Below are 144179 nucleotides of genomic sequence, written 5' to 3'. Positions count from 1 at the left end.
GCGCCTCTTTTTTTCTTTGCGTCATGTGCTGTTTGGGGAGGGTTTTTTGGAAGGGACATCCTGCGTGACACTGCAGTGCCACTCCTAGATGTGCCCGGTGTTTGTGTCGGCCACTAGGGTCGCTAATCTTACTCACACAGTCAGCTACCTCATTGCGCCTCTTTTTTTCTTTGCGTCATGTGCTGTTTGGGGAGGGTTTTTTGGAAGGGCCATCCTGCGTGACACTGCAGTGCCACTCCTAGATGGGCCCGGTGTTTGTGTCGGCCACTAGGGTCGCTAATCTTACTCACACAGCTACCTCATTGCGCCTCTTTTTTTCTTTGCGTCATGTGCTGTTTGGGGAGGGTTTTTTGGAAGGGACATCCTGCGTGACACTGCAGTGCCACTCCTAGATGGGCCCGGTGTTTGTGTCGGCCACTAGGGTCGCTTATCTTACTCACACAGCGACCTCGGTGCAAATTTTAGGACTAAAAATAATATTGTGAGGTGTGAGGTATTCAGAATAGACTGAAAATGAGTGTAAATTATGGTTTTTGAGGTTAATAATACTTTGGGATCAAAATGACCCCCAAATTCTATGATTTAAGCTGTTTTTTAGTGTTTTTGGAAAAAAACACCCGAATCCAAAACACACCCGAATCCGACAAAAATAATTCGGTGAGGTTTTGCCAAAACGCGTTCGAACCCAAAACACGGCCGCGGAACCGAACCCAAAACCAAAACACAAAACCCGAAAAATTTCAGGCGCTCATCTCTATTTACAGTCTGGGAATGTTTAGGGCAAGCGGCTGCCTGATGTGTCCAGGTGGGAAATCTGTAAATTGATTACTTATTAGTTCCATTGGATGCAAGTGATCTATGATTTTATAGCATATCAGTAATTACATTTGATAGGTAAAGTCTTAGGCCCATACTCACAGAGAGATTTCTGCAAGAGAGTGTTCTGAGCAATTTAGCACGGGAGATGTCCCTTGAACATCCCGGTGTCTAGATCTCCCATACACACGTGAGATCTGTGCTGAGCAATCTGTGTGAGCAATCTGTGCTAAACAAAAAAAAAAGACCTATTTAAATAGTGGGTTGGTATTATAGGGAGGGGGGTGGGGAGAGTGTGTCTATTTCTAAACAAAAAAAAGACCTTTTTATATAGTGGGTTGGTATTATAGGGGAGGGGAGGGTGTGTCTTTTTCTGTTGTGGAGTATGCTTGATTGGTTTTATATTTTATTGTATTTTTTTTATTTATTTCCAAAATAAAAATGTATCTTGTTTTAAACTTCTGTTGTCAGAGTATGTACCTGTGTGTGTTTTGCATGTATATTAAAAAACAACGTAGCCATGAGGAGCTCTGGGGTCAGGTATACCCAGGACACTTCATGACTGCGTCGTTTTTTGTGGTGGATAAGTGAGGACTAATGGGATCCAACAGTGTGAACCAAGTCAGGCATACCTGTGTGTGCCATCACCCCTGTGTTCCGTCCCAGTCACTGTATCACCTCTGTGTCTGAGGGAGGGGCGCAAATTTACAGTTTGCAGGAGGGCGCCGGACACCATAGCACTGGCCCTGGGAATCAGTATGATATCCCGGCAGCAGGCATCCCGACAGTCATAATCCCAACGTCGGGATGGTGGCCACCGGAATGCCGGCAGCGGCTCGAGCGCAAAGAAGCCCCTTGTGGCTCGCTTTGCTTGCCAAATTTTTAGTCTCCCTCTATGGGTGTCATGGACACCCACAGGGGGAGAATATGTCAGGATTGTGGCTATTGGGAACCCGACGCAGAGATCTTAACCGCATCCCTCTGTAATAAATGTCCCCTTTAACAGTACCTTGAAGGTAGGATTGTCCTCAATTTTCTCCCCTTAAAATTTTTTTTTTTTAAGGGGGGATAAGTGAGGACAAATTTGGTCCAACAGCATCCCTATCATAACTCCCCCAAAAATTAAAAATATAATGATAAACCATAAAAAATACACAACACTTCTTTTTTGTTTTTAAAATAATTTACTTATAAAAATATATTAATTTTTAACACTTATGCAACTGGATTCATCGATAAGAATGACCAATATCCCAATGTTCAAAAGTCCAGGACAAAAAACCGACACTATGGTAACTATGAACAACATAAAAGAGTCGAGGAAACATGGAACAATTTGTCCAACGGAAACTAAAAAACTAATTTAAAAAATTATAATTTAATAATTGAAAAAAGTAGCCTCGTCCTCTGGGGGGAGCTGTGTACTCAGCATTGCTGAGTACAATCCAGTGGACAAAGTGCTGGTGGGAGGAGTGGGCAGAGTGGGTGTTGGTGGGGGTCCCGGCGAAAAAAAAGGGCGCTGTGGCGGAGGATTACCCGGCGGATAATAGTATGGTTGGGGATAAGGATACTGGGACTGTGGGGCATTTCGTGCGCACCGCATAGGATTTGACATTAGATCCAGGTCATCGGATAGGTCATTATCCTCGGCCCTTCTCAATACATCAAATACTATGCGCCTGAAAGTTCTAAAAACAGTTTCGGGCATTACACGTATCTGAGATTCTATCGGGTTTGAAAATTGACGATAGAAGTCTGGTGGCCTATTAAGCATTTCCTCTGCCCGCTGGATAAATTGAACTGTGCTGGTGGATGCAGAATCGGAACTCAATGATGAATTCTTTTGTCTCCGCCTTGGTGGTGCTGTTGACCGAGATGGTGCTGACTCCTCACCACTGAGCTCCAGTTCTGTTGCCTCTGTTGCGGAAGTGTTCATTACCTCCGGGTAGATTCCTGTAAAAAAAAAAAAAGCAAATAAAACATTAGGGCGTTGATTAAACAATGATAAAGTTGAACATTTTAAAGTGTTTTAACTTACCGGATTAAGGGTCCCCTCTTCCTCTGGCGTCTTAGGAGACTCTTTATCCAGGCTACCCTGTCCATGTAATTTCGCCTCTCTCTCCAAAAGGAACTTCATCTGTTCATAATACCATAGCGTCGGCTGGTAAACATCATCAGTTCCGGCTCCTGAACGTTGAGACTCGATCACGCGTGTGTGTTCCTTCTTGAACACCGTCTGCAAGTTTACTATCTTCTTCTTCGCCCAAAGTAGATCAGCATCACTGTTATGGGCTTTGCTGTACTCCACCAATTGTCTGTAGGCCTGATCCTTCTTCTGTCTGTTTGAAAAATCCTTGCTACGGACCTTCCACAGACATTCGCTGGCCCGATACACATCAATGAATCCAGTTGTGAACTCCCGGTCCATGTAAGAAGCCATTGCTGTGAGAAAAATAAAACAACACTATTTAAATAACAAGCAAGCAAAAACTTTAATAAAATATATTGACCCTCACATTAAAAAAACCATGCCGCTTATACACATGTTGCGCCAGGAAATGGTGCTTATACACACGCTGCGCCAGGTAAAGCCGCTTATACACACATTGCAACCAGGTAAAGCCACTTAAGCACCACAAACATATAGTAACACCCCCTATCCCCCCCCCGCCTGCTAATACAGCTTCAAAGCACATTAAGCACCATAAAAACATAAGACCCCCCATCCCTCCCCGCTGTTAATACAGCCTCATAGCAAACATAATAACACCACCCCCCATCCCCCCTGCTGTTAATACAGCCTATCTAATCATACGGATACATCCATCTTCTCCTAGACCGCTATCAGCAGCCGCATCACACTCCCCCATATATGTATCGCTCGATACACAGGACAGCCTCATAAAAACATAATTAATAACAACCCCCCCCCACCCGGCTGTTAATACAGCCCACACTCCAGTGGCGTGTGGCGAGGTCAGTGGCTGGTGAGGCACTACAGCCATAATGTTCGCCGAATCCTGCCGATGACCCCCTAATGCCGCCGAGCCAATGCCCGCTACTGCCCCTGTGCCGATGCCCGCTGCCACCGCCAATGGCTTACAAACTCGCCCACCATCAACTGACCCAGCCCTCCACCCAGGGCCGGTGCTAGGGTGTTCGGCGCCCCCCCTGCAAACTATAAATTTGCGCCCTCCCATATTCCTTTGGCGCGCACCGGGAAAAGGGGTGTGGTCTCACAAGTAAGGGGCATAGCCACACAATAGTACCCCCATTCAAAATTACGCCACAATGTAGCACAATCTTATTCATCATATACGTAATGCCCCACAAGTAGTAGTAGCGTCCTTATATGTAATGCACCCCAGTAGTAGTAGCATCCCTATGCATAATGCCCCCCCATTAGTAGTAGCATCCTTATACATAGTGCACCCCCAGTAGTAGTAGCGTCCTTATACGTAAGGCCCCCCAAGTAGTAGTATTATTGTTATATGTAATGCCCCCCAAGTAATAGTAGCATCCTATACATAATGCTCCCCCCAAGTAGTAGTATCTTCCTTATACGTAATGACCCCCCTAGTAGTAGCATTGTTACACGTAATGGCCCCCCCATTAGTAGCGTTGTTACACGTAATGGCCCCCCCATTAGTGGACATTAATTAGTGGACACTCCCCATTAATGGAGAAGGGTCTGAATGGTTTAAAAAATAAAAAAAAATGCGTGAGGTCCCCCCTCCTAAGTATAACCTGCCTCGGGCTCTTTGAGCCGGTCCTGGTTGTTTAAATACTGGGGAAAAAATTGGACAGGGGTTCCCCGTATTTAGACAACCAGCACCGGGCTCTTAGTCCGGTCCTGGTTCCAAAAATACGGGGGACAAAAGATGTAGGGGTCCCCCGTATTTTTAAAACCAGCACCGGGCTCCACTAGCCAGGGACATAATGCCACAGCCGGGGGACACATTTATGTAGGTCCCTGCGGCCGTGGCATTACCCCCCCAACTAGTCACACCTGGCCGGGGTTCCCTGGAGGAGTGGGGACCCCTTAAATCAAGGGGTCCCCCCCCTCCAGGCACCCAAGGGCCAGGGGTGAAGCCCGAGGCTGTCCCCAGCACCCCTGGGCGGTGGGTGCCAGGCTGATAGCCATGAGTATGTAAAAAAAAAGAATATTGTTTTTTGTTGTGGAACTACAAGGCCCAGCAAGCCTCCCCCGCTTGCTGGTACTTGGAGAACCTCAAGTACCAGCATGCGGGGAAATAACGGGCCCGCTGGTACCTGTAGTTCTACAACAACAAAAATACCCAAATAAAAACACAACACACACACCGTGAAAGTAAAAATTTATTAAAAACACACTTACACACTCACACATACTTACCTACATCCCACGCCGGTCACGTCCACTTGTCCAGTAGAATCCAATAGGGGTACCTGTAAAAATGAGAGACAGATTACTTACCTACATCCCACGCCGGTCACGTCCACTTGTCCAGTAGAATCCAATAGGGGCACCTGTAAAAATTAAAATTACACTGACAAATGAAGTAATCCACAGGAGGAGAGAGATAGAGAGAGAGAAATAGAGAGAAATTAATGAATATTATGCAATCACTGATGTGGGAGGACGTTAGCACAGACAGGGGGGAGTGCTGCTACTGGCTGGGAGGACGGAGCCGGGGGAGGAACGAGGGGGAAGGGGAGATTCCTACCCAGCCACCGCACACATGCGCCGCCCCGGAAGAGGAATGAGGGGGTAGCAGTGCCCCGAGTAGTTGTGACCCCAGTCGCTGTGCCCCCTGTAGCTTTGCCCCTTGTAGCTGTGACCCCTGTATTTGTGCCCTTTGTAGCTGTGCCCCCTGTCGCTGTGACCCCCTGTAGTTGTGCCTCCTAGCTGTGCCAGTGCCCCAAACACACAAAAAAAAAAAATACACACACGCTGCCCTCCGTCTCCGGGCGCCGGCTCCTCTCTACTATGGGAGAGACGTCATGACGGCTCTCCCATAGTAGCGCCGCTCAGATACTAGGAACATGATTAAAATAAAAAATGAAGATATTTATCACATTCTCTGTGTTATAAATATCTTCTTTTTATTATTCCAATCATCATGACAGGGGAGGCACTGCCAGTACTGCCTCCCCTGCCTGCACGTCCCTGCCACACTCCCCCATATGATTGTGGAACATAATTCTTGCAGCACCCCCCCCGTTCATACATAAATAATAAGGCCCCCCCCCCCGACTGTTAATACATAAATAATAATGGTGTCACCTCCCCACCCCGGCTGTTAATATATTAATAATAATGGTGTCACCCCCCCTCCCCCCCGGCTGTTAATACATAAATGATAATGGTGTCACCCCCCATCCTCTTCCTTCCCCTACCCCCCCCCCGGCTGTAAATATATATATGAAAATGGTGTCACCCCCCCACCGCCCCACACGGGTGGTCTTCAGTATGCCGGCGGTCGGGCTCCCGGCGACCAGCATACCGGCGCCGGGAGCCCGACAGCCGGCATACCGACACTTATTCGACCCCCCTGGAGGGAGAATAAAATAGTGTGGCGCGCCACCGTGCCCGTAGCGTGGTGAGCGCAGCGAGCCCGCAAGGGGCTCATTTGCACTCGCCACACTGTCGGTAAGCCGGCGGCCGGCCTCCTGGCGCCGGTATGCTGGTCGCCGGCAGATCGTAGTGAACCCCCCCACACGGCTGTTAATACAACCCACACAAGTGCCCAGTTAACATCAATAAAAATGGTCTCCCCCCCCCCCCCCGGCTGTTAGTACATTAATAACAATGGTGTCACCCCCCCACACACCCCCGGCTGTAAATACATACAGCCCAGTTAACAACAATAACAACGGTCCCCCCCCCACCCCCGCTGGTAGTACATTAATAATAACACCCCCCCCCCCCCCCCCCAACCACCCCTCCCCCCCCCCCCCCGGCTGTAAATACATACAGCCCAGTTAACAACAATAACAACGCCCCTACCCCCCCCCCCCCGGCTGTAAATACATGCATGAAAATGGTGCGTGTGTCCCCCCCCTCACGGCTGTTAATACAGCCCGGTCGATAACAAGGGGCTCAGCTCAGCGCACCGCACCGCACGCAAACACCCCCCCCCCCCCCGGCACCCATCACGGCCGTTTATGCTGCCCACAGCCCACCCGTCCCCCGATGGCACTTACCGTTTTGCTGCTGCTGCTGGCGTGCGTTGCGCTGGCTGGCTGTAGCTGGTGTGACTCTGTGTGGAGAAGCAGGAGACGGAGACGGAGGCGGGACCAGCAGAGGAAGAAGACGAAGGCGGGACCAGGAGTGGCAGGAGGCGGAGGCGGGACCAGGAGAGGCAGGAGGCGGAGGTTGGACCCGGAAGAGGACGGAGTGGCAGAGGAGAGTGACGTACATCGCTGTAGCACGTCGCTCATTCTGTACACACGAGCGATGTGCTAAGCGACTGTACTAGATTTTGCCTGCATGCAGGCCAATCTACAATCAGCGATAGCGATGCGCGGGGCTGCGCATCGCTATCGCTTTATGGCATACACACTGAGATATGTATGCTTAATTTCTAAGCAATCTAGTCAGATTGCTTAGATTTTAAGCACAGATCTCTCCGTGTGTACCCCCCTTTAATAACTGAAAGAAGTTGTTTTAAATCTGTACAATGTTGAGAAATTATACTGAATATGTATGGTATACTGACCTGTCAATGTTTAGATTTGATTTGATTAGCACCTTTTGCTGTGGGAGGAGGGTTGCGTGTGTGGGTTGGGATTGAATCAGAATGCACACGTCTGTAGCCTTATTTATTTAGTTTAGTTTAAGCTGCCAGGCTGTGGTTAAGCTGACGGAGTGTATTGTATTTTAAGTGTTTAGTTCTAAAATATTATGAGTATTTAAAATCAATATTGGTATTATAGCGGCATTAAACTGAAGGAAAACAGAAGGGAAACATACCACAAACCAACATTACTACACTGTGTTAAAGCTATACAAGTGAGTTCACTAAATACCCACAACAAACACCTGATGTCTGCATAACCTGCCAACTCTATACTGAACACCATTTTGAAAACTGCAAGAACTTTCCACTTTACCTGCAACTACTTGTATTTGTACTCTCAGTTTTTCACAAACATCTGAAGGCACATCTGAACCAATATCTTTTTGCCTTCTATACGCTTGATAGTCCTGTCTGAATTTACCTCTTACAGTAGTACCATTTTACTATTTACTACTCTTCATTTTTTTTAAAACATCCTACATTTACCTACTCGTTTCCATTAACTCACCACCTTATCGCACTGCCTCAGTGTTTGCCTTCTACCTGCCTCCCCTATTAATACCTGTATTCTCTGCCATGCTTTCCTGCCCACCATCTATTTGTACACTTGCCGTCCTTCTCCCTACCCCTTCCTACCCCCACTCCCTATTCCCTAAGTTGACTCCATGACCCTGTCCTATACTGATCCTCTCAGTTGGATCTCACCACTCCCTTCACCCACAGCCAGCCAATCTCATCCACATCTCCCCATCTCCTCCCTCCCATTGTCCTGTGCCCCGAGGAATGCCAGATCCATCTGCAATAAACTGCCTGCTATTCATGACCTCTTCATGTCCCATTCTCTTAACCTTCTCGCCATCACCGAAACCTGGCTCTATTCCTCTGACACCAACTCCCTTGCTGCCCTCTCCTATAGGGGCCTCGTCTTCACCCATCAGACCTGACTACTGACTACTGCCAAGGTGGAGGAGTGGGCATCCTCTTATCCTCCAACTGAACCTTTCACGTCATCCCATCTGAGCCCTTCCTTTCTTTCTTCACCTTTGAGGTCCACTCTATCCATATCTTCTGCCCCTTTCATCTCCTTGCAGTCATCTATCCTTCCCATCCCCTTCGCTGCCTGGGTTCCCCACTTTCTCTTCACTACCCTTCTATCAATCATTCTTGGGGACTTTAACATCCTTATTGACATCACTAAGCCAGCATACACCATACATCTTCTTGCCCTTTCCTCCTCCTATGATGTTTGCCAATGGACCTCCACCTCCACCCACTGTCTCAACCAGTCCTTGACCTTTACCCATCTGTGTGCTTTCTCTGACTTCTCCAACTCTCCCTTCACTCTCTTTGACCACCATCTACTCTCCTTAACGCTTTCATTTCCTCCACTACTCCCCATGCCAAATCCACCATCACTAGATGCAATTTTGAGACTCTCGACCTAGCTATCCTGTCCTCCTTTCTTGATACTCTCCTCTATCCACAATGGACTTCCCCAAAAAGGTGGCCTCCTTGTACATCATTACCCTCACCTCCACGCTTGATTCTATTGCCCCCATCTCCTCTATGCCCCTCCACCATTCCAAACCTCAACCATGTCACTCTAGACTGGCCCAATTCCTGCAAAAATGCTTGCACACTGCCAAATGCCACTGGCGGAAATCTCGCTCTCTGGTGGACTTCCTCCACTTCAAGTTAATCCTCTCTTCCTACAGCTCCACCATCTCCCTCACCAAACACTCCTTCTTGCAGCCACTCATCTCCTCTCAGTCCTCCAATCCCAGCCACCTCTTTAATACTTATAAACACTTTCCTTCACCTACCCCTCCCTCCCCTCCCATCCTCTCAAACTCTGACTGACTTTGCCTCATTTTCTTCCAAAACTGAGGCAATCCATCACAAAACCTCCCATATCCCACCATCTCATCCTCCTGGCTACTCCACCTTTTGATTCTTCTCCCCACCATGGTTGACAAAGTTCTATCCCTCATCTTGTTCTCTCCCCCTTCCTCTTGCCTCCTGGACCCATTCCCTTCTCCCCTTCTCTGCTCCTTTTCCACCACTGCCTGCCCCCACCTTGCTCAGCTCTTCAACTTATCTCTCTCCACTGGCACCTTTCCCTTGCCATTCAAACACGCTTTTATCTCACATATAAAAAAAAACAAACCTCAATATGTAATCACCGCTAGCTACCACTCTATTTCTTTTCTCTCCTTGCCTACAAAACTACTTTAGCAGCTTGTCTTTATCCATCTCACCAGCTACCTCTCAAACAACTCCATCCTTGATCCTATCAAATCTGGTTTTTGCCCAATTCACTCCATCAAAACTGCCCTGGTGAATGACCAACTTTTGGTCAATTCAGGGGCCACTTCTCTCTTCTTATCCTCCTGGACCTCTCTGCAGCTTTTAATACCATGGATCATCCTCTCCTTCTCTGAAACCTTTAGACCATTGGCCTCTCTATCACCATCCATGTCTTGTTCACCTCTTTCCTCACCAACTGCTCCTTCTCTGTGTCTACCTCTGGCTCTACCTCAACCCCTTCCATCCTTACCATTGGTGTACCACAGTGTTCTGTCTTTGGCCCTTTTCTCTGTACATCTCATCACTGGGAGAACTCATAATTTTCCATGGCCTTCAGTACCACTTCTATGCCAATAACTTGCAACTATACCTCTGTTCTCCATCCTCTGGATGTCGGAGTGCTCTTTGAAGCTCAACATGGACAAAAAACAAACTAATAATCTTCCCCCTAAAGGAGTCTCCACCCCCCAATCTCTCTTTTATTGTTAACAACATTTCCCCTGTTCCCCAACTCTACTGCTTGGGTTTCATCCTTGACTCCACCCTCTCCTTCACCCCCACATTCAATCTCTGACTAAATCCTTGCTGTTCCAGATATGCAACATCACTTGCATCAGGCCGTTCCTCTCCCAGAATGCTACAAAACTGATATCCACTCACTAATCATTTCTCGGCTTGACCACTGCAACATTCTCCTTACTGGCCTCCCATATTCCCATCTTGCTCCCCTTCAATCTGTTCTCAACACTGCAGATAGACTTTTCTTCATCTCCCGTTGTTCCACATCAGCCATTCCCCTCCGTCACAACCTGCACTGGCTCCCGTTCCCCTACAGAATATTTTTCAAACTGCTCACTCTCACATACAAGGCAATCTCTAACTCCACTGCTCCCTACATCTCCAACCTTACCTCCTTACATACTACCTCCTGCACTTCCTGGTCGGCTAATGACCGTCGCCTTTCTTGGTTACTGCATCTCACACTCAAATCCAAGATTTTGCCTGTGTGGCTCTCAATTACTGGAACAAGCTCCGCGCTCTATCAGGCTCTCCCCGACCTTGCATAGCTTCAAACATGACATGAATACCCACCTGTTCATCAAAGCGTATACCTCCACCACATAACCTTGTCACCAGGTCTCTCATCCCACCCTTCTACCTCGGCCATCTCTACCTTGCCTACTTCCTGTCCTCAGGTCCCCATGCACATAAGCATAAGCAAGGTAGGAGGGTGGGATGAGAGACCTGGTGACAAGGTTATGTTGTGGAGGGATATGCTCATGTCATCTGTCTGTCTACCCTCTCCCCTAGATTGTAAGCTCCTAGGAACAGGGTCCTCCTCCCACCTGTTCTCAGCCCTCTTCTCTAGCACTTCATTGACCGCCTTCACCTACTCAGTCGCCATTTAGCCTGGAACTCCTCTTGCTCATAGCCATTCGTCTCTTACAGCAGCTCTACTCCTGCTATTCGTGCCGTCACTATTGAAGACAGCTTCCCAGCTGTATTGTGTACTGAGAATTGAGGTGCTAATTTTTACTCTATTTATGTTCTGCTTTCTGTAATGTAATGTTTTGTGTACCCTGTACTGTCCTACTGTTGCCAGATGTATGGCATGGCAGACCAGTTGTGGCGCCTTATAAATAAAATGAAATAATAATAATAATAATAATACATCTGCAGTACAATGGTACTAGGTGGCCAAAGACAGAGGTCTGTAATTATTTTTGTGGGATCTTAATGGAATAAGTGTCAGATATTATTCCGGGTGTGGTATGTGTGACCAGCAGTCAGGAGATGGCAGGTCAGCATACCTCCACCGGGATCCTGGCAGCGGAATTCCGGCGGGGGGGATGAGGGACAATCACAACAAGCCCCTTGCGGGCTCGCTGTGCTCGCCACGGGTTCTTTTCCCACTTTATGGGTGTCATGGACACCCAAGAGTGGGAATAGTCCCTGTTGGTCGGCATGCCGACCGTCGGGATTGTGAGGGGGCGGTATTGTGACTGGCGGTTTCCTGAGCGCTGGCCACATAACTACATCCCATTATTCCTAGGAGTGTCTATTGATAACCTGAAGAGAGTCCCATTCTTTCAGTACCATCAGCATCCTTAAAAATTGACCTTAATGTAGCTTAGGATCCTTGTATTTCCTCAGTCATCCCGTATTGCATGTTAAATAACCATTTAATACATTCAAGAAAACAATGCACCTGTCTAGTTATATAGTGATATTCACAATAAGTTCTATAACTTCTTGCTTTCCCCATCCCCATTTCCTCGCTGCGCTCGCCACACCTCAGGCCCGGAGGCGACCTTAGGTATCTATTCCCCTATTCCCCCCCCTTGGGTGGTGGCAGTGAACTAGAAATTTTTCTCCCCCAAGCCAAAAAATTCTCCGGCGCGGCCACCCCCCATCCCCCATAATTGTCACTAGTAAAGGGATAAACCTGCGCGCGCCAAAGTCGCGCGCCACAAAATGGGCGTGGCTTTGTTGAAATGGGCATGGCTTCTCATAAAGGGGCATGGCATTGCAGGAAAAGACTACCTTATACCCCAGTTTTGCAACCTGCACGCCCAGACGTTGGCCACCACAGGAAAGAAAAATAATCCTGATTCATGCCCCTTACATTATTTGTAATTTTTCCTCCTTATAGTAATGCCCAGTATACATTATGCCACATACTGCAATGGCCCTAAGACATTATGCCACACACAATAATGCACATGAAACAATATGCACACACCATAAGCCCCCGACACATTATGCCACACACCGTAATGCCTGTGACACATTATGACCGGAATCGCAGTGCCCGTTATACATTATGCTACACACTGCAATGCCCCTGATACATTATAGCACATACAATGCCTGTGACACATTATGACACACACCGCAATGACCCTGAGACATTATACCACATACCACAATGCCCGTGATATAGTATACCACACACCGTAATGCCTGTGACACATACCGCAATGCCCGTTATACATTATGCCACACTGCAATGCCCCTGAGACATTATACCACATACCACAATGCCCGTGATATAGTATGCCACACACCGTAATGACTGTGACACATTATGACACACACCACAATGTCCATGATACATTATGCCACACACCGCAATGCCCATTACACATTAAGTCCTACAGTAAGGCTTCTAATTACTTTTAAAATACCTGCTCGTTGCCAGGGGTTTCATGCTCTTGGTTCCATGCATGGTGCCAGGGGTTTTCATGCTCAGGGTGTCATGCTCGTTGCCAGGGGTTTCATGCACTGGTTGTCATGCTCGTTGCCAGGGGTTTCATGCTGTTGGTTCCATGCACGGTGCCAGAGGTTTTCATGCTCAGGGTGTCATGCTTGTTGCCAGGGGTTTCATGCACTGGGTGTCATACTCGTTGCCAGGGGTTTCATGCACTGGGTGTCATGCTCGTTGCCAGGGCTTTCATGCACTGGGTGTCATGCTCGTTGCTAGGGGGTAATGCTTGTTGCTAGGGCTGTGCTCCCAGTGCCACATATGCCCCCAGTGCCAGATATTCCCCCACAGTGCTAGGTACACACATGCCCCAATGCCAAATATGCCCCCCCCCCAAGTGCCAGGTACACATATACCCCCAGTGTCACATATGCCCCTCAGTGCCACATATGCTCCCCCTCCCCCAGTGCCAAATATGCTCCCCCAGGTACAGCTCACCCCTGCTCCCCGCTGTTCTGTGAAGGAGGGACACGGAGGGCACAGCGCGCGGCTCTCCTGCGTCCGTCCTGCGTCTCCGGCGTGTCTGTTAAATGAAGTGCCAGTTTGTGAGCCAATCAGAGCTCACGAACGGGCACTTAATTCAATAGACACGCCGGAGACGCAGGAGGGACACAGGAGAGGCGTGCTCTGTGCCCTCCGTGTCCCTCCTTACAGCAGCGGCTAGGGAAGGAGGGAGACAGCAGATTGACATGCGGACGGCTCGTCCGCATGTCAATCTGCGCTAAATCAGTGGCGGCGCCCCCCGCCTGTGCCTCCAAGCCACTGCGAGGGCTGCGGGGGCAGTAGTTACGCCACTGGGTGGTGGCATGGACCACCACCCAAGTGGGGGATCTGGGCAGCAGTCGGGATTCCGACTACCGGCATTTCACAGGGTGTAGGGATTCCAGCATCGGCATCCTGACCGCCGGGATCCCAACAGCTGGCAACGTGATTGCCTCCCATTTAATTCAGCAGTAACAGGCATTGATATACCGGGATGCAGTCATCATGTAGATATTTACAATGTTGGCAATCAAACTGTCAACACCACAATGTCAACAAGTATAATGCCAACATCGAACATGTTGACATCTGCAGAACGTTGACATATTTACAATGTCAGCATCTGACATGTTGACATGTAAAATTACAACTTTCTAGAAATGTCAACAGTTAAGGATTAGTCCACAGGAGGGGAACTAAGATTTATCTGCAAGAGGGGAGATTAGGGTTAGGATGCATGAGGGCGAGTTAGGGTTATCTGCAGGAGGGGAGAATAGGTTAGGTTGCAGGGGTAGTAAGGGTTTTCTGCAGGAGGGGAGATTGTGGTTCAGCTGCAGGAGGGGGAGTTAAGGTTATCTGCAGAAGGGGAGATTAGGGTTAGGCTGCAGGAGGGGTAGTTAGGGTTATCTGTAGGAGGGGAGGTTAGTGTTAGGCTGCAGGAGGAGGCATTAGGGTTAGACTGTAGGAGGGTAGATTAGGTTTAGGCTGCAGGAGGGGAGTTTAGGGTTAGGCTGCAGAGGGGGAAGTTAGGTTTAGCTGCAGGAGGGGAGATTAGGGTTAGGCTGCATAAGGGTGAGTTAGGGTTATCTGCAGTAGTAGAGGTTAGGGTTAGGTTGCAGGAGGGGTCATTAGGGTTAGATTGTGGGAGAGGAGATTAGGTTTAGGCCGCAGGAGGGTTAGCCTGCAAGGGGGGGGGGGGGAGTTAGGGTTAGGCTTGGGGAGGGGAGTTTAGGATTAGTGTCACAACTGAGGGTTTTGGCTGACAGGAGAAAGCCTCAGTTGTAGGGGCTGAGAGGAACTTAAACCGGGGAGGTTTAATCAGACCCCTGGACATGTAAGTGTTAAAAGGAAACCCGAAGGTGTGACCATGACAACCAGGTAAAAGTCAAAATAAAAGTTTATTAACAGACTCCGTGTAAACAAACAGCATTCAAGGTAAATAATGGCAATGAGAAATAATATGATTCCTGGAGCACTCTGACCATGAAATGGTTACACAGGACACTGGTAGGTAAGAACAGCTGTTACAGTCCTTAGATGGAATAACCTTACCAGGCCTGGCTGTAGTAGTGAAGATATCCAAGGAACATGCCAGTAGATGGAACAGATGAAGTTGGTAACTTGAATCAGCTGTTGTAATTGCTGGATGGAACCAGCCAGGTGGTAAGACACGGAGTGGATGCGGAATGGAATCAGCCAGATGATAAAGTCACTGAATGAATGCTCGGTGGAACCAGCCAGGTGATGAAACACGGAGTGAATATAATAAGATGGTAGGGAGCGTGGAAACAGAGGAGTTGAAGGATGATTACCGGCGGTAGTGGATACTGCTGGAAGCAGATGAAATAGCTGGAAGCTGGAAACTGGATCAGCCACGGAGGACTGCAGAGTCAGGCTGCACCGCAGGATGGTAGGCAGGTGCGGGTCTCTTTAGTGGATGCTGGAGACAGGAGCTGGAACCTGGAAACACAACCACAGGAGAGAGACTGGAACAAGGTATGACAAACAAAGCACTGACGATTTCCTGACCCAGGCACAGGATACTTATACCTGCAGCAATGCAGGCATTGGCTGGGCAATTATGCAGATTTCCAGAGGCAGTGGATTGGAGGAACTGAGACATGTGATTAGATCCAACATGGCTGCGCCCATGTTAGAACTTGGAGGAAAAACTTGCTTGGGAAACCATGTGGAAACATAACTGTAATGGCGGCGCCGGCCACAGAGGACAGGAGACGCCAAACTGACAAATGTATGCTGAGACTCGTGGATGACAACAGAGGCCGCGGCAGGCATGGAACACCACACTGACAACCTGCACCTATAACACAGGAGCGGCGGCGGAGGCCGCGGAGAACGGGAGACGCCATGCAAGATTCAAACATGGCGCCGCTGTGACAGCATCTCAGCGTGACAGGAGGAATGTGCAGTATGTGGACACAGATGAGATCCGGCCTTGGAACGCTGAGCGAGCCTCAGGAGACATCTGAAAGGCAGGTAATGGCATCCAGATACCCAGATCGTGACAATTAGGCTGTAAGGGGGGGGGAGTTAGGTTTATCTGCAGGAGGGTAGATTAGGGTTAGGCTGCATGAGGGTGAGTTAGGGTTATCTGCAGTAGGGGAGGTTAGGGTTAGGTTGCAGGAGGGGACGTTAGGGTTAGACTGTGGGAGGGGAGATTAGGTTTAGGCTGCAGGAGGGTTAGCCTGCAGCGGGGGAAGTTAGGGTTAGGCTGGGGGAGGGGAGTTTAGGATTAGGCTGCAGGGGGGGAAGTTAGGCTTATCTGCAGGAGGGGAGATTAGGGTTAGGCTGCATGAGGGTGAGTTAGGGTTATCTGCAGGAGGGGAAACTAGGTAAACTGCATGAGGGGAAGTTAGGGTTATCTGCAGAAGGGGAGATTAGGGTTAGGCTGCAGGAGGGTTAGCCTGCAGGAGGGGTAGTTAGGGTTATCTGCAGTAGGGGTGGTTAGGGTTAGGCTGCAGGAGGGAGCATTAGGGTTAGACTGTGGGAGGGGAGATTAGGTTTAGGCTGCAGTGGGGAAAGTTAGGTTTATCTGCAGGAGGGGAGATTGTGGTTTGGCTGCAGGAGGGTTAGCCTGCAGGAGGGGAAGTTAGGGATATCTGCAGTAGGGAAGGTTAGGGTTAGGCTGCAGGAGGGGCATTAGGGTTAGACTGTAGGAGGGGAGATAAGGTTTAGGTTGCAGGAGGGTTAGCTTGCAGGAGGGGAAGTTAGGGTTAGGCTGGGGGAGGGGAGTTTAGGGTTAGGCTGAAGGGGGAGGAAGTTAGACTTATCTGCAGGAGGGGAGATTAGGGTTAGGTTGCATAAGGGTAAATTAGGGTTATCTGTAGGAAGGAAGAATAGGTTAGGCTGCATGAGGGGAAGTTAGGGTTATCTGCAGGAGGGGAGATTGGGGTTAGGCTGCAGGAGGGGACGTTAATCTGCAGAAGGGGAGATTAGGGTTAGGCTGCAGGAGGGTTAGTCTGCAGGAGGGAAGTTTAGGGTTAGACTGCAGGAGGGGAGATCAGGTTTAGGCTGCAGGAGTGTTAGCCTGCAGGAGGGAAGTTTAGGGTTAGACTGCAGGAGGGGAGATTAGGTTTAGGCTGCAGGAGGGTTAGCCTGCAGGAGGGGAAGTTAGGGGTAGGCTGCAGGAGGGGACGTTAGGGTTAGACTGTAGGTGGGGAGATTAGGCTTAGGCTGCTGAAGGGTTAGCCTGCAGGAGGGGAAGTTGGGGTTAGGCTGAGGGAGGGGAGTTTAGAGTTAGGCTGCAGGGGGAGAAGTTAGGGTTATCTGCAGGAGGGGAGTTTAGGTGTTAGGCACCAGGAGGGTTAGGATGCAGGAGAGGAAGTTGGGGTTATTTGAGAAGGGGATAGTATGGTTAGGCTGCAGGAGGGGAATTTAGAGTTATCTGCAGGTGGGGGAGTTAGTGTTATCTACAGGAGGGGAGATTAGAGTTACAGCATCTGCAGGAGGGGAGGTAAGGTTTAGGTTGCAGGAGGTGAGGCTAGAGATAAGACTGCAGGAGTGGAGGTTAGGATTATCTGCAGGAGGCAAGATTAGAGTTAGGTTGCAGGAGAGGAAGTTAAGGTTATCTGTAGGAGTAAGGTTAGGGTGCAGGGAATTTAGCCTGCAGGGGGAAAGGATAGGGTCAGGCTGCAGGAGGTGAGTTTAGGGTTAGGCTGCAGGAGAATTAGCCTGCAGAAGGGGAAGTTAGGGTTATGCTGCAGGAAGGGAGGTTAGGGTTAGGATGCAGAGGGGGAAGTAAGGGTTAGACTGGAGGAGATGTTAGGGTTAGTGTTACGAGCCGCTGTCGTGGCTCAACCTGGCAACAGGTCCTGGTGGTTGCCCGACAAACAGGACGCTGCATCATGACGGCCGAAGGGCTGGGCTAGTTCGGACTCACTGATTGACTTTTGTTCATGTTATTATTGGTCTGCCAGTCTGTTGCTGTGGTATATGCTCTATGGCCCTGCTCTATGTCCTGAAATCACGGTCCACTGCTTGGGTGGAAGCTTCAGAACTACTTGGATTATTCTGCCTGTGCCTTGTCTCAGTGTTCCAGCACAGATATAGGAATCTTGACTATTCCTGTGAAATCTCCATGCTCTGTCAACTGGACTTAGTATCTGTAGTCTTCTTGCTTCCCTGCTTGCTACCTGTGGCTGTAGTATTACTGTTTAATAAGGTGACACCTGTCTCGTCCCAGCATCCTAGTCCCTATTCCATCTGCTCCTGCTATTATCTAGTGATCACCCGATGACTGCATAAGCCCCTACTGTTCCAAGTAATATCAGGTGGCATCCCAAGTACCGGTGAGTGTCGTACTCTAAGGGAACAATGGGCAGCTGTTATTCACAGAATACTTCACTAATGATACTCTAGGGGTCTTATATGCTTAATGATTATTCAGGTGTTTCATAACAGGCTGCAGAAGTGGATGGTTAGAGTTAGGCTGCAGGAGGGGAGGTTAGGGTTAAGCTGCAGGAGGGGAGGTTAGGGTTAAGCTGCAGGAGGGAAGGTTTGGGTTAGGCTGCATGTGAAGGGTTAGTATTAGGTTTTAGCATTACATATCACCACTGTGGAATGCACCATAAGCTGACTGCTGGACCCAGATGACACTGCTGGACACGCCAAACAAAATAAGTTACTGCTGGACACCAGGAATGTTTTGTTGGCATTCTAATCATGTTGACGTTTCATTTGTGCTGGCATGATGAATGTCGACATGGCCAATGGTGACATTGGTTCCTCTGAATCCGAACCCGCCCGAACTTCAGGTTTTTTACACGGGTCCGAGCAGGCTCGGATCTTCCCGCCTTGCTCGGCTAACCCGAGCGCGCCCGAACGTCATCATCACGCTGTCGGATTCTCGCGAGGCTCGGATTCTATCGCGAGACTCGGATTCTATATAAGGAGCCGCGCGTCGCCGCCATTTTCACACGTGCATTGAGAGTCATAGGGAGAGGACGTGGCTGGCGTCCTCTCCGTTTAGAGAAGAGAGAGACACAGTATTTTGGGGAGCATTATTAGGAGGAGTACTACTATACTGTATACTACTATACTACTTGCTGAAGTGATATTTATAGATTAGATAATAGATAGTGTGACTGTAAGTGTATTATCTGACTTGTGGGGGAGACACTGACAGTGGGGAGCAGTTAGAGTCTGAGAGCAGGACTCAGGAGTACAAATAACGTACAGTGCACACTTTTGCTGCCAGAGTCAGTGCCACACTGCCATTGTTGTGACCACACTGACCACCAGTATAATAATATATTTTGTGATTGTCTGCTTAGGCCTCGGAGTACTAGTTGCAAGTTGCAACGTGACCTGAAGTGACCACCAGTTTAATAATCAATCACCACCAGTTTAATATATATATATATATATATATATATATAATTGTATATAATATATATATATATATATATATAATATTGTATACCACCTACCCGTGGTTTTTTTTTTCATTCTTCTTTATACATACTACTATAGTAGCTTACTGTAGCAGTCTGCGGTGCTGTGCTGACCTGACAGTGTCCAGCAGGTCCGTCATCAGTCATTACATAATAAATATATATAGTACCTGTCCGGCTGCAGTACTAGTGATATTATATTGATTTCATCTCATTATCAATAATTTATCATCCAGTCTAGACTCTATATTAGCAGCAGACACAGTACGTTAGTCCACGGCTGTAGCTACCTCTGTGTCGGCACTCGGCAGTCCATCCATAATTGTATACCACCTACCCGTGGTTTTTTTTTTCTTTCTTCTTTGTACATACTACTATAGAGTATAGTAGCTTACTGTAGCAGTCTGCGGTGCTGCTGAGCTGACAGTGTCCAGCAGGTCCGTCATCAGTCATCATTACCTAATAAATATATTATCTACCTGTCCGGCTGCAGTACTAGTGATATTATATATACATACATATATATATTGATTTCATCTCATTATCAATCATCCAGTCTATATTAGCAGCAGACACAGTACGTTAGTCCACGGCTGTAGCTACCTCTGTGTCGGCACTCGGCAGTCCATCCCTAATTGTATACCACCTACCCGTGGTTTTTTCTTTTTCTTTCTTCTTTGTACATACTACTATAGTATAGTAGCTTACTGTAGCAGTCTGCGGTGCTGCTGAGCTGACAGTGTCCAGCAGGTCCGTCATCAGTCATCATTACCTAATAAATATATTATCTACCTGTCCGGCTGCAGTACTAGTGATATTATATATACATACATATATATATTGATTTCATCTCATTATCAATCATCCAGTCTATATTAGCAGCAGACACAGTACGTTAGTCCACGGCTGTAGCTACCTCTGTGTCGGCACTCGGCAGTCCATCCATAATTGTATACCACCTACCCGTGGTTTTTTCTTTTTCTTTCTTCTTTGTACATACTACTATAGTATAGTAGCTTACTGTAGCAGTCTGCGGTGCTGCTGAGCTGACAGTGTCCAGCAGGTCCGTCATCAGTCATCATTACCTAATAAATATATTATCTACCTGTCCGGCTGCAGTACTAGTGCTATTATATATACATACATATATATATTGATTTCATCTCATTATCAATCATCCAGTCTATATTAGCAGCAGACACAGTACATTAGTCCATGGCTGTAGCTACCTCTGTGTGTTATGCACACCAGTGCCTGCAGGAAAGTACTGGTGTCAGAACTGTTATGCACTCCAGTGTCTGCAGGAATGTACTGGTGTTTGAACTGTTATGCAAAACAAATGGACTCACAGACAAACTGGGGAATATGACATAACGTACACAGAAGGTAATAGGGTAACAAAATACACACAAAGTGAACAGAGAAGCCCAGAGGCTAAGGAACTGGGTATCTCCCTTGTATTAGAACTGCACAGATGGAAAAAGCAAGATGTTGTGTTTTAATACGTAGAGAACCCGAAATGCTGTTGCTAAGGGCAACAGCAAAACCCTAAAGGGTTACCAACGGGTGTGGCAGTAAACTCCTTGGTCAGAGATGGAATGATAGACACAAGGAGAGTCTCCACAATCCTATTTCTCACTTGCAGTGCACAGGTTTTAGCTTACTGCCACTAAACTGACCCCTGACACCTAGCACAGTGAGACAGGATTAGACAGGCAAGTCTTAGAATACAGCCGCAAACTTGCTAAGTTCACAGAGTAACAGAACCCCAGCAAGCTAAACGACTGACTCCAGTCTTACTGCTAGGTCTGGATTGGCAGAGTGTAATACCAAATCCCCAGGCCTATTTGCAGTAAGCAACAAACAAATACAAAGCTACACAGTACTGGCTAACTTTCATGAACTGACTAACCAACAAAGATTCAGCAGCATCTGCTTACCCTGAAAAGAGGCCTTATAAAGCAGGTGCTGTCCACGCCCCACTCAGACCTCTCAGACTGTGAGCACAAAAACCAGCACCGGATCCCCTGCCGTGCACAGAGCCTATAACCACTGCACAGCAAAAGACCCGAACCGGAGTATCAGCTGCGCTCAGGTTACTCCACTAGCACTTGTCTCCCGGTTGCCATGACGACGTGGCAGCACAGGGCAGGAGACCCTAACAGTACCCCCCCTCTGACGAGGGGTCAAAGAACCCCTACCACCGGGTTTATCGGGGAACTGCGAGAAGAAAGAGCGTATCAGTCTGGGGGCATGAAGATCACAACTGCGCACCCACGACCGCTCCTCCAGGCCATACCCCTTCCAGTGCACCAAAAATGACAGCCGACCCCGAACCACCTTGGAGTCAAGAATCCTTACAACAACAAACTCCCTCTGGCCACGTATCAGAAGAGGGGAAGGTCTTCCACTGGAAGAAGGATTACTAATCGCCCGTTTTAAAAGGGAACAATGAAATGTTTTATTGATACCCAAAGAACGGGGCAGATCTAACTGAAATGCCACCGGATTGATAACCCTGGTGATCTTATAAGGGCCGATGAACCGGGGCCCTAACTTATGAGATGGCTGTCTCAACTTCAAATTCTTGGTAGACAACCAGACGAAGTCTCCTAATTTGAAGCTGCAGGGTCTTTTCCGCTTATCAAAAACCCTTTTGGTCACTAATGACACAGACACAAGGGCTTTCTTCACTTTCCGCCAAATACCTCTAAGGACCAAAACCACAGAGGAACCACCAGGCGTGGAGTCCAGGGGGTCAAAAGAATTGGCCTTAGGATGATGCCCATACACACAAAGGAAGGGAGAGATCCCTGTAGCAGAGTGAGCCGCGTTGTTATAGGCAAACTCCGCCATGGACAGATGAGCAACCCAGTCAGTCTGACACTTGGAGACATAACACCTGAGGAACTGCTCCAAGGACTGGTTCACCCTTTCAGTCTGCCCATTAGACTGCGGATGGTAGCCTGACGACAAGCTGACAGAAATCTGGAGATCGGAACAAAATGCCCTCCAGAATTTGGCCACAAACTGGGATCCGCGGTCAGAGACCACATCAAGTGGCAACCCGTGGAGACGCACAACATGCAGCATAAATAATTCAGACAGGCATCTGGCTGATGGCAGCCCAACCAGTGGAACGAAGTGCGCCATCTTCGAAAACCTGTCAACGACAACCCAGATGGCTGTCATCCCCGAGGATTTGGGCAAGTCCACCACAAAATCCATTGAAATGTGGGTCCATGGCTTAGATGGGATAGAGAGTGGATGTAATGGGCCAACAGGAACCCCTCTAGGAGTCTTATTTCGGGCACAGATGTCACATGCCCGAACCCACTGATCCACATCCTTAGCCACCGAGGGCCACCACACCGCCCTAGATAGCAACTCCCGAGTTCTGGCAATACCCGGGTGACCTGCCGACTTCTTGGCATGGAATTCCAGGAACACTCGCTGTCTTAACCTAGGAGGCACAAACAAAAGACCTACCGGAAGGTCTGGAGGAGCCTGCTCCTGTGCTCTAAGGACTAATGATAAGAGGTCCTGGGTAATGCCCACTTTAATACATGATGGGGAAACAATGGGCAACGGCTCCTCGGTGGTCTCCTGGATTGGAGCAAAACTCCGCGAGAGCGCATCAGCCTTGATGTTTTTTGACCCAGGGCGATATGTTATCAAAAAATTAAAGCGAGCAAAAAACAAAGCCCATCGTGCCTGCCTGGCATTGAGACGCTTCGCTGACTCTAAATATGCCAGATTCTTATGGTCAGTGAGAATTGAGACCACAAACTTAGCCCCCTCAAGCCAGTGTCTCCACTCCTCGAGTGCATCCTTAATAGCCAACAATTCCCGGTTACCCACGTCATAATTCATCTCGGCAGGCGAAAATTTACGGGAAAAGTAAGCACAGGGATGAAGGCGATTATCAGACACTCCCATCTGAGAAAGCACTGCCCCAATACCCATCTACCCATCTCAGAGGCATCCACCTCCACCACAAAAGGACGCTCTGGATCTGGGTGTCGCAGCACCTTGGCCGAAACAAATGCCCTTTTGAGACGGGCAAAAGCCGCTTTAGCCTCACAAGACCAGTGAGCAACATCCGCCCCTTTCTTAGTGAGTGCCACCAAGGGCGCCACTATAGACGAAAATCCAGCGATAAATCATCTATAAAAATTCGCAAAGCCCAGGAAACGCTGAAGCGCCTTCAAACTAGTGGGCTGCACCCAATCCAGGACTGCCTGTACCTTGGAACCCTCCATTTGGAAACCTTCTGGGGAGATAATATATCCTAGAAATGCGATTTGCTGAACTTCAAATTCGCACTTCTCCAGCTTCGCCCCAAGCCGGTGGTCTCTGAGTTTCTGGAGGACTAAGCGTACATGCTTCCGATGTTCCTCCAGGGAATGGGAGAAGATTAGGATGTCATCTAAGTATACAACTAAGAATCTATCCAAATATTCCCTGAGCACATCATTCATGAAATCCTGGAAGACTGCCGGGGCATTACAGAGCCCAAAAGGCATCACCAAATATTCATAATGCCCTGAGTGGGTATTAAAGGCAGTCTTCCATTCATCCCCCTCTCTTATTCGGATTAGATTGTACGCACCGCGTAGGTCAATCTTAGAAAAAATGGTGGCAGTACGAAGCTGGTCAAACAAGACCGAAATGAGAGGCAGTGGGTATGAGTTTTTAATCGTGATACGGTTCAATTCCCTGAAGTCGATGCAGGGTCGCAACGAACCGTCCTTTTTACCCACGAAGAAGAACCCCGACCCAACTGGAGACTGTGAAGGTCTGATAAATCCCTTAGCCAAGTTCTCCTGAATGTACTCTGCCATAGCCTGAGTCTCAGGACGTGACAGGGAGTACAACCTGCTCTTGGGAAGCTTAGCATTTGGCAACAAATCAATGGCACAGTCATAGGGGCGATGGGGAGGTAGTACCTCTGCAACTTTTTTGGAGAACACGTCCGCAAAATCTGCATAACACCCTGGCAATCCTGGCAAACTTAGCTGCGAGAGCCTGACTGGAAGGCTCAAGCAACTCCTGAAACAATCAGTACCCCAACTAAGAATCTCCCCAGAGACCCAGTCAAATTGAGGATTGTGGGCCCTTAACCAGGGTAACCCCAACACCAATGGGGCAAAAGTACAGACAGTAACATAAAAGGACAATTTTTCAGAGTGTGTGGCTCCAATAAACAAAGAAATCTGGCTAGTGCAAGAGGTAATTTTACCTTGGGATAATGGTTCCCCGTTTAACCCACAAATCTCAATTTCCGATGCCAAGGGTACTAAGGGAACAGAGTGTTTCAGGGCGAATTGGCGGTCCATAAAAACCCCGTCGGCCCCACTGTCCACAAAGGCCTCAGTCTTGACAGTTTGACCGAGGATCTTCAAGGTCACCGGAATGATAAAAGTCTTCTTGGGAAATTCTGACTTCTGGCCTGACAGGATATTTCCCATCACCCTCAGGCCCTGAAGTTTTCCGGCTTTTCTGGGCATGATACTACCACATGACCTTTATTCCCACAGTACAAACACAACCCCTGCTGTCTCCTCCACGTCTTCTCACGCGAGGAGAGGCGGGTAGCCCCAATCTGCATAGGCTCCTCAGAAAATTCCTCAGAGTCTGAGGTTCCCTTGGGAAGGAAGGAAATCTCAGTCTCCCTTTCAAGCCTACGCTCTCTCAGCCGTCTATCCACCCGGATGGATAACTGCATGAGCTGATCCAAGCTATCAGGCAAGGGATATTGTACCAGTTGGTCCTTTATCTGGTTAGAAAGACCTCTTCGGTACTGGTGTCTCAGGGCTGGGTCATTCCACTGGGTATCATGGGCCAACCTCCGAAACTCCGTACAGTAAACCTCAACTGGCCTTCGCCCTTGCTTAAGGATCGAAATCTGAGCCTCGGCTGAGGCCGTCTTGTCAGGGTCATCATACAACATGCCCAGTGCCGTAAAAAAAGCATCAACACTTTTAAGCGACGGACAGTCAGGCTGCAACCCATATGCCCAGACCTGTGGGTCTCCTTGTAGCAAGGAAATCACTATGCCCACCCGCTGAATCTCCGACCCAGAAGACTGAGGCCTAAGCCGGAAGTATAGCTTGCAGCTCTCCTTGAAACAAAAGAACTGCGAGCGATCTCCAGAAAAACGATCCGGGAGATTTACTTTCGGCTCCTTAACCCCTGCAGGTGCTGCTGCTGCGGGAGCTCCGCCAGCAGCCTGGGAGGTGTGCATTTTAATGGACAAATCATTAAATTGTCGAGTCAGGACCTGCACCTGATCGACCACCTGTTGCAACGTATTTTGAGGGGTATGCTCCATATTCCCACAAAATTTCAACAGGAGTATTAGGCTGCTGAATATGTTATGCACACCAGTGCCTGCAGGAAAGTACTGGTGTCAGAACTGTTATGCACTCCAGTGTCTGCAGGAATGTACTGGTGTTTGAACTGTTATGCAAAACAAATGGACTCACAGACAAACTGGGGAATATGACATAACGTACACAGAAGGTAATAGGGTAACAAAATACACACAAAGTGAACAGAGAAGCCCAGAGGCTAAGGAACTGGGTATCTCCCTTGTATTAGAACTGCACAGATGGAAAAAGCAAGATGTTGTGTTTTAATACGTAGAGAACCCGAAATGCTGTTGCTAAGGGCAACAGCAAAACCCTAAAGGGTTACCAACGGGTGTGGCAGTAAACTCCTTGGTCAGAGATGGAATGATAGACACAAGGAGAGTCTCCACAATCCTATTTCTCACTTGCAGTGCACAGGTTTTAGCTTACTGCCACTAAACTGACCCCTGACACCTAGCACAGTGAGACAGGATTAGACAGGCAAGTCTTAGAATACAGCCGCAAACTTGCTAAGTTCACAGAGTAGTAACAGAACCCCAGCAAGCTAAACGACTGACTCCAGTCTTACTGCTAGGTCTGGATTGGCAGAGTGTAATACCAAATCCCCAGGCCTATTTGCAGTAAGCAACAAACAAATACAAAGCTACACAGTACTGGCTAACTTTCATGAACTGACTAACCAACAAAGATTCAGCAGCATCTGCTTACCCTGAAAAGAGGCCTTATAAAGCAGGTGCTGTCCACGCCCCACTCAGACCTCTCAGACTGTGAGCACAAAAACCAGCACCGGATCCCCTGCCGTGCACAGAGCCTATAACCACTGCACAGCAAAAGACCCGAACCGGAGTATCAGCTGCGCTCAGGTTACTCCACTAGCACTTGTCTCCCGGTTGCCATGACGACGTGGCAGCACAGGGCAGGAGACCCTAACACTGTGTCGGCACTCGGCAGTCCATCCATAATTGTATACCACCTACCCGTGGTTTTTTTTTTTTCTTTCTTCTTTGTACATACTACTATAGTGTAGTAGCTAACTGTAGCAGTCTGTGGTGCTGCTGAGCTGACAGTGTCCAGCAGGTCCGTCATCAGTCATCATTACCTAATAAATATATTATCTACCTGTCCGGCTGTAGTACTAGTGATATTATATATACATACATATATATATTGATTTCATCTCATTATCAATCATCCAGTCTATATTAGCAGCAGACACAGTACGTTAGTCCACGGCTGTAGCTACCTCTGTGTCGGCACTCGGCAGTCCATCCATAATTGTATACCACCTACCCGTGGTTTTTTTTTTCTTTCTTCTTTGTACATGCTACTATAGTATAGTAGCTTACTGTAGCAGTCTGCGGTGCTGCTGAGCTGACAGTGTCCAGCAGGTCCGTCATCAGTCATCATTACCTAATAAATATATTATCTACCTGTCCGGCTGCAGTACTAGTGATATTATATATACATACATATATATATTGATTTCATCTCATTATCAATCATCCAGTCTATATTAGCAGCAGACACAGTACGGTAGTCCACGGCTGTAGCTACCTCTGTGTCGGCACTCGGCAGTCCATCCATAAGTATACTAGTATCCATCCATCTCCATTGTTTACCTGAGGTGCCTTTTAGTTGTGCCTATTAAAATATGGAGAACAAAAATGTTGAGGTTCCAAAATTAGGGAAAGATCAAGATCCACTTCCACCTCGTGCTGAAGCTGCTGCCACTAGTCATGGCCGAGACGATGAAATGCCATCAACGTCGTCTGCCAAGGCCGATGCCCAATGTCATAGTACAGAGCATGTCAAATCCAAAACACCAAATATCAGTAAAAAAAGGACTCCAAAACCTAAAATAAAATTGTCGGAGGAGAAGCGTAAACTTGCCAATATGCCATTTACCACACGGAGTGGCAAGGAACGGCTGAGGCCCTGGCCTATGTTCATGGCTAGTGGTTCAGCTTCACATGAGGATGGAAGCACTCAGCCTCTCGCTAGAAAACTGAAAAGACTCAAGCTGGCAAAAGCACCGCAAAGAACTGTGCGTTCTTCGAAATCCCAAATCCACAAGGAGAGTCCAATTGTGTCGGTTGCGATGCCTGACCTTCCCAACACTGGACATGAAGAGCATGCGCCTTCCACCATTTGCACGCCCCCTGCAAGTGCTGGAAGGAGCACCCGCAGTCCAGTTTCTGATAGTCAGATTGAAGATGTCAGTGTTGAAGTACACCAGGATGAGGAGGATATGAGTGTTGCTGGCGCTGGGGAGGAAATTGACCAGGAGGATTCTGATGGTGAGGTGGTTTGTTTAAGTCAGGCACCCGGGGAGACACCTGTTGTCCGTGGGAGGAATATGGCCGTTGACATGCCTGGTGAAAATACCAAAAAAATCAGCTCTTCAGTGTGGAGGTATTTCAACAGAAAAGCGGACAACAGGTGTCAAGCCGTGTGTTGCCTTTGTCAAGCTGTAATAAGTAGGGGTAAGTACGTTAACCACCTCGAAACATCCTCCCTTATACGTCACCTGCAGCGCATTCATAATAAGTCAGTGACAAGTTCAAAAACTTTGGGTGACAGCGGAAGCAGTCCACTGACCAGTAAATCCCTTCCTCTTGTAACCAAGCTCACGCAAACCACCCCACCAACTCCCTTAGTGTCAATTTCCTCCTTCCCCAGGAATGCCAATAGTCCTGCAGGCCACGTCACTGGCAATTCTGACGATTCCTCTCCTGCCTGGGATTCCTCCGATGCATCCTTGCGTGTAACGCCTACTGCTGCTGGCGCTGCTGTTGTTGCTGCTGGGAGTCGATGGTCATCCCAGAGGGGAAGTCGGAAGACCACTTGTACTACTTCCAGTAAGCAATTGACTGTCCAACAGTCCTTTGCGAGGAAGATAAAATATCACAGCAGTCATCCTGCTGCAAAGCGGATAACTGAGGCCTTGACAACTATGTTGGTGTTAGACGTGCGTCCGGTATCCGCCGTTAGTTCACAGGGAACTACACAATTTCTTGAGGTAGTGTGCCCCCGTTACCAAATACCATCTAGGTTCCACTTCTCTAGGCAGGCGATACCGAAAATGTACACAGACCTCAGAAAAAGACTCACCAGTGTCCTAAAAAATGCAGCTGTACCCAATGTCCACTTAACCACGGACATGTGGACAAGTGGAGCAGGGCAGGGTCAGGACTATATGACTGTGACAGCCCACTGGGTAGATGTATGGACTCCCGCCGAAGGAACAGCAGCGGCGGCACCAGTAGCAGCATCTCGCAAACGCCAACTCTTTCCTAGGCAGGCTACGCTTTGTATCACCGCTTTCCAGAATACGCACACAGCTGAAAACCTCTTACGGCAACTGAGGAAGATCATCGCGGAATGGCTTACCCCAATTGGACTCTCCTGTGGATTTGTGGCATCGGACAACGCCAGCAATATTGTGTGTGCATTAAATATGGGCAAATTCCAGCACGTCCCATGTTTTGCACATACCTTGAATTTCGTGGTGCAGAATTTTTAAAAAAACGACAGGGGCGTGCAAGAGATGCTGTCGGTGGCCAGAAGAATTGCGGGACACTTTCGGCGTACAGGCACCACGTACAGAAGACTGGAGCACCACCAAAAACTACTGAACCTGCCCTGCCATCATCTGAAGCAAGAAGTGGTAACGAGGTGGAATTCAACCCTCTATATGCTTCAGAGGTTGGAGGAGCAGCAAAAGGCCATTCAAGCCTATACAATTGAGCACGATATAGGAGGTGGAATGCACCTGTCTCAAGCGCAGTGGAGAATGATTTCAACGTTGTGCAAGGTTCTGATGCCCTTTGAACTTGCCACACGTGAAGTCAGTTCAGACACTGCCAGCCTGAGTCAGGTCATTCCCCTCATCAGGCTTTTGCAGAAGAAGCTGGAGACATTGAAGGAGGAGCTAACACGGAGCGATTCCGCTAGGCATGTGGGACTTGTGGATGGAGCCCTTAATTCGCTTAACAAGGATTCACGGGTGGTCAATCTGTTGAAATCAGAGCACTACATTTTGGCCACCGTGCTCGATCCTAGATTTAAAGCCTACCTTGGATCTCTCTTTCCGGCAGACACAAGTCTGCTGGGGTTGAAAGACCTGCTGGTGAGAAAATTGTCAAGTCAAGCGGAACGCGACCTGTCAACATCTCCTCCTTCACATTCTCCCGCAACTGGGGGTGCGAGGAAAAGGCTCAGAATTCCGAGCCCACCCGCTGGCGGTGATGCAGGGCAGTCTGGAGCGACTGCTGATGCTGACATCTGGTCCGGACTGAAGGACCTGACAACGATTACGGACATGTCGTCTACTGTCACTGCATATGATTCTCTCCCCATTGAAAGAATGGTGGAGGATTATATGAGTGACCGCATCCAAGTAGGCACGTCACACAGTCCGTACTTATACTGGCAGGAAAAAGAGGCAATTTGGAGGCCCTTGCACAAACTGGCTTTATTCTACCTAAGTTGCCCTCCCACAAGTGTGTACTCCGAAAGAGTGTTTAGTGCCGCCGCTCACCTTGTCAGCAATCGGCGTACGAGGTTACATCCAGAAAATGTGGAGAAGATGATGTTCATTAAAATGAATTATAATCAATTCCTCCGTGGAGACATTGACCAGCAGCAATTGCCTCCACAAAGTACACAGGGAGCTGAGATGGTGGATTCCAGTGGGGACGAATTGATAATCTGTGAGGAGGGGGATGTACACGGTGATATATCGGAGGATGATGATGAGGTGGACATCTTGCCTCTGTAGAGCCAGTTTGTGCAAGGAGAGATTAATTGCTTCTTTTTTGGTGGGGGTCCAAACCAACCCGTCATTTCAGTCACAGTCGTGTGGCAGACCCTGTCACTGAAATGATGGGTTGGTTAAAGTGTGCATGTCCTGTTTATACAACATAAGGGTGGGTGGGAGGGCCCAAGGACAATTCCATCTTGCACCTCTTTTTTCTTTAATTTTTCTTTGCGTCATGTGCTGTTTGTGGAATGTTTTTTGGAAGGGCCATCCTGCGTGACACTGCAGTGCCACTCCTAGATGGGCCCGGTGTTTGTGTCGGCCACTAGGGTCGCTTATCTTACTCACACAGCTACCTCATTGCGCCTCTTTTTTTCTTTGCGTCATGTGCTGTTTGGGGAGGGTTTTTTGGAAGGGCCATCCTGCGTGACACTGCAGTGCCACTCCTAGATGGGCACGGTGTTTGTGTCGGCCACTAGGGTCGCTTATCTTACTCACACAGCTACCTCATTGCGCCTCTTTTTTTCTTTGCGTCATATGCTGTTTGGGGAGGGTTTTTTGGAAGGGCCATCCTGCGTGACACTGCAGTGCCACTCCTAGATGGGCCCGGTGTTTGTGTCGGCCACTAGGGTCGCTTATCTTACTCACACAGCTACCTCATTGCGCCTCTTTTTTTCTTTGCGTCATGTGCTGTTTGGGGAGGGTTTTTTGGAAGGGCCATCCTGCGTGACACTGCAGTGCCACTCCTAGATGGGCCCGGTGTTTGTGTCGGCCACTAGGGTCGCTTATCTTACTCACACAGCTACCTCATTGCGCCTCTTTTTTTCTTTGCGTCATGTGCTGTTTGGGGAGGGTTTTTTGGAAGGGCCATCCTGCGTGACACTGCAGTGCCACTCCTAGATGGGCCCGGTGTTTGTGTCGGCCACTAGGGTCGCTTATCTTACTCACACAGCTACCTCATTGCGCCTCTTTTTTTCTTTGCGCCATGTGCTGTTTGGGGAGGGTTTTTTGGAAGGGCCATCCTGCGTGACACTGCAGTGCCACTCCTAGATGGGCACGGTGTTTGTGTCGGCCACTAGGGTCGCTTAGCTTAGTCATCCAGCGACCTAGGTGCAAATTTTAGGACTAAAAATAATATTGTGAGGTGTGAGGTATTCAGAATAGACTGAAAATGAGTGGAAATTATGGTTTTTGAGGTTAATAATACTTTGGGATCAAAATGACCCCCAAATTCTATGATTTAAGCTGTTTTTTAGTGTTTTTAAAAAAAAACACCCGAATCCAAAACACACCCGAATCCGACAAAAAAAATTCGGTGAGGTTTTGCCAAAACGCGGTCGAACCCAAAACACGGCCGCGGAACCGAACCCAAAACCAAAACACAAAACCCGAAAAATTTCAAGTGCACATCTCTAATTATGACCATGGCATCTTTTTCTTACCAACATTATATATGCCGACAACATACACCCAACCTGACATACCTGACCAAAATCATTCTCACATACAGTATTATATAGTTTGGAGTCAGATGCAAGTAGATTTGTGGATGCATCATGCAGATTTCAGTATACTGCACATGCGACTTAGAAATAAATTGACCACTGAGCATGTAACGAATCAGACATACTGTATGCACACAGATGAAGTGTGGGACAATTGATTGGACTAGTCTTTCCATGAAATAGGCATTCCTGGGCGGTAACTGGGCAGCAACCGTGCTGACGCACCAAGTGGGAACATCATGGGAATGTCGTGGGCATGTAAGCAAACTTCCGTAGTGTGTGGACTGAGGTGGGACATCTACTTCAGACAGATCTTTTGCACCCAGCATATACTGGCTGCTTGTCCAGGTCCTAATGACAGTTGCAGCTGCACATGTTAAAACAGTGAAGGTGACAGCATTGCACATGCAGATAAGTGGATCTTCGGCATGCACAGGTGGGTTCTTGTGTTAGCACAGCTAGTAAGCAGACACAATAGAGCCTGACTCACAATCATCCACTCGTGCAGTGTCAGACTGGGGCATGAAGGGCCCACCGGGGGGATGCAGTTATAGGGGCCCATACTTAGGGGTGTGGCCAGCCTACAAAGGTTGTGTGAAATACACAATAGTTTAGTGCAGTGTAATGCAACATATCTACCATGTATAATACAAGTGCACAGTCTGGAACCTGATCCCTAGAGGAAGGAGTGGGCCCTCAGGCAGTGGGGCCTACCGGTGGTTTCCCTGGTACCCCTGTGGGCCAGTCTGACCCTGCACTCATGGCTCATTTACAACTTCAAGGTGTGAAACATTGTTGTGCTATGATGCGGAACAGGTAACATCACAGCATAAATGTAAATTGTCCTGTATTTGTGTGCCACTTGCACAAAACTGAAAATTAAATGTGTGCCCCTTGCATTGTATAGCAAGCAAGATGCTTTATCCATATATAAATTTACACACTCTGAGACTGAAGTAGAGGGGACGCATTTGATGTAAAAAACGTAGGAGTAAATGCAACTAAGAAAGAATAATGTGTAAATAACTGCAGGATATGTGTGCACTATGGGCCTCATTCCGAGTTGATCGCACACTGCCGATTTTCGCAGCGCAGTGATCAGGTTACTACTGCACATGCACCGCAATGCTCAGGCACGTCGTACGGGTACAAACAGCATTGTTGCTGTGCAATGCTTCTAGCGACGATTCCATTCGCACAGCCGTACGTAAGGAGATTGACAGAAAGAGGGCATTTATGGGTGTCAACTGACCGTTTTCTGGGAGTGATAGGGAAAACGCAGGCGTGTCCAGACATTTGCAGGGCGGGTGTCTGACGTCATTTCTGGGACCGGACAGGCTGAAGTGATCGCAGTGGCTGAGTAAGTTCAGACCTACTCAGAAACTGCAAAAAACTTTTTCGACCCTCTCGGCTGCACATGCGATCGCACACTTGCAAAGCGAAAATACACTCCCCCGTGGGCGGTGACTATACGTTTGCACGGCTGCAAAAAGTAGCTAGCGAGCGATCAACTTGGAATGAGGGCCTATATACTGTAAATTATTACATAAACAAATAATGTTTAGCCAGACACATTTCAAAATTGATCCAGCCCTGCAACCTGGGTGGTCTTCAGTTTGCCGGCTGTAGGGATCCCGGCGCACAGCATACCGGCGCCGGAATCCCGACAGCCAGCATACCAACACTTTTTCTCCCTCTTGGGGGTCCACGACCCCCCTGGAGGGAGAATAAATAGTGTGGCGTGCATAGCGCGCCACCGTGCCCGCAGCATGGCGAGTGCAGCGAGCCTGCAAGGGGCTCATTTGCGCTTGCCACGCTGTCGGTATGCCGGCGGTCGGGATTCCGGAGCTGGTATGCTGGTCGCCGGGAGCCCGGCCGCCGGCATACAATACTACACCCCTGCAACCTGTAGCATAAGTGCTTGGTTAGATCCAGGAGTAACAATAATGTAGAGATGTGGCTTGTCAGTATTAGTAGTAAATGCTAGAGTTACATTACTTGATTTGTATATAACATAGTACCATAATAAACTGTCTGGAGAGTGTTATTAGTAGATGTGAAAGTCACATTTGCCATATAAATGACAATTAAATACAGATACAAGAGTACAAATGAAATCCAATTAAATACAAACATCCATTGTCTTTTCATTGCTATGGGAGAGTGGGACTCATCCACCAGATGTACAATAAAACTGCTAAGGACGAGCCCTATTTATCCAAAGCACTGCAGGAATTTAAAAATAGGAATGCACAAAAAAATGCACTGTTGCCCCAATCCTGGCACCCAGGGAGTCAGAGACCTCTGATTTAAAGGGCAATCGCCTCCGTCACATGATATGGTCCTTGAATAGTTATTATTTGGTGATCATGTATGAGCACCAGAGTATTACCCCAGAAGAATTCCCAGTCCTTTGTAAATGTACGGAATCGTAAGAGTGAGATGCAACTCAAAAGATGCATATGTGCGGCTCCACATGAGCTCCTGTACTTCCTCCTAATTCTTAATGGGGCCCTTGAACATTTTCCTCATTAGCCAAGGTGTTATACAGTATTGCGGTGTACATCACTGTTTCACCTTTTTGAAAGCTAAGCGCCGGTAGTTTTTTTTTTCTTTTGCTCGCACTTGAAAGTCTCCTGATAGTTATTATGCTGATGGGACATTATGATGATAAGAGAAATAATGCTAATAATTGAATAATAATGAAAGGCTCTTAGGAATCCAGATTAGGCTGAAGACATGGATGGAGTGCTAATTGGCTCTTCTATTGTATGTGTTGTAGAAGATAAGGTTGTGAGTAATCTTTTCCATTGAGATTTACTCCACAAGATTTAAAATTAACCCAAAGTTAGCAAAAAAGAGTTTGACACGTTGACCCATATCTTAGTTAAGCAGTGATTTCAAACTGCAATACTTAAACATTTAAAACTGTTACGCCTATGCCTGCGTTAATGTACAGTATCTAGGGTGCTGTGAGGTCCCCGGAGATCACGGTTAATACATATTCAATTAACTCAACTGTATTTAAAGCAGCAGAGTTTGCGTCTATATTTTTAAAGGGACATTACAATGAAAATCACTTTGAAAATGGTGTGATGCAATTTTTGAAAACTAATGAATAAGTAATAAAAACAAAACAAAACACAAAATAAAAAGAGAGTTGTGGTTGCTATGGGATACAGCACCGCCTCATGTAGTTACTCAAGCATGGTGCTAACACATTATTTCATCAATTATATTAGGTTTTAGAGATTAAAAAAAAAAAATCTGAGTCTTTGAAATGAGAATACATACACCTAATTTTTCAAACAATATTACCAATTAGCAGCCTGAGATGCCACTATACTAAAGAATGCAACCATCAATGGTCTATATAGCCTGTGACATGTTTTTAGCCATTGATGGCAGGTCACAGATAAAGCACCATCGGAGGTGGCAGCCCAATGTGGAGGAACACTGGCTTCTCCGGCTGAATGGTATAGGTCTGTGAAGCACTCAGCCATTGATGGCTCAACCATCAATGCATTTCTGTTGATGGTTTTCTATTCCGGTCCCTCTGAGAGCAGCAGCAAAGTTTCTCTTCCCTGCAGTGCACACACTGTCTATTTGACTGGCCGCATCCTGTGCGACCAGGTCAAATAAAGCACTGCCTGGTGTGGTCGCATCTGATGCGACCATGCCAGGCAAGTGGTTAAGTGCCTTAAGGTGGGTACACACTAGTAGATATATCTGCAGATCAATTGATCTGCAGATATATCTATGAACGGATCGGGCAGTGTGTTGAGCATACACACTGCCCGATCCATCGGGGACTGACATCATGAACTGGGCGGGCGTGTACATACGCCCGCCCAGTTCAGCTGTCAATCACCGCCGGCCGCCGCAGCATGTGTACGGGTGGTCGGCCGACCGCCCCGTACACACACAGCGACTCGCCAATATATCTGTAGATATATTGGCCGCCGGCTGTGCTGCGCGGCCGATGCGATACGTCTGTGAACGATGGAGTTCACAGACGTATCGGCCGCACACACTGGCCGATGGTCCCGCGATATAACGGCCGTTCAAGAGAACGGCCGATATAATGACCAGTTTGTACGGGTCTTTAGGTGCTAGAGGCATAGCCAGAACTTTCTGAACTCCATGGCTACATTTTGAAGGGGCCCTTGTCCAAATGCTTCTAGAGAGACACCTCTATGCCCCATAATAGTGCCCTAGTTAACATTATGTCACATTGTGAGGCTGCTAGCACACATTTGCAACACAGTACCCCCAATTCTCATTATAACATATAGTGTCCCCAGTTCATAATACAGTATGTCATATTACAGTCCCCCCAGTTCATATTATGCTATACTATAGTGCTTGCACTTCATATTGTGCCATAAAACAGTGCCCCAATTCATATTATGTAACACTGTAATGCCCTCTAGGTAATTTTATACTACATTAACATAAGCTGGTTCAGGGGCATAACTAGATATATTGTAGGCCCCACGGCAAAAGCTTGTAAGGGCCCCTATGTATCTACCAATGGTGAAAAATTAATATCACACATGCAACTTTGACAGGGAAGGTGGGCCCCTCTCTGCTCTGGGCCCCATAGTAGCCGCAGCCCTTGCACCTATGGTAGCTACGCCCTTGTTTTGGCGCAGATTTTAAGCAATTGCACTGGACTGTACAATTGTAAATCATGGCACCTACAAGGGGTGTGTGAAAAACTTTACACCTTCCAATGGGAGGTGTAAGTTAAAACGTGCCCATGTACTGTACGTGCCTATTTATATAACTACAGTATATGCAGGTGCAGAACTGACAAGCACAAAGTGTTGCTCTCTACAAAAGGCTTGTTTTCTACCTGTTGCTGTAAACCCTGTTCGCAAATAGAGTAGTCATTAGCCTATTCTTTCAATGGGACATCTTTTATACCTTTCTTGTGCACATTATACAGGAAATCACATTTCAAGACACATTTCCCACAGTCATTAATTTCAGGCCTAAATAATACCCTTTTCATACCATCGCAGTAACCCAGGTCACGACTCGGTTTGAAAAGGTCCTCAAAAAACAACCCGGGTCTATTGACTCAGGAATCCAACGCTGGTAGCGAGTAGAGTTGGTTACAGGAAGGACCAGGGTTAAGGGACAGTGTGAATGGGTGACCTGGACCATCGACCCGGGTCCCGTTTACAGCACAGGAAGAGCCAGATTCCCGGCAGGGCTAAACGGGGCTAATCTGGGAATAACCCAGGTTGGAGCCACTGTGAGAACAGGATCTGTCCAGAGTTGGAACCATGTTCCAAATCCTGTGTTGGATCCGGGATTCTGGTGTGAAAGGGGTATACGCCTAAACTGAACGGCAATGTAGGAGAAATATGGCATACAGTATTTGAAGTTACTAAAAGATTACTCCTAAGGTATATATACTGAGCCTGATTCAGATTTGTAAGCAAAGCAAAAAGCACACAACTGGGCAATACCATGTTGCAATGCAGGTGGGGAGATGTAACATGTACAGAGATATTTAGATTTGGGTGGGGTGTGCTGAAACTGAACTCTAAATTGCAGTGTAATTTAACATGTAGGATACATGCAAAATCAGCTAGAATCAGTGCCGTTTCTAGCGGCGAGCGAGCCGTGCAACCGCACGGGGCGCCCGCCGCGGCACTTTGTGACTACTCCTCTCCTCCCTCTCTCTTCCCCCCGAGCGCTCCTGCTCGGGGGGCGGGGCTTCGCGGAATGATGCGTTTGCGTCGTGACGTCACGACGCAAATGCGTCATTCCGCGAAGCCCCGCCCCCCGAGCAGGAGCGCTCGGGGGGGAGAGAGAGGGAGGAGAGGACTGGAGAAGATAACCATCGACGGAGGAGGCGGCCGGCGCGCGGGACCCGAAGAGCGGCAAGTTGTAAGTATTCTCTCTCTCTCTCTCCCCCTCCCTCCCTCCTTCCTCCCACTTGACACCTGCCGCACTGTGTAAAATGGGGATACCTGCCGCACTGTGTAAAATGGGGATACCTGCCGCACTAAAATGGGGGCACCTGCCGCACTGTGTAAAATGGGGGCACCTGCCGCACTGTGTAAAATGGGGGCACCTGCCGCACTGTGTAAAATAGGGACACCTGCCGCACTGTGTAAAATGGGGACACCTGCCTGCGTACTGTGTAAAATGGGGGCACCTGCCGTGCTGTGTAAAATGGGGACACCTGCCTGCCGCACTTTGTTAAATGGGGACACCTGCCTACCGTACTGTGTAAAATGGGGACACCTGCCTGCCGCACTTTGTAAAATGGGGACACCTGCCTGCCGCACTTTGTAAATGGGGACACCTGCCTGCCGCGCTGTGTAATATGGGGACACTTGCCTGGTGTAATGTGTAAAAAGGGGACTTTTTTATTTTTATTTTTTCCCCCAGTGGTGGGTGTGATATCAGATGAGGCCACGCCCACTGTAATGAGACCACGCCCACTTTAATCAGGCCACACAGCATGCTTTTTTTCTGGCTATATGGGGAGGGGGCACGCATTTTTTTTTTATAGCAATGGGGGAGGGGGGGGGGGGGGGCGCATTTTGAAATCTCGCACTGGGAGCCAAATTGTCTAGAAACGGCCCTGGCTAGAATATACCCTGCACACACAAAAAAAAAATACAGTAAATGTATTTGCTCCCTATGTATGGCAACATGGTTGGTTCTAGACATAAATTTACTTGTATTTTTTTTTGCTTTACTTACAAATCTGAATCAGGCCCAATGTACTTTGGACTGTTCAACAATGTTACACATTCCCGCTGGACATACAAATGGTCACACGGTCACAGACCACTTTCTTGGGATAGTTTCATATACCAAAATGTTGGCAGGCTTCTACATATACATATTAAATAACTAGGCATATTTACAAAAAAAAATCTCAATCTTTTGTGGTTTATAAACGAGTTGATAAATATCAGACATCTTTGAGACAGCAAAAAATAAGATTTTAAACCTACTGGTAAATCTTTTTCTCCTAGTCCGTAGAGGATGCTGGGGACTCCGCAAGGACCATGGGGAGTATAGACGGGCTCCGCAGGAGACATGGGCACTTTAAGACTTTAAATGGGCGTGAACTGGCTCCTCCCTCTATGCCCCTCCTCCAGACTCCAGTTATAGGAACTGTGCCCAGAGGAGACGGACATTACGAGGAAAAGGATTTTGTTAATTAAGGGTGAGACACATACCAGCTCACACCACAAACACACCGTACAACATGGTATATAAGTAAACCAGTTAACAGTATGAACAACAAAAATCAGCAACAGCCTGATCTCAACTGTAACACAACCCTTGTGTAACCTTATCAATAACTATGTACAATCATTGCAGATTTCAGTCCGCACTGGGACGGGCGCCCAGCATCCTCTACGGACTAGGAGAAAAAGATTTACCAGTAGGATTAAAATCTTATTTTCTCTTACGTCCTAGAGGATGCTGGGGACTCAGTAAGGACCATGGGGTTTATACCAAAGCTCCAGACCGGGCGGGAGAGTGCGGATGACTCTGCAGCACCGATTGAGCAAATATGAGGTCCTTATCAGCCAGGGTATCAAACTTATAGAATTTTGCAAAAGTGTTTGAACCCGACCAAGTAGCTGCTCGGCAAAGCTGTAACGCCGAGACACCTCGGGCAGCAGCCCAAGAAGAACCCACCTTCCTAGTGGAATGGGCCTTTACCGATTTTGGTAACAGCAATCCAGCCGTAGAATGAGCTTGCTGAATCGTGTTACAGATCCAGCGTGCAATAGTCTGCTTGGAAGCAGGCGCGCCAATCTTGTTGGCCGCATATAGGACAAACAGTGCCTCTGTTTTCCTAATACGAGCCGTTCTGGCTACATATATTTTTAAAGCCCTGACCACATCAAGGGACTTGGAATCCACCTAGACATCCGTAGCCACAGGCACCACAATAGGTTGGTTCATGTAAAACAACGAAACCACCTTGGGTGGAAATTGAGGACGAGTTCTCAATTCCACTCTATCTACATGGAAAATCAGATAGGGGCTCTTGTGAGACAAGGCCGCCAATTCGGACACCCGCCTTGCAGATGCCAAGGCCAATAACATGACCACTTTCCAAGTGAGAAATTTCAAGTCAACAGTTTAAAGAGGTTCAAACCAATGTGATTTAAGGAACTGTAACACCACGTTAAGGTCCCACGGTGCCACTGGGGGCACAAAAGGAGGTTGGATGTGCAGTACTCCCTTCACAAAAGTCTGCACTTCTGGAAGAGAGGCCAATTCCTTCTGAAAGAATATTGATAAGGCCGAAATCTGCACCTTAATGGAGCCTAACTTTAGGCCCATATCCACTCCTGTCTGTAGAAAATGGAGAAAACGACCCAGCTGGAAATCCTCCGTAGGAGCATTCTTGGATTCACACCAAGACACATACTTCCTCCAGATACGGTGATAGTGCTTCGCCGTTACCTCCTTCCTAGCTTTAAGTAGAGTAGGGATGACTTCCCCTGGAATACCTTTCTTAGCTAGGATCTGGTGTTCAACCGCCATGCCATCAAACGTAATCGCGGTAGGTCCTGGAACACACACGGCCCCTGTTGTAACAGGTCCTCTCTGAGAGGAAGAGGGAGTGAGCATTTCCTGAAGATCTGGATACCAGGCCCTTCGAGGGCCAATCTGGAACAATGAGTATCATCTGAACCTTTGTTCTTCTTATGATTCTCAATATTTTTGAGATGAGTGGAAGTGGAGCTAACACATAGACCGCCTGATACACCCATGGTGTTACTAGCACATCCACTGCTATCGCCTGAGGGTCCCTCGACTTGGAACAATATGTCCGAAGCTTCTTGTTGAGGCGTGACACCATCATGTCTATTTGAGGGAGTCCCCAGCAACTTGTCACTTCTGCAAAGACCTCTTGATGAAGTCCCCACTTTCCTGGATGGAGATCGTGCCTGCTGAGGAAGTCTGCTTCCCAGTTGTCCACTCCTGGAATGAATACTGCTGACAGAGCGATCACATGATTTTCCGCCCAGCGAAGAATCCTGGTGGCTTCCGCCATTGCTGCTCTGCTCCTTGTTCTGCCCTGTCGGTTTACATGCGCCACGGTGTGATGTTGTCTGACTGGATCAGAACGGGTAGGTTGCGAAGAAGATGCTCCGCCTGTCTTAGGCCGTTGTATATGGCCCTTAATTCCAGCACATTTATGTGCAGACAAGCCTTCTGGCTTGACCATATTCCCTGAAAGTTTTTTCCCTGTGTGACTGCTCCCCATCCTCGGAGGCTCGCGTCCGTGGTCACGAGAACCCAATCCTGAATTCCGAACCTGCGACCCTCTAGAAGGTGAGCACTCTGTAACCACCACAGGAGAGAGATCCTGGCCCTGGGGGACAGGCTTATCATCTGATGCATTTGGAGATGGGATCCTGACCACTTGTTCAATAGGTCCCACTGAAAAGTTCTTGCATGGAACCTGCCAAACGGAATGGCCTCGTAGGCCGCCACCATCTTTCCCAACACTCAAGTGCATTGATGAATCGACACTCATTTTGGTTTCAGCAGATCCTTGACCATGTTCTGGATTTCCTGAGCTTTTTCCACTGGAAGAAAAACCCTCTGTCTCTCCGTATCCAGAATCATGCCCAAAAATGACAGCCGAGTTGTCGGAACCGACTGCGACTTTGGCAAATTTAGAAGCCAGCCGTGTTGTTGTAGCACCCTCAGAGAGAGATCCACGCTTGCGCAGGAGCACCATCATTTCTGCCATCACCTTGGTGAAAATCCTTGGGGCCGTGGAAAGCCCAAACCGCAACGTCTGAAATTGGTAATGACAATCCTGCACAGCGAATCTCAGGAACGCCTGATGAGGAGGGTATATGGGGACATGAAGGTATGCATCCTTTATGTCTAGTGACACCATAAAATCCCCCCCCCCCCCCGTCCAGACTGGAGATCACTGCTCGGAGAGATTCCATCTTGAATTTGAATCTCTTCAAATACAGATTTAGGGATTTTAGGTTCAGAATCGGTCTGACCGAGCCGTCTGGCTTCGGGACCACGAATAGAGTTGAATAAAAACCCTTTCCCTGTTGTAACCGGGGAACCATGATAATCACTTGCTGTTAACACAGCTTTTGTATAGCCGCTGAAACTATTGTTCTCTCTGGGAGAGAAGCTGGTAAGGCCGATTTGAAAAATCGGTGTGTAGGCACGTCTTCGAACTCCAGTTTGTACCCTTGGGTCACAATTCCTAGCACCCAAGGATCCAGGACCGACTGAACCCAGACCTGGCTGAAGAGCTGAAGACGTGCCCCTACCGGTGCGGACTCCCGCAGGGGAGCCCCAGCGTCATGCGGTGGATTTGGCAGAAGCCGGAGAGGACTTTTGCTCCTGAGAACTAGCCGTAGCTGGTGTTCTTTTCCCTCTTCCTCTACCTCTGGCGAGGAAAGATGATCCACGCCCCTTTTTGAATTTATGAGAACGAAAGGACTGCATCTGGTATTGAGGCGTTTTCTTTTGCTGTGGGGGAACAAAAGGCAAAAAAGAAGACTTACCCGCGGTAGCTGTGGAAACCAGGTCCGCGAGGCCATCCCCAAACAAAACTTCACCTTTGTAAGGCAAAGCCTCCATAAGTCTCTTGGAGTCAGCATCACCAGTCCATTGACGGCTCCACAGCGACCTCCTAGCTGAAATTGCCATGGCATTGGCCCTTGATCCCAAGAGGCCAACATCTCCCGCAGCCTCCCTTAGGTATAACGCTGCGTTCTTGATGTGACCCAAAGTTAACAGAACAGTATCCCTGTCGAATTGCGCTACTCACCAATGCCGATGCAACCGCCGGTCTGAGCAGGGCTCCCGTAGTCGCATAAATTGATTTTAAAGTGGTTTCCTGCTTGCGGTCCGCAGGATCCTTTAGAGTCGCCGTGTCCGGGGACGGTAGGGCCACTTTTTGGATAACCGCGTCAAGGATTTATCCACCGTGGGGGATGATTCCCACCGTAACCTGTCCTGGGAGGGGAAAGGATACGCCATAATAATTCTCTTAGGAATCTGCAGCATCTTGTCTGGAGTTTCCCAAGCCTTTTCAAATAGAGCGTTCAGTTCATGAGATGGGGGAAACGTTACCTCACGTTTCTTCTCCTTAAACATACAGACCCTTGTGTCAGGGACAGAGGGGTCCTCTGTGATATGTAAAACATCTTTTATTGCTATAATCATGTACTGAATTCTTTTGACCACCCTTGGGTGTAACCTCGCATCATCATAGTCGACACTGGAGTCGGAATCCGTGTCGGTATCAGTGTCTGCTATCTGGGTAAAGGGACGTTTCTGGGACCCTGATGGGTTCTGTGACACAGTAATATCCATGGATTTTCTCCATGCTTGGTTCTGAGACTCAGATTTGTCCAACCTTTTATGTAATAAAGACACACTTGCATTCAAAACATTCCACATGTCTACCCAATCAGCAGTCGGCGGTGCCGACGGAGTCATTACCCCATTCTGCTCCGCTTCCTCCCTCGAAGAGCCTTCCGCCTCAGACATGTCGACACCCACGTACTGACACCCCCAAACACACTGAATTATAGCGGACAGACCCACAATGAGGTCCTTTGGAGAGACAGAGAGGGAGTTTGCCAGCTCACACCCAGCGCCGCCACAATCTGAAATATTAACAATACCTCAGACCTGTAAGCGCTTTTATATATAAATATATATATATATAATCAGCACCAAATTATTGTGCCCCCCCCCCACTCGTTTTGCACCATGTTACTTGTGTATAGCAGGGCGGGGTCCGGGAGCAGCGTGTCTATATTTAAAGAAAAAAAAAAAAAAGATAACAGCCATGACCCAATTTAAGTACCAGAAATACTTGTATTATAACCAATAATAAACTATTATACTGTTATCCGATGTTAGTTTAGCTTTTTTAGGGGTTACAGGTAAATTGAACCATTTTTTCACTTTTCACAGCCAGCAACAATTTTTGCAGTAAACCAGTTTTTGGGAATTTGCCATTAACTAGGCGAATCACAGGAAAGCGCATACAACGTGAACATCCTGTTTATGTGGCAAAAAAGCAGCGAAAGCTGTGAAAACAGCAATCACAGTAAATTACAGTGATTTTGTGGCTAATTGAATACGGAAAAAACCTTTTTTATCAGGCGCTAATATCAAATGCTATTAAAAACCCTTTTGGATATAATAACAATCAGCTGCAAAAAGTTAATGACCTGGGGTTAGCAGGTCAATCAAATTGCACTGGGCCACCCAAGTGCAATTAACCACAAAACTCCAATTGTTAGAAACTTTTGCGCTATATTATAAATTTATATGATATGGCTGACAAAAATAACAGACTCCTATTGAATTAAAAATATTTAATAATATATGAATAATCACAAATCATAAAACAAGACCGGTCTTAGTAGTTTAAACATCTAAGATGACAAGTATATATACTTTCCAATAAAAGGAGGTGGACTTAAGCATATTCTGTGCACAGAGGTGTAAAAACTAGCTCTATAGCTAAATGACTTAATTTACAAAGTCAAAAAAATAGATCAAGTGTAGCTGCTGGTAGAACCCGTATAATAAATGTTTCCAATAGACAGTCACTTTGTATCAAAGTTCCTTTGAATGTAATAATCCAACATAGGTCAGTAAAATGAATGAGAGCCGTTTTCAACCGGAATCTTACGTGAGGTGTGAGCAAGTAGTATCAGCAGGAGTACATCCCGACGTCCACCACACTGGCTTCTAGCTGCGGGGAAAACGGCACCTGCACTGGCGCCTGCTACAACCTGTCCTGCTCGGTCTGAATGCTCCACAGGTCTCCACCTCTACGTGCCGTTTGCGGGCACCGGTGAGCGGCTCCTCTCCACTCAAGAATAAACAACCAGCAGATGAATGCTGCGGCCGGTATGTACTACGGGTCTAACTCCAGCTGGGGTCCAACAATTCAGCTTCTGACGCGTTTCGCTCCTCCCACAGGGGCTTCCTCAAAGAATGAATACATGTAGTCTATTGGAAACATTTATTATACGGGTTCTACCAGCAGCTACACTTGATCTATTTTTTTGACTTTGTAAATTAAGTCATTTAGCTATAGAGCTAGTTTTTACACCTCTGTGTCATCTTAGATGTTTAAACTACTAAGACCGGTCTTGTTTTATGATTTGTGATTATTCATATATTATTAAATATTTTTAATTCAATAGGAGTCTGTTATTTTTGTCAGCCATATCATATAAATTTATAATATAGCGCAAAAGTTTCTAACAATTGGAGTTTTGTGGCTAATTGAATACGGCCCTTAATGATGAAAATTAACACCAACCTAAGAAATATGGGACACGTGAAAGCTAATAATTTGTGCTACAGTATTTTTTTCATTTCAACACTTCTCAATTCTTAAACATGGTGGTGGTACTGTTTGTACACCAGTACACAGGAAGTTCAAAATATTTGCTCTAGTATGAAGCATTCACAGTGTTCCTGCCTACATAGTTATCTACTAATTTAAAGAACAAAAAAAAAAGATTTCTATGATTTTTGTAATATTATTAATAGGTCTACTTGGTTATCACAATCCGTATCTCAGATTAGGGATGTGCACCTGAAATTTTTCGGGTTTTGTGTTTTGGTTTTGGGTTCGGTTCCGTGGCCGTGTTTTGGGTTCGAACGCGTTTTGGCAAAACCTCACCAAATTTTTTTTGTCGGATTCGGGTGTGTTTTGGATTCGGGTGTTTTTTTCAAAAAACCCTAAAAAACAGCTTAAATCACAGAATTTGGGGGTCATTTTGATCCCATAGTATTATTAACCTCAATAACCATAATTTCCACTCATTTTCAGTCTATTCTGAACACCTCACACCTCACAATATTATTTTTAGTCCTAAAATTTGCACAGAGGTCGCTGGATGGCTAAGCTAAGCGACCCAAGTGGCCGACACAAACACCTGGCCCATCTAGGAGTGGCACTGCAGTGTCAGGCAGGATGGCCCTTCCAAAAAATACTCCCCAAACAGCACATGACGCAAAGAAGAAAAAAAAGAGGCGCAATGAGGTAGCTGTGTGAGTAAGCTAAGCGACCCTAGTGGCCGACACAAACACCTGGCCCATCTAGGAGTGGCACTGCAGTGTCACGCAGGATGGTCCTTCCAAAAAATACTCCCCAAACAGCACATGACGCAAAGAAGAAAAAAAAGAGGCGCAATGAGGTAGCTGTGTGAGTAAGCTAAGCGACCCTAGTGGCCGACACAAACACCTGGCCCATCTAGGAGTGGCACTGCAGTGTCACGCAGGATGGCCCTTCCAAAAAATACTCCCCAAACAGCACATGACGCAAAGAAGAAAAAAAGAAAAAAGAGGTGCAAGATGGAATTGTCCTTGGGCCCTCCCACCCACCCTTATGTTGTATAAACAGGACATGCACACTTTAACCAACCCATCATTTCAGCGACAGGGTCTGCCACACGACTGTGACTGAAATGACTGGTTGGTTTGGGCCCCCACCAAAAAAGAAGCAATCAATCTCTCCTTGCACAAACTGGCTCTACAGAGGCAAGATGTCCACCTCATCATCATCGTCCGATTCATCACCCCTTTCACTGTGTACATCCTCCTCCTCACAGATTATTAATTCGTCCCCACTGGAATCCACCATCTCAGATCCCCGTGTACTTTCTGGAGGCAATTGCTGCTGGTGAATGTCTCCATGGAGTAATTGATTATAATTCATTTTAATGAACATCATCTTCTCCACATTTTCTGGAAGTAACCTCGTAGGCCGATTGCTGACAAGGTGAGCGGCGGCACTAAACACTCTTTCGGAGTACACACTGGAGGGAGGGCAACTTAGGTAGAATAAAGCCAGTTTGTGCAAGGGCCTCCAAATTGCCTCTTTTCCCTGCCAGTATACGTACGGACTGTCTGACGTGCCTACTTGGATGCGGTCACTCATATAATCCTCCACCATTCTTTCAATGGTGAGAGAATCATATGCAGTGACAGTAGACGACATGTCAGTAATCGTTGGCAGGTCCTTCAGTCCGGACCAGATGTCAGCATCAGCAGTCGCTCCAGACTGCCCTGCATCACCGCCAGCGGGTGGGCTCGGAATTCGTAGCCTTTTCCTCGCACCCCCAGTTGCGGGAGAATGTGAAGGAGGAGATGTTGACAGGTCGCGTTCCGCTTGACTTGACAATTTTCTCACCAGCAGTTCTTTGAACCCCTGCAGACTTGTGTCTGCCGGAAAGAGAGATCCAACGTAGGTTTTAAATCTAGGATCGAGCACGGTGGCCAAAATGTAGTGCTCTGATTTCAACAGATTGACCACAAGTGAATCCTGGTTAAGCGAATGAAGGGCTCCATCCACAAGTCCCAGATGCCTAGCGGAATCGCTCTGTTTTAGCTCCTCCTTCAATGCCTCCAGCTTCTTCTGCAAAAGCCTGATGAGGGGAATGACCTGACTCAGGCTGGCAGTGTCTGAACTGACTTCACGTGTGGCAAGTTCAAAGGGCAGCAGAACCTTGCACAACGTTGAAATCATTCTCCACTGCGCTTGAGACAGGTGCATTCCACCTCCTTTGCCTATATCGTGGGCAGATGTATAGGCTTGAATGGCCTTTTGCTGCTCCTCCATCCTCTGAAGCATATAGAGGGTTGAATTCCACCTCGTTACCACCTCTTGCTTCAGATGATGGCAGGGCAGGTTCAGGTTTTTTTGGTGGTGCTCCAGTCTTCTGTACGCGGTGCCTGCATGCCGAAAGTGGCCCGCAATTCTTATGGCCACCGACAGCATCTCTTGCACGCCCCTTTCGTTTTTTAAATAATTCTGCACCACCAAATTCAAGGTATGTGCAAAACATGGAACGTGCTGGAATTTGCCCAGATGTAATGCACGCACAATATTGCTGGCGTTGTCCGATGCCACAAATCCCCAGGAGAGTCCAATTGGGGTAAGCCATTCTGCGGTGATCTTCCTCAGTTGCCGTAAGAGGTTTTCAGCTGTGTGCGTATTCTGGAAAGCGGTGATACAAAGCGTAGCCTGCCTAGGAACGAGTTGGCGTTTGCGAGATGCTGCTACTGGTGCCGCCGCCGCTGTTCTTGCAGCGGGAGGCAATACATCTACCCAGTGGGCTGTCACAGTCATGTAGTCCTGAGTCTGCCCTGCTCCACTTGTCCACATGTCCGTGGTTAAGTGGACATTGGGTACAACTGCATTTTTTAGGACACTGTGGAGTCTTTTTCTGACGTCCGTGTACATTCTCGGTATCGCCTGCCTAGAGAAGTGGAACCTAGATGGTATTTGGTAACGGGGGCACACTACCTCAAGAAATTGTCTACTTCCCTGTGAACTAACGGCGGATACCGAACGCACGTCTAACACCAACATAGTTGTCAAGGCCTCAGTTATCCGCTTTGCAACAGGATGACTGCTGTGATATTTCATCTTCCTCACAAAGGACTGTTGGACAGTCAATTGCTTACTGGAAGTAGTACAAGTGGTCTTCCGACTTCCCCTCTGGGATGACGATCGACTCCCAGCAGCAACAACAGCAGCGCCAGCAGCAGTAGGCGTTACACTCAAGGATGCATCGGAGGAATCCCAGGCAGGAGAGGACTCGTCAGACTTGCCAGTGACGTGGCCTGCAGGACTATTGGCTTTTCTGGGTAAGGAGGAAATTGACACTGAGGGAGTTGGTGGTGTGGTTTGCGCGAGCTTGGTTACAAGAGGAAGGGATTTACTGGTCAGTGGACTGCTTCCGCTGTCGCCCAAAGTTTTTGAACTTGTCACTGACTTATTATGAATGCGCTGCAGGTGACGTATAAGGGAGGATGTTCCGAGGTGGTTAACGTCCTTACCCCTACTTATTACAGCTTGACAAAGGCAACACACGGCTTGACACCTGTTGTCCGCATTTCTGTTGAAATACTTCCACACTGAAGAGCTGATTTTTTTGGTATTTCCACCAGGCATGTCAATGGCCATATTCCTCCCACGGACAACAGGTGTCTCCCCGGGTGCCTGACTTAAACAAACCACCACACCATCAGAATCCTCCTTGTCAATTTCCTCCCCAGCGCCAGCAACACCCATATCCTCATCCTGGTGTACTTCAACACTGACATCTTCAATTTCACTATCAGGAACTGGACTGCGGGTGCTCCTTTCAACACTTGCAGGGGGCGTGCAAATGGTGGAAGGCGCAAGCTCTTCCCGTCCAGTGTTGGGAAGGTCAGGCATCGCAACCGACACAATTGGACTCTCCTTTGGGATTTGGGATTTCGAAGAACGCACAGTTCTTTGCTGTGCTTTTGCCGCAAGTCTTTTCTTTTTTCTAGCGAGAGGATGAGTGCTTCCATCCTCATGTGAAGCTGAACCACTAGCCATGAACATAGGCCAGGGCCTCAGCCGTTCCTTGCCACTCCGTGTCGTAAATGGCATATTGACAAGTTTACGCTTCTCCTCAGACGCTTTTATTTTTGATTTTTGGGTCATGTTTTTACTGATCTTTTGTGTTTTGGATTTTACATGCTCTGTACTATGACATTGGGCATCGGCCTTGGCAGACGACGTTGATGGCATTTCATCGTCTCGGCCATGACTAGTGGCAGCAGCTTCAGCACGAGGTGGAAGTGGATCTTGATCTTTCCCTATTTTTTTAACCTCCACATTTTTGTTCTCCATATTTTGCGCACAACTAAAAGCCACCACAGGTATACAATGTAGATGGATGGATAGTATAGTATTACTTATACTTATGGACGACGAGTGACGACACAGAGGTAGGTACAGCCGTGGCCTACCGTACTGCTGCTTAGTGCTTATATATAAATATAATATACTGTATAACGGACCTGGTGGACAGTGTCAGCAGACTGCTAAACTAGTATGAAGAAAGAAAAAAAAACCACCACAGGTATACAATGTAGATGGATGGATAGTATAGTATTACTTATACTTATGGACGACGAGTGACGACACAGAGGTAGGTACAGCCGTGGCCTACCGTACTGCTGCTTAGTGCTTATATATAAATATAATATACTGTGTGTATAACGGACCTGGTGGACAGTGTCAGCAGACTGCTAAACTAGTATGAAGAAAGAAAAAAAAACCACCACAGGTATACAATGTAGATGGATGGATAGTATAGTCTTACTTATACTTATGGACGACGAGTGACGACACAGAGGTAGGTACAGCCGTGGCCTACCATACTGCTGCTTAGTGCTTATATATAAATATAATATACTGTATAACGGACCTGGTGGACAGTGTCAGCAGACTGCTAAACTATTATGAAGAAAGAAAAAAAAACCACCACAGGTATACAATGTAGATGGATGGATAGTATAGTATTACTTATACTTATGGACGACGAGTGACGACACAGAGGTAGGTACAGCCGTGGCCTACCGTACTGCTGCTTAGTGCTTATATATAAATATAATATACTGTATAACGGACCTGGTGGACAGTGTCAGCAGACTGCTAAACTAGTATGAAGAAAGAAAAAAACCCCACCACAGGTATACAATGTAGATGGATGGATAGTATAGTATTACTTATACTTATGGACGACGAGTGACGACACAGAGGTAGGTACAGCCGTGGCCTACCTGGCCTACCGTACTGCTGCTTAGTGCTTATATATAAATATAATATACTGTGTGTATAACGGACCTGGTGGACAGTGTCAGCAGACTGCTAAACTAGTATGAAGAAAGAAAAAAAAACCACCACAGGTATACAATGTAGATGGATGGATAGTATAGTATTACTTATACTTATGGATGACGAGTGATGACACAGAGGTAGGTACAGCCGTGGCCTACCGTACTGCTGCTTAGTGCTTATATATAAATATAATATACTGTGTGTATAACGGACCTGGTGGACAGTGTCAGCAGACTGCTAAACTAGTATGAAGAAAGAAAAAAAAACCACCACAGGTATACAATGTAGATGGATGGATAGTATAGTATTACTTATACTTATGGACGACGAGTGCACTGACGACACAGAGGTAGGTACAGCCGTGGCCTACCGTACTGCTGCTTAGTGCTTATATATAAATATAATATACTGTGTGTATAACGGACCTGGTGGACAGTGTCAGCAGACTGCTAAACTAGTATGAAGAAAGAAAAAAAAACACCACAGGTATACAATGTAGATGGATGGATAGTATAGTATTACTTATACTTATGGATGACGAGTGACGACACAGAGGTAGGTACAGCCGTGGCCTACCGTACTGCTGCTTAGTGCTTATATATAAATATATACTGTATAACGGACCTGGTGGACAGTGTCAGCAGCAGACTGCTAAACTAGTATGAAGAAAGAATAAAAAAACACCACAGGTATACAATGTAGATGGATGGATAGTATTACTTATACTTATGGACGACGAGTGACGAGTCGACACAGAGGTAGGTACAGCCGTGGCCTACCGTACTGCTGCTTAGTGCTTAATTATATATATAATATACTGTATAACGGACCTGGTGGACAGTGTCAGCAGACTGCTAAACTAGTATGAAGAAAGAAAAAAAAACCACCACAGGTATACAATGTAGATGGATGGATAGTATAGTATTACTTATACTTATGGACGACGAGTGACGACACAGAGGTAGGTACAGCCGTGGCCTACCGTACTGCTGCTTAGTGCTTATATATAAATATAATATACTGTATAACGGACCTGGTGGACAGTGTCAGCAGACTGCTAAACTAGTATGAAGAAAGAAAAAAAAACCACCACAGGTATACAATGTAGATGGATGGATAGTATAGTATTACTTATACTTATGGACGACGAGTGCACTGACGACACAGAGGTAGGTACAGCCGTGGCCTACCGTACTGCTGCTTAGTGCTTATATATAAATATAATATACTGTGTGTATAACGGACCTGGTGGACAGTGTCAGCAGACTGCTAAACTAGTATGAAGAAAGAAAAAAAAAAAACACCACAGGTATACAATGTAGATGGATGGATAGTATAGTATTACTTATACTTATGGACGACGAGTGACGACACAGAGGTAGGTACAGCCGTGGCCTACCGTACTGCTGCTTAGTGCTTATATATAAATATAATATACTGTATAACGGACCTGGTGGACAGTGTCAGCAGCAGACTGCTAAACTAGTATGAAGAAAGAAAAAAAAACCACCATAGGTATACAATGTAGATGGATGGATAGTATTACTTATACTTATGGACGACGAGTGACGAGTCGACACAGAGGTAGGTACAGCCGTGGCCTACCGTACTGCTGCTTAGTGCTTAATTATATATATAATATACTGTATAACAGACCTGGTGGACACTGCAGTGTCAGCAGACTGCTAAACAAACTAGCATGAAGAAAAAAAAAAAACACCACAGTGTTTTTCAGGCAGACAAACGTATACTGGACTGGTGGTCACTGTCAGCAAAACTGTGCACTGTACTCCTGCTATAACTGCTCCCCAGTCCCCACAATTAGGCAGTGTGAGCAGTGCACTCAGCACAGATATATCATGCAGCAGTGCAGCACACTGAGTGAGCACAGATATGGTGGAGCGGTTTTTTTCAGGCAGAGAAACAACGGATTAAACTCAAAACCCTGCACTGTACTCCCTAACAGCTGCTCCCCGTCCCCAATCCTCCCCACAATTATAACTAACTAAGTTCTAATATAATACAACGGACTCGGAGAGGACGCCAGCCACGTCCTCTCCCTATCAATCTCAATGCACGTGTGAAAATGGCGGCGACGCGCGGCTCCTTATATAGAATCCGAGTCTCGCGAGAATCCGACAGCGGGATGATGACGTTCGGGCGCGCTCGGGTTAACCGAGCAAGGCGGGAGGATCCGAGTCGCTCGGACCCGTGTAAAAAAAAGGTGAAGTTCGGACGGGTTCGGATTCCGAGGAACCGAACCCGCTCATCACTATCTCAGATGCAGATTAGTTCTGATATAGTCGACCAAAATCGCAATGTGATAATTGAATACATTGCAAGGATGTATCAATAATCACATGCAGGGACCGAGCTTGCTAGAAAGCTCTCTCCCTGTGAATACACTTGCCACACTTCTCGTGGTATTCTTCATGAAAATTACCCTGAGTGTGTGACTACACATGCGTCTCCAGATCCTGTACTCCCCTAGTGCTGTGAGGTGAGATTCTGACTTTACAGCATCAATTTGCAGGACGGGGTTCACAGCAGAAGCACAGTGATCAGATGACCAGCTGCCCTTACTGGATCCTGGGTGCAGGTTAGTTAACCAGAGGGGAGCCCAGATAATGCTATCTCAAGATAGCGTTATTATCACAGAGCTCTCACCAGTATTTTTTTTGTATTTTTTTGTGTGAATTTGGGCAGATCTGGTTACAAAACAAAATGTAGGGGCTGTACTGCCCACCCTAACTCTAAACATAATGAGAGGTGCTACCATGCTGTCTTGTAGTGATAAACATAAAAAATAGAAAGCAGGTGCACACTCCAAACATTACTAATCAGAATAACTAATAAATTGTTACATTTAACATCAGTTAAAGTTAAGGTTCTTTGCATAATTTTGGCCAAAAATGTGGGCCTACTCACCACATCCATGTGACCTCATCAGGCAGGTCATTAACTTTCCTAAGGTTCTGGGGCCCCCAAGGATAGCCCAAGGCACCATACTGTTGAGAGATAACAAAATAAGTGTTAGAAAGTGTTAAATAGATAAGCACTACTATGTCTTAAGAGTGTTACATAGGTGAGAGGAAATAAAAACATTGCGATATTAAGGGCTTGGAGGAGAATTTTATGAATTAATTTGCCCTTTAGTACAGTTAGGTGATAATAAAATAATGTGAAAAGGCTTTTTCACATTATTTTAGTAAAATTAATATTGATTAAATATGCCCAATAATGATATATCTTTTTCATATATATTCATATATTTTAAAGATGGAAACATAGGTACATACTAAATGAGGTTACAAAAGAGGTTGAGTGAACATTGACAGTAAATTGTTTGTACAGTATTGTGTGATAAGATACCACAAACAACACATATTAAGGGTTAGTATCATGTTGAATCCCATCAGGACTGTCTCTGCTATCTGGGCGGACCGCTATGCGATGGAAAGTGCCTATCCTTATGTATCCTTCCTCATTCCCTATAGATTGTAAGCTTGCAAGCAGGAACTTCCTACCTCTATGTCTGCCTATTTATTACCCAGTTTGTTTTATCATTGTTGTTTCCAATTGTAAAGTGCAATGGAATATGCTGCGCTGTATAAGAAACTATATAAGAAACTGTAAATAAATAAATAAATAAATAATAATATTGAAACTGCTTTGTGTCTAAACTCCCTACATAGAATAATAAGTGAACTATACTGTAGTGTTGAAGAGCAATCCTGTTCCATATACCTCACGAGATTTCTTGTACATTGCCTTCTTCAATCACTCTACACACTCTAAGTACCTGTATGTGTTTTAATCAGCTCCCTTTTTGTTTTCTTTCTGCTCAACTGATAAAGAAGAATTTGGGCATGTTGTCAGAGCACACCTGTGGCTTGCTTACATAGCTAAAGGGCTTGTGGGAAGCTGGGTCTCAAACGCCAAGTATGGAATCCCACCAAGGATAAACAGAGAATACCACAAAAGTAGATGCAACATGAATCTGTAATATATATTATTATATTATTACCTTAAATGATAATGTAATATATGGGTTTTAAAGGATAGATATAACTATGTAAGTGTCTAGCACATGTATTACAGCAGTCATATTTGCCTCATTTTAATATCTCAGTTCTGGGAGATTCATAAGTAAGATAACAGATGAGGTGGATGTAAATTGATGACGTAAATGTCACCAAGTGGGTAAGGCAAGGCATGTAAGGACGCTAATTTCATAATCAAACCCCTGCTTACAGATTGTTTCCAGAGGTGGGTGATGACTGATACTGATATTTGTATCATTACAGCACATTTGTGTTCTGAGCATTCTAAGGGGGAGATTTATCAAAACTTGATAAAGAGATAATGTACACTACTAACCAATCAGCTTCTAACTGCGCCAGTCTCCTCGATGAGAGTTCTGGTTGCTTTCATCTCACATGGTGCTCTGCTGGGCACCGCCATCTTGCCAGTTTCATCCACACTTTGGCCTTTAGTGGCCACCATCTTGCTAAATTACATTTAGAAACCTTTTGGGGTTTTCCTAACTGGGCGTACTACTTCTTAATTGGGAGCCCTATTGAACCACTCTCTCCTACAGCATAGTGCCAGATCCTCGTCTGCCTGGCTGCTACAGTTTAGTACTGTAGTTTTTACTCTTACTACTCTGCAGTACTGTATATTCCAGTGTCTCCTGAGAATACTCTGCTGGATAGCTTAGTGTCTCCTGTGAATACTCTGCTGGATAGCTTAGTGTCTCCTGTGAATAGGGTGTGATACTATATACTGGTGGATGGCATGCCGGCAGTCATAAGTCCGACACTGGCATCCCGAAGTTCAGAATCCCAACAAGGGTAGTGTAAGTATGCTAAACCTCCCATCTTACTCCACTAACCCTAACCTTCAGCTAACCCTTCCCTGCTGGTGCCTACCCCTCACCCCCCTACCCGCAGCACTTCCCTAACCCTCCCTTCCCCACAGCCTAACCCTAACCTCTGAGGGGGTGCCTAGTACCAAACCCCTTCTCCACAACCAAACCCTAACCCTCCCTTCCCCACAGCCTAACCCTAACCTCTGAGGGGGTGCCTAGTACCAAACCCCTTCTCCACAACCAAACCTTAACCCTCCCTTCCCCACAGCCTAACCCTAACCTCTGAGGGGGTGCCTAGTACCAAACCCCTTCTCCACAACCAAACCCTAACCCTCCCTTCCCCACAGCCTAACCCTAACCTCTGAGGGGGTGCCTAGTACCAAACCCCTTCTCCACAACCAAACCCTAATCCTCCCTTTCCTGCAGCCTAACCATAACCTTCCCACCGCAGCCTAAATCTAAGCCAGTATTTCGAGCTCCAGCATCCTGAGTGCCAGCATCTTGACCGAATCTCTGTAAATACTCTGCTTGATGTACCAGTGTGTCCTGTAAATACTCTGCTTGATGTACCAGTGTGTCCTGTGAATACTTTGTTCAATATTCTAGTGTCTCCTGTAGGGTTGGATTGGCCCAAAGGGGAAACCCCCGGTGGGTCCCACTGCCTCCAGGGATCAGGTTCCAGATTGTGCACTTGAATTACACATTATGCAATTATTATATTATGCTGCACAAGACTATGGTGTATTTTCTACAGGGCATGACTGGTACATTACCATGCACCCTCTAATGGTTAGCCAAGTGTCTGGTAGCTGACAACACCCCCTATAGAGGAGGGCCACACCCCTAGGCATGTGACCTTACCACTGCATTTCCCCAGGGGGCCCTTCATGCCCCAGTCCAACACTAGTCTCCTGTGAATTCTCTGCTGTATAATCTAGTGCCTCCTGTGAATACTCTGCTGGATATTCTAGTCCCTACTGTGGATACTCTGCTCAATATTCTAATATCTCATGGGAATACTCTGATTTGTAATCTAGTGCCTCCTGTGGATACTCTGCTGGATACTCTAGTCCCTACTGTGGATACTCTGCTCGATATTCTAATATCTCCTGGGAATACTCTGATGTATAATCTAGAGATGAGCGCCTGAAATTTTTCGGGTTTTGTGTTTTGGTTTTGGGTTCGGTTCCGCGGCCGTGTTTTGGGTTCGAACGCGTTTTGGCAAAACCTCACCGAATTATTTTTGTCGGATTCGGGTGTGTTTTGGATTCGGGTGTTTTTTTCCAAAAACACTAAAAAACAGCTTAAATCATAGAATTTGGGGGTCATTTTGATCCCAAAGTATTATTAACCTCAAAAACCATAATTTACACTCATTTTCAGTCTATTCTGAATACCTCACACCTCACAATATTATTTTTAGTCCTAAAATTTGCACCGAGGTCGCTGTGTGAGTAAGATAAGCGACCCTAGTGGCCGACACAAACACCGGGCCCATCTAGGAGTGGCACTGCAGTGTCACGCAGGATGTCCCTTCCAAAAAACCCTCCCCAAACAGCACATGACGCAAAGAAAAAAAGAGGCGCAATGAGGTAGCTGTGTGAGTAAGATTAGCGACCCTAGTGGCCGACACAAACACCGGGCCCATCTAGGAGTGGCACTGCAGTGTCACGCAGGATGGCCCTTCCAAAAAACCCTCCCCAAACAGCACATGACGCAAAGAAAAAAAGAGGCGCAATGAGGTAGCTGACTGTGTGAGTAAGATTAGCGACCCTAGTGGCCGACACAAACACCGGGCACATCTAGGAGTGGCACTGCAGTGTCACGCAGGATGTCCCTTCCAAAAAACCCTCCCCAAACAGCACATGACGCAAAGAAAAAAAGAGGCGCAATGAGGTAGCTGTGTGAGTAAGATTAGCGACCCTAGTGGCCGACACAAACACCGGGCCCATCTAGGAGTGGCACTGCAGTGTCACGCAGGATGTCCCTTCCAAAAAACCCTCCCCAAACAGCACATGACGCAAAGAAAAAAAGAGGCTTTTTACTGATATTTGGTGTTTTGGATTTGACATGCTCTGTACTATGACATTGGGCATCGGCCTTGGCAGACGACGTTGCTGGCATTTCATCGTCTCGGCCATGACTAGTGGCAGCAGCTTCAGCACGAGGTGGAAGTGGATCTTGATCTTTCCCTAATTTTGGAACCTCAACTTTTTTGTTCTCCATATTTTATAGGCAGAACTAAAAGGCACCTCAGGTAAACAATGGAGATGGATGGATTGGATACTAGTATACAATTATGGACGGACTGCCACGGTTAGGTGGTATAAAAAAACCACGGTTAGGTGGTATATATTCTAATACAATTATGGATGGACGGACTGCCTGCCGACTGCCGACACAGAGGTAGCCACAGCCGTGAACTACCGCACTGTACACTGGTTGATAAAGAGATAGTAGTATACTCGTAACAACTAGTATGACACTATGACGGTATAAAGAATGAAAAAAAAACCACGGTTAGGTGGTATATATTATAATACAATTATGGATGGACGGACTGCCTGCCGACTGCCGACACAGAGGTAGCCACAGCCGTGAACTACCGCACTGTACACTGGTTGATAAAGAGATAGTAGTATACTCGTAACAACTAGTATGACACTATGACGGTATAAAGAATGAAAAAAAAACCACGGTTAGGTGGTATATATTATAATAATACAATTATGGATGGACGGACTGCCTGCCGACTGCCGACACAGAGGTAGCCACAGCCGTGAACTACCGCACTGTACACTGGTTGATAAAGAGATAGTAGTATACTCGTAACAACTAGTATGACTATGACGACGGTATAAAGAAAGAAAGAAAAAATACCACGGTTAGGTGGTATATAATTATACAATTATGGATGGACGGACTGCCTGCCGAGTGCCGACTGCCGACACAGAGGTAGCCACAGCCGTGAACTACCGCACTGTACTGTGTCTGCTGCTAATATAGACTGGTTGATAAAGAGATAGTATACAACAATATACTACTATACTGGTGGTCAGGCACTGGTCACCACTAGTCACACTGGCAGTGGCACTCCTGCAGCAAAAGTGTGCACTGTTTAATTTTAAATTAATATAATATTATGTACTCCTGGCTCCTGCTATAACAACCTGCAGTGCTCCCCAGTCTCCCCCACAATTATTATAAGCTTTTATACATTGATGTGCAGCACACTGGGCTGAGCTGAGTGCACACAGACTGAGTCACACTGTGTGACTGCTGTGTATCGTTTTTTTCAGGCAGAGAACGGATATAGCAGAGAACGGATATATTAAATAAAAGTTAACTTAACAACAACTGCACTGGTCACTGTGGTAAACTCTGTCTGCACAATCTCTCTCTCTCTCTCTCTCTTCTAATCTATTCTAATGGAGAGGACGCCAGCCACGTCCTCTCCCTATCAATCTCAATGCACGTGTGAAAATGGCGGCGACGCGCGGCTCCTTATATAGAATCCGAGTCTCGCGAGAATCCGACAGCGTCATGATGACGTTCGGGCGCGCTCGGGTTAACCGAGCAAGGCGGGAAGATCCGAGTCGCTCGGACCCGTGAAAAAAAAAGTGAAGTTCGTGCGGGTTCGGATTCAAAGAAACCGAACCCGCTCATCTCTAGTATAATCTAGTGCCTCCTGTGGATACTTTGTTGATTCCTTCAACTCCCTCTGGGAGTTCTCTAGTGAACGCTAGTTTGCTTCTCCCTACCAGTGTGTGCCTTCCACCTTCCTGTTATATAGACTCCCAGGCTGTGGTCAACATGGAGTAGGGCAGCTAAACACTTGTGCATGTGAAACTTTTAGTGGTTATGTGTCCCAAGCGAGAGCAACACCCACTCTGAAAAAGATTGCAGCTCTATACAAGGTACATTGAGTTTGTGTACTGTATCTGATATAAGTATAAATAAAGCATACACACTGATATTAAAAGATACTATACACATAAAGATGTAAGATAGGTACATTGCACAGTTACAGACGTAGCCATGCTCATCTTTGCTGCGATGTAGCATGCTGCAACAGGGCTTGCTGCATGGTGTGCCAGGCTGTGACTATTCGCAGCCGCCAATCGCTCCATTAATTCCTAAACAAGCCACACCACAATAAGATGAGCATGGCTACATTTGTAGGTCTCCTTTAAAATTTTGAATAAAAACAATCTTCTTTGATTTACAGTCATGTACTCATACTGTAGTTTGCCAAAGTCTCATAAACCACAGCCTAGTATGTACAGCGAAAAACCACCAAACATTTAGGCACCAAAATTAATAATAATGTAACTGTTGGAGCCTATCAGATCCTTTGAGAAGTTAATGAAGGGTGCACCGTGTACGATACATATCTACATACTCTGGATGGTCAACATTTATGGGTGACGGAATCAGGAAATATGAATATAATTTGGGTGCAGTTTGGATCGATTGTGCCTTACCCTGAAAATAACCGCCTTGCCTGAAGGCTGCAGGTGATTCCAGTTAGTGAGGGTTATTTACTAGCATTGCTCAAAGGTGAAAATCTGCACAACCATATCAACCAGTCAGGAATTACCATTTATCTGTTCACCGCAGGATTGTGGATTGTTTACAGCATAAAAAAAAAAAAAAAATGAAAATGATAGAAATAAAAATAATTGTGATTCTATAATTTGTGAGGGAGTAAATAAGAAGTGCAGTCCATCAGTTTGGGTCCACCCGGCCTCCCTCGCTGCAACCGTCACTCCAGTACTGTTATCCTCATCAGTGCACGCCTCACTTCCATAGACTAGGTGAAACCGATACCTCTGGAAAACAGGCATTTTTACTGTAATGTCTAAAGCTGGCTACACACTGGAGCCATGATATCTGAATCGGAATGACATACTGTATCGGGCATATCACTCAGTGTGTATGCCCAATATGCGTGCTCCCGCGAATGCTAGTGACGTCATCAGGCTTGATGTGCTGCACATCAAGCCTGCCGATATTGTTAGCATCCTGTAGTATGATAATGAAAGGCGGAACATTCCGTCCTTCATTAACATCACTTCAGTGTGTATATACAATCTGAGTTTACAGGCATTGGTTCCGATGTCGGAGCGCATGTCCATCGCTCCAGTGTGTACCTGGCTTAACTCTGCACAGCCCGCAGGTACATTGACACACCCTCACTGATGTTTGTCTACAGCTCAGTCACTCCTCTAAAGCTGTATATAGAGATGTGACTGAAACGCACCGCCTGTACTTACACACTGCTCCTAAACATGTGTAGTGTGACAACATGCAAGGTAACCGACACCAACAGGAATATGGTAACTCAGCACTAGCTCCAGGGAGGCTGAATAAAATGACTAGCATGATGAAGGAGAGTGGACCTTTCTTGGATTGTTTGTCAGCCAAAAATTTTGGTTGGCAGTATCAGCGATCATTGGTGAAACTCCTAATATTAGACATTTGTATTTGATAAAGAAAATAATTCTTAACTGCACATTACAGATATGCAATACGATTCTCCCAAAATCCGAAATCCACCCAAATTTTGTAGATCCGAACCAAAACCCGTTCAGAACCCCGGAGGAGATCCGATCCAAACTGAGTCCCAGTTTGAATCTTCCTGCAGTTTGGAATTTACATTTTAAATCAGAATTTTGGGTTTTGGATTGCAAAAATGACATGTTTTTAAATGTAAATCGAACCAAAATACGAATCCAAACCAAAACATTTGAGGGTGGTTTTACCATAACCAAAACACAATGACGAATTAGAACCAAAAACCAAAACATGGGGGCCTGTGCACATTTCTACTAGACATGTAGCCTTAAGTGACCAATTACCTGAAACACAATCACAAAGACCGATCGTATCTATGCGTGTGTACCAAGCTTTACTGCTTGGGAACGGAGTCTGCTCCTTTATAGCGCTTCACATTTCTGTTTGCCACAGAAGAGATTTCTCTTTAAGGGTTTGTCTGTCTTCATGTTAAGAGGCAGGAACAAGAGCCCCTAGGCATTTGGCTTCACTGGAGATCCCAGAACAGATGTTATCAGTACAGAATGCCCTCACTAACCAGTCAGTAGTGAGACATGTTGTCTCTTTACACTTTAACATGATTAGCCAGAAATACTTCTGTGATTAAAAAACAGTACAATGGAAACGATGGTGCTGAAAACAAGGATAGACGCTTGAAGTGATTAGTACGACTATTATGTGTTGCTGGTTATATTGTCAGAAGGAGGAGAGATGATAATGTTACACATCACACAAAGATTTCCTCCTTCCATGGATATTTATTCACAACAAACCCTGAAAGTAACTGCCTTTCCAGAAAGATGCAAATGATTCTAGCTAGTGAGGGTTATTTACTAACATTGCTCAAAGGTGAAAATCTGCACAACTAGATTAATCAGCAATAGCCTTTTATCTTTTCACTGTAGATTAGACAATGAAAGCAATTTTCTGATTGGTTGCTTTTTTTTTTTTTTTTGCTTTGCTGTCTTAGGGGGTTATTCAGGTTTGTTAGCAAACCAAAAAATGAAGCAATTGAGCAAAACCATGTTGCACTGCAGGTGGGGCAGATTTAACATGTGCAGAGAGATTTATACCCCTTTTATATCTACTGAGGCTGGCCTGACATGGGTGCTTCCCGGCTGCGACCCGCCTCAGGCCCCTTGCCGCTGTTTCCAACTCAGCATATTGCTGGGTTGGCGACGTCACCGGTGACGTGGCAGGGGGGCGGTGCTTAGACATCACATAATTTCCAAGCACCGCCCGTCCACAAAGAGTGAACGGGAAACGGGTTGCATCGACCCGGATTCCTGTTTATATAGCACAACAAGCCGGGTTGAACATGTGCTACCCGAGTTGGAATACCGGGTCGCTCGACCCAGATTAGTCCATCTGGGCCCTTTTACAGCAACATGGGTTATGCACGATCATGTGCAATAACCCGTGCTCAATGCTGGCGGTGCAAAAGGGGTATTAGATTTGGGTGGGTTAAATTGTTTCTGTGCAGGGTAAATAAATACTGGCTCTAAATCGAACACTCTCTAGACATGTTACATCTACCCCACCTGCAGTGTAGAAAAATAGAAACATAGAAACATAGAATTTGTTAAGAACCACTTGGCCCATCTAGTCTGCCCCCTTTTTTTTTTTTTTTTATCTCTAACCTTAATTGATCCTTATTTCTTTGTAAGGATATCCTTATGTCTATCCCATGCATGTTTAAATTGCTCTACTGTCTTAGCCTCTACCACCTCCGATGGGAGGCTATTCCACTTGTCCACTACCCATTCCACTTGTCCACTACCCAACATGGTTTTACCCAGTTGCTTAACCTGAATAAGGCCCTTTATGCACTTCATTTGCACAAGAGATTGGGCCTCTCATACTTCTTTATAGGAGACATTATTTATCAAGTAGCGCAACCTTAATTTCAATTTGTGCTACTTTTATTATTGGCAGCATTTCCGTAATGTTTACATGCAAATAAAAATCTTCCATTCGGGCTTGCATGCCACCAATACACAAACACCCTCTGGCAGCATCCATGTACAGTACTATAGGTTAGGACATGCCACTGGGCAACACTAGATAAGCCCATGGTTGGATTTAGACATTCTCCACTACACATGGCACATACTGTAGGTGTTAGGATACATGACATATAGTTATATAGTTAAGAGGTCCATTTGATTCTACCGTATTGTGCACTTAGTTCTGAAGTTGGCCCCTGGTTCTATAACTGCCTATAACATGCTTTTAAATACAGCAGATACTGTAGATAGAACACTGGAAAATGTAAATATTAGTGGGAGATGTACTAAGCCCTGAAAAGTGATACATTTAACGGTGTCAAAGTACCAGCCAATCAGCTCCTAACTGCTATGTTACAGGCTGTGTTTGAAAAATGACCAATAGGAGCTGATTGGTTTGTACTTTATCACCGTGCAATTTATTGCTTTTCAAGGCTTAGTACATCTGGCCCTCTGAGAGAAAACTAACAATGGAAAAAGTACTGAATATATTAAGATACCAACGGCTTCTCTGCGTTAAGTTAGATTTCCTGGCTCAAAACCATCTTTGTACTGTACTTATACTGCCTATTCCTGCGTTCTTAGCCAGTGAATGCTTTGAATCTAACACAGGATGCAGTATCTGGCACTACCTTTGAGCACAATCATCCTCATTGTGTCTTTTACTATTATTTTTTTACTGAAATTAGTTATAACTAGAGATGCGTGGTATGGTTGTTTAGAAATCCGAACCCACCCAAATTTTGCAGTTCCGAACTAAATCATGTCCCAATTCGGACCGCTGTTCGGAATTCAGTTTTTAAAAACAAAATTCAGGTTATGGATTGCAAAATTGACATGATTTCAGCTGTTTTTATCAATTTTAAAGAAATCAAAAACCGAAGAATAGGATGTTAAATTCAAATCCTGAACCAAAACACTTGAGGTTGGTTTTGCAAAACCAAAACACGATGATGACATTAGAACTAAAACCAAAACATGAGACTCCGCTCACATCTCTAGTTATAACATATTTCTGTTCCTATTAAATACTATTCCATAGTAGCCTAGAGAATAGGTGGTTATGAATACTGTACTATAGAAATAGTAGCCTTGAGAATAGGTGGTTATGAATTGTATGTAACATGCAAAAAAGAGGAATTTTATTGTGCAACTGGCTAATACTGAAAAATAGGGACATTCCCAGGAACACCAACCTACGGAAGTGTCCATTGCATTTAGGGACATAGATTACTTTTAAAGCAAATCGGAATGGGCATGCCTTAGTAGATATTTAAAGGCGTATTCTAATACTTACTAAAAAATGTACTGCGGTAGAGGGTGCTTAAAATAACAGAACACAACAGGGAGCCATTGGTTAACATTTACGGTCTTAAGAGCGGGCCCGTGATACAAAGAGCTTCAGAAACTCTGCCATATACTGTACATAACAATCGCAGCTCTTGTTAAACTTAAAAGGGTGTTTTTAGAAGCATGGTACAAATGGTGCCTCTCTTGTATTTGCTTAGTCTTCTGTAGCTTAGAGACAGGTGTAAGCCATGCCTACTACATTGCTTTGCCTTTCAGCAAAATGAGATGCCCATCAAAAGTAAATATTAAAATAATAAAAATGAATTCAATTAGGTGTGACTGGCGTGATGTGCCTTTGCAATGGCAACGCAACGGCTCATCACACCTTGGACTTGCCCAGTTTTGTACGTAACCCTAAGGGGCTGCCAACACATATCAGCTAGACCAGTGCTACCATTCTGACACTCATTTCACAATCATTTGTCCGGAATATAGATTGGACAGATGACCACTATAGAGTGACAGGTGGAGTCTGCTGAATGATCCCAGAGATCTGATCCTTTGTTATTTAAAGTAAGGTGGACCTTTAAATATTAAGGGTGTGATTTAGAGTTGTGTGTAACAGCTTTTTGCAATATAAAGCTGTGTCTTGGCTGCAAAATTGTTACACTACTCATGCATGCAACTTGTGTCAATACAGTATACTACTGCTTGTGCTTGGAGAGGAAGGTCAGGGTGGTAAGGTACAAGGGAAGCATGTAATCTATGTTCCTTTGAGAGATATTATGCCCAGCTTCATATTGAGTTAAGGTGCATACACATGGTGAGATCCTTGCTATGCCCGATTTTAACTATGCAATTTCCCTTGAACTCCCCCAGAGCCTAGAAGCACCGATTTTGAGTATCTGTACTTTCGATTTTGTCTATGTATGATCTTGACTAAGTACCAATTTTGACTATACTTTGTACTAGATAGTCAAAATTGACTTGCTTGCACAGTCTATCTAGCCTTACGATATCGAGCATTGGGATCGAATTGGTATCGCAAGCTGCCTAACACCTTGTGATTTGCACTAACTTTCCTTGTGATTTTGACTATATACTCAAAATTGAAAGGCGAAATCTCACAGTGTGTACACACCTTTACACTGATCTTAGAATATGTTGTCTACAACAGGTAAATTTTGCACCTGGGTTAAAATTTTAGAGTTGATGACAATCATTTTCACACCTTTCTCCAGACACTTCAGTACACTATATTTATATTAATATTCTTCTTCTTCTTCTTCTTCTTCTTCTTCTTCTTCTTCTTCTTCTTCTTCTTCTTCTTCTTCTTCTTCTTCTTCTTAATAATCATAATAATAATAATAATAATAATAATAACAACAATAATTCTGCAACCACGACACAGGGTCCATATAAGGAGTCACCATGCTGCATTGCTCGGTATGGCCGCGTTCGAAGAGGTCCAGCGGCTCGTACAGATTGCACATATCTTAAGAAGTGCACAAATAAATACAGGTGCAGGAGATTGAATGAACGTGCAGACACATTCTTTCCATAGAAATATGGGGCATCTTTACACTCAACTCCAAGGTCCTAAGTATTTACATTTGGGTGGATATCTCCTTTAAAGACTTTATAATGTATAATGTAGTCCTAAATAATGTTACAAAAATATTAGAAAAAATGAAATGAAATAGCACATGCTGTTAAAATACCAAAAAAGTGCTTAATGCTTAAAATGCAAGTTGCTATTATAAAAAGGCTACCAATAACATGGTTAAGGTTCTTGATTTCCCCCTTAACGAACAAAGCCTAAAAATAACATGAGAGGGGCCAGTAGGTTACTCTTGGTTTCCATCAAATGCCGTTTGATGTAGCACCTAAGACGGGATGATGTGCGGCACACAGTTCCACACATCACAAGCCTCTCTGCTTGATAAGCTCCTCTAACAGCACTGTTTTAGTGTAGAGGAAAGGAAGACGCATTGTTTTGCCTAGGATTAATGTTGGTATTGGAGTAATTGGAACAAGTGAGGACATGATGTATATCTTCAGCACTGCTCTCCTGAGAAGCCTCCGTCATTACACCTGGTTAGACCAGGTTCTTGCAACCTGTGTGGCCCTGGCTGCAAAATCTATGATTCATCTGCCATCCTGTTTAAAAAGGAAAGAAAAAAAAAATCTAAAGTGAGCTGTTCATGCCTGCTCGGTTTGATGGCAATCACATCACTCTCCCTCATGTGGGCCATACGCCTAACCTCTACTGAAGCGTTGCAGGAAAAAAGAGCACGCTTTTATTTCAAACATACAGTTTAATGCCACCTTTAGACGCTTCCTCTGATATCACATGCTCGCTATCCCCTATTGAACATAGTAGAGCAGACTTACATCTAAGCAGGTTGGAATGTGTCTTTTAATTCTTAGAGATAAGAGGCTGGAAAAATGTCAGGCTTTTTTTTTATAAAGGAAATCTCGTTCTTTCACATTTCAAGCAGCGAAAAACTTCACAATTCAATTTTTCATTTCAGGAACAGTTTGATTACAAGTGCTCTGTATGTTAGTTTGATTGACTTTCCCCATATAAGTAATGAAGGTGGGAGAATGTTTAAACCATGGATACATGTTCAGAGCAGGGCTGGAAAGACAAGGGAGGCTTGTGTTTAGCTGGGTTACACATTGTACTATTCTACTATATATTACTCAGATTATTGTCTTATTAAAGTCTGCCATTTGTGGCTTCACTGAATCATAAAATAAAAATCCATCAACTCATTTGGATCTAGTGTCACTATCCTTATTCTTTATAATTTACCACCACTATTACTGGGCACTACTGACTTTATGCGTTCTTAGTCCATATTCACAAAATGAATGCCCCTCTGTTTTGTTAGCATTTGCAACTCTTTAAATGCAAATCTATGTTAGGTGAATTTCGCAGTAACATGGGAATGAATGAAATCCCTAGTTCATTTTCTGAACCACAGTATAGCCTTATTTAATGTTCTGCCCCATAGTAGTGCCCTAGTTTCTTTTTTGAATGGTAGTAGTGCTTAAGTTCACCCTACTGCGACAATTTCAGAGCTGCCAGTACACATTATGCTGCATATAGTTCTCCCTGTTCATATTGTGCCTCATCATTACAGTGCCCCGGTTCATATTATATAACATTAAAATGCCCTCCAGTTCATTTTATACGACACTACAATGAGCAGGTCCAAGGGCATACCTTGATATATTGCAGGCCCCAAAGAAATAGTTTTAAAGGACCCCTACGTACCACCCAATGGTAAAATTTTTTTTATATAACACATGTAACGTTGACAGGGAAGGTGGGCCCCTCACAGCTCTGGGCCCCATAGCAGCAGCAGCAGCAGCAGCACTGCCTGCACCTATGGTAGCTACGCCCTTGTATCTATCTATCTATCTATCTATCTATCTATCTATCTATCTATCTATCTATCTATCATTAACAGTCACTTATCTAGCACCAGCATAATCAGTTGCACTTTACAATTCGGAACAAAGAGTAATAGAACAATAATGGGTAATAACAGACAAATATAGAGGTAAGAGGGTTCTGCTCACAAGCTTACAATCTATAGTATATTTAAAAAATAAAATATATATATATAAATATACACAGTATATATATATATATATATATATACACACACACATACACATAAATATATATATATATATATATATATATATATATCCCTCCAGAAAGAACAGCACTCAGAGTCTCTTTAAGTATCAAACTGCTGTATTAAACATACAGGTGGAAATGCGTCAAACGTTTTTGACGACACAGCCCCTTCATCAGGACCACAGACTTCCTGATGAGGGGACTGTGTCGCTGAAAACGTTCGACTTCGACGCATTTCCATCTGTATGTCTAATACAGCAGTTTGATACTTAAAGAGACTCTGAGCACCGTTCTTTCGGGAGGGATATGGATATACTTGAACTGGACACCGGAACATTTGTTTTCCATTCGTGAGTGCTGGCTGAATTGGAGTGTTATATATATATATATATATATATATATATATATATATATGTGTATAAAATATATATATAGTTTATATATGCGGTAGTCTACTAATTTGTGACTAATGGGACCTTTATGTGGGCATTTTCAATTCTGCTAATGAAAACTGTTCTGTGGAATGTTAATATTTTAGATATACAATTTGGATGCAGAATGGGTGTTATCTCTAGCAGAATCATGCCTCAAGTGTTTTGAATGTAATCACCTTCTCATTTTTGTAGTGCTCCGGAATTCTCCCATCATTTTTGTTCTGCTATTCCTCCATTATTATACCTCAACCATCCCACAAAGCTTCATCATCATCATCATCATCATCATCATCATCATCATCATCGTCATCCCAGTTCTATTTCTAGGCTATAAATTAAGGGAAGCGCGTGGCATCCAAATATAAGGGTCTATGTACTAAGCCATGGAGAGAGATGAAGTGAATGGAAATAAAGTACCAGCCAGCCAGCTCCTAACTGCCATCTTTCAAATACAGCCTGTAACATGGCTTAGTACATAGACCCCACAATGTGGAATGTCAATCCTGCATAATGGAACAGCAAATGCAGAATTGAAACGCCAGAACTTTACACCCCTGCATAAAGTCCTTCTACACTTCAAAATTCAATTTGTATGAAATTCCATGGCTTCTTTACCTCTAAATGGTGGATTATAGTAATCCTAACATAGTCATACAACCGTTATTAGTGTTTGTAGTAGATATGCGCGGGTTTGGATTTACTCGGTCCTTAACGGCAAAAGTAAAGCTGTTCAAAACTCCATGACATTTGAGAGGCAAAATTATGCCGTTTTGAGATCTGGGTAAATCCAATTAAATCCAAACCCACACATTTCTAGTTTGTAGTAGTACCCATTAGGGTGTTCTGTATAACACACATCCTTCTAACGTATAGGATTAGTGAATAACTGAATTCAGCACCAAAATAAAAATCAATGACGATTATTTTTTTTAAATTGCAAATACGATAATATACATGCTACTGAATTCATGAATGGTTCTCTTTGAACTACTGTATAGACAGCCATTAGATCAGTGGAATAAGTCAAATGTTATTGAGAAACTGTACTTTTAACATCCCTATTTAACAAGTGCAATTTTGAGAATCTTTAGATGTGAATTTATGAGCAAAATGCGATTGTTCAGTACACCATGGCAACAAATGAGCTATTACTTTGGCTTGGTCTACTGTCATTTTCCCAATATTATATAATGTGTGTTTCCAGCATTACTGACAGACATCAGTGAGCCTCTGAACCCAAAAGCAATGGCAAAACTGCAGACAGTAAAGCAAACTTCTGTCATGTCACATATCTACATTGCACAAGTACACCTAGGCATGTGAAAAGCATGCACTTACTGAAGAATTTGGGAGCTCTATGCTGTGTGTCCATTAGGTGCACAAGTGTAACTAATTTTGCAATGAAGTGGTAAAAATGTAATTTTGTGGGTAGGGATTTTTGAATGAGATACTGGATTACATTTCCACTGGCGTTCTGTGCATTGTAGCACTATGCATTGTAGCACTATACACAGCCTTAGCCTACCAGCTAAAGGACTTGCATACTCAGTCATCATTTATCTAGCACCTTCTAGAAGATAATAGCTAGAATCTGACTGGTTGCTATGGGCAACATCTCCACTTCTAAAAAAAAATCTCACTTTATTAAATTCACCGCTAGTAATTGAGTCTCATAAATGTACTTAGAGTGGGATACATTTTGTCTCTAAAATGGTAACAGGTTGGAATTTGAAGTGAGATTTTGGGACAGATATACTAAGCCTTGAAGTGATAAAGTGGTGAGAGATAAAGTACCAACTAATCAGCTCCTAACTGCCATGTTACAGGCTGTGTTTGAAAAATAACAGGAGGCCCGTATGCAGTCTCTGTATGGGGCGGGCCCCCTCCTCTCTAAACGGCAGACCAATAGTTTCTGCCCAGAGTCTAGTGCGCATATGCAGGTCTCTGGGAAAATGGTGCAGCAGCCATTTTACCAGTGATTTTCCAACTGCACACATGTGAAATGCTGGGTCAATAGCCGCTGCACTATTTTTCCAGTGGTTTCTGCAGCGCTGCTGCAGCCGGAGCGGGACTTCGGAGGATAAGTATTGAAAAAATGGGTGCAGGGCTTGCAGTGTGGGCCCTCCGCACACACTGTACGTATAATATATACACTGGTGGTTAGGAGCTGATTGATTGGTACTTTATCTCTCTCCACTTTATCACTCTACAAGGCTTAGTACATCTGCCCCTTTGACTGTTTCCATGTGCATCTTCCAGAGCTTTTTTGTAGCATGCAAAGGAAAGGGTAGAATCAGTTTGTATGTCCAAAGTCTGTGAAAAGTGGGTGCGTGTTGAAATAGGTTTGGAAGAAAACTATATGCACTTGTGCACAGCAAGATCCTTTGAGGACCACAGATTTTTCAGTCTGTAATTGGCCATTTCTGATTGGTAACATAAAGCAATAGCTTAGGATCAGCTGTACTGCAAATGTAGATAGAATGTCCCAAATATGTTAAGGTATGTAAAGATTTATATATATATTTTGCATATTAAATATTTGATTTGTTGTGTAAATAGGTTTAGGGTTTTAATATCTGTGGAACGGGGGAGGAGGAGCTTGGACTGTGCACCCAAATTTTTAAACATCATAAGAGGTGCTACCATGCTGAGACTTGTAGTACTATGCAAGAAAAAGAATGGATGGGCAAGCCTTTGTGGCAAAACATATACTTCACGTTAATCGTAGAGTTTATCAAAATTATTTGACTACCAGTATTCTTAGTGCTTAAAGTGTGCACCTACATTTTCTTTGTCCTAAAAATATGTTTGTAAGGGGAAGTGGTTAACATACAACCACACGGGATCACAATGCCGGCGCCGGAATCCCACATAGCGGTACAATGTTGGCACCGAGCCACCGTGCCCGCAGTGTGGCAAGAGCAGCGAGCCCGCAAGGGACTTATTAGCACTAGTCCTGTTGTCGGCATACTGGGGGCTGGGTTGCCGCAGTCTGTATACTGACGGCCGGCATTCTGGCCATCGGTAATTCTTACCTAACCCTTTGTAAGGGATTCAGGAAAAGAGCCTGCACTACCTGGAGTATGTTTTGCCCTCTGCGCTATGCATGTTCTAAAACGTTTCCTGCCCTGCAGATGCAGCACACAGAGTATGCAACAGGAATCCAATTATGTGCGTGGCACACCGCAGAGTTCAAACTCATCACGCATAACAAATGCACCAAACTAATTCAGTGCTTACTGTGTATTCTGTTGTGTGCTGTGGCTTCATGATGTCTAATGCACTATCTAGGGCCAATGTATATTTGGAGATACTTTTGAAGTATACAGTTTTAGTCAAAAGAAACATGCATGGACACTGTGAATTACCACCCATATGCAGTGCAGACGCATCTGTTTAGGTAGCAAAATGTGTCTGGTTTACTATTAGTCATCGTTGTCGTCATCGTCATCATCATCATCATCATCATCATCTGATGTTCCTTGCTCTGCATGAAGAAATCCTACATCAGACCACCAAGCTTCCTGCCGAAGTTCCCACACTCCACTTCTGCAGTGACTCCTAGACCGGCTTTACAAACTAGTCCTAGTCTGACATTGTAAAAGTCATTACACCTAAACTGTGTATGACTCTGCGTAGCTGTATTTGCGTGCACTCATTAAATGAGCATATGCAGCGCAAATACATGCCCAGGGCCCTAGGTACCTGAAGCAGCTACTGACCCCATACTGCCCCACTCGATTACTGCGATCTGTAGATGAAGGACTTTTAGCAGTACCTAGAATCTCCCGTAATTCATCTGGGGGTCGAGCTTTTAGTCATGCGGCTCCAACTCTATGGAACTCACTTCCCCGCACAGTGCGAGAGGCCCCAACTGTAGAATCCTTCAAAAGTAGACTCAAGACTTTCCTGTTTACTCAATCATTTCCATAATGCCCCTTTAGTATCTCCATGCTTCTGTATTTTATGAAAAGCTGTTCTGTACTACATTATTTTCTGTACTATATTATGCTATGTATCTGTTAAGTGCCTTGAGTCCTATTGGAAAAAGAGCGCTATATAAATAAAATAATAATAATAATATTATTAATAATAATAATTGTTATTAAATACACACAGGGTATGTTCAGCAAACAGACATACATTCAGTTCTCTATGGGTCCCTCTGTGTTCATCATGCAGAGCAGGACGGTGCCCGCGGACAGATGTAAAACATATGCACAAGCATGTAGGTGGCACACCGGGGGGAATCCAATTGTGGGCGAACCCTGCGAGTTGCTGTGCTTTCAGTATTTGTGTTTGCAAGTTTAGACAGTCAAAGTATATTTTACAAATGCTTCTATGAAGTTTCTGAGAAGCATTGATTTGTTTATTTAAGAAAACATATAAAAAGATTCTCGTTGTTCAACAAAGTGTTCTGTGCATATTTCATACATTACATAGTACAGAATTGTACATACCCATGTAGATGACACCTGCGGGGCATTTAAAGCCTTTTCCCTGTGACCTGTATGAAAAAAGAAATGTGAGAAAAAGAGTGCAGAGCAGACTTTCTTAAGCAGATCTAATCAATGAGATTACACTCCTCAATACTCTCCACCTACTCATCCCAGCTGTAGAACGTAACACGATCCATGTTTTCTTGCCCTTTTATTTTACTTAATAAATATGACAGGAGACAAATCATGTTATATTTACAGCGAAGAGAGAAAAAACAACAACTATTTGATGATGATGATGTCTAATTGTAAAGCGCAACGGAATATGCTGCGCTATATAAGAAACTGCTAACTGCTAATAAAGATTATTAAAAAAGTAGTAAACAAATAAACAAATGTAAAAAAAAATTGCACAAATGTTCGCTGTATATGGGAGTTTGAATGCTTTGATATTTCCATAAATAAGTTGCATCTTCCTGTAAATCCTGCAAATAATATACATTCTGTGTTATATGTGGCTCATAAATAGATGTATTCATTATTCTATTTTCATTAAATATTGAAGATTTTTAAAGAATGTGTAAAGACTTGCACAAAAACTCATGCAGTATATAGTAGCTACCAGTGAACCAATGCCATTTCTGGTCTTCTACTATAGCATTTGTTCTGTACTGTACTTTGTTGCTGAGTGACAGATAGTTACACAATTTGTACACTAGGTGTCACTGTTTACTAGCATAATATAGATGAGGCAGGGCTGGCATTCAGAACTTGGTAAGCAAATGAAGCTGGCTGAGGGAAAATGAAGTCAGATGTCAGTGATACGTTTTAGACATATAATTAAAGGCTAATTGCCAAGTGCAGTTAAAGCAGGTAATATATTTTTTTTCAGATTGCTACTGCTGACTGATTTTACTTCTCGTCAAGACTCCTTTATGACCAGTACATATTGTTTTATTCCATAATAATAGAAAGGCCAAGAAATCTATGCATCAGTCAAAAGGACATATTTGAACTTATATTATATATTGTCACTCTTAACTAGAGATGAGCGGGTTCGGTTCTCAGATAACTGAACCCTACCGGACTTCACAACCTGAGCCCGGATCTGAGTCAGGCTCGGGTTTTCCCGCCTGACTCGGAAACCAGAACGAGGCAAAACGTCATCATCCCGCTGTCGGATTCTCACAGGGTTTGGATTCCATATAAGGAGCCGCGCGTCGCCGTCATTTTCACTTCCGGCATTGGAGAGTGTAGAGAGAGGACGTGTCTCCGTCCTCAGTGTCCGTTTCTTGTGCTGCATCTCGCCAGTCACAGTGGTTGTGTCCTCTGCTGCCATAAGTCCAGTGCTGCTTTATAAGTACAGTCCAGTGGTGCTGTGTTGTCCTGCATCAGTTCAGTGTTAGTGTCTTGTACTGCATCAGTCCAGTCACAGTGGTTGTGTCCTCTGCTGCCATATGTCCAGTGCTGCTGTAAAAGTCCAGTCCAGTGGTGCTGTGTTGTGCTGCATCAGTACAGTGGTGGTGTGTTGTGCTGCATCAGTCCAGTCACAGTGGTGGTTTTCTCTGCTGCCATATGTCCAGTCCATTGCAGTGGTGCTGTGTTGTCCTGCATCAGTCCTGTGGTGATGTCCCTGTGCTGCCATATATGTCCAGTGGTACTGCCATATATGTCCAGTGATCCTGCCATATATGTCCATTGATACTGCCATATATGTCCAGCGGTACTGCTGTATAAATCCAGTGATCCTTCCGTGTAATTCCAGTGATCCTGCCGTATAATTCCAGTGATCCTGCCGTATAAATCTAGTGATCCTGCCGTATATGTCCATTGATACTGCCGTATATGTCCAGCGGTACTGCCGTATAAATTCAGTTATCTTGCCGTATAATTTCAGTTATCCTTCCGTATAAGTCCAGTGATCCTGCAGTATAATTGCAGTGATCCTGCCGTATAAGTCCAGTGATCCTGCCGTATAATTCCAGTGATCCTGCTGTATAATTCCAGTGGTACTGGCGTATAATTCCAGTGATCCTGCCGTATAAATCCAGTGATCCTGCGGTATAAGTCCAGTGATCCTGCCATATAATTCCAGTGGTACTGGTGTATAAGTCCAGTGATCCTGCCGTATAATTACAGTGGTGCTGGCATATAAGTCCAGTCCAGTGATATTGTCGTATATGTCCAGTGATACTGCCGTATATGTCCATTGGTACTGCCATATATGTCCAGCGGTACTGCCGTATGAATCCAGTGATACTGGCGTATATATACATACCCTGTTGCAAAGTGGATTACTGAGGCCATAACAACTATGCTGGTGTTAGACGTGAGTCCGGTATCCGCCATTTTTTGCAGTGGGACTGCAGTGCCAACCCTAGATGGGCCAGGTGTTTGTGCCGCACACTTGTGTTGCTTAGCTTAGTCATACAGCCACCTCATTGCCCTCTTTTACTTCTAGGCATGATGTGCTGTTTGGGTACTATTTTTTTTTAAAGTGCCATCCTGTCTGACACTGCAGTGCTACTCCTATATGGGCCAATTGTTTGTGTCGTTTAGCTTAGTCATACAGCTACCTCATTGCACCTCTATTTCATCTTTGCATGATGTGCTGTTTGGGGCATTTTTTTTTTATATCTACCCTCCTGTCTGCCATTGCAGTGCCACTCCTAGATGGGGCAATTGTTTTTGTCGCATAGCTTAGTCATACAACTACCTCATTGCACCTCTTTTTCTTCTTTGCATGATGTTCTGTTAAAGGGCCTAGTTTTTTTAAGTGCCATCCTGTCTGCCAGTGCAGTGCCACTCCTAGATGGGCCAGGTGTTTGTGCCACACACTTGTGTCGCTTAGCTTAGTCATACAGCAACTTTGGTGCACCTCTTTTTCATCTTTGCATCATGTGCTGTTTGGGGCATGGTTTTTTAAAGTGCCATCCTGTCTGACACTGCCGTATAAGTCCAGGGGTACTGCTGTATTAGTCCAGGGGTACTGCCTTATAAGTCCACCAATTGCAGAATTTTTGAAAAATGACAGGGGCATGCAGGAGATGCTGTCAGTGGACTGAAAAATTGCGGGCCACTTTCGACATTCAGCCACTGCATGCCACTACTAGATGGGCCAGGTGGTTGTGTCGCTTAGCTTAGTCATACAACAACCTCGGTGCACTTCTTTTTCTTCTTTGCATCATGTGCTGTTTGGGGACTAGTTTTTTAATGTGCCATCCTGTCTGACACTGCAGTGCCACTCCAGTGCCACTCCTAGATGGGCCAATTGTTTGTGTCGCTTAGCTTAGTCATACAGCTACCTCAATGCACCTCTTTTACAGCTTTGTATGATGTGCTGTTTGGGGCCTATTTTTTAAATCTGCCATCCTGTCTGCCACTGCAGTGCCACTCCTAGATGGGCCAGGTGTTTGTGCCGTACACTTGTGTCGCTTAGCTTAGTCATACAGCCACCTCGGTGCAACCTTTTGGCCTAAAAACAATATTGTGAGGTGTGAGGTGTTCAGAATAGACTGGAAATGAGTGTAAATTAATGTTATTGAGGTTATTAATACCGTAGGATCAAGATTACCCCCCAAATTCTGTGATTTTAGCTGTTTTTATGTTTAAAAAAAAATCATCCAGATCTAAAGCCAATCTAAAACCAAAACACGAGCGGGGAATTAGAACCAAAACCAAAACACAAAACACAAAAAGTGCCTGCCGCACATCTCTGCTCTTAACAATACATTAGTTTATTGGTGATTTGATGATCAAGGAAAGTTGGAAAGATTGTATTAGATGTCAGTAATGTCTCCAGTCCTATATTGCATGGACATTTACATTCTATCTTAGGACAACCAGTTTTCAAGATTGGTTTGATGTTATATGAACTAGTTTAAGTTATAAACTGGTCTTCTCTCTTTTGCAGAGAATCCACTTACTAGCCTACCTAGAGATTTGCGAACTGATGCCTTGTTTTTTACCCCTACTGAATCTGATACACATACATAATTATGTGTTTCACAGACATAGAAAGCTTGGAACAGCCCCAAAACAGGTCTCAGGGACACGTCTTACTGAACGTCTGTCCATGTCTGTTGCTCCTTGTTTGTACCACAGATTGCGAATAAACACCAAATAATATTTACCGTAGCTAAACCCTTGGCTAAGTACAGGGACATTTTATCAAAGAAGGGGCCAGTGTCTAAGTTTTTATAACTGTCTAGGGCAGTATTCTTCAGGGGAAGTGGTTTGCTAGATGTTTTCTTCTTCTTTGTGTTCCTTCTTATTTTGTTAATTTTACTAACAACCATCTATTTTTAACAATGAAACTAATGTAGGACAGAATGCTAAATACATGTGAGTAATACAATCACTAATTTAGGATGTCTTCAAGTATTGCTTATGCCAGCATAAAATCTAACTACTGGGTAACACTGAAAAATCTACTGGAACACTCTAAAGGGGAGATTCAATTGTTTGAAAAGTCAGCTGGGAGTCTGTTTTTTTCCTATCTAATAGACAGGAAAAAACAGACACCCAACCGACTTTTCACACATTTGAATCTCCCCCTAAGAATATTAATGAAATCAATAGTTATATATTTATATTAAGTTATGAAAGCAATTTTTTTTAACATTTTCCTAATCCCAAGAAGAAAGGAGTAAATTGCATTTTACAGACCTGGATAATTTCTGATCAGTAATCATCCCAATAATAATACACAATAAATCACAATATGAATTTGCCATGCCAGCAGTGTATATATTCTATAGAAAATGTGCTTCAGTCATTTTATAACAATTCGATTTTTTTTTTTTAGAAGATAATGAAAGAAGATATTTATTTGCTTTTCAGAAGTTTTAGCATGGACAGTATAGTGTAAGAGACCACACTCAAAAAACATATTTGTAACTCTAATTGGGGTATTTATCAAAGCATGGAGAGAGATAAAGTACCAATCAGCTCCTAACAGTCATTTTTTGGTTGGTGCTTTATCTCTCTCTCCATACTTTGATAAATATCCCTCCAAGGGTGCATATTGAATCCTTTGGGGGAATTTAGCTTCAGGGCTAAGTGCCTGGGAGCTATTCAATTACTTCCTGAGATGGTCACTATTTCATGCAATAATGCCCAGGTTTAGCTGCCTCAAGCTGCACTCCGGGGCTAGGTGCCTAGTGTGATCCAGCTGTCAGGTCGCAACCAGGCCCAAAGCCCTACTTAGGGCGAATTTATGCTTGCACCAGAGGCACTTAGACCGAGTGCTTAATTCCCACTAAAGAGTTGACTCGCCCCCTAAGAACATTCCTTTACTTACTCACTGGGAAGTTACTTTATCTGAAATTCTTCTCTTTAGCAAATGGGCATCATATGTAGTCTGAATATCCAGCATCCACTGCAATAACATATGATCATGGTTTTACATGCTTATCAAAAGACCCACACAGATGAACCTGTCCTTTACAAACATAGCTATAAATGAGGTTATAACTCTGAGTTTCAAATCTTTATATTAAATTGTAGACTAGTGTAAAACTCATGTTCTAGAAATAAAAATACAAATAGCTTCTTTTTTTTGCAGTAGCTTAGAAAGAGCTCCCAAATCCTGTCACTTATATAAATTATGCATTTCTTCTCTCAAGCCAAGCTTGCACTTGTAGTTCCACAGTCTTATACAGCCACAGGTTGCAAAGGCTGCCTTAAAGCTTTGTGGTGTGCTGCTTCACATGTTCATAATGGTCAGTAGGTGACACTGTTGTCTGTTTCCGTCCCTTATTGCTAGGTGAGAGTACCCATGAACAGCTCATGTTATATAACTAACACCTTCTCAATAAAAGGGGTAGATCTTGTGTTATATGCTTAATTTCACAATGTAACACACTTTTCTGCACAACAGGATTCTCTAAAGAAGGCTCCTAATGAAACCATGAGTGAGAACAGACAGAGTACAGCTCATCACTGCTGAAGAACTGGATGGTAATAAACTGTGACGGACCAGAGAAGTACTATGCAGGGCTTTTTTAACCTGGTTCATTCAACCTATAATGACTCATTGAAGCACTTCTGCTACTGATCTGAAAAATAAACAGTTATTGGGAATGTTTGATCTATTCACAATTCAAGTGTGCCCGGGCAATTGTACATTATGCTGTACGCCCACACATTGACATTTTCTGACTGTGCCACCAGTGCATTTATCATGTTCTCTGGGGCCAACACATCTGAGCGACCAAAACCTAACTTTACCTTTCTGTTTAATACAGGAATATTTTTTGTTTCATATAGGTCTCACTATCATCAGTATATACACAGCCTATAGGGCTGTGTTGTTGAACTACAACTCACAGAGAGTCTCTAATAGTGTAGACACAGCTGGTGCTATCACAGCTGGATAAGTGACTTATTCCTTGTATAATACCCAAACGGTTTTGTGTAAATGCTTCAGGTACAACAATAAACTAGACGTATCTGATGTAACAGGAGCACTGTAAAATGTGTGTAATCAGGGTTGGACTGGCCCACAGGGCTACAGGGGAAACCACCGGTGGGCCCTACTGCCTGGGGGCCCACCCCCTCCTCTAGGGATCAGGTTCCAGACTGTGCTGTTACTAATCTAGTACATTATCTTGCATGCACTACAGTATTTACTGTATATACTTATCTAGGGGACCAACCCATGCAAAATGGTTAGGCAAACCAATGTGGTGGCTGGGTACACCCCCTCTAGAGACTGGCTACACCCCTAAACATGGGTCCCTACCACTGCATTCCCCCAGTGGGCCCTACATGCCCCAGTCCGACACTGTGTGTAATATAATATTACATATTACACCACACAATGTTTTGTGCAGTGCAATACATTTATAAATATAATATATACATAAATATCACTCCACTTTCAACACTAAAACCTACAGGTGCTTTGCAGAATCGGCTGCCCCAGCACACTCCGGTCTTTACTGGAAACAAGCTATGTATTAAAGGTCTTTTTACTGGAGTGCAAACATGATAATATCTAACTAACTCACTTTTACTGATAACTTCCACTTGCAACCAGCAGAGAATTTCAGAATAGTACGTATTTAAAAATATGTCCTATCTGTGATAGAGATAGTTGTGAGGCAAAGGTCCTCATTCTAAAGTATTTACAAAAACATACAAGACAAAGCATTACAGTGTAGTTTGTAGCCAACTGTTCAGCTATTGCAGAAAAAGATACAATAAACTCATTTTATTTTGACCAAGTACAGTACATTAGCATAGCTACGAAAAGTATCTTTCTGCCAATACGCGCACTTAAAATGCATGTATGTACTCTGATAGTGTCCTGTGGACCTTATTCAGGTTTGTTAGCAAACCAAAAAAGCACACTAATGGGCAAAACCATGTGCACTGCAAGTGGGGCAGATGTAACATGTGCAGAGAGAGTTAGATTTGGATGGGGTGTGTTCAAACTGAAATCTAAATTACAGCCTAAAAATAAATCATCCAGTATTTACCCTGCACAGAAACAATATAATCCACCCAAATCTAACTCTTTCTGCACGTGTTACATCTGCCTCAGCTGCAGTGTAATATGGTTTTCCCCAGTTGTGTGTATTTTTTGCTTTGCTAATGTTCATTAGCTACCTGTTAGCAAGTTAATTGTCACATAATAGACTATACAATGCGTTTGTGTGTACAGTATCCATTATTTTATTTATCACATACTATAGTTGCCAGTGTCTGACATTTTTCTGCAGAGCTCTATCAAGTAATGAGCACGGTACATTATTATTCTATTATAATTTATACACTGGAGCATATAAAGTAACAGCAGATTGTGGGAATTGCATACAGTACGGTATCCGTTCAGATGGTCGACAGTGTTAAGGTCGACACTCATTAGGTCGACCACTAATGGTCGACATTGACATGGTCGACATGGACAAATGGTCGACACATGAAAATGGTTGACACATGAAAGGATGATGCATGAAAAGGTCGACATGGCTTTTTAAAAATAAATAAATGGATTTTTTACTTTTTCATACATTACCATCCACGTGGACTACGATTGGGAATGGTTACCCGTGCTGAGCGCAATGGCAGTGGAGCGAGGCACCTTGCCCGCAGCTGCAAGTACACTAATTGGGGTTCCTGGTCATGTTATGAAAAAAATGACACCAAAAACAGTCCAAAAATCCATGTCGACCTTTTCATGTGTCGACCATTTTCATGTGTCGACCATTTGTCCATGTCGACCATGTCAATGTCGACCATTAGTGGTTGACCTAATAATGAGTGTCGACCTTAACATTGTCCACCATTCATACGGGAACCGCACAGTACACAGAGGGAGGCGAGAGTTAGTACTTTGCAGATAGTCAGGATAAATCTTTTATATATAAATATATATATATATATATATATATATACACACACACACACACACATACATTTCCCCACAGGTAAGATGTTTTCTTTAGGCTGCACATCTGCCTATGTCACATAATGTAATGATAAGTAACTTGAAATATTACTTTAGTTATGGGGAAAAAGGGATTGCTTTCTCTGCTGATCACTGGTGAATAAGGCCATTAAGTAGTCACTTATTACATATCTTCATTCCGCATCCATCAGTCTGAGATATTGTTGACAAAACAGCAAGTCATTAATACAAGATGTGCAGCACTTACAAGTACCAGACAAGTATGGTAATACTGTACCTCTGATAATGATGGCCTCCAGATATTAAAAGCAATGGCTTTCACCTTTCATGTGTCATTTTGACTAATATAGTTGTTCACATTATGTTGATCAACTTAGAATGAAAGTATGCCGACACATGTACATGCTGTAGGTAGAACATTGTAATATCTCCTTTTCAGATACTTACCCTCCCCTGGCAACCCCACTAAGAGCAGGTGCATAACCCCACAGTGACAACTGTAGCACACTTGAGGAGCCTTCACACCTGCATAAATATGTGCATTTTATTCTATATGTGGATTGTTAACCCAGTGCGTTTGATATGACTGTCACACGTTACCACATTAACTTAGGGGCTGCTTCAGAGGGGAATGGTAATTAAATGTTTTCGCAGTGGGCCGATGTTTTTGCAGTGTCACTCGCCGTGCCCCAAATGCTGCAGCATGATTTACAGAAACAGGGTTTTACCAGGAAGCGTTCCAAAAATGGGGGTCTCAGCCCTGTTTTTTGGGCATGCTGCAGCCTCTGGCTGCATTTTATGGCAGTGTGATGTAGCTGGACATCTTGATAACCTGATGGTTACTCAGATGTCCAATGGTCACTCAGTTGATCTGATGCTGTGTCCTCGGATGTAGCAGCAGATCAGAGAATCCAGCAGTGGGCTTCTTTTTACTTAAGACACCAACTGCGGATTTAGCATGATTTCAAACAGCCGCTACATGCATAGACGTCCACCTCTGGATCATCCCCTTAGTTACACATTGTTCACATATATGATGAGGTTTACTAGGCATGCAGCCACTACCTCACATTGGCCATGCAAACTTCTGCTCCTCTGTAAATGCAATCTTGCTTTGCAAATTCAAGTACTTTAGTAAAAATATAGATGCATCTGTTCAAATCAAGGAGCACAGCACCATTAAGGATTATTTTTTAAAAACTATTTCTATTGAACATTTTTCATAGGAGATTGGGTGAGTAGAGTAGAAAAGAAGGTAGGGTGCAGCGAAAGGATGGATGTTACAAAATGTTTTTACCTAAACACATTGTCTAGTTACAAAAGTGGGGTCATCAGAAATAGCTGTATAGTAGCATCTATAGAAGTGGCTAAGCAGTGATGGGGTGAGATGAAGTGATGGGGCCAAATGAAGTATTGTAGGCGCCAGGGGCGGATCCAGAAGAAAATGAAAGGGGGGTACCATGATAGGGGAATGGTAATAGTTATATTTACATGCACCTAAGGCATGCATGCTCCCAGATAAGGGGTGTGGTATCACAGGGGGTGTGGCCTCACAGAATACACCATCAGGTATGATTGGCTGTAGGAGCGCATCCTGGTTTATTGCCAATGTTTCACCCTGATGAAAATGCTGATTGGGCCTTGAAATGTTGGTCACCTGTTCCATTATTTATGGTAGCCTGGAAGGCACCCCAGCACAATATAATTATTATAGTTTTTAGTTGGTGGTGGCAGGTGCAGCATACCTTGTTTTGGGCACTGCAGTGAGACTTAGACTGCAGGACACAAACTGCCCATCTTTGATTAGCAGAAGCAGACAGCTGGATCTCCAAAAAGCAGCATAAGACATCTGCAGGACAGCCCTGTCACAATCACACGGGCCGCCTTCTCAAAGCTGAGCTGAGTTTGACTGCACCTAGCATGGTGGTAAAGGAAGTGGAGGAGAAAGTGCTGGGAAACTGTACGGTGCAGTGAGGGCTAATGAAGCCTTCTACGCCGTCATAAGTAACAGTCTTACTCGATGCTGGCATTTGAACCCCGCGCCTGGGCTGGACTCTGGCCGGCTGGCAGTGGGGGAGGTAGGTTTCGGTGTGAGCTCCCCATTGGTTACCACACGGACTTGCTGTTAGAGACGCGGCGGATCCTAATGCCTGCCGGCTCTTTTATCAAATCTGACTGACGGAAATAGCAGTAGTGCTGCTGCTGTTCTCCTTTTGAAAAAAAAGAAGAAGTCAGAAATGACAGGGGGGGAAACGGGCCCGAGTGCCCCCCCTGGATCCGCCTATGGTTGGCGCTGCTCTTGTGTTGCCGCTGCTCTCTCATGAAAACTGCTCCAAAAGCCCTTTAATGTATTTGAGTGAAACTAAAATAATGTGAAAATGGTGTGAAAACCCCCCATTTAACTTTTTTACTAGTAAAAAAAAAGGTTAATAAGTAGGCCCCTTAGGGGCCGATTTATCACCATCCACATCTCAGAATGCGGATGTCATGTGATAAAATTGACCAAACTCACAATGCGATTATTGTACATCACATGGCATTGGCTGTATCAATATTTGCATGCAGGGACAGAGCTTGTGAGAAAGCTCTGTCCCTGCGAATGCCCTCTTCAGCATTATTGGGGTATTTTCCCCAAAAAATACCCCAAGTCCCTGCTGTGCATGCTCCGCTGCCTTTGCTACCGCCGCTCCTACCCCCCCACCGGTAATTATACTTTCCAGTCCTAGGAACAGGTGATCTGTGATCCTGGAGGGCTGCTGGGCATGGTAGATGCTAGAATCAAGTGGGCTAAGGGACCTTTTCAGTAAGGGGGAGGAGTGACGGCACAAGGGGAGGAGCTAGGCCAGCGGGACAGTTGCTCTACTATCCACGCCACCAACTATTACCTTTAGTAATCAGGTGGCGAGCGAAGCGAGCCCGCGAGGGTACTTTTCTGGTACCCTGTTCGCCTGTAGCTCCTCCCCCTGGTGACGTGTCTCCTCCCCTAGATACGTCAGAAGGTCCCTTCTCCTACTCCGAAATAGAATCAACCTGCTGGGCATGGAATCCTGTGACTCCAGGTGCTGTAAAGTGAGCTGCCGTTTTTCAGCATCACTTTGCATAATTTTACTGCACTGGAGATTACAGTAGTGCACGGGAGGACCCGATGACTGTCAGTCTGCACCGGAGCACAAATCCCTGGCCACTGTCACTGATAAGTATGGTTTTTGTTTTGTTTTTTTACTTTTTTTTTTAATCGGACACTGGAGCCAAGTCACTGCACATCTTTCTCTGTCAGGTGGCAGAAGTGGGCATAACGCAATGATCCCTTTGATTACACCAGCTGAAGCTGGTATAATTATCAAAGGACTCTTTGCAGGGGTTTTTCACTTTTTTTTCTTTAGTAAATTTGCCCAGATTGCATTTACATTATAAGTAATGGAAATGTTATCTGATTACAAAAAAATGTGAGTTAAAGGGTTTGGAGCCGTTTTTCATAAAAACTGCTCCAAAAGCTCTTTAATACATATGAGTGAAACTAAAATAATGTGAAAAGGATGTGAAAACACCCTTTTTAATTTTTTTATTTTTATTTATTTTTTATAAATTGACCCCTAAGTGATTGGGATAAATGACTAGATTGTACAGTCTTGAAACTTCAAAGACAGCAATCTAGCAATTCACTTACAGGCACAAATATGTAGGAAAATATATACTACATATAACATTATAACAAGTATTCATCTGAATGTAAAAATACTTGCCAATTATTTAGTAGTCCTGGTATAGCAGCTTCCATTGGCAGACATAAGCTACTCTGGACCTCAGTAATTTTGTGGTGTACCACTACTTTCCGTTTTTTGGGCACTCTAAAGGTGCACCTTGGGTTGCTGGGAAGTGGCAAAGTCTGCAGATACAGTATGTATTGCATGCAGCAATTTATTTTTGTGTTTGAGATTACTTTACTACAGTACCTGTGTTTGGCTAGAAATCTGCATCTATGCATAAGCGCCACTGGAATGATCAAACCTATGCACTATATTGTTTTTTCAGAGATTTAATTTTTTTAGTGGATGTAGCCATGCTTCCCACAATTAGACCGCACCCTCTACATTACTCGGGCCCGGCCCCGCTCTGTACGATCCTGGCCAACAACAGCAATACAACCACCTCCAAACTCGCATTATGGGGGTGATTCCGAGTTGTTCGCTCGCTAGCAGCATTGCACACGCTAGGCCGTCGCCCTCTGGGAGTGTATCTTAGCTTAGCAGAATTGCAAACGAAAGATTAGCAGAATTGCGAATAGAAAATTCTTAGCACTTTCTGAGTAGCTCGAGACTTACAAATAGCGATCAGTTCAGTCAGTTTCGTTCCTGGTTTGACGTCACACACACGCCCAGCGTTCGGCCAGCCACTCCCCCGTTTCTCCGTTTTTCCCTGTCACGCCTGCGTTTTACCGCACACTCCCAGAAAACGGACAGTTTCCGCCCAGAAACACCCACTTCCTGTCAATCACACTACGATCACTTCAACGATGAAAAATCTTAGTTCGGGCGTGAGTAAATCTACTAAGTTTTGTGTTAAAATACTAACCGCATGGGCACTGCGAACCATGCGCATTTTTGCCTTAATCGCTCCGTTGCGAAAATCGGCAATGAGCGAACAACTCGGAATGACCCCCAATGGCCCTAATTCTGAGTTGATCGCAGCAGCAAATTTGTTAGCAGTTGGGCAAAACCATGTGCACTGCAGGGGGGACAGATATAACATGTGCAGAGAGATTTAGATTTGGGTGGGGTGTGTTCAAACTGAAATCTAAATTGCAGTGTAAAAATGAAGCATCCAGTGTTTACCCTGCACAGAAATGAAATAACCCACCCAAATCTAACTCTCTCTGCAAATGTTATATCTGCTCCACCTTCAGTGCACATGGTTTTGCCCAATTGCTAACAAACTTGCTGCTGCGATCAACTCAGAATGACCCCCAATGGCAACACCACTGCTTTTAAACCTGCACTACATCTCTCTCTATCTCTCTCTCTCTCTCTCTCTCTATCTATCTCTTATATATATTATATAGCTATGCATCTTATACAGTAAATGAAAGTCTTGTTTGTCTGATGGAAATAAACTATTGTGTAGGTGAGGTTTCCCAGGCAGGTTTTAGGCCAAGTATCATCATGATCGGTCGTCAGGGGGCTGTGGGCGGGACTATATATAAAGGTGTGCTATAATGACAGAAATCCTACTTACATGATTGGACACACCAGATCACATGACCGCACATTATTTCCCAATGATCGCACATATTAACTACTTCCAACTGTCGCCAAAACCCCATCACAGACCCAGGCTGTATCACTCCACAACTGTAAATAGTAGCATCATTCACCGAGACACTGCTCACAGAAAAGAAGCAACTCCCTGCCTCACCGACAGCAGCACATCCCTGCCTCACCGACAGCGGCACCTCTCTGCCTCACTGACAGTAGCACATCCCTGCCTCACCAACAGCAGCATATCCTTGCCTCACGGACAGCAGCACATCCCTGCCTCACGGACAGCAGCACATCCCTGCCTCACCGACAGCAGCACATCCCTGTCTCACCGACAACAGTACATCCCTGCCTCACCGACAGTAGCAAATCCTTGCCTCACTGACAGCAGCACATTCCTGCCTCACTAACAGCAGCACATCCCTGCCTTACTGACAGCAGCACATCCCTGCCTCACTGACAGCGGCACATCCCTGCCTCACTGACAGTAGCACATCCCTGCCTCACCGATAGCAGCACATTCCTGCCTCACCGACAGCGGAACATCCCTGCCTCACTGACAGCGGCACATTCCTGCCTCACCGACAGCAGCGCATCCCTGCCTCACTGACAGCTGCGCATCCCTGCCTCACTGACAGCAGCACATCCCTGCCTCACTGTCAGCAGCACCATCCTGCCTCACTGACAGCGGCACATCCCTGCCTCTCTTGGTGACCAGCACTCCTTCTACAGTTGAGATACAACATGTAATGCAGTTGGGTGGCACTCGAGGCACTATAACATTTACATAAACTCCAAGATCATTCCAACGTTTCAGGATATTTTAACGCAATACTTGTGGAAAGGAAGTATTTAAATAATCTGAAACATTACAATTATTTTGGAGATTCTGCATATTTTATAGTGCTGTGAGTGCAGCCCTACTGCTTTACACCCGAATTAATAATAATATTCATACATTATATTTCTAAGTAATATAATGTGTTGTAGTTGTATATTACAACTACTTACTGTGGCTGGCCTCTGCTCCAATACACTGATCTTCTCTTCTGAACACCTTGTACTTTAAGTTCAAGACTTCAGATCTGCAAAGTACGCCATGTAAATATTTCCCCAAGATATCATTAATATACACTTCATAACTTAAATACACACCTATCCCACGCAATAATGCACCCTTCAGATAGCATTAATAAACCCCCACCCCATACTGTAATACACTACCCCAGATAACATTAGTACACCCCACACCCCTAAAATATAATTAAGAAACCCCCACCCCACATAATACACCCTTACCCCGCAGATATCAATAATACACCGTCCACCCCAATATACTGTAGCTTTAATAAACCACCACCTCACCCATATAGCATTAATACACCCTCACCCCTCTCCAGATACTTAGCACCACTATTGAAGAAGTCATTCTCTAGTCTGGTGACTGGTGGTGTCACTCTTTTCACACTGTGCAACTCTAGTATAGTACACTACAAACTAAAAAAGGAGGAAGGGGCAATGGGACTTGAGAAGGAAACAGAAGGGGCGGGGTCTGGGGGAGGGAGTAAGGAGAACTCCTCACAGCAACTTATTAGTGACTAGGACCAACCACCAAGAAGTACACACAGTACCAGCAGTGAAGAGATGAAGGGTGGTAGGGAGGGATAGAGAGATACAGGGTTGTAGGGAGATGTATTGCAGGAGGGAGGGGATAGATGCAGGGAGGAAGATGCAGGGTGGAAGGGAGGGGATAGAAGAACACAGTGCAGTAGGGAGGGGATAGAAAGCTGCAGGGGGTAATGGAGGTTGATAGAGAGATGCAGACCCGGGGTGAGTTCCATGTACTACTTACTGTGCCTTCAATTTTTTTTCTTGAGCTGTGTGCCTGACAAATGTCCCCAGTGAGGAAGCCGAGGGAGGAGGGGAGGAACGAAAGTAGGAGGTGGTGGACTCTGGTGATGGAGACATAATGAACAACAGAGTAGAGGAACGGATACTGCACTGCCATTCTAAAGGCCCCCATTCATAAGCAAACACAAAAAAACTATCTGCAGAATCTGAGATTGTTTCCTAGATTTAAAGACTCCCCAATCCACCAATCTGCTCCCATACAGTACAGAGATTTTTTCAGTGATTTGCAGATCATTTCCAGCATATTCAGTTTACTAGAAACAAATGCAAATCTGTTGATTGTTACCATACACTAGCAGTCTACAGCCCCAATTGATCTGTTAAATCCAGCATGTTGGACAACCAGAATTAACAATCCTAATCATTTATTGTTCTGACTCTGCGATCTGTGAACCCCATACATTGCAGATTTAGTTGCACAATCATCTGCAAAACAGCAAATTGACGCAATCGATTGCTGATGCATGGGAGCTTTAAGGTAGTGCGTTGAGCCTGCTCCTGGTCCCACAGGAACCCTTAATTTGGGGGGTGGGGTGGGAGGGGGATGGTGGATGTGACCAGCAGCAGAAGTGGTGACATCCCACGCACATCACCAATGTGTGCCAACAGCAGAGCTCACTCCCAGTCCCGAGCCCACACCAGGCACGGCTACAGTGGCGCACTCTAATCTCTGATATTGGTGCAGCGTCCAGACATCACCCTCCGCAGCGTCACCCACTCTGCCTGTTCCTTTGCCTGTCTCTGGGCTTCCATCAGCCCAGGTGCTGTTGTGTGATGTTCCCACCAGCAGCAGCAGTAGTAATGATGATAATGTAGGGGGAGGGATCGCTCATGGTGACTGGAGGGCAGAAGTGCTGTACTAGAGTGGGGTGGGGCTGACTGACAGACTGGACTCTGTAGCGATTAAACAGCATGCCCAGCGACACACAACTCTTGTGCTCATCTAGTTCTACAGATGTCATGGTGCACTAGTTACAGTGTCTGATAGGGGGCCTGCAGAGTGCCAATGATCCTGCCAGCAAAAGAAGCAGTTCACAGGTGGTATCATTAGCATGCTGCAGGCCCCCCTGAGACACCTGACATGGTATATTAGTAACAGCTGTACTCCCTGATGGCTGCCCTGGGTGCAGGGGGAGCGGTGGGCCCTTGATGCAGCCTGTGCCCCATAGCGGCCCCTGCACCCATGGTAGTTACACCACTGGGTGGAGCTCCCATGCAGCAGCTCCACACATATACTTGTAACACAGGCAACATAAAAACTTTACAGCCCCCATATATCAGGAAGTCGTCTCCTCAATTCCCCAATCCGATGGCACCACCTGAAAAAAAAACATTCTCTTTGGAACATCCCATGACTTTGTATACCGTAGTGTAAGTGGAGGGTTGGCTCAGCTGACTCTCCAGTACTCTACTCTATCTCTCTTTAGAATGTCACAAATGTTCCTAACAACAGGCTGGGATTTTCATGACATCTCTGAAACTTAATGTATTATGAAATATGACGGTTCAGATAATCTCTGTTCTGTGACAACTCTGTGATTTTTTACAAAGAACATCTGCTACCAAGAGGTTAATGGTGTGGCTGTTTCAGCTGGTAAAGAAAACGCTCCACAGTTATTAAATGGATTTTCCTTTGATCAATATTTCCCAAATTAGTGGCCATGTTTATATATGGGTTCGGTACGTTATCCTGGTCGTCGGGATGCCGGTGTTCACATGACCAACACTGGCATCCTAACCTTGAAGAGTCCAATGTTGGAGGTGGTGAGTATTTTTACTGCCCCCCCACTCCCCTACCCTAAACCTCCGGGAGTGGCGGCTAGGGCTAAGCCCACAGGGGCGGTGGCTACGGTTAACCCCCCTAGTGCCTAACACTGACCAGCTCTAGTGCCTAACTCTAACCACACCACCCAGGCCCTATCCCTAAGAGTGTCCCCAATACTTACCTTTCGGGATGTCGGCTGTTGGTCTTCTGGCGCCGGACTCCAAAGTGGTGTCGGGATACCGGCGTTGGTCACATGACCGTCGGCCTCCCATCCATCAGGATGCTGAACGCATTCCTTATATATCCCTAAATGTAAAGAAAAATATCTTGCCTTATTTCTGCATCCCTCATCTACTCATCTTGACCTTCCTTACTTTCTTAGCTTCCCTGGCCTTGCTCCTGTCTTAATTAACTTCTCCATATCTTGTAGCAAAAACATTTCACCATAACAGGGTATTCATTCAATCTTAAATACAATACACAGCAGAATGTCATAATGTATGTAACAAATATTCTTCAGAGGAAGAGAAGTATTAGAACACAAGGACATGCCTTGAGACTGGAGGGAGGTACAGTAGGTTCACAGGAAATCTGAGGAAAATTTACTTAACAGAAAGGGTAGTGGACAAGTGGAATAGCCTTCTATCAGAGGTGGTAGAGGCTAATACAGTAGAGTAATTTAAACATGTTTGGATAAGATATAAGGATATCCTACAAAGAACCAAGGATCAATAGATTTTGAGGTTATTATAAGGTTAAACAAGGGGCAGACTAGATGGGCCCAGTGGTTATTTGCTGTCAAATTTTATGTTTCTATTTATACCACACCACACCACACCACACCACTGGGGCATGGGATAGGAAACTCACTGGAGTTAGCAGGATTCACAGGTGGGAGTCACTTTTGAACTCAGTGATCCTACACCCAACATATGGGTGAGCAGACAGAATCAGAGTCACTGAGAAGGGGAAGGTGGCTTGGGGGAAGAGCACTGGTTATATGGAGTGTACTAGGGAAGAACCAGAGGAAGAAGGGCCCTGCCCGTAAGAACTTACATACTAAGGAAAAGGGAAGAACATTCGGATGGTGGACTGGGAAAGATAATTGGTGGACGGTTGGAGAAGTGCAAATTTACTGCATGAGGAGCACTGGTATGCTTTAAAGAAAAGTTACGTTTTAATTAACGGTATGTTTAAAATTGGGGAGGCTGGTTGAGAATCTGATTGGATAAGGGAATGAATGAGGTATGACACTTTGGAGTCTATGTACTAAGCCTTGGAGAGAGATAAAGTGGACGTAAATAAAGTACCAGCCAATCAGCTCCTAACTGTCATTTTTCAAACCAGCATGTAACATGGCAGTTAAGAGCTGATTGGCTGGTACTTTATTTTAGTCCACTTTACCTCCCTCCAAGGCTTAGTACATAGAACCCTTAGCTCTTTGCAGGTATGAATTCTGGGTGTGGGATGCTTGGTAAAGTGAAGATCCTAAAGTTACAGTAGTGACAGTTTTACAGTCTCCACTGTGCGCATCCTCATTTTCCCACAATGCTTTCAAAGGCCACAAAGTGAGGGTCAATCTTGAAATGCACTAAATAATTAGCACACTTCAAAATAAAATAAAGAAATAAGTGCCTGCAGGTCTGCATTTTTTGCATTTTTTAAGTCAGCCTATATGAGTCTGAGTCAATAGCGGCTTCGGAGGTGGGGCTGCAGCGCAGTCCAAAATTCAGATAGTGGACCCACACCAACTGCCACTCTAAACATCGCCGATCGGGACTCACTGGCAGTTGGTGTGGCTTCTGTTTGAATTTTGGAGCGCTCTATAGCCCCACCTCTGAGTTGAATGTACACCTGCTTGTTGAACATATGTTATGTGTCTTTGCACTGCTTTTACTACTGGGAACTGTGCCAATACAAGTGATGCAGAACCGTACACATTTCAATTACATCTCCACTTACGACTGAAGAGGCAGAACTGGGTTATAAAGGGTGTTCTATGAGCATGTCAATGCAACTGTAGGCTATGCAGAGTTGAACATACTGTATGCATGAGTATAAATATGCATATTTTTATGATGTATCTTTGGACTTTGTGTAGGGTAGGTTGAAGTGTGCACTGATAATGATGACTGAGCATGCTGATAGGTCCTGGGTGCACTACAAGATGTGTACAACACTGCATACATGTGAGTTTTAAATTTTCATACACTCAATGCCCTATGACCTTAGTTTCCTATCTATAATGCCCTGTTATGATCAGTCTATTAATCCCACCACCATGGGGGCATAGCTATAGTGGGTGCAGGCAGTGGCGGAACTACCGCCAGTGCAAGCAGTGCCTTGCACTGGGACCCGCCACTGTCCAGGGGCCCAAAGCAGCGAGGCAGCGGTGGAGGACAGCCTATGGTGAAGGAATGGGACAGCAGCAGCAGCGCCTCCGCCAATTACACAGCGCTGCTGCGGCTCCCTCCTCCACCTCCCTCCTCCTCCTTCACCCCTGCCCGGGATCTCTGCTAGAAGAAGCTGCACCGAGGAGCCTGAGCCAGCGGAGACAGTAAGTATAATTCTCTCTCTTTCTTTCTTTCTTTTCTGTCTGCTGTAATGTGTAAAAAGGGGGACGCTGTCTGCCGTAATGTGTAAAAAGGGGGACGCTGTCTGCTGTAATGTGTAAAAAGGGGATGCTGTCTGCCGTAATGTGTAAAAAGGGGATGCTGTCTGCCGTAATGTGTAAAAAGGGAACACTGTCTGCCGTAATGTGTAAAAATAAGATTTTAAACCTACCGGTAAATCTTTTTCTCGTAGTCCGTAGAGGATGCTGGGGACTCCGTCAGTGGCGTAAGTTCGCCCCAGTCGCCCAGAGGCATGATAAATGTTGGTGCCCCCCCTACATACTGTATACATACACACCCTTCATATGTAGCTATCCGGCACTCATGTTGAACAGTAGTAGCGTGCTCAGGTGCCTTTCCAAATAGTAATATAGATACACATACAAAGTGGACGGCACTCCAAGTCCTTCATCGCAATAAAATAGACACCAGCATACCTTTATAGCACACCTACAGTACTCCCTCACCCAACAGTGTGTCACAATGTAGATGCTTTGGCGCAGTGGTGTGCCGATATACAGTATATATATATCGATATATATATATAAACAACACACAAACGCCTCTTTCACTTAAACACACACACCTGTCACTTACACTCACACCTCTTACTTACACACGCCTCCTTAGCTTAAACACACACATGCCTCATTCGCTTAAACACACACAATCCTCACTTACACACACGCCTCTCACTTACACACACACACCTCTCACACACATGCCTCTCACTTACACAAATGCCTCTCACTTACACATGCTTCCTTCACTTAAAATCACACACACACACACACACACACACACACACACACACACACACACACGCCTCCTTCATTTAAACTCACACACACACACACACACACACACACACACACACACACACACACACACACTTCCTTCACTTAAATACACAAACATGCCTCTTTCACTTACACACACACACACACACACACACACACACACACACACACACCTCGCTTAAACATGCACACATAAAACACAGTGCTGCCAACATTCATTAAAGACCCCCCAGCACCCCTCCCCTTTCCAACTACACACACCCCCACAGTGCAGCTTGAGGCAAGTGCTGCCAGTGCCTACCTGCTGCTATCAGCCCAACGGAAGAACAGAGAGCATCACTTGGCCAGCTCATCTGGAAGGGCCTGGCAGGAGCTGCGTTCTGGAGCTCCCCCTAGATGTTGCCGCAGCCAGCTCTCTGTATATACTAGGACAGGGGTGGCCAACCAGTCAGATGCAAAGAGCCAGAAAAGATCTGTAGTCAAGGGCAAGAGCCAGTATCATGCGCGCGCCGAAGGCGCGTGTGCAAAAATGGGGGCATGGTCTAGTTTTCACAAAGACACACCCCATTTTGTGCGCACACCTTTCGTTATGACGTTTGTAGGAGTATGACCTTGTGTCATAATAACTCCGTTTTTAGTCATGTTGTACAGTGCCAAATACATATAATGCCCGGGTGAGGTATGGTATGCCGGCGGCCGGGCTCCAGGCGACCAGCATACCGGCGCAGGAAGCCCGACCGCCGGCATACCGACAGCGTGGCGAGCGCAAATGAGCCCCTTGCGGGCTCGCTACGCGCACCACGCTATTTATTCTCCCTCCAGGGGGGTCGTGGACCCCCATGAGGGAGAAAAACTGTCGGTATGCCGGCTGTCGGGATTCCGGCGCCGGTATACTGTGCGCCGGGATCCCGACAGTTGGCAACCTGAAGACCACCCATAATGCCCCTGTACAGTGCCACATACATATAAAAATGTCAAAAAATGGGTGCCTCCACACTGCCAGAAACATATGTCCCCACAGTGCCAGATACATATATGCTCCAAAGTGCCAGATACATATATGCCCCACAGTGCCAGATACATATATGCTTCACAGTGCCAGATACATATATGCCTCACAGTGCCAGATACACATGACCCCCCAGTGCCAGATATACATGTCCCCCCAGTGCCAGATATGCCCCCAGTGCCAGATATATATGTCCCCACAGTGCCAGCTATGCCCCTAGTGCCAGATATATATGTCCCCAAAGTGCCAGCTATGCCCCCAATGCAGTGTCCCCACAGTGCCAGATATGCCCCAGTGCCAGATATACATGTCCCCACACAGTGCCAGCTCTGCCCCCAGTGCCAGATATACGTGTCCCCCCAGTGCCAGCTATGCCCCTGTGCCAGATATGCCTCCAGTGCCAGATATATATGCCCCCACAGTGCCAGCTATGCCCCTAGTGCCAGATATATATGTCCCCAAAGTGCCAGCTATGCCCCCAGTGCCAGATATGCCCCAGTGCCAGATATATATGTCCCCACAGTGCCAGCTATGCCCCCAATGCCAGTGTTCCCAGTGCCAGATATGCCCCCCAGTGCCAGATATATATGTCCCCACAGTGCCAGCTATGCCCCCAATGCCAGTGTCCCCACAGTGCCAGACATGTCCCCCAGTGCCAGATATATATGTCCCCACAGTGCCAGCTATGCCCCCAATGCCAGTGTCCCCACAGTGCCAGATATGACCCCCAGTGCCAGGTATACATGTCCCCACAGTGCCAGCAATGCCCCCAGTGCCAGATATACATGCCCCCCCCCCATCCCTTGTGCTGCTCACTGCGCTGCTGCTGTCTGTGAGGGGAGGAGAGCGCAGCGTGTGCCTCTCCTGCCCCTCACTCTCCGGCGGCTATGTCCCTCTTCAATTATGCGCCGGTCCATGAGCCAATCAAAGCTCGCGGACCGGCAGCCTTAGCTGCCAGTCCGCGAGCTCTGATTGGCTCACGGACCGGCGCTGAATTGAAGCGCGCCGCCGCCGGAGAGTGAGGGGCAGGGGAGGCACACGCTGCGCTGTCCTTCCCTCACAGACAGCAGCAGCAGCGCGGTGAGCGGCAGTGGGAGACAGTGGAGGAGATGTGCCCCCTTGAGGCCAGGAGCCCGGCGGCAGCCGACTCCACTGCCTCCCAGAGTTCTGCCCCTGGACTCCGTAAGGACCATGGGGATAGACGGGCTCCGCAGGAGACATGGGCACTTTAAGAAAGACTTTAGGTATGGGTGTGCACTGGCTCCTCCCTCTATGCCCCTCCTCCAGACCTCAGTTAGATAAACTGTGCCCAGAGGAGACGGACAGTACGAGGAAAGGATTTTTGTTAATCCAAGGGCAAGATTCATACCAGCCACACCAATCACACCGTATAACTTGTGATATACTAACCAGTTAACAGTATGAAAACAACATAGCATCAGTCCAAGACCGATGAAAACTATAACATAACCCTTATGTAAGCAAAACTATATACAAGTCTCGCAGAAGCAGTCCGCACTTGGGACGGGCGCCCAGCATCCTCTACGGACTACGAGAAAAAGATTTACCGGTAGGTTTAAAATCTTATTTTCTCTTACGTCCTAGAGGATGCTGGGGACTCCGTAAGGACCATGGGGATTATACCAAAGCTCCCAAACGGGCCAGAGAGTGCGGATGACTCTGCAGCACCGATTGAGTAAACAGGAGGTCCTCCTCAGCCAGGGTATCAAACTTATAGAACTTTGCAAAGGTATTTGAACCCGACCAAGTAGCAGCTCGGCATAGTTGCAGTGCCGAGACCCCTCGGGCAGCCGCCCAAGAAGAGACCACCTTCCTAGTCGAATGGGCCTTAACAGATTTTGGTAACGGCAATCCAGCCATAGAATGCGCCTGCTGAATCGGGTTACAGATCCAGCGAGCAATAGTCTGCTTTGAAGCAGGGGCGCCAACCTTGTTGGCCGCATATAGGACAAACAGTGCTTCTATTTTTATGACTCTAGCCGTTCTGGCCACGTAAATTTTCATAGCCCTGACTACATCAAGGGACTCGGAATCCTCCAAGTCTCGCGTAGCCACAGGCACCACAATAGGTTGGTTCATATGAAAAGATGACACCTAGGCAAGAATTGAGGACGGGTCCGCAATTCCGCTCTATCCATATGGAAAACCAGATAGGGGCTTTTATGAGACAAAGCCGCCAATTCCGACACTTGCCTAGCCGAAGCCAAGGCTAATAACATGACCACCTTCCAAGTGAGATATTTTAACTCCACCGTTTGAAGTGGTTCAAACCAGTGCGACTTAAGGAAACTCAACACCACGTTAAGGTCCCAAGGCGCCACTGGAGGTATAAAAGGAGGCTGAATATGCAGCACTCCCTTCACAAAAGTCTGTACTTCTGGGGGAGAAGCCAATTCTTTTTGAAAGAAAATGGATAAGGCCGAAATCTGAACCTTAATGGAGCCTAATTTTAGGCCCAAATTCACTCCAGTCTGTAGGAAGTGAAGGAAACGGCCCAGATGGAATTCTTCCGTAGGAGCATTCCTGGCCTCACACCAAGAAACATATTTTCGCCATATACGGTGATAATGTTTAGCTGTTACGTCCTTCCTAGCCTTTATCAGCGTAGGAATGACCTCATCCGGAATGCCTTTTTCCGCTAGGATCCTGCGTTCAACTGCCATGCCATCAAACGCAGCCGCGGTAAGTCTTGGAACAGACAGGGCCCCTGTTGCAACAGGTCCTGTCGTAGAGGAAGAGGCCACAGATCTTCTGTGAGCATTTCCAGCAGATCCGGATACCAGGTCCTTCGTGGCCCATCTGGAACATTGAGAATTGTTCTCACTCCTCTTTTTCTTATTATTCTCAACACCTTGGGTATGAGAGGAAGAGGAGGAAACACATAGACCGACTGGAACACCCGTGGTGTCACTAGGGCGTCTACAGCTACCACCTGAGGGTCTTTTGATCTGGCACAATACCTCTGTAGCTTTTTATTGAGGCAGGATGCCATCATGTCTATCTGGGGCAGTCCCCACTGACTTGCAATCTGTGCGAAGACTTCCTGATGAAGTACTCACTCTCCTGGATGCAGGTCGTGTCTGCTGAGGAAGTCTGCTTCCCAGTTGTCCACTTCCGGAATGAACACTGCTGACAGTGTGCTTACATGATTTTCCGCCCAGCGAAGAATCCTGGCGGCTTCCGCCATTGCCACTCTGCTCCTTGTGCCGCCTTGGCGGTTTACATGAGCCACTGCGGTGATGTTGTCTGACTGGATGAGAACTGGTTGGTCGTGAAGTAAGGTCTCCGTTTGACGTAGGGCGTTGTATATGGCCCTCAGTTCCAGGATGTTGATGTGAAGACTTGACCAAAGACCTTGGAAGTTTCTTCCCTGTGTGACTGCTACCCAACCTCGGAGGCCTCGCGTCCGTGGTCACCAGGATCCAGTCCTGAATGCCAAACCTGCGGCCTTCTAGAAGGTGAGCACTCTGCAGCCACCACAGGAGAGATACCCTGGCTCTGGGGGACAGGGTGATCAACTGATGAATTTGTAGATGTGACCCGGACCACTTGTCCAGTAAGTCCCATTGGAAAATCCTTGCATGGAACCTGCCGAAGGGAATGGCTTCGTATAATGCCACCATCTTTCCCAGGACTCGAGTGCAGTGATCCACTGACACCTGTTTTGGCTTCAATAGGTTCCTGACCAGAGTCATGAGTTCCTGAACTTTTTCTATCGGAAGATAAACTCTTTTCTGGTCTGTATCCAGAATCATGCCCAAGAAGGTCAGACGAGTTGTAGGAACCAACTGCGACTTCGGGATATTGAGAATCCAGCCGTGTTGCTGTAACACCTTCAGTGAAAGTGAGACGCTGTTCAGCAATTGCTCTCTTGATCTCGCTTTTATGAGGAGATTGTCCAAGTACGGGATAATTGTGACACATTGCTTGCGCAGGAGCATCATCATTTCCGCTATCACCTTGGTGAAAATCCTCGGGGCCGTGGAAAGCCCAAACGGCAACGTCTGAAATTGGTAATGACAATCCTGTACCGCAAATCTCAGGTACGCCTGATGAGGTGGATATATGGGAACATGAAGGTATGCACCCTTTATGTCCAGAGATACCATAAAATCCCCCCCTTCCAGGCTGGCGATGAGTGCTCTTAGCGAATCCATCTTGAACTTGAACCTTTTCAAGTATAGGTTCGGGGATTTTAAATTTAAAATGGGTCTGACCAAACCGTCCGGTTTCGGGACTACAAACATGGTTGAGTAATATCCCCTCCCTTGTTGAAGCAGGGGAACCTTGACCACCACCTGTTGAAGATACAATTTGTGAATTGCATTTAACACTATCTCCCTTTCCGGGGGAGAAGCTGGTAGGGCCGATTTGAAAAACCGGCGAGGAGGCACCTCTTCGAATTCCAGCTTGTAACCCTGGGAAACAATTTCTATTGTCCAGGGATCCACCTGTGAGTGAACCCAGATGTGGCTGAAAACTCGAAGACGTGCCCCCACTGGGGCGGACTCCTGTAGCGGAGCCCCAGCGTCATGCGGTGGATTTTGTAGAGGCCGGGGAGGACTTCTGTTCCTGGGAACCAGCTGTGTTGTGCAGCTTTTTTCCTCTGCCCTTACCTCTGGCAAGAAAGGACGCACCTCGTACTTTCTTGTTTCTTTGTGATCGAAAGGACTGCATTTGATAAGGTGGCGCTTTCTTAGGCTGTGAGGGAATATAAGGCAAAAAATTTGATTTACCAGCTGTAGCTGTGGAGACCAGGTCCGAGAGACCTTCCCCAAACAATTCCTCACCCTTGTAAGGTAAAAGCTCCATATGCCTCTTTGAGTCGGCATCACCTGTACATTGCCGGGTCCATAGGACTCGTCTAGCAGAAATCGACATAGCGTTGATTCTAGAACCCAGTAGACTAATGTCTCTTTGAGCATCTCTCATATATAAGACAGCATCTTTTATATGCCCTAGGGTCAATAAAATGGTATCCTTATCTAGGGTCTCAATTTCCGCTGATAAGGTATCTGTCCATGCTGCTACAGCGCTACAAACCCAGGCCGACGCAATCGCCGGTCTGAGTAAGGTACCAGAATGTGTGTAAATGGACTTCAAGGTAACCTCCTGCTTGCGGTCAGCAGGATCCCTGAGGGTAGCCGTATCTTGGGATGGCAGCGCTACCTTTTTGGATATGCGTGTCAATGCTTTGTCCACCCTAGGGGAGGATTCCCACCGTATCCTGTCCGTTGGCGGGAAAGGATACGCCATAAGAATCCTTTTGGGAATCTGTAGTTTTTTGTCTGGAGATTCCCAAGCTTTTTCACATAATTCGTTCAACTCATGTGAGGGGGGAAAGGTTACCTCAGGTTTCTTTCCCTTATACATGTGTACCCTCGTGTCAGGGACAGGGGGTACCTCTGTGATATGCAAAACATCTTTTATTGCAATAATCATATATCGAATACATTTAGCCAATTTTGGCTGTAACTTTGCATCATCGTAGTCGACACTGGAGTCAGAATCCATGTCGGTATCTGTGTCTACTATTTGGGATAGTGGGCGCTTTGGAGACCCCGAAGGTCCCTGCGACATAGGGACAGACATGGGTTGACTCCCTGGCTGTTCCCTAGTTTCAGCTTTGTCTAATCTTTTGTGCAATAAATTTACATTAGCACTTAAAACATTCCACATATCCATCCAGTCAGGTGTCGGCGTTGTTGACGGAGACACCACATTCATTTTCTCCTCCTCCTCCCCCTGAAAGCCTTCTACCTCAGACATTGCGACACACGCTTACCGACACACCACACACTCAGGGAATCCTCTTATCTGAAGACAGTTCCCCCACAAGGCCCTTTGGAGAGACAGAGAGAGAGAGTATGCCAGCACACACCCAGCGCTATATGACCCAGGAAAAAACACTATATAAATATAGCTGAACTACAGGAGTGGATGAGCGCTAGTTGGCTGCGACTGAACCCAGATAAAACAGAGGTCCTTATGATACGACCGCAACATCAAAGGACAAGACTGCAGCATAGCCAACCAACTGGACTTACACTCGGGGATTCAGAATTACAGACCAGTGATCGTGTGCGGAATCTTGGCGTTGTCCTGGATGGTGGCTTGACACTTAAACATCAGATATCAGCCACAATCAAATCCTCATTCTTTCACCTGAGGAACATAGCCAGAATCAAGCACTTAATTCCCTCAGATGATCTGCCAAAAGTCATACATGCATTTGTATTATCTCGTTTAGACTACTGTAATGCCCTCTACCTTGGTCTACCAGCAAAAGAATTGCAGCGCTTACAGCTGGTGCAAAACACAGCTGCCAGGCTATTAACCAACCAGCCCCGTTCTAGCCACATAACACCCATCCTCTACTCCCTTCACTGGCTGCCTGTAAGATGGCGAATCATCTTCAAGATTGGCTTACTGAGTTTCAAAGCACTACATGACCAGGGCCCAAGGTACCTGAAGCAGCTACTGACCCCATACTGCCCCACTCGATTACTGTGATCTGTAGATGAAGGACTTTTAGCAGTACCTAGAATCTACCGTAATTCATCTGGGGGTCGAGCTTTTAGTCATGCGGCTCCGACTCTATGGAACTCACTTACCCGCACAGTGCGAGAGGCCCCAACTATAGAATCCTTCAAAAGTAGACTCAAGACTTTTCTGTTTACTCAAGCATTTCCATAATGTTCCTTTTAGTATCTTCATGCTTCTGTATTTTATGAAAATGTACTTCATTATTTTCTGTACTATATTATGCTATGCATCTGTTAAGCGCCTTGAGTCCTATTGGAGAAAGAGCGCTATATAAATTAAATTATTATTATTATTATTATTATTATTATTATATGTTTACCCAGTAGCGCTGTTTGTACATATATATATGCTCCAAATTATGTGGCCCCCCCCCCCCTGCTTCTAAACCCTCTTTCACCGTGGAATAAGCAGGGGAGAGTCCGGGGAGCTTCCTCTCAGCGCTGTGCTGTGGAGAAAATGGCGCTGGTGAGTGCTGAGGGAGAAGCCCCGCCCCCTCGGCGGTGGACTTCTGTCCCGCTCAAATATACTAAAAAACTGTCGGGGGCTCTTTATATATACAGTGCCCAGCTGTATATATATATATATATATATATATATATATATTTTTGCCAGAGAGAGGTTTATATGCTGCCCAGGGCGCCCCCCCTGTGCCCTGCACCCTTTCAGTGACTGCCGTGTGTGAGGTGTATGGGAGCAATGGCGCACAGCTTCACCGCTGTGCGTTACCGCAGTGAAGATCATAAAGTCTTCTGCCGCCTCTGAAGTCTTCTTTTCTTCTCATTCTCACCCGGCTTCTACCTTCCGGCTCTGCGAGGAGGACGGCGGCGCGGCTCTGGTACGGACGGTGGGGGTGAGACCTGCGTACCGATCCCTCTGGAGCTAATGGTGTCCAGTAGCCTAAGAAGCAGAGCCTTGAAACTTACAGAAGTAGGTCTGCTTCTCTCTCCTCAGTCCCTCGATGCAGGGAGTCTGTTGCCAGCAGGCTCCCTGAAAATAAAAAACCTAACAAATATACTTTCTGACAGGAAACTCAGGAGAGCTCCCTGTAATGCACCCAGTCTCCTCTGGGCACAGTAATAAACTGAGATCTGGAGGAGGGGCATAGAGGGAGGAGCCAGTGCACACCCATACCTAAAGTCTTTCTTAAAGTGCCCATGTCTCCTGCGGAGCCCGTCTATCCCCATGGTCCTTACGGAGTCCCCAGCATCCTCTAGGACGTAAGAGAAAAGGGGACGCTGTCTGCCGTAATGTGTAAAAAGGGGATGCTGTCTGCTGTTATGTGTAAAAAGGGGGACGCTGTCTACCGTAATGTATAAAAAGGGGACGCTGTCTGCCATAATGTGTAAAAAGGGGAATCTGTCCGCCGTAAGGTGTAAAAGGGGCTCTACCTGGTGTAGTGGTGCTACTGTGCGGCGTAATTTGAATAATGGAGACTATTCTGCACTGTTATATGAATTGGTATTATTTTGTGGCCACACTCCTTCCCCACAAAGCCATGCCCATATTTTTTTTGTGCGTGCCTATGGCGCGTTCTACCCCTGTTTTACATGTAGGGAGGGGGCTCCGATGCCGTTTCTTGCACACAGCGCTAAAATGTCTAGTTATGGCATTGTTGCTAGGTATCCATTTCTCTGTCCATAAGCAGGTCCCCCTCACCAGATCCTCTCCAGGGGTGAGGGGGTGGACTTGGATGGGATGGGGGAAGCCAAAGCATTTTGTCGCAACTGGGCCCACCGCTCGCTAGTTCCGCCACTGGTGCAGGGGGTGCCATTGCTCTGAGTCCCAGAGACTTAGAGGACCCTGGATGTAGGTCATATAGTTGCCTACTAAATTCCCAGAAATGCCTGTTATGCTATTGGGTATGACTTGTTGCCAGGCCTAAATGGGGTGGCATTCCAATATCAGTGAATGATGTGTGTAGTGGATGTTATAATGGTAAAGGATGCTGTAAAATGGCATAATCTGAACTGAGCATTGGTATGTGATATAATATGAACTGGATAGCCACTGTAATGTTGCACATTATATATTGAAGGCTCTATAGTCTGGCATAATATGAACATGGGACACTGCAATGTTGCATAATATGAATGGGGAGCACTGTGATGGGGCATAATATAAATTGGGGCACTGTAATGTGGCAATGTATGTACTGGGGGCACTACGAATTGAGGATACTTCAATATGACATATTATGTACTGAGGACACTAGGAGCACTATGTGTCAAAATGTGTAGTGGCAACTCTACAATGCTGCATATTGTGAACTAGGGCACTAAGATGGGGCATACAATGAACTAGGACACTACTATGGGGCATACAATGACTAGGGCACTACTATGGGGCGTAACAGTAACTAGGAAATTACTATGGGGCATAAAATGAACAACTACTGCAGAGAAGGAAGCATTAGGGTTAGTGCTCTTTTAAAATGTTGCTATGGGGCCTACAAAGTTCTGGCTATGCCCCTGCACAACACCACAGGTACATAATTATTATGTCGCTTTATGCAGAAATACTGGAATGTGCTACCATCGAGCTCCGTATCATGGTCAGTGCACCATAATGCAGGAGCATTGGCATACAGCTGCCATTATTGTGGATTTGAACTCCATGGGGTAAATTTACTAAGATTCGTGTTTTCCCGTTTGAGGTCAAAGTTCAATCACGAATGACATCGAAAGTGTAAAACTGCAACTTTTTGAATTGATTACGTCTAATTTACTAAGCTGCCGTATTTAGCCTTTTCGGGTTTTCCGATGTCGATGTCATTCGTTTTTTTTTTTCTGTTTTTTACGGCAGTGATTAGCAAAACACTGCCGACTTTTTAAAAATGAATCTCGGCCGGATCTGTGTGATCCGTGCTGGGGTTCATTTTTTTTTTTTTTTTAAATTAAACAGTGTAAAATTAAAAAAAAAATTGCGTGGGGTCCCCCCTCCTAAGCATAACCAGCCTCGGGCTCTTTGAGCCGATCCTGGTTGCAGAAATATGGGGAAAAAAATGACAGGGGTTCCCCCATATTTAAGCAACCAGCATCGGGCTCTGCGCCTGGTCCTGGTTCCAAAAATACAAAAATACGGGGGACAAAAAGAGTAGGGGACCCCGTATTTTTAAAACCAGCACCGGGCTCCACTAGCTGGACAGATAATGCCACAGCCGGGGGTCACTTTTATATAGTGCCCTGCGGCCGTGGCATCAAAAATCCAACTAGTCACCCCTGGCCGGGGTACCCTGGGGGAGTGGGGACCCCTTCAATCAAGGGGTCCCCCCCCCAGCCACCCAAGGGCCAGGGGTGAAGCCCGAGGCTGTCCCCCCCATCCAATGGGCTGCGGATGGGGGGGCTGATAGCCTTTGTTGTAAATGAAAAGATATTGTTTTTAGTAGCAGTACTACAAGTCCCAGCAAGCCTCCCCCGCATGCTGGTACTTGGAGAACCACAAGTACCAGCATGCGGCGGAAAAACGGGCCCCCTGGTACCTGTAGTACTATTACTAAAAAAATACCCAAATAAACACAAGACACACACACCGTTAAAGTAAAGATTTATTACATACATCCACACAAACATACATACATAATTACCTTATGTTCACACGAGGGTCTGTCCTCTTCTCCAGTAGAATCCAAGGGGTACCTGTTGAATAAATTCTACTCACCAGATCCCGGGTCCCAGGGTCCTCGGGGCAACCATTTGTAATCCAGGTACTTGATTAAAATAACAAAACGGAGAGCCGAGCCACGAACTGAAAGGGGCCCCATGTTTTCACATGGGACTCCTTTCCCCGAATGCCAGAAACCCACTCTGACTGATGTCTAAGTGGGTTTCTTCAGCCAATCAGGGAGCGCTACGTTGTAGCACCCTCCTGATCGGCTGTGTGCTAAATTTAGCACAGCTACGATCAGGCACTCAGACATGCGGGGGGACGCCGAGCACAGGGCTAGTCCGCCCCACATGTCACTGCCGGCCCACCCGCAGAAATGCAAAAGCATCGCACAGCTGCGATGCTTTTGCATTTCAGGAGTAACTCCTGCGGCTGGCCGGGAGAACCTCCTCACTGCCCGGATCGCAGCGGCTGCGTGTGACGTCAAGCAGCCGCCGCAGCCCGCCCCCCCCAACGGTCCGGCCATGCCTGCATTGGCCAGACCGTGCCCCCTAAATGGCGGCTTAACGCCGCCGTCCAGCCCCCTCCTGCCCAGCGACCGCCTCTGCCTGTCAGTCAGGCAGTGGCGACCACTACAATACAACGGCCTTCGGCTGCTCAGCATGCCGCCGGTGCACTGCGGCGCCGGCGCATGTGCAGATCCGACCCGATCACTGCGCTGCGATAAACTGCAGCGAGCGATCGGGTCGGAATGACCCCCCATGTGCACTGCAGGGGGGGGGGGGAAGATATAACGTGCAGAGAGAGTTAGATTTGGGTGGGGTGTGTTCAAACTGAAATCTAAATTGCAGTGTAAAAATAAAGCAGACAGTATTTACCCTGCACAGAAACAAAATAACCCACCCAAATCTAAGGGGCCCTACTCATTTGACGATGCCCCGCCGAGGTGCCCGACGGCCGAAACGACCGACGAGCGACCCGGCGGCTGGGGGGCAGTGACGGGGGGAGTGAAGTTTCTTCACTCCCCCCGTCACGCGGCTGCATTGAAGTGCAGGCAAATATGGACGAGATCGTCCATATTGGCCTGCATGCCCAGCCGACGGGAGACCAGCGATGAACGAGCACCGGGCCGCGCATCGTTCATCGCTGGAGTCTCCACACTGAAAGATATGAACGAGTTCTCGTTCATTTATGAACGAGATCGTTCATATCTTTGAGAAAATCGGCCAGTGTGTAGGGCCTATAACTCTCTCTGCAAATGTTATATCTGCCACACCTGCAGTGCACATAGGGGGTCATTCCCAGTTGATCGCTCGCTACGTATTTTCGCAGAGCAGCGATTATGGCAGAACGGGGCTAATCTGCGCATGCGTATGCACCGCAATGCGCAGGCGCGTCGTACAAGTACACCGAGCTTTGTGGTTTTGCACAGGTTCTAGCGACGCTTCCAGTCGCACAGCCGATCGCAAGGAGATTGACAGGAAGTGGGAGTTTCTTGATGTCAACTGACCGTTTTCTGGGAGTGTTAGGAAAAACACAGGCGTGGCCGGGCATTTGCTGGGCGGGTATCTGACATCAATACCGGGACCTTCATCGCAGCAATCATCACACAGAATAAGTAACTACAGGGCTGGTCTTGTTCTGCACAAAACGTGTTTGCTTCCGCTCTGCTGCACAGGCGTTCACACTCCTGCAAAGCGAAAATACACTCCCCGGTGGGCGGCGGCTATGCGTTTCTACGGCTGCTAAAAGTAGCTAGTGAGCGATCAACTCGGAATCAGGGCCCTAGTTTTGCCCAACTGCTAACAAATTTGCTGCTGCGATCAACTCTGAATTACCCCCGTAGTGTTTGGAAGATAACAGCAAACATGCACTTACTGAAAACAAAACTTGCACAGCATAGACACTAGAGCTCAATTATGACCCCTAGCGTCTGTGTGCCGGTCCCACAATGCCGTGCGGTGCGCGATGCCGTCATCACGCACCGCACAGCACAGCACCGGGGGGCACCACCTGTAGCGGATCTTGCCACGGCGGCAGCGCCCTCTGGAAGGCGGCTCCGGGTAAAAATCATGCATGGCCGTATAGATCCGCTATTGGTTGGTACTATGACCAAAATGTATTAAGCCTTAAAAAGTGATAAAGTGGAGCGTAAAAATTATGATAGAGTACTAACAAATCAGCTCCTAACTGTCATTGTTCAAACACATCCTGTAACATGGCAGGTAGGAAACGGATTGGCTGGTACTTTATCATTCTTTATCACTCTCCACTTTTTAAGGCTTAATACATTTGGTCCTTTATCACTCTCCACATCATCTTTCTCCAAGTGTTGATTACATATACCCCTGGGAGCTGTTTGCATTTTGCACCAACACTTCCGTTTTATCGGTTTCACAAAAATAAACTATCACTTATATAGTAGCACCATATCAACATGTACAGTAAACTAATGATCAAAAACAATATTGAATTCAATTTGTGTCTATGGCATGTTGCTGTTGAAAAATGCTAATCTTGCATGGATTTTTGAAAGAAAAGGCTTCCTTATACCTAGACAATCTTGCCCCAGGATCTGAACTTAAGTTTTACAATGGCCGCCTATGTAGGCCAATTTTTTCTTCTTCTGAATCTAAACGAAATTCCACACTGCGACGCTATTTTAATTCTGTCATTAACCCTTTGCATTCTGAAGGGGATATTAAAACAACGTACCTTAGGAAGATCCAACGGCATATAAAGAGACCACAATTTTGATCACATTATAGCTTTATATGGAGGTAATGGAGCACGTCAATGTCCAAATGTCAAATTAAACCACACAGCTCTGTAATCACTCAGACTGACATGGCATAAAAGGATAATTAGTAGTTCATTACATGGAACCTTGTTTGTTCAGCTAAATTGATTTCTCAGCTGCCCATGTTTTCTGTTTACTTAGTAAGTGAACTGTGCACATTTATATTTGAGAGCTAGGAAATCCCTACCCCTGAATTTTTTTTTTTTGATCAGCAAAGGTGTGTGTGTGTGTTTAAATGTAGGTAGAGGTGGATGAAGAAATTGCATACAGGTGTACAGTAACAATCAGCAGTGCAGATTGATCTCTGATACAAACAAGCTGTGGTTACAGAGCTGCGTGACTGCATGGAGAGAACCCAGCTCACCCATCTGCTTTGTAGGTGGAAATTCTTTTGTTATTTGTTTGCTTTTCAACTTACAGTGAACTTCCCTCTCAGAAAAGGCTGTAATCCCTCACCACTCAAAACGGAAATTCTGCTAGTTTAAACAGAACGCGCTACAAAGTCTTCTTAAAACCTCAGTTTTGCACATTAATGCTAGTATAAAGGAGATGGTTCTTGTTTTAAATATTCTTTTTTCAGTTGGCTTGAGAGAAACTATAAACACGTGACTTCAAAGGTTGGAGAACTTGCTACCTCATAAAAATGTAAATATTAGTTTCTCAGACGTAAAGTCCCAAGGTGAAGTGTAAGAAGATACATCAAGTTGGTAATAACAGGGAATCCTTGTTTTCTTTGCGTTCTGTCAGCAGTGGCAGAAACTGGATCAGTTATGGCGCATGTGACAACAGTCAGGTCAATTCCTCTATGATTGAGGTACTGAATCACTAAGGTTTTTATTGAAGACCCTAAATATAGATCACTCTACTGTAAAACTCTTGTGTGTCTCGTTTTACCCAGGATACCCACTTTTCTACTTGAACTCTTCAAAGTATTCGTCCTTTTTTAGGCTGAAATGTGAAAAACAAGCAAAGATGGTCCAGACTAGAAGTAGGCCTTAAGCATCGACCTATCTCAGACCCATCTTCAGCTACAATTATCTTGCAGCTTCAGGTCACTGGCACAGAGGCTCTAGCACAGTAACAGTTCTCTCTGGGGCCTTTGTGTCAGTTGTCCATAACAAAACGATGATAGGAGCAGAAAGCGAGGCAGACACAGGGCTCTGCATATGGCCTACTCCAAACCGAACTCTCCTTTGTGGAGGCCTAATTATGCCACAGAATCCTACAGTGCAAAGCATGAGGCCCCAGAGGACTAACAAAACAGTTTAGTAAGTTAGAATCACTTTCTCACATATTGTACTTATTTAACTACAGTATAACCAGGTTCCTAAAACACCCACACTAACAGGATAAGTATGGATTAGTTCCTATAAGTTTTTATTTTATTTGGGGATAAAAAAAAGTATTTTTTGGACAAATTCAGGCAACATGTGTATTCACATCACATGCCAAGAATGGGAGAGGATCTTAGTAAGAAAATGATCCCTTTTCCATGTTTTTGATAGTGTTAATGCACATGATATTAAGGTTTCTAAGCACAATCATCTTAGTATCCATACATTATATTTATGTTCAAATTTAGTTTGTTATACAATTCCTATGGATAAACAATGTGTACAAAAATTTACATTTTAATGTTGTCAGAAATGTTTCTATATTTATCCTAGGCCATTGATTGCTCTGTTTCAGAAAGCTAGGTGTGTTTGTGTGGTACTCGGGAAAATGGTGTGTGTGCCCCTTTAAAAGTAACTTACAAGTCCGCAGAAGCAGGACGAAAAATCGCTGGCACAGCAAGAGTTAAGCAAGGACCCTAGTTCGATCACACGGTCTGGATACTGACTGCAGATTGGAAAGGGTAGCCTGGGAACAGAGGAGCCTTGTTGGAAGAAGAAGGTGGAGCTGTGTGTAGAGACAGGAAGTGCTTGACACATGCTGAGCAAGGAGCATAGTGGGAGCTGAGGTCGAGTGTCAACCCCAATATTACTTTTTATTAAGTGTAAGGCAGACATTTATTCTGAAAGACTGAGTTACTTTTCTTGGCAAGTTTAAGCAAAGCTATGTAATAGAAAGAGAGACTGAGTTTATAAAACCAAAAAGACTCTCATTGTTAAGTGAGTTGAATTTGTCAAGAGGAACACTACTCTCCCTTTGCTAGCTACATCCTCTTTTGATAGAACTGAGAACATTTGTCCCTGTCACAAACTAGGATTTTCCCTTACATCTGTGTGCCAATTTCTCCCATTGACATATTGTGGCGCTGCAGAATTCTATCAGAGCTCCAATGTTTATTGCCCGTGAAGATCGTCATACTTTGGCTAGGGAAAGCTAGAAAGTTGGTGTTTGTTATTCTTGATTGTGTTTTTCATCACTCTCCTCATGACCACATTATAAACTGTGATTCCAGTTATCTTATGCTAAAATTTGTGATTCCAATTCACCTATTCATCTGTGATTTAAATTATATTCTGCCACTCTTCTGTGATTCAAATCAATTGTCTTTTGCATATTGAATGTTCCTTTGTGGTGCGAACTGTAGCCAATTGTTTTTTCTCTGTTCATCTTTTATGCCCAATTCTTCTTTTTGTGATTACTCAAATTTAATGTCAATTAACCAATCATAATCTTGAATCCAGAGTTCATTGTGGCTCAAAAAAAGACATCCGGTTGGAATTGCTGACTCAATCCTGTTTCGTATCAATTTATCCTACCTCTCTGAACAAGGTACTACAGGACAAAGTACGGGGAGACACATTTTAGGGTAAAGGTCCATCACATAGCCACCCAAAACCTGTTATACAGGTCTCTCTCAACCAGTCAGACATACCTGCCACCCCCGGGATGTTACATTCGGGCAGGAGTCAAGTCAGATCGCTGTCAGTCTGAAAAGGTTTTGTTTTCACAGTTTGGTACATAGGGGGTCAGTCTGTAGTCACTAGTCATAATAATTAGGCTATTAGTACATAGTGGGAATACATAAAATTATGCAAAAACTGCATAATTTTATAAAAAATGGACTTGATATATAATCCCTTAATACTGAATTCAACTGTAAAGGCACCAGAGACTCTTCGGTCAGAAAATTGTAGTGATAAGAATAATACCTCTTTCACACCAAACTTATAACCTGGATGATTCCAGGGCAACCAGGGTCTAGGTTTGATGTGAAAGAGTCTACCTAGGTTGTGTTACCTGGGAATCTGACTCTGGCAGCTTCCAGAGTCAAATCTGGCACTGACTTGGGTAGCCTGCAGTGTGAACAGTGTGACCTGGATCATCCAACCCGGGTCATGCTAAAAGCATAGGGAGAGCAGTGTCATCAACGCTTGGAGATCATGTCCTCTCCAAGCGCTTGCAGATAACCTGGGTCCAGCCTGCGGTGTGAACAGGGTTTCTAGCCGCAGTGACACGACTTGTAGCTGCATTTAATAACCCAGGTTAGACCTGGGTTTTTTGGTGTGAAAATTGTATTAGAGAGATTGACAGGTGAGATCCAGCTGCTGTGTAACACATGTAAAGACATAATGGGCCTGCATTTAATGCTTTACATAGAAACAGAGAATTGGACGGCAGTTAAGAATCACTTGGCCCATCTAGTCTGCCCCTTTTTTTAACCTTATTGTGACCTCAAACCTTATTTGATCCTTATTTATTTGTAAGGATATGCTTATGTCTATCCCATGCATGTTTACATTGTCTACTTACCTTTCTGTGAAGTAATTTTTCCTGCAGTTTCCTCCATCCAGTTTCAGTGCATGTTCTTATATTCTAATAGTTCTCTTCCTTTGAAGAATGTTTCCCTCCTGTACCTTGTTCAAATCCTTGCTATATTTAAAAGTTTCTGTCATGTTCCCCTTTCCCTTCTCTGCTCCAAATTATACATATTAAGATCTTTTAGTCATTCCAGGTTTAAGTTTTGTGATATAGGCCATACACCATTTTAGTTGCCCTTCTTTGTACAATCTCTAATGTATTAATATCCTTCTGAAGCTATCGCCTCCAGTACACAGTATTCTAGATGAGGCCATACCAATGACCTATACTATGGCATTATTACTTCTTTCTCCTACATCCTAGAGGATGCTGGGGACTCCGTAAGGACCATGGGGTATAGACGGGATCCGCAGGAGACATGGGCACACTATAAGACTTTGAATGGGTGTGAACTGGCTCCTCCCTCTATGCCCCTCCTCCAGACCTCAGTTAGACTTTGTGCCCAGGAGTGACTAGACACACACTAGGGGAGCTCTACTGAGTTTCTCTAAAAGACTTTATGTTAGGTTTTTTATTTTCAGGAAGACCTGCTGGCTACAGGGACTGAGGAGAGAGAAGTCAGACCTACTTCTTCTTAGTTAAAGGCTCTGCTTCTTAGGCTACTGGACACCATTAGCTCCAGAGGGTTCGATCACTTGGTTCGCCTAGCTGCTTGTTCCCGGAGCCACGCCGTCACCCCCTTACAGAAGCCAGAAGAAAGAAGCCGGGTGAGTATTGGAAGAAAAGAACACTTCAGTGACGGCAGAAGACTTCAGTAATAGCGGGACAGCGCAGCGGTCGTGCTGCGCTCCATGCTCCCACACACCAACGGCACTCACAGGGTGCAGGGCGCTGAGGGGGGGTGCGACCTGGGCAGCAAGTTACTGAAAGTTTTACCGCTGGCATAAGTACATATTCGGTGCCTGGGCACCGTTTACGATACCCCCGCCAGATAATGCAGCGGTCACGCTGCGCGCCATTGCTCCCACACGCCAACGTTTTTTTACAAGGGTGCAAGGCGCTAGGGGGGAGCGCCCTGGGCAGCAATATATATATACCTCTTTGAGGGTGACAACACATCTATACAGTATGTAGACACTGTATAGGGACCCCCGATAGCATACATAAAGCTATATTATTAGCGGGCTGAAGTGGGCCGAGAAGGGGCGGGGCTTAGCCCTCACTTCAGGTTACAGCGCCATTTTCTACATGTCCACGCCAAAAGCAATGGAAACAGTGCAAACATGAGGGGGCACAATGTTTAGTGCTATATAGAGGACAATATAGCACTATTTTAGACAAATGGGCATGTAATCTGTGTGTTATGAATATATATATATCTGTGTGTTCCCTGTCGGATACCAACTATAGCTTTAGTCGACATGTGTCGACAGGAGTGAGTGCTCTGTCACCTATGGGGATCACAGTCGGCATCGCCGACTGCTGTTGGTACTTGATTCTGTAGATGCAGTGTCAGCAGGTCGGTAGTTGTATACTTGTCAAAAGTAAACACTGCATGGGAGACACAGTAGTATCTGGGTGACTCTGTCGGCACCAACTGTTATTACTGGGTGTAAATTAACATGCGGTAACTACCTTATACCTGTATATATGTTTATATGTATATGTATGGTACGGTTCCATGGGCCTGTAGCTCGAGCACAGACATGGTAGTATATGTAGGGGAGTGTTATTGTACTTATTTATGTATACTTTCCTCGGTCCCCTCGGAGTTGCAAGACTGTTATTTTGCCTGGTTACTACTCCCTGCTGTCGACGAATACTAGGTTTTCTGTCGACCATAATGTTTCCTGGTAGATCCACAACTGGGACATTCAGTACATGGTCATACACATTCAGAACACATTAATGTCACTAGGGACCCGTTGGTTCCGGATAATCCGCTCTTATATATTTATATATATATATGTTTAGGATATGTGTGTAATTGTGTATTACATTATGTATATTCATATTATGATTTTTAATGAATGCTGAAATATTAGTATTCCTTCTCATGTGCTGGTCGCTCTGTTAGTAAAGCTCTAGGTGGCTGTGACGAGTTGGTCTCAGATCCTCACAAGGAGTCCGAATGTTTATTCTTTTCCCGCTGCGGATAGAATACTGTGAAAGTCAACTCCTGGTCGACACGGGGCCCTGTCACAAAGGATCGTACACAGGAAGCTAAGTGATATTTTATTCTTTACTTTGGAGTTATTTACATTGCCTGCACATGGGGGGAATGTTTGTATTCAGTAAGGCATCCAATAGAATTGCCCTATAGAGAGAGGGGATGTGTCTTAAGTTGATTCTTCTCTATAACATGGCGGCAGGTTGCCGTGCGACTGCAGAAGAAATGCTGAGGCTGAATCCGAGATACTGGAGTGTTTCCCTGGGACGGTGTACCACTGTTGGGGAGGCCTCAGTTCAGTCAATCTCGGCAGATACCGCGGGTAAGTCTAACTTCGTGAGTTAGATTCCCTCACAACGGTTGGTGACGCATTCGGTTGTGGGATGCAGTCATTTTAACCGGTTTGATACCTTTCTTTTTTCCTTTTTGGTGCAGATTGTGGAAGGTGACAAGGTAAGAGTTCTGTAGCCTTGTTAGGTTCGCAGAAGCAGATGTTGTTTTCTGTTCTACCACATTCACCGCATGTCGCTGGTTTTATCTGGCAGGAGCCCACTCTGGTGGGAACTCGTTTACTATTTTTCAGTCAGTCCGGGAATGGACTTGGACCTGTGAGTTTCTAATAGAATCCAAAAGGGGACATGCTGGAGTTTACAGATGATTCCCCTCATTGAGTTTTTGAATAGATCTTAGCGATTCCCCTCTGGAAGGGGAGGTAGTACGCAACGCCATACCAGAGTTGCGTAACGTTCAGGACATTGTCCTGCTGTCCATAAAAAAAAAAAAAAATCAAAGTTTTCTACTTACGAAGGGAGCTTCAGCACGTAAAGGTAGAAAAGGGGTTAAATGCGTTTTTCTCCGCATTCGGTTTACCTGGGTTGATATCCAGGATTGTCTTTGCCATTTCACCGGAGTGATGGCAGTATGCTGGGTTTCTTTCAATAGTAAGAGCCATTGTTATTCTGTACTGAGACGCTCTCCTGATTAAGGCGAGGTCAAGAAACAAGTGGTACAAATCGTTGCTTCTCTCTGACTGTTCTTCAACACAGGGAATGGCTGTTGTTTCCAACGACGCAGATGTCGGAGGTGGGTATCAGAGTAGATACTGAACGGTTGAGGTTCTGTGTTTTCCTGTGGAAAGAGGTCTGAGGATCCAGAGTCGGATCAGATTTCCAGTGATAATCCATCAATATGTTCCGTTGATGAAGAAGATGGTGCGGCCTAAGAGGCTTTTCAGTGAGCAGGTCAAATGCCAGAGTGGTTTTCACGGGGCCAGTTGGAAATGTGGTCCGGGTCTCACCTGCACATGCGCAAGAATATAATCCTAATGGCCAGGATATCGCTCCTGTGGAACTGCTCAGTTCTCACCTCCTAGAGGGATGAAGGATCGGAATCCGGGTGGAGATCCTGGTGCCCATGCATGCAGATCTCCGAGACTGGGGAGCAGTCCTTGCAAGGGAAGTATTTCCAGAGGAAAAGGTCAAGCTGGGAAGCTTGTCTGCAATACGCTTTCCTGGATTAAGAGCTATTTTCAGTGAACATAAGCTTAGTGATCTGCCGTGTTAATTCTGTCGGACGACTTGACAGCAGTGGTGTAAGTAAGCCGCTAAGACGGTACAAGGAGCAAAGCGGCAATGGCAGAAGCCGCAAAAGGTTTTCCGCTGGGTGGAAAGACTGGTCAACGCTATATTAGCGGTCTTCGTTCCGGATGTAAACGACGGAGAAATAGATTTCCTCTGCAGACGTGATCTCCATCCGGGAGATATACAATCATCATCGAGAAGTTTCACAGAAGTGACAAGTCTTGGAGGAGTGCCTCAATTGGACATGTTGGCGTCTCGCCTCAACGAGAGATCTCAGGGATATTGTTCCAGGTCAGGGGACACTCAAGCTATAGCAGTGGACGTCCTCGGGACACCTTGGGTGTTTTCAGTCGGTCTAGGTGTCCCATCCGTTTTCACTCTTCTGAAGGGGATAAACGTAAGACATACAAAGGTTCAGCCGATCCTCATTGTTCCGGTCTGAACATGGAGGGTTTGGTATCCAGTTCTTCAAGATTTACTCATAGAAGATCCCTGGCTTCTTCCTCTACGTGAGGAAGTGTTACAGCAAGATCAGGGCGTGTATCAAGACTTACCGCGGCTGCGTTTGGTGGTGTGGCGGTTGAACACCACATCCTAGGCAGAAAGGGTATTCCCAGTGAAGTCATTTCCACTTTTCTTCAGGCTAGAACAGAAGTAACGGCGAAGCCTTACCACCGTGTTTGGAGAAACTATGTGTCTTGGTGTGAATCCAAGAAGGCTGCTACAGAAGCTTCAGCTGGGTCGTTCTTCTCCATTCTTTGCACGCAGGTGTGGGTGCAGGCCTAAAGTTAGGCTCCATTCAAGTGCGGTTTTGGCCTTATAAATTTTCTTTCAAGAAAGAATTGGTGACCTATCCGGAAGGTCGGACCTTTGTGGAAGGAGTACTGCACATCCAACCTCCATTTGTGTCCCCATGGGCAACGTGGGACCTTGACGTGGTGTTGAATTTTCTTGTGTCACAATGATTGGAACCTTTCTGAAAGGTTGTGTTAAATTTTCTCTCTTGGAGAGTGGTCAAGCTTTTGGTTTTGGCGTCCGCAAGGCGGGTGTCGGAAGTGGCGGCTGGGTCTCACAAGAGCCCCTGTTTGATCTTCCAGGTGGATAGAGCGAAATTGAGAACTCCGATAATAGTTCTGCCAACAGTCGTTTAGGTGTTTCGCAGAAACCAGCCTATTTGATGCCTGTGGTTACTTGAGCGGATTCAAGGTCTCTCGATGTAGTCAGAGCTTTGAATATTTATGTCGCCATTTTGGCTCAGATTGCGGAAACAGAGGCTCTGGTTGTCCGGTATGCTCCCAGCGTGATTGGGGCGCCTGCGTCTCTGCAGTCGGTTACACGCTAGATCTGTGATCCGATTCGGCATGCTTGTTCTACGGCTGGATTGCCGTTACCGAATTCGGTGGTGACCCATTCTACTTGGAAAGTGGGCTTTTCTTGGGCGGATGTCCGAGGAGTCTTGGCGATTCAACTTTGCAGAGCGGATACTTGGTCGGGTTCAAACACTTTTGCTAAGCTCTACAAGTTTGATACCCTGGCTGATGGGGTCCTCTTGTTGCTCAATCGGTGCTGCAGAGTCGTCCGCACTCTCCCGCCCGGTCTGGAGCTTTGGTATAAACCCCATGGTCCTTACGGAGTCCACAGCATCCTCTAGGACGTAGGAGAAAATAGGATTTTAATACCTACCGGTAAATCCTTTTCTCTTAGTCCGTAGAGGATGCTGGACGTCCGTCCCAGTGCATACTGTGTCTGCAGTAATTGGTTCTGGTTACACTCTTGTGGTGTTTTCTTTTCTGTCAGGCTGTTGCTGATGTTGTGCATGCCATGGCAGGCGGTGCTTTTTTATTGGTTGTGTTGACACACTGGTTGTGTTACATATTCTTTCAGCATGTGGCTGTGTATTTTTCATGCTGTTGGTGGGTATTCTTTTGAATGCCACGTTCTGCGGTATGTTCGTGGTTGAGCTGGTATGACACTCACCGTGTTTAAACAATAAATTCTTTCCTCGAAATGTCCGTCTCCCTGGGCACAGTTTTCTAACTGAGGTCTGGAGGAGGGGCATAGAGGGAGGAGCCAGTTCACACCCATTCAAAGTCTTATAATGTGCCCAGGTCTCCTGCGGATCCCGTCTATACCCCATGGTCCTTACGGAGTCCCCAGCATCCTCTACGGACTAAGAGAAAAGGATTTACCGGTAGGTATTAAAATCCTATTTTCTTTCTGCTGCTGATTCCTCTCCCTATGCAACCAAGCATCTGACTTGCCTTCCTCATTGCTTTGTTACATTGCTTACCTGCCTTTAAGTACTCTGAAATGGTGACACCTAGATACCTTTCCTCCTAATTAGTTTCCATTATTGTACAGTTAATACTTTTTACAGCCTTTGGAGTTTTGAGACCCAAGTGCATGATTTTGATTTTTTTTGGCATTAAACTGTAGTTGTCCCACTCTTGACCATTCCTCTAGTCTACCTACATTATCAGTTATATGTTTTACCCCTCCCGGTGTGTCTACCCTGTTGCATTACTTCTGCAAAATGGCATACATTACCTTCAATACCATTTGCAATGTCACCATTAATGATATTTAAAAGCACTGGTCCAAGTACAGATTCCCTGGGGTACTCCACTGGTAATCTTTCCTTGCTGTGAATGCACTCCATTTACTACAACTCTCTGCCTTCTAGCCTGCAACCAAGATATTATCCATTCAACCATCTTAGAATCCAGTCCCAAGCATTCAAGTTTATTTAACTGCGATATGGGACAGTGTCAAAAGCCTTACTAAAGTCTAGATAAGCTACATCTACGATCGCCCTTGATCTATTACTTTTGTCACTCAGTCAAAAAAGCCAGTAAGATTCGTTTCACAAGTCCCCCCCCAGTAAATCCACGCTGTTTGGGATTCTGTAAATTGCTGGATTTGAGATATTCTACAACTCTAACTTTAAGAAAGTTTTTTTATAAATTCCCTGACTATTGATATGTTTAAGAAAGGGTTAAACAAATGTTTAGCAGAAAAAAGGTTACAACCATTAATCATAATGTATAGTAGTGGACCAAGAAGTAAAATAGGACTGCCATTTTGGGTCATTGGGGAGTCTGGTTTGAAACAGATTGGTAGTTACTCCATCTGTGTCATTTACAAATATAAGCTGTACACCACAGGAGATCCAATATAGGTTTAACTTGATGGACTGATTACTTTTTTCAGCCTCATCAACTATGTTACTATGTTACTACATAAGGTTCACTGGTCGATAATTGCTAACGTCTTCCTTGCCTCCACTTTTGTGCAGTGGGACTATGATCTCTCTTTTCCAGTTCTCTGGGATCACTCCTGTAGCTAGTGACTGGTTGAATAATTATGTTAATTGTGCTATCCAGCACCCCTCTTTTTTCGTATCCTTGGATGTATCCCATCTGGCCCCATTGATTTATTTACTTTTGAGAGTTCTGTTAGACCTTCTCTCTAAATGTACTACTTGTTTCTACCTAATTTTTCTGAATATACTTGCAACTTAACTGTGTCCCCTTCCCCTTTACTTCAGTAGTGAATACTGAACAAAAATAATTATTAAGATGACCTGCTATTACATTGTCTCCCTCAACACGACTCCCACTCTCGGGGGTAATTCTGAGTTGATCGCAGCAGGAAATGTTTTAGCAGTTGGGCAAAACCATGTGCACTGCAGGGGAGGCAGATATAACATGTGCAGAGAGAGTTAGATTTGGGTGGGTTATTTTGTTTCTGTGCAGGGTAAATATTGGCCGCTTTATTTTTACACTGCAATTTAGATTGCAGATTGAACACACCACACCCAAATCTAACTCTCTCTGCACATGTTATATCTGCCTCCCCTGCAGTGCACATGGTTTTGCCCAACTGCTAACCAAATTCCTGCTGCAATCAACTTGGAATTACCCCCTCTGTCTTTTGTTTTATTATTCCACCTTTTGTTTTTCTCCTTTAAGTTATATAACTAAAATGGGAGGCAGTTACATGACCAGCGGTCACAAACCGACATCAGAATCCTGCCACCTTACAGTCCTAAGAGTCGGAATGCCAACTAACAGGGACTATTCCCAAGGGGCTTCATTCTGATTGCCCCCCCCCTTCCACCGGGCATCTGCCGGTCATGCATACCCAACCCCCTAAAACATGTTTTCCCCCTTTACCGACTGACTGGGCCATTTTCTCCTAGTATTTTGCACTTGCACATCTGATTACCTTCTTAGGGGTATATTCAATTGCTGTCGAAACTGCCATCTTGTTGGAAAGACGGCAGTTTTCGACTTTTTCAGGTTGGAATGGGTCCCGACCTATTCAATCCCCGTTTTCTTTTTCCGACAAGTCGGAAAATTAGACTTGTTGGAAATCACGTGGATCGGTGAAATAGCCGCCGATCCGCATGCTTCTGTCGGAAACGGGACAATATTCGACAGGTTTTGGTCCCGTTTCCGACAATCTCAATCCGACTTAAAAAAAAGTCGGATTGAAGTGAGGAGACGGGGGAGCGGGGGCGTCGGGCTATGGGGAGCGGGGTGGCAGGCTATGGAGAGCAGGGGGCGGGCTAGGGGCAGCAGGACAGGCAGGTATCTTTCTTATGATGGGCATACCCCCGGCCAGGCACCTCTCTCCCTGCAGCGCTCCCTGGCCAGCACTGGGCTACATGGCTGAGTGCCGTGATGTGCGGCTCCCTCCAGCAGCTCCCTGTGATCTCACACATGGGGAGCTGCTGACAGCAGCAGCATGGACGCCAGGCCAATAAGACAGTTGGATTAGGGTCAAATCTGACAGTCAGATTTGGCCACTTAATTGAATAGGACTTGTCAGATCCATTCCGACAAATGCATGTCGGAATGGATTTGACAGTAATTGAATATACCCCTTAGTCTCCTTCTGTTTAACAAGATATACCTCTTTGTCTACATTCTTCTGAGTCTGCTGATATTTCCTAAAGGCCATCTTTAAGTTTTCACAATAGTTTCTACTTCTTTCGCAAACTACATTGGGTTCCTTTCCCTTTGTTCTTTCTATCCCTTTTGATAAGGGTTTAACTGTGACTGGATAAATGCACAGTGGTGGTCATTCCGAGATGATCGCAGCCAGCAACTTTTTGCTGCTGCTGCGATCAACTAGAATACGCCTATGGGGGAGTGTATTTTAGCTTAGCATTGCTGCGATCGCTTGTGCAGCCCTGCTAAGCTAAAAAAATTTCAAGCAAAACTAGACTAGCCCTGGAAATACTTACTCTGTGCGATGGATCCAGCGATGATGGGCCTGGCTTTGACATCACATCTCCGCCCTCCCTTGTCCTAGACACGTCTGCGTTTTACTCACCACTCCCTGAAAACGGCTCCAAACGGTCTGGATCTGCCCTGCCACGCCTCCTTCTTGTCAGGTTTCTTAGCGGTTCGCCGCTGCGACCACTTCCGTCGGTAGCCGCGACGTAACCCGGCGACCCCTGTTGCCGAGCAACGTCGCGCACTGCGGCTGCTGCGCATGCGCATTCCGCACCCGTTCGCACCGCAGCAAAAAACCGTTGCGTGCGAATGGGTCGGAATGACCCCCAGTATGCAAAACAGTTTTCTTTTAAAACTGACCATTTAAATGCTGATAGTATAAGGGTCATCTCTAACCTATATTAGTCCCTCATTTATTAAGTGTTGAATACCTTAGGAAATGTAAAGCTTCCTTTTCTTATTTAAGGCGCTCTTGAAAAAATGTTTGCATTTTGTGCAGAATTAGATATTGCTGAACCAACAGTTGTGTGATTATGAACATAATCTTCAGCTCAAAACACTAATGATGTAGAACAGAACAAAACAATATACATTAGCTTACACCTATGTATTTTTTTTCTAATAAACTGGTCTGAAATACATTACATTACTTCTACCTACTTTTTCACTACTTACTAAAACCTATACTTTGATGGTAGTTTTCCTTTAAAAGCATACTAATTGGCAACTGTGTTCCACATAAAGACAATTAGACTCCTGTTCTGTGCTTGCATATTGATTTCCACAGACATACTGGATCCATTTGTCCAGTAATAAAGTAATAACTCTATTTATGGTAAATATGAAGCACATTTTTCTATACTTTCTTTCAAATATTGAAAAAAGAAAATTAAATCTGGATAATAGCAATTCTCTGTCAAAATATCCAATTATTATTTCTCTCTTCACTGTGATCACTACTCTCTAATTAATTATTTACTTGTTGTTTCCATATTGCATTGATTTGTTCACCCAGTTGTGCATATTCATGCACTAAGCAAGGCTATGTAACAATGACAAGCATTAATCTATATTAGAGTGACCATATTATCCCTTTTACCTGGGACGCTCATGGATTACACAGGTTCTGTGGCTGGCTGACTTCAGGCCTATATTTCAGCTGGTCTTAATTAGCCACAGAACCTGTGTAATCCATGAGCATCTCAGGTAAAAAGGATCATATGGTCACTCTATCTATATATCAGAGGTTCTCAAACGCAGTCCTCAAGGCAGCCCAACGGTCCTGGTTTTAGGTATGTCCATGGCTCAGCACTGATAGTTAAGTCAAATTGACTGAGGTGCTAATTAAGTCACCTGTGGCCAAGCATGGATAAATGTAAAACCTGGACCGTTGGGGTGCCTTGAGGACCGCATTTGAGAACCTCTGCTATATATATAAATGTGAAAGCCCTCACTCACTGACTGACTCATCACTAATTCTCTTACTTCCTGATTTGTTAGGAAGATGAAATTTAATATATGTATTCTTAAGGTGGAAAACATACTTGCCTACCTGCCCCTCTCCATGAGGGAGAAAATGCTCTGTTCCTGGACTTTCCTGGTAATGTATGATTGCCATCACCTGTGTTGAATCACCTTTCTTATCAATTAACTAGCTCACCACAGGTGATGGCAATCATACATTACCAGGAAAGTCCAGGAACAGAGCATTTTCTCCCTCATGGAGAGGGTCAGGTAGGCAAGTATGGTGGGAAATAGTAAAATTACGTAAATAAAATTTTAATAAACCTCCCCTAAGGGGATGAAAAAGGGGTTGACAAAATGACATCATTACCGATGCGTGGCTTGCGTTGCATGAATGATAACGCCCAAACGGACAATCAGATAAAAATTTGGATAGCACCTCCAATGTGTAGAATTTGATAAACTACAAAAATGGTCCTGTCACTTTTTACCGTATCTGCTACGGGTGCTCCTCGGGTAATGCCAAGAACCATGGATTCATATTTACTTACATTAAGTCGCCTCAAATTTAAGCTTTATAGATTTAGAAATTTTTTAACAGTCATTTATATTTACAACCGTGAAAATCAGAAACTCTTGTGCGAAGAACGGGTAGAACAGCTAGTAGCTGTATACAATGTAGACTGATATTGTATGTAAGTTTAAACTAGAAATATGAGCCATTTTTCCACTGGTTTTGGTTTTAATTCATCATCCATTTTTGGTTTTGGATTCGGTTTTGGAATTTGGCCATGACTGATTTTCGGTTTGTTTGTTTTTTTTAGAAATTAACAAAAAATCTATAATCACATAATTTGGGCCTTTTTTTCTAGAGTATCAGTGACTTCAATAACATTGATTTCCACTAATTTCCATTCAATATTGACCACCTAACAGCTCACAATATTGTTTTTATCCGCTTTAGGCCAAAGGCTGGCTGGTTACTAAGCGAAAGAGCAGAGGCACAATCACATGGCAGTTTATAGCACATCTAAGAAACATTGCTACACAGCATTGGCAGAAATGAAAAGTGGTACAAGATGGAACTGTTATTAGGCCCTCCCACCCACCCTTATGTTGGATATTAAAAAGGACATGCACAGTTTAGCAAACCAAGCACTTCAGTGACAGGGTGGTTGAAGTGCTTGGTTTGCTTGGGCCCCAACAAAACAAGCTTCCAATGGACTTAAGGCAGCTATGCTAACAGCTCTGCTGTGGCAAGATGTAATTGTTACTACTATCCTCACCCTCATCAGTGTGTACATCATCCACACACAATATATATTCATTCCCGCTGGAATCCACCATTACAGAAGTCTCTGTGCATTGATGTAATTGCTGGTAAAGGTCTTCCTCATGGAATTTGTAGTTAATTTTGATGAACATAATCTTTTCCACATTTTGAGGAGGTAGCCTCCTACACCGATCACTGATAAAGTTCCCAACTGTACTGAAAACTCTTTCTGAGTGCACACTGGAGCGTGGGCAGCTAAAGTAATGTAAAGCTAGTTTGTGCATCCAAATTGCTTTTTTTTTTCAGTAGTCAAAGGGACATGCCTGTTTGTACGGTGTCATGAAAATAATCCTCCACCATTCTTTGGATGGTGACCGTATCAGTTGGAGTTATGGTAGAGGTGTCACTAATTTTAGCCAATTCTTTTAGACCCGACCATATGTCAAAAGTATACAACAATATATATTTTTTTCTTTGATTGGTTTTAACTGGCAGCTCTGCTCACACTGTGTGGAGTCAGATCATTTTTACGAATGTGCACTGGGGTACATACTTGGATGCAGTGCACAGAACAGTACAAAATAATAATTTATATATATGTATATATATATATATATATATGTATATATATAAATATATATATATATACATACATACATCCGCACTAGTCCGTACATCGATAATGCAGCCAGGTGGTGTTCAACTCCAAGGAAAAATTTCCAGTATACAGTCATTTAGAAAAGAGGGCACTCACCATTTTGTAAAAAAGCATCAAAAGGTCATTTATTATAGAAGCATAATCAAGTCAACGTTTTGATCAAATCCAGTGATCTTTGTCAAGATATCATTAGGCAATGCAAGAAGCAAGACACTAGGAGCAGCATGAACAGCAAGCCCACATGCTGGAATATTTATACCATAGGCAATCAGAGATACGGAGACACCACACACATCACTTCCTGTTAACAAACAACCAGGAAGTATAGCTACACCACCAATACCCGCTTAAGTTATACTAGTAATTTATATCAGACACAATCTTGTAATCGACGCTGTGATATATATTATTAAACTGGGAAAAAACACACATAGAAAGCAGCTCAATAGCCGAAAATACCAGGCCGGAAGTAGCCATACGCCCCATCTATGTTGGAACGCATTCCGGGAGAGGAGATGACGCAGTCAGAAAATGGAAGTGACATAGCATGACCAGGGCAACTACGCTCACCAACGATAGTAATACCGCGACCCAATGAGACCTGCGGTCACCATAGTAACTAGCTAGAGCGCAGGTATTCAACAAGCCTTATAATAGTAAACCATATATAGTGGACATCAGCAAACAGAATAGCAGGCATTATAGTGGGGCAGCTAGTTGCATACAATTCAAACGTTCATAGAAATTAATACAAGTATATTACCATTAAAGATAGTACACCAGGCCAAAAGTGATAGAATATTAGCATTAGCATGGCAACTAAATATTGTTTTAATTAACAAGTCATAAAGAATTGGCGATATCAGGTGTCTCCGATTGTAGTGGTATAAAACAGAAAGTTCAACAGACATCACAGTTCATAGACCTTAATAATCAAAAAAATAAAATATAACTTTTAATAAACACATCCTAAAATCATAGACATGGGTAACGCGTCTAGCCAATAAAGAGAACGGTATCAAACCAAGGTAAATAACCAGGTCTAATCCGACTCAAACAACCAGACGCAGTCACCAATGACCACACATAAAAGAATTACATATAACAATCACATACAATACACATATTAAGAGGTTCTGCTGTAGAAAAAACCTAATGGCACCATCAATCTAAGAAAATTACATCGCTCAAAATTCTACCTCAGTGTTCGATCACCTCATTGAGTCCATGTGGTTTTCACAGTGTCCAGCTCAAATATCCATCTCAATTCACATCGCTTCAGCCTCATTTCCCTATCACCTCCACGGTTAGATGCAGGAATGTGATCAATCAGCATATATTTGAGGCTAGACACTGAATGTTTATATTGTAGGAAATGTTTGGCTATAGGTTTGTCCATTTTATTCATCACCAGTGCCAAACGTATCGAATAGCGATGGTTTGCCATACGATCTTAAAAACCTTAAGCACACAGAAAGCATAATCCATGATTGGTGTAGGCATTTTGGGTACTAACTTCCAAGGGTACCAGGTGCGGCAGCCATCTTGGGCGCACAGCGTAGGATTACCCAGGGTGGAATAGTCTACCCCTAGAAGAGATGATACAAAATTGGGGTAATTTCAGAGTCCTACAGTTCAGAGTAGGGTTCCATCAAAACCACCAGCCCCAGGTATTTTTCATCCCATCCACAATTGTACCATATGGGGCAGCCATGTTGGGCGTACTTTGAAGGTTACACTGTGGGAGGTGAGCCATACAAGGGCTAAGTGCATATATGGGAAAACTGACACTTATGTAGTAGTATGATGTACCCTGTATGTAGGGCGCAATGGCAGGGTGTGCAACCAGTGGAGGTAAATATTACAGGAAAAGCACACGGTGGGGTGGAAGAGAGGGAAAAAAACAAAACAAAACAAAAAAATCAGGGGGAGGGGATAAACAATAGCAGGTAACCAGTGGCAGAAGGAAAATTGGGATAACATTATTTTGATAAGATCATAGTACGGGTGGGTATGAGAATTTGTTAACAGGAAGTGATGTGTGCGGGTGTCTCCGTGTCTCTGATTGCCAATGGTATAAATATTCCAGCATGTGGGCTTGCTGTTCATGCTGCTCCTGGTGTCTTGCTTCTTGCATTGCCTAATGATGTCTTGACAAAGATCATTGGATTTGATCAAAACGTCGACTTGAATATGCCTCTATAATAAATGACCTTTTGACGCTTTTTACAAAATGGTGAGTGCCCTCTTTTCTAAATGACTATATATATATTAGTGATGTGCACCGGACATTTTTCGGGTTTTGTGTTTTGGTTTTGGATTCGGTTCCGCGGCCGTGTTTTGGATTCGGAAGCGTTTTGGCAAAACCTCCCTGAAATTTTTTGTCGGATTCGGGTGTGTTTTGGATTTGGGTGTTTTTTTACAAAAACCCCTCAAAAACAGCTTAAATCATAGAATTTGGGGGTCATTTTGATCTCATAGTATTATTAACCTCAATAACCATAATTTACACTCAATTCCAGTCTATTCTGAACACCTCACACCTCACAATATTATTTTTAGTCCTAAAATTTGCACCGAGGTCGCTGGATGACTAAGCTAAGCGACCCAAGTGGCCGACACAAACACCTGGCCCATCTAGGAGTGGCACTGCAGTGTCAGACAGGATGGCAGATTAAAAAAATTGTCCCCAAACAGCACATGATGCAAAGAAAAAAAGAGGCGCAATGAGGTAGCTGTGTGACTAAGCTAAGCATCACAAGTGGCCGACACAAACACCTGGCCCATCTAGGAGTGGCACTGCTGGTCAGGCAGGATGGCACTTCAAAAAAATAGTCCCCAAACAGCACATGATGCAAAGAAAAAGAAAAGAAAAAAGAGGTGCAAGATGGAATTGTCCTTGGGCCCTCCCACCCACCCTTATGTTGTATAAACAGGACATGCACACTTTAACGAACCCATCATTTCAGCGACAGGGTCTGCCACACGACTGTGACTGAAATGACTGGTTGGTTTGGGCCCCCACCAAAAAAGAAGCAATCAATCTCTCCTTGCACAAACTGGCTCTACAGAGGCAAGATGTCCACCTCCTCCTCATCGTCCGATTCCTCACCCCTTTCACTGTGTACATCCCCCTCCTCACAGATTATTAATTCGTCCCCACTGGAATCCACCATCTCAGGTCCCTGTGTACTTTCTGGAGGCAATTGCTGCTGGTGAATGTCTCCACGGAGGGATTGATTATAATTCATTTTGATGAACATCATCTTCTCCACATTTTCTGGAAGTAACCTTGTACGCCGATTGCTGACAAGTTGAGCGGCTGCACTAAACACTCTTTCGGAGTACACACTGGAGGGGGGGCAGCTTAGGTAAAAAAAAAAGCCAGTTTCTGCAAGGGCCTCCAAATTGCCTCTTTTTCCTGCCAGTATACGTACGGACTGTCTGACGTGCCTACTTGGATGCGGTCACTCATATAATCCTCCACCATTCTTTTAATGGTGACAGAATCATATGCAGTGAAAGTAGACAACATGTCAGTAAACGTTGGCAGGTCCTTCAGTCCGGACCAAATGTCAGCACTCGCTCCAGACTGCCCTGCATCACCACCAGCGGGTGGGCTCGGAATTCTTAGCCTTTTCCTCGCAGCCCCAGTTGCTGGAGAATGTGAAGGAGGAGCTGTTGACGGGTCACGTTCCGCTTGACTTGACAATTTTCTTACCAGCAGGTCTTTGAACCTCTGCAGACTTGTGTCTGCCAGAAAGAGAGATACAACGTAGGTTTTAAATCTAGGATCGAGCACGGTGGCCAAAATGTAGTGCTCTGATTTCAACAGATTGACCACCCGTGAATCCTGGTTAAGCGAATTAAGGGCTCCATCCACAAGTCCCACATGCCTAGCGGAATCGCTCTGTTTTAGCTCCTCCTTCAATGTCTCCAGCTTCTTCTGCAAAAGCCTGATGAGGGGAATGACCTGACTCAGGCTGGCAGTGTCTGAACTGACTTCACGTGTGGCAAGTTCAAAGGGTTGCAGAACCTTGCACAACGTTGAAATCATTCTCCACTGCGCTTGAGTCAGGTGCATTCCCCCTCCTTTGCCTATATCGTAGGCAGATGTATAGGCTTGAATGGCCTTTTGCTGCTCCTCCATCCTCTGAAGCATATAGAGGGTTGAATTCCACCTCGTTACCACCTCTTGCTTCAGATGATGGCAGGGCAGGTTCAGGACTGTTTGCTGGTGCTCCAGTCTTCGGCACGCGGTGGCTGAATGCCGAAAGTGGCCCGCAATTCTTCGGGCCACCGACACCATCTCTTGCACGCCCCTGTCGTTTTTTAAATAATTCTGCACCACCAAATTCAATGTATGTGCAAAACATGGGACGTGCTGGAATTTGCCCAGATGTAATGCACGCACAATATTGGTGGCGTTGTCCGATGTCACAAATCCCCAGGAGAGTCCAATTGGGGTAAGCCATTCTGCGATGATGTTCCTCAGTTTCCGTAAGAGGTTGTCAGCTGTGTGCCTCTTATGGAAAGCGGTGATACAAAGCGTAGCCTGCCTAGGAATGAGTTGGCGTTTGCGAGATGCTGCTACTGGTGCCGCCGCTGCTGTTCTTGCTGCGGGAGGAAATACATCTACCCAGTGGGCTGTCACAGTCATATAGTCCTGAGTCTGCCCTGCTCCACTTGTCCACATGTCCGTGGTTAAGTGGACATTGGGTACAACTGCATTTTTTAGGACACTGGTGACTCTTTTTCTGACGTCTGTGTACATTTTCGGTATCGCCTGCCTAGAGAAATGGAACCTAGATGGTATTTGGTATCGGGGACACGGTACCTCAATCAAGTCTCTAGTTGCCTGTGAATTAACGGTGGATACCGGAAACACGTTTCTCACCACCCAGGCTGCCAAGGCCTGAGTTATCCGCTTTGCAGCAGGATGACTGCTGTGATATTTCATCTTCCTCGCAAAGGACTGTTGGACAGTCAATTGCTTACTGGAAGTCGTACAAGTGGTCTGCCGACTTCCCCTCTGGGATGACGATCGACTCCCAGCAGCAACATCAGCAGCACCAGCAGCAGTAGGCGTTACACTCAAGGATGCATCGGAGGAATCCCAGGCAGGAGAGGACTCGTCAGACTTGACAGTGACATGGCCTGCAGGACTATTGGCTTTCCTGTGTAAGGAGGAAATTGACACTGAGGGAGTTGGTGATGTGGTTTGCAGGAGCTTGGTTACAAGAGGAAGGGATTTAGTGGTCAGTGGACTGCTTCCGCTGTCATCCAAAGTTTTTGAACTTGTCACTGACTTCTGATGAATGCGGTCCAGGTGACGTATAAGGGAGGATGTTCCGAGGTGGTTAACGTCCTTACCCCTACTTATTACAGCTTGACAAAGGCAACACATGGCTTGACACCAGTTGTCCGCATTTCTGTTGAAATAATTCCACACCGAAGAGGTGATTTTTTTTGTATTTTGACCAGGCATGTCAATGGCCATATTCGTCCCACGGACAACAGGTGTCTCCCCGGGTGCCTGACTTAAACAAACCACCTCACCATCAGAATCCTCCTTGTCAATTTCCTACACAGCGCCAGCAACACCCATATCCTCATCCTGGTGTACTTCAACAGTGACATCTTCAATTTGACTATCAGGAACTGGACTGCGGGTGCTCCTTCCAGCACTTGCAGGGGGCGTGCAAATGGTGGAAGGCGCAACCTCTTCCCATCCAGTGTTGGGAAGGTCAGGCATCGCAACCGACACAATTGGACTCTCCTTGGGGATTTGTGATTTAGAAGAACGCACAGTTCTTTGCTGTGCTTTTGCCATCTTAACTCTTTTAAGTTTTCTAGCAGGAGGATGAGTGCTTCCATCCTCAGGTGAAGCTGAACCACTAGCCTTGAACATAGGCCAGGGCCTCAGCCGTTCCTTGCCACTCCGTGTCGTAAATGGCACATTGGCAAGTTTACGCTTCTCCTCAGACGATTTTGATTTAGATTTTTGGGTCATTTTACTGAGCTTTATTTTTTGGGATTTTACATGCTCTCTACTATGACATTCGTTGATGGCATTTCATCGTCTTGGTAATAACTAGTGGGAGCAGGTTCAGCACGAGGTGGAAGTGGATCTTGATCTTTCCCTATTTTACCCTCCACATTTTTGTTCTCCATTTTTTAATGTGTGGAATTATATGCCAGTATCAACAGCAATGGCCTACTACTATATATACTGCGCACAACTGAAATGCACCACAGGTATGGATGGATAGTATACTTGACGACACAGAGGTAGGTAGAGCAGTGGCCTACTGTACCGTACTGCTATATATTATATACTGGTGGTCAGCAAACTGTGCAAAACTGAAATGCACTACAGGTATGGATGGATAGTATAATTGACGACACAGAGGTAGGTAGAGCAGTGGCCTTCTGTACCGTACTGCTATATATTATATACTGGTGGTCAGCAAAATTATGCACTGTACTCCTACTACTACAATGCAGCAAAGATATGGAGTGTTTTTCAGGCAGAGAATGTATAATACTGGTGGTCACTGGTCAGCAAAACTCTGCACTGTACTCCTCCTATATAATACTGGTGGTCCCCAGTCCCCACAATAAAGCAGTGTGAGCACAGATATATGCAGCACACTGAGGACAGATATGGAGCGTTTTTCAGGCAGAGAACGTATAATACTGGTGGTCACTGGTTAGCAAAACTCTGCACTGTACTCCTCCTATATAATACTGGTGGTCCCCAGTCCCCACAATAAAGCAGTGTGAGCACAGATATATGCAGCACACTGAGCACAGATATGGAGCGTTTTTCAGGCAGAGAACGTATAATACTGGTGGTCACTGGTCAGCAAAACTCTGCACTGTACTCCTCCTATATAATACTGGTGGTCCCCAGTCCCCACAATAAAGCAGTGAGCACAGATATTTGCAGCCACCTGAATAAAACTGAGAGGACGCCAGCCACGTCCTCTCACTATCATTTCCAATGCACGAGTGAAAAATGGCGGCGCCGCGCGGCTCCTTATATAGAATACGAATCTCGCAAGAATCCGACTGCGGGATGATGACGTTCGGGCGCGCTCGGGTTAACCTAACAAGGCGGGAGGATCCGAGTCTGCCTCGGAACCGTGTAAAAAGGGTGAAGTTCGGGGGCGTTCGGATTCCGACGAACCTAACCCGCTCATCACTAATATATATATTTATTATCTGGCTGCTTGGCTCACACTGGTAGCTCATCTCTTACTGTGTGGAGTCAGACCGCATTTTTTGCATGTGCACTGGCGTACATCATACTGGGCTGCTTTTCTGCACTGGGGTACAGAGCATAATGGAATGCAGTGTACTGGGGTGCAGTGTGCAGAACAGTACATACAAGTTATACATTTTTTTTTAAGTTATTTACATTTTTTTTTACTTTTTCTAACACACTGCTTATGTGAATGCAGTGGGTGGGGCCTGCAGAGTATTAGTCACTCTGGATACTGCACAGCAACATCAATCAGCGCAGCATAAAGCAGCATGCCCTGTATAAGATGAAAACAGTGATTTGTATTAGTCACGCTGTCTGGACACCGCACAGCCACTTAAATCAGCAGAGCAGAGTGCAGCTTACAGCAGTGTGCCTTGTATAAGTTAAGAAGAGCCACTTGTATTCTTTCTTGCCACAACACAGACGGATTGTAATTATGTGACTGACGGTCAGTAGACCGATGGTCACATAACCCCCTCCTGGATCCCAAACTCTCACAATACAGACAGTCGACATGCCAACTAGAAAGGACTATTCCCACTCGTGGGTGTCCACGACACTCATAGAGTAGGGATAGAACCTGTGTCGAGCGCAGCAAGGGGCTCCTTTGCGCTCACCCCCCCACCAGCATTCTGCGGGATGCTGACCGCCGGGATCCCGACTGCGGATAACGCGCCCCCAACCCGCACAAGCACTTAAATCAGCAGAGCAGAGAGCAGCATACAGCAGCGTGCCTTCTAGAATCTGAAGCCAGGAGGATGAAATTTTGCCTCAATCTGGAATCAGAGTCTTTTGGGAACATCTGAGCTGCGATTAAGAGCACCTTGGATCCCAGAAGTTCGGAGCAGCTCGGATTCCAAGTAGTCCGAACCACTCATCTCTTGTTTAAACACTGAAACATGTTAGCTGCCTCCTAGCATTCTCTTTCTACTGTATGTTACTATAATCATTTTAATTTAATTCATAATGTTTTATGCGTACATGCATGAAAAAAGTTAATTAATAATATAATATAAAAGTAGTATGTCTTTATCTATTTCACAATGTCTATATAAATTATATGCTTATCTGTCAATCATGTTTAAAACAAATGAATAATTTCTGCTCTATGTAAAAAAAAAATATATAAAATAATAATAATAATAATAATAATAATAATAATATCAACAACAACAACATAATTATCCAAGCAAGAGGAAGAATAAGTGATTGAATTAAATGGTTGAAAATCCTTTCATTGGAAGAATAGTGAGACTATCTGAATTCTGGGAGTGCTAGTGAGTCCGATAGCAGTCTTTATTCTGCAATGGCTTACTGTATTGGAAGGACATTTACTCGTTCCAATCAAAGGTTCACTCCTTTCAAACCTTCATGCCAGTTCAAACTTTACAGTATATATACTCCAAATTAGAAACTTCTCTAATTCAGTGACACATATGAATTTTCTAAAACCTTGTGTACTGCTTTATAATAATAAAGAGTGGCTACCTGCCTCTAAAAATGCCTGATTGTACTTCAGGAAAAATGTAATAAAAAAATTAAGAGATGGGTGGTCTCACATACAAAGTACAGTATATATAATTCGATTGACATAGGCCCTCATTCCGAGTTGTTCGCTCGCTAGCTGCTTTTAGCAGCCGTGCAAACGCTAAGCCGCCGCCCTCTGGGAGTGTATCTTAGCTTAGCAGAGCGGCTACAAAATAATTTTGTGCAGCTTCAGAGTAGCTCCAGACCTACTCCTAGCTTGTGATCACTGCAGACTATTTAGTTCCTGTTTTGACGTCACGAACACGCCCTGCGTTCGGCCAGCCACGCCTGTGTTACCCCAGGCACGCCTGCGTTTGTATCTGACACGCCTGCGTTTTTCCACACACTCCCCGAAAACGGTCAGTTACCTCCCAGAAACACCCACTTCCTGTCAATCACTCTGCGGCCAGCAGTGCGACTGAAAAGCGTCGCTAGATCTTGTGTGAAACTGCGTCGGCTGTTGTGAAAGTACTTTACGTGTGCGCATTGCGCCCCATCCGCATGCGCAGAAGTGCCGTTTTTTTTGCATGATCAGTGCTGCGAACAAAAGCAGCTAGCGATCAACCACCCTAGTGCAATATAAGTGACACGGTATTTTAAAAGTGCCTTTCTATTAAGATGTCCTCCCACCAAAAACAAAATATTTATATGCTCATCTGTTTGTCTTTTTATGGATTCCTCATTTGGCCTCATCCTATATAATTAAAAGACGAATGCTGGGGAATTCAAGTGTTTTGCGCTATGGCGGCCACTAGATGGAGCCTAAAAGAGAAATTCAAGTGTTGCTCCATTCAGGCGTGCACAGCTGCCGACACTGACATTACTGTTATGTTTTTCCGTCATTTTGACGGGCTGGTAATTAGTTGGATGGATAAACAATCAGATGTCCCAAGGATATCCTTTACTTTGGTCAGGAGTTCTTGAGGCTTAAATTAGCTCATATAGTATGTATCATACACCAGATTAGAAATGGAAAACGCAATACATAGTGAGAAATTGTTTCAATAAACCAACTATTTTTAATATTCCAAATAAAATGTGTATAATAATATAAAACAATATTCGCTTATCTAAAAATTTTCAGTGGCATCACAAGGGGGGTGGGGGTGGGGTGCGGCCATACCTGGGTGTCACCCGCCAAGGGGGGGGGACCAAAATGCCAGCTTCTGATCACTGACAGGAGCCGGGTGCTGCACTGTAACATTATGTGCAACACTCGGCTATAGTCACTGTGTAGGAGCCGGCACTGCATCCACAGCACTCCCTGGGGACAGCTCGTATCTCCCGAACCCCCGGAGTGATGAAAACGGGGGTCAGGATGCGAAGCTCTACTCCTCCCGTGAAGCCACTTCTCATGAAGCCCTGCCTCCTTTGCTCTGCGCCGCTCTGGGTGTTACTGCAGTAAGTAATCCTTCTGTAAATTGCCATATGCTTTGCACAGTGTCCACCAAATGCTAGCCAACGCATTTTGCCCATAGGACTTCCTTAGTCTTTTTTGTGTTCATAATACATACAGTTAATAACAAATTTATGTCACTTGTCTTTAAGCCCAGTAAACTTTAAACTCGCAGTTTAACAGTTTATTTACAAACCATATTGCACATTACTCTGGAATATTATGGGTGCAGTAGGAATCCATATGTATTCACGACGGTCGGGATGCCGGCTGTCAGTCTCTCATCAGCGACATCCCGCCCGCCGGAATGCAGGCAACACAGGATCTATTCCCTCTCTCTATGGGTTTCATGGAGACTCACAAGTGGGAATAGCCCCTGTGAGGCAGTATTCTGGCTGTTGGCATTGTCATCTGTCGAGATTCTGGCGCCAGTATCCTGACTGCTGAGTTCCCGACAGCTGGCAAATTGATTGCCTCCCGTGCAGTACTTTGTTCTAAAATTACATTTATTTGGCTTCTGCCATGATCAGCAATGTATTTCCATCTGAGTTTGGAGGCATATTATGAACTAAATCTACAAAATGCTGTCCTGATAAGGTGTCACTAAACACAGGACCTTATTCAGTAAGGATTTCAAAATTTGAGATTCGCAATTAGGCCGATTACCCAACTTCATCAGCATTGCAATGGGTCACGCAGCCACCAATGCCCCTCCCACATGTCCACAGGACAAGACTAGCAGGCTCCCACCTCTCTTTTCTGATAATAGTAACTTGCAGATGAGTCTGTGACCCCTGCACCCTGGCATGATGCTTGGTCTTCACTGACAATTTCACCTCCACAGCCTCCCTGCAACACAGGCTAACCGTGCGATGCTTTTGTACCTTTGCAGGGGGGAGAGGGGGGGGGGGGAGAGTAGGGCCTGACATGCGAGGCGGACTAGACCTGTGCTGGGTGTCCCCCCACATGTCTGAGTAACTGATCGTAGCCGTGCAAAATTTTGCACAGCTACGATCAGGTCTGAATTAGGCCCATAGATTGTAAGCTCCACTGGGGCAGGGACTGATGTGACTGGCAAAATATTCTCTGTAAAGCACTGTGGAATACATGTGTGCGTATATATAATAAACTGGTAATAAATTAAAGATTACACAGATTAAGCCATGCGATGGCGATCTTTGCATAATGCAAATTAAGTGCATAGATTACCAAATATTTGTCTTTTAAAAAGAGAAAAAAGGGCATTTTTATGCTGTCTTTACTTTGTAAAAGGTCCCAGCGGTCAGAACATCGTCTTGAGTATTGTAAGTGGTTCAGACATCCAGTGTCGTATAGGCTTGAATGGCCTTTTGCTGCTCCTCCATCCTCTGAAGCATATTGAGGGTTGAATTCCACCTCGTTACCACCTCTTGCTTCAGATGATGGCAGGGCAGGTTCAGGACTGTTTGCTGGTGCTCCAGTCTTTGGCACGCGGTGGCTGAATGCCGAAAGTGGCCCGCAATTCTTCGGGCCACCGACACCATCTCTTGCACGCCCCTGTCGTTTTTTAAATAATTCTGCACCACCAAATTCAATGTATGTGCAAAACATGGGACGTGCTGGAATTTGCCCAGATATAATGCACGCACAATATTGGTGGTGTTGTCCGATGTCACAAATCGCCAGGAGAGTCCAATTGGGGTAAGCCATTCTGCGATGATGTTCCTCAGTTTCCGTAAGAGGTTGTCAGCTGTGTGCCTCTTATGGAAAGCGGTGATACAAAGCGTAGCCTGCCTAGGAACGAGTTGGCGTTTGCGAGATGCTGCTACTGGTGCCGCCGCTGCTGTTCTTGCTGCGGGAGGCAATACATCTACCCAGTGGGCTGTCACAGTCATATAGTCCTGAGTCTGCCCTGCTCCACTTGTCCACATGTCCGTGGTTAAGTGGACATTGGGTACAACTGCATTTTTTAGGACACTGGTGACTCTTTTTCTGATGTCTGTGTACATTTTCGGTATCGCCTGCTTAGAGAAATGGAACCTAGATGGTATTTGGTACCGGGGACACAGTACCTCAATCAAGTCTCTAGTTGCCTGTGAATTAACGGTGGATACCGGAAACACGTTTCTCACCACCCAGGCTGCCAAGGCCTGAGTTATCCGCTTTGCAGCAGGATGACTGCTGTGATATTTCATCTTCCTCGCAAAGGACTGTTGGACAGTCAATTGCTTACTGGAAGTAGTACAAGTGGTCTTCCGACTTCCCCTCTGGGATGACGATCGACTCCCAGCAGCAACAAAAGCAGCGCCAGCAGCAGTAGGCGTTACACTCAAGGATGCATCGGAGGAATCCCAGGCAGGAGAGGACTCGTCAGACTTGACAGTGACATGGCCTGCAGGACTATTGGCTTTCCTGTGTCAGGAGGAAATTGACACTGAGGGAGTTGGTGGTGTTTGCAGGAGCTTGGTTACAAGAGGAAGGGATTTAGTGGTCAATGGACTGCTTCCGCTGTCATCCAAAGTTTTTGAACTTGTCACTGACTTCTGATGAATGCGGTCCAGGTGACGTATAAGGGAAGATTTTCCTAGGTGGTTAACATCCTTACCCCTACTTATTACAGCTTGACAAAGGCAACACACAGCTTGACACCAGTTGTCCGCATTTCTGTTGAAATAATTCCACACCGAAGAGGTGATTTTTTTTGTATTTTGACCAGGCATGTCAATGGCCATATTCATCCCACGGACAACAGGTGTCTCCCCGGGTGCCTGACTTAAACAAACCACCTCACCATCAGAATCCTGATAAAGCTGAATATTTATCGTATATAAAACACCTTAAGAGGTCTAAGAACACTGTACGCTATCTACGTAAGAAGCACCGTAAGGGTACGCAAGTTGTGTAGCGATCGCTCAACCGTAGTCGAGACGCTCAAGCGTCACGTTCGCTTACGGCCCAGTGATCACAGGCAGGCACGCTATTGGCTGCCGACTAACGTGATGATTCGCTATAGCGCAGCGTACGCTCGGGACCACGAGGAGATCACCAGCGGTGCAGACGCTTACAACGTTAAACCTTTATATCTATACCTTTAACGATGAGATACACAGTATACCTTAGTGTAGAGACAGAGTGTTAGTGCAACCTGGTGTAACCTGATTAACTACAAAGCTGCTTGAGCGTCACCGACGCTCAGAGAATACTTAACCCTTATAAAGAATACACAGATACCTGGGCTTAGGGTCCGAAACCTATTATATGTATTATAACTATTATACTTGCAAAAGGAATCACAGTACAAATGATACACTACAATATAACATAAACCAACTAACCAGATAAACTACACAGGAAATACAATACAATACAATTAAAGGAAAATACGAGAGAAAGAGTAGAGAGAGAGAGAGAGAGAGAGAGATGGCTCACAGTAAGACAATATGATTACGGAGAAAACTTACGCACAAGGGGAACGATCGCATGCGCCTCGATATCCAGCTCCCGATTATCAGCAATGAGAACCGTTGAAGAGAGAGAACTGGATACGGTCGGCCTGCCTATTTATGCCCCACACACAATACAATTCAATGGTCCCTACAATCTCATTGTTCATTGGACATAGGAATTCGGCTTCGTATTATAACAAAAGGTCATAGGTTGATTCATACAGGTGGGCTGTGACTATTTCCAACTGCTCAGGTGGGAGGGAAACTGGGTTTCCCGCCGCATGGGTAATAAAGTGCAAATAAAGTAAATGTTCATAAACTTCTTATGTCCATAACTATTCGCACGAGCGATTGATCTGCTTCAAACCAACACCGGAATATTTCTAATTAAATATTCTTCCGATGGATACTAAACACCACTGTATTACTCCTGTCTGACCCTTCGTATCAAACAAAGAGGGATTCCTCTGTTCATAAACATTCTATATTAACCAAACTTTCAGAATCTATCAAAGGGACCATGATCTACAAAATACATTATTACTGAAAATATGTTACGATTGAGTCGCACGCTACAATCGCATAAACTCTACCGTAAATACGCATACCATGCGCCTGCGGGTGCCCGCGACTGTGAGTATGCGCACGTACGGGAGAGCGTACGCATGCGCAGCACGGACCTGTGTGAGGTGCAAATATGGTAGTGTGCATAGAGATATTTTTCTGACTTTGACAGTCCACCCTTTGGCAGTCAATAATAACTGCCACTTCCTGAAAACATTTCAAAAGGAGAAAAATATATGTTAGGGGTTAATTCATTTCCATGGTTGGGTAAGGGAGGAGAGAGGAGTAGGTGTGAAGAGGGTATGACCTAGTGTGATAGCAGAAGCATGTGTGTATGAATCCGTGTTTGGGGGGTCATGTATCATCGTGCCGTACGTGTTGTAAATCAAGCTTCGAGGTATTGCGAAGTATACATTTGAATTCCTTCTTATCCCGTGGTACGGGTCTGTGGATGGGCTGTCAAACTTTACCGAGCTCTTTTCGGATTTTGAACAAAATGGGGAGCACATTTTAGTTGATGATACATGAATGGGGGAATATGTGATTGCTGATATCTGTGCCTGTATTCCCTATACTATGTGTGTCATTACCTGAGGGTTGTAGAAATGAAGAAAAGACATAATTACGGTAAATGCGGTGGTATTCTATGTCAGGTTAATGTACATCTGTCGGTTGAAGTTTTGTTCGGTATCAGTTGAAAGTCGTCTTCTTTGCGCTGTTTTGCTCATTAGGCGTGAGCAATAAGCTTTGTCAATGCCATTAGATTTACAAAAAATGTTGGGCTAGCGTAATTTTAAGAACTCTAGGGAAACTGGGGATCCATGGCAAAGTTCATCAAATGTCCATATCTCAAGTGGTCAAAACTCCTTCTTTGGTCCATCCGTTGTCTGTATAGCGTCTCATCAGCTTCCTCGTCCAAGGGGGTCTTGTTATCTTGGAGAAAAACCAGAAAAACAGGTGAAAGAAACGGACCGTATAATCGCATTTTCATCACATCATTGTTTCTATCATTGGGTCATAAATCAAATCCAGGTTAATTACAGTTTCCTCACTCCTTAAACTCATTACCTTAGTACTTTGTTTGCACCTCATTAAAGCCTGACCGCATCTAAATATCAAACCGATCGTTATGATAACACCTAAGATACATAGGAGAAACTTCCCAACATCCATTATGACTCCTTGAGCCCAGTCTCCCAAACCGGAGAACCAATTTCGCGGGTTCAACCATGACACCCAACCAGTCAGCTCATTACCTACAGCAGCAAGAGTGAGATTGTGTTTTCGGCGAAATTCCCACTTCAATTGGAGAATATCGTCCATCTTTTGGTCTATGACCTCGACCGGATCCTCTGTGCTATTCGTGATATACGTGCAACATTTCACGCCGTACTGTGTTGCCAATGTAACACAATATCCACCTGTCACTGCTGTGAGGTAATTAAGAACCATTCTATGCTGCACCAGTTCTGTTTTATAAGCTTGAAGTTCCCTTCCCGTATATCTAAACGTGTCATCATACATTTCAGTGATATTATCTAACAAATTTGCGAGCGCCGATATGTATTTATAATTTAGCACTCCTCTAGCGGTGCGGGTGAAATCTAACGCGATTAAGAATTGAATCCCGGTGGATTCACTTATCAGATCAGAGGCCGGATGCTCTGTCTTCTCTATCAGGTGCCTTTTAACGACGTGCTCGTAATGGGTGTGAGTATAAGGAGCTTGGGCACCACGATGTATGTCTTTCATTTTATCATGTGTTACAGTCATTACTTCAGGCAATACTTTTCCAATATAACACAATCCTTCAGAGTTTGGGGCAAGCCACTTGTACGCCTTTCTCCCGCATATGAAATATGCATCATCGGGGAGAACATATGGGACGGAGAAGGACATTACCATATTACACACCTTCCAGGTGAAATCTCCTAGCCCTAATTCTTCCATCTGCTTAATGCACGTATCAGGTTGTACGATATGTGCACAGTATCCTGGTGATACTTCTCCAACTCTAGTAATCCTATTTCCTAAGGTGTATCTATACCGGAAAGATTTTCCTCTACTGGCTATGTGGCGTACAAGCTCTGTATCTGTAGGCATTCTATCTGCTCTATGTGAAAAGGTCATGGTGTGGTTACTCCATGATACTTCCCAATTTCCCGGCTTTCTGGGATTGGAGATGTTGAAACATAATAGGGACCTATCCACATGGTATTGGTGGAGCTTCAAACTAGGAGGGCTGGAGATATTAAACCTCCGGTCCACCGGTCTCCCACCATTTAACTCAAGTACCTCCCCTATCGTTAAAGGAAATGGCACTAGCCCTGATTTGCTATGACCTTGAGGTACTTGAGAGCATACCCAACAATCTGTTTTGTTTAACACATTACCCACTAAGGAGTGATAGTCACTCAATGGATGCCGGTCCATATGGATATTAAAACTGGATTGGCATTTCTTAATGCACTCATCTTCAATGACATTGTTACAGAGCCTACAGATACAGTTTTCTTCAGCTAACAATCCGTCACAATTCCTTCTATGGTCAATGCTATTGGATCGTTTTCTGATACTCGCCTTCGCTTGTTGGTTAGGTTGATCTTGGAAAACTACGCCTCCATCTTTATCATCAGAACCCATTCCAGAACCTCTATCGACCTCCATGGTACTCTCGCCGGAACAGACTGCTCTGGTCAACATCATGGTCAACAGGAAAATCCGGATCACAGTCTCTTGGGGCAAGTCCATCTTATAGGAGGAAATGAAGAAGAATGAGAAGGAGGAAAAAGAAATTTGAGGGAGAGGGGATGGGAAGTGGAGAAAAACAATAAAAGGGAGTGGGGAGTTGACAACAGCTCTCGGTCTTCAAGGCTCAGGTGCCGCCTCAGTCCTCCTGGAACAGACACTCCAGTGATACAACCTCTACCGTCTGTTCCTTATCACGGGACTTCTCTGGATCAGCAACCTTCTTGCAGTGGGATGAATGGACCCAAGTCTCTCTCTCAGCAACCTTCAATGCCGTAGTGCTAGTCAATAAGACCTGGTATGGTCCTTCCCATCTGTCAATAAGGCAACCTGAGCGTAGAAAATTTCGTATCATTACATAATCCCCAGGTTCAATGTCATGACAATTACTATCAGGTAGATCAGGAATCACCAACTTCAGACTATCATTTTGATTCCTTAACTGTTTACTCATGTTAATCAAGTACTTTACAGTTACTTCATTGTTACATTTCAAATCATCCTGAGGGTTAATCATGACATGCGGTTGTCGACCAAACAAGATTTCAAAAGGGGACAGATTAAGAGGGGACCTGGGAGTGGTTCTGATACTGTACAATACAATGGGTAAAGCTTCTGGCCATGTCAATCCTGTCTCTGCCATCACTTTACTCAATTTATTTTTAATAGTGCTGTTCACTCTTTCGACCTTCGCACTCGCCTGTGGACGGTACGGAGTGTGCAGCTTGCTATCAATTCCCATCAACTTACACATTCCTTGAAAGACATCACCTGTAAAATGGGTACCCCTATCACTTTCGATTATTCTAGGGATACCATATCTACATACAAATTCCTGCACAATTTTCTTAGCAGTAAACATAGCGGTATTTGTAGCTGCAGGAAATGCTTCGACCCAATTTGAGAAAACATCTATACAAACAAGTACATATTTCAAATTCCGACAAGGGGGTAATTGTATAAAGTCAATTTGTATTACCTGGAAAGGGCCGCCGGCAGGTGGGATATGGGATGGTTCTGTAGGTATTGCCTTTCCAATATTCTTTCTCAAACAGGTAAGGCATGACATTGCTCTTTTACTCGCATGAGAGGAGAATCCTGGGGCGCACCAATATGCTCTCACCAATTTGCACATTCCTTCCTTGCCTAGATGAGTCAGCCCATGAGCTGCTTCAGCCAGACATGGAAGATATGCTCTGGGGGCCACTGGTTTACCATGTCCATCCGTCCAGAGTCCTGAGGACTCCTGGCCACATCCCTTTGCCTTCCAGACTGCCTTTTCCTGTGTGGAACACAAATTTTGCATTTCACACAACTTCTGTGTGTTAATGGTATTAAATACCATTAATTGTGTGGTGTCTGTCTGTATGGGGGTAGCAGCTGCTAACTTAGCAGCTTCGTCTGCTCGGCTGTTACCAAGTGATACCGGGTCTTGGCTATATGTGTGTGCTTTACATTTGATAACAGCCACTCTATCGGGTTCCTGTATCGCTGTTAGAAGCCTTTTTATGTGAGCTGCATGCGCTACCGGTGTACCAGCTGCCGTCATGAAATTTCTGAGGCGCCATAGGGCTCCGAAATCATGGACTACCCCGAATGCGTATCTAGAATCAGTGTAGATATTGGCTGACTTACCCTTAGCCAATTCACATGCTCTGGTTAGGGCGACCAGTTCAGCAACCTGGGCTGAGTGAGGTGGGCCTAGCGGTTCCGCTTCTATGGTGTCTTGGTCATCTACGACTGCGTATCCAGTACACAAGTCTCCCGAGTCTGACTGTCTATGACAACTACCGTCCGTGTAGAACGTGAGTTCTGCATCTTCCAGTGGGTTGTCACTGATGTCAGGCCTTGCGGTAAAATTTTGGGTCAAATATTCCATACAATCATGTGTATCTTCCTTTGTATTAAATCCTCCTTCCCCATCACTCTCACCTTCCACCCTTTGTGCCTGACCAGGCACACCTGGGAGATACGTTGCAGGATTTAATGCACTGCATCTCCTTATGGTGATGTTTACGGGGGCCATTAGTGCCAATTCCCATCTTGTAAATCTCGCTGATGAGACGTGTCTGGTTTGGGCAGAATTCAATAAGGCTGATACTGCATGTGGCGTATGGATTGTGAGGTTGTGGCCTAGCACGACATCTTCGCTTTTTGTCACTAGCAATGCTATCGCAGCAACGCTTCGCAAGCATGTGGGGAGGGATCGCGCTACCGTGTCTAGCTGAGCGCTGTAGTATGCAACTGGCCTACTGGCATCACCGTGTTTTTGGGTTAGTACACCTGCCGCGCAACCAGCACTTTCTGTTCCGTATAGTTCAAAGGGTTTCCCATAGTCTGGCATACCTAGTGCTGGTGCCTGCGTTAGGCACTGTTTGAGTCTCTCAAATGCTGTTTCGGACTCGTCTGTATGCGAAATCCTATCAGGTTTGTTTGAGGAGACCATTTCCTGCAAAGGTAATGCCAAAATGGAAAACCCTGGGATCCAATTACGGCAATACCCACACATTCCTAAAAACGTTCTGATCTGTTGCTGGGTTTGTGGCAGAGTCATGTCTCTAATTGCTTGGATTCTATCAGCGGTCAGGTGTCTCAGTCCTTGTGTTAGACAGTGTCCCAAATATTTTACCTTAGTTTGGCATAATTGTAACTTGTCTTTGGACACCTTGTGTCCTGTGTCTGAAAGATGAAACAGGAGCTGTTTCGTATCCTTCAGAGATGCTTCCAGTGAATCTGAACACAGTAATAAATCGTCCACATACTGTATCAATACTGATCCACTGTCTGGTTGGAAAGACTGTAAACAATCATGCAAAGCCTGAGAAAATATACTTGGACTATCTATGAAACCTTGGGGTAATCGAGTCCACGTGTATTGGACTCCTCTGTATGTAAATGCAAACAAATATTGGCTGTCAGGGTGCAGAGGTACCGAAAAGAAAGCGGAGCAGAGGTCAATAACAGTGAAAAATTTGGCAGTGGGAGGGATTTGCATTAGGATGACAGCTGGATTTGGCACTACGGGGAACTGACTCTCAACTATTTTGTTAATCCCCCTTAGATCCTGCACTAGTCTGTAACCCCTCCCCCCACTCTTTTTAACAGGGAAGATGGGACTATTGGCAGTGCTGGACGTTCTTACCAGAATGCCCTGTTGTAGCAAGCGCTCTATTACTGGGTAAACTCCTAACTCCACCTCTGGCTTCAGAGGGTACTGTGGGATTTTTGGAGCTATCCTACCATCTTTTACTTGTACAACTACTGGAGCTACGTT

The sequence above is a fragment of the Pseudophryne corroboree genome, chromosome 4, assembly GCF_028390025.1.
Source record: "Pseudophryne corroboree isolate aPseCor3 chromosome 4, aPseCor3.hap2, whole genome shotgun sequence".
NCBI classification, from domain to species: Eukaryota; Metazoa; Chordata; class Amphibia; order Anura; family Myobatrachidae; genus Pseudophryne; species Pseudophryne corroboree.
Note: the sequence above shows the minus strand (reverse complement) of the source record.